The sequence below is a fragment of the Lepidochelys olivacea genome (genome assembly GCF_965140295.1).
Source record: "Lepidochelys olivacea isolate rLepOli2 genome assembly, chromosome: 3".
In the NCBI taxonomy this organism is placed as follows: domain Eukaryota; kingdom Metazoa; phylum Chordata; order Testudines; family Cheloniidae; genus Lepidochelys; species Lepidochelys olivacea.
The window spans coordinates 117,220,201-117,364,379 of NC_140413.1; the positions used below are offsets into that span (position 1 = coordinate 117,220,201).

Sequence of the window (144,179 nt, forward strand, 5' to 3'; positions counted from 1 at the left end):
CTCCTTTGACCTGTTGTGCTCATATTTACAGGCTTTTTGCATCTTTCTGTGGTTAACACTTGCAAGATGGTGGAGTGTCTGCAGGTAGAGTAGAAATACTGTTAGTTCCCCCTCTCAAATAAATAGTCTGGCAGAAAAGCCTGCAGTCTCCCTGGAGTTCAACAAATACTTCCTTCAAGATGTTCTGAACCTTTAACAGTGTAATATAGTTTAAATCAGCTGCATGGGTGTGCAATTGATTATTCCTTCTTAAGCATCATTAAGTGTCCTTTGTCCTTGGCCTTATTAAATTTCATACCATTTCCTCTAGTTTGTCAAGATCATTTTGAATTCAATCCTGGTCTCCAGCATGCTTGCAGCCCCTTCCAGCTTGGTATCATCTGCAAACTTTCCAAGTGTACTGTCTATGCCATGATCCAAATTATGAAGAAGATATTGAATAGAACCAAAGCAAGGACAGATCTCTGCGGAACCCAACTCAATTTGCCATTCCAACTTGATTATGACCCCTTGGTAACTACGCTGAGTATGGGTTTCCAAACACTTCCACTTTATAACAGGTTAATTTAGGCTATTTTTCCCTAGTTTGCTTATGAGATGGTCATGTTAAATAGTAGCAAAAGCCTTACTAAAGTTCAAATATATCACATCTTCTGCTTCCTCCTTATCCACCAGGCTTGTTACCCTGTCAAAGAAGGATATTAGGTTGGTTTGACATAATTTGTTCTTGATAAATCCATGTTAATAGTTACTTATCACTTTGTTTATTTGCTACACTATCTTTCCAGGTTCCAGAGTTAATCTGACTGGTCTATAATTCCCCGAGTTGTTCTTGTCATGCTGTCTGGAGTGGCTCATAACTGAGTGCCAACCTCAGGTTAGACTGTCAAAACACATGGTAGATACCACCAAATTGGTCGTATGTTCTATAATTAGATTTCACCAATGTAGTAACAAATAGGAAAGGAGTATTTGTGGCACCTTAGAGACTAACCAATTTATCTGAGCATAAGCTTTCGTGAGCTACAGCTCACTTCATCAGATGCATACTGTGGAAAGTGTAGAAGATTTTTTATACACACAAAGCATGAAAAAATGGGTGTTTATCACTACAAAAGGTTCTCTCCCCCCCACCCCACTCTCCTGTTGGTAGCAGCTTATTTAAAGTGATCACTCTCCTTACAATGTGTATGATAATCAAGGTGGGCCATTTCCAGCACAAATCCAGGGTTTAACAAGAATGTCTGAGGAACTGGGGGGGGGAGGGGAGAACAAGGGGAAATAAGTTACCTTGCATAATGACTTAGCCACTCCCAGTCTCTATTCAAGCCTAAGTTAATTGTATCCAATTTGCAAATGAATTCCAATTCAACAGTCTATCGCAGGAGTCTGGTTTTGAAGGCTGACAAAGGTGGTGCTGTTGTCATCATGAATAGGTTGGAATATGAACAAGAGGCTGCTCGGCAGCTCTCCAACACCACTTTCTACAAGCCATTACCTTCTGATCCCACTGAGAGTTACCAAAAGAAACTACAGCATTTGCTCAAGAAACTCCCTGAAAAAGCACAAGATCAAACTGCACAGACACACCCCTGGAACCCCGACCTGGGATATTCTATCTACTACCCAAGATCCATAAACCTGGAAATCCTGGGCGCCCCATCATCTCAGGCAATGGCACCCTGACAGCAGGATTGTCTGGCTATGTAGACTCCCTCCTCAGGCCCTTTGCTACCAGCTACCTTCGAGACACCACTGACTTCCTGAGGAAACTACAATCCATCGGTGATCTTCCTGATAACACCATCCTGGCCACTATGGATGTAGAAGCCCTCTACACCAACGTTCCACACAAAGATGGACTACAAGCTGTCAAGAACACTATCCCCGATAATGTCACGGCTAACCTGGTGGCTGAACTTTGTCCCCAAATGTAAATAGTTATGGGTAAGGGCAATGTATACCTTCAAATCAGCGGCACTGCTATGGGTACCCGCATGGCCCTACAGTATGTCAACATTTTTATGGCTGACTTAGAACAATGCTTCCTCAGCTCTCATCCCCTAATGCCCCTACTCTACTTGTGCTATATTGATGACATCATCTGGACCTATGGAAAAGCCCTTGAGGAATTCCACCATGATTTCAACAATTTCCATCCCACCATCAACCTCAGCCTGGTACAGTCCACACAGGAAATCCACTTCCTGGTCACTACAGTGCTAATAAACGATGGTCACATAAACACCACCCTATACCGGAAATCTACTGACCGCTATTCCTACCTACATGCCTCCAGCTTTCACCCTGACCACACCACATGATCCATTGTCTACAGCCAAGCTCTGCGATACAACCGCATTTGCTCCAACCCCTCAGACAGAAACAAACACCTACCAGATCTCTATCAAGCATTCTTACAACTACAATACCCACCTGCGGAAGTGAAGAAACAGATTGATAGAGCCAGAAGAGTTCCAGAAGTCACTTACTACAGGACAGGCCTAACAAAGAAAATAACAGAACGCCACTAGCCATCACCTTCAGCCCCCAACTAAAACCCCTCCAACGCATTAAGGATCTACAACCTATCCTGAAGGATGACCCAACACTCTCACAAATCTTGGGAGACAGGCCAATCCTTGCCTACAGACAGCCCCCCAACCTGAAGCAAATACTCACCAGCAACCACATACCACACAACAGAACCACTAACCCAGGAACCTATCCTTGCAACAAAGCCCGTTGCCAGCTGTGCCCACATATCTATTCAGGGAACACCATCACAGGGCCTAATAACATCAGCCACACTATCAGAGGCTCATTCACCTGCACATCCACCAATGTGATATATGCCATCATGTGCCAGCAATGCCCCTCTGCCATGTACATTGGTCAAACTGGACAGTCTCTACGTAAAAGACTAAATGGACACAAATCAGATGTCAAGAATTATAACATTCATAAACCAGTCGGAGAACACTTCAATCTCTCTGGTCACGCGATTACAGACATGAAAGTTGCGATATTACAACAAAAAACTTCAAATCCAGACTCCAGCGAGAGACTGTTGAATTGGAATTCATTTGCAAATTGGATACAATTAACTTAGGCTTGAATAGAGACTGGGAGTGGCTAAGTCATTATGCAATGTAACTTATTTCCCCTTGTTCCCCCCCCCCCCAGTTCCTCAGATGTTCTTGTTAAACCCTGGATTTGTGCTGGAAATGGCTCACCTTGATTATCATACACATTGTAAGGAGAGTGATCACTTTAGATAAGCTATTACCAGCAGGAGAGTGGGGTGGGGGGAGAGAAAACCTTTTGTAGTGGTAAACACCCATTTTTTCATGCTTTGTGTGTATAAAAAGATCTTCTACACTTTCCATAGTATGCATCTGATGAAGTGAGCTGTAGCTCACGAAAGCTTATGCTTAGATAAATTGGTTAGTCTAAGGTGCCACAAGTTCTCCTTTTATTTTTGCGAATACAGACTAACATGGCTGTTACTCTGAAACCTATAGTAACAAATGTGAACTTCTGAAGCACTATGCTAGACTTTTGATTTTTGGTGTAAATGACCATTTATCTCTAAAATATTCAGGTTGCTCTCAGTCCCAAGAGACCAGTCACTTACCCCAGATCAATTTGTACCACACATCTTATACCAAAGACAATGCTGGTAGCCAATCCTATAGTAAACTAGGAAAAAGAAATGAGAGTTATTTACAGGTTAAAGTGACAACATACAAGTACAACTGAGTTACAGTCTATGGCTCCAAAAGGTGAACGAGATGTAATAATCTGTCCACTGAATGTCTTCTTGGCCTAAACCAGGTTGACTCTGGGAAATCTCTGCTTTTGTTTCTTAGCTTCAGCCCTCATGAGAGTCCAAAGGAAAAAAAAAGATCCAGTTTCTCCTTGTCAGGAATTTTTATCCCCCTTTGCCCCAGAATCCAAGCTGATGGGAATAAGTTCATGTGCAAGGTCTCTCCTTCCAGGAGGGAGTTAGGAATGCAATCAACCAAGTCTCTCCCCTTTGATGCTACACAATATGTCATTTTCCTTCAATGGGCCATCTTGTGTGCTCTATGAGTACTTTACCTTAATCAATGCTTCTTTTCCTGTTTGGTGAGTTACACAGTTAGAGGTTTACAATGCAAACACAATATAACTTTATACCGTGAGCTATAGAGATTGTAAGTGTGATCAATATATGCAGCATCCTACAAGCAGTTCATAAAGTCTAAACACTGAACACATTCTTATCAATTTAAGATCTAATGTCTATTTTGATAGTGCTAACACAGGTAAGCAAAACTGGTTTCCAGCTATGCATTTGTAAATGTTCAGGGAGACCTGAGCATGAACTGGCACCTGGTCTGCCAGCATCACAATCCTTATTCCCCATTTTATACATAGGTATTATATTTGCCCTTTTCTAGTCTTCTGGAATCTCCTCCATGAGTTCTCAAAGTTAATCACTAATGGTTCAGAGAGCTCTTCAGCCAGTTTCTTAAGTATTCTAAGGTGTACTGAGAATCACAGAATATCAGGGTTGGAAGGGACCTCAGGAGGTCATCTAGTCCAACCCCCTGCTGAAAGCAGGACCAATCCCCAATTTTTGCCCCAGATCCCTAAATGGCCCCCTTAAGGATTGAGCTCACAACCCTGGGTTTAGCAGGCCAATGCTCAAACCACTCAGCTATCCCTCATCCAGTCCTGCTGACTTGAAGACATCTAACTAGTCTAAGTATTTCTTAACTTATTCTTTCCCTATTTTAGCTTCAGCTCCTAACTCATTTACACTATGTTGGTCATCCAATCACTGCTAACCTTTTTGGTGAAATCTGAAGCAAAGAAAATAAAAACATTTAACACTCTGGTTGTTTCTTCATCCTAATGTTACTGTCTTTCCCTCTTCATTGAGAAAATTGCCTACTCTGTCCCTGGTCTTAACTTCCCCATATAACCAATTTTAAAAATATTTACATTTAGAAGGAAGAGTGTGTCAGAGATCTATAAAAAAAGTTGCATTAGCAAGTGTATTTTAATTATACTGGACAGCAAAGTCTGATAATTTGTTTTCTCTTTTGAGCCCTGCCTTCTAAACTAGACAGGAATAATCTATTGAATATGTAGGATTTAATGCTGGATTATAGTCTTAAACAGAAGAGACAATTCCTTAGCTATATTTTCCCCAAGTCCTGTTTCCATTGCACTTATAAGGGATCAGATCTTTTCTGGGGCCTAGAAATACTGTAGCCTATAAGATTTAAGGGTTAACTGCTGTCAATACAAAGGCAGAGAACTATTTTTCTACGACTGCACTAACCATCTGGGTATAAGCCAGTACTGCCCAGCAGTAAGAGTGTCAGTTACAGATGCAGTTAGATGTACAGTACTTTTTTTTCATAAAAGGATTGAATAAATCACTAATTTTCCATCTACCTGAGGCAAAGCAGTTAGACAAACCAGTTAATAAAAGTGAGTAATGAAGCACTATGATACTTATTAAATCTTAACATTGCTGCACTGATTATTAGTTTTCACAGACCTCAGGGAGTTAAAGGAAATGGGGGAAAGGAAAAAGTGAAATTACATAAAGTAAGTTGCATTAAACTCAGTCCTTTTAAATAAAAGTTTGGATTTTACCTCATAGCAGTAAATATATTAGTGATTATTAAGCAATCATGAAAATTAAAGTTAAACTACCTTCAGAAGTTAGATGTGTTTTTCATAATGACACTGAAAGAAGGAGCATATCAGCTATTGCAACCAAATTACCTGAACTTGCCGCCACAAGTGAAGACAACCCTTTGGGGGACATACACAGCTCTCATTTTGAAATCAGATCAGCGAGAACATGCTCAAATGAATGAAATAATCCTGTTTTTTTTAGGTTCTTTCCCCCCTCGAAGCATGCATTTACCTCCCTCCCTCCCCCATGTTGCTCTAGATGCAGAACTAGATATTTCAGCCTGACAGCACCGTTCTCAGTGCAGGACCAAAGAATGAGGTAGAGTGCCTCTGAGTCACCTTTATACCTCATTTTATACCTTGGGTTGGAGGGGGGCCAAACTTGCATGACTTAGGCCAACTTCAGGATTGCTTTCAATTTAAGACCAGCTACCTATGGCTCCAAGAGGCTATTTCAGTAGCAGAAACAGCTGGAGTTCAGGGGCATTCTGATTTTACTCTCTCTTGCCTGTGACTAGTTTTTACATCCAGGACAAAAAGGAGGAGGGTGTAGAGTGTGTGTGAATGGCTAAACTGGCATCACAATACTTTGCCCAGCACTTACTGCACAAAGAAGCCCTAACATTGTCTAGGATCTGGATCAGTTCAAAGATATTAATACCCCAGAGGGTGCAAACCTTGGTTACAAAATTTTACTACTTTCTACAATGTTACCTTTTTCCAGAGAAAAGGTAGTGGGTAACCTGAATGAAGTGGGTAACCACTTTCAATTTTCTGAAAGTCATCATCTATCCTCCTGGGGCTCTGAACTCTGGCTAACTTATTGTTTCTTCCTCTCTTCTTGTAGGAATAACCCTCTTCTCTACTTCCTTGCTCTCCCATTAGCTGTTACTGCCTTCCTCTGCCCTTCATTTTCCAACTCAGCAAACCTGTTCCTCAGCTCTATTTTTCATTCACTAGCTGGTATTTTCTTCTGCCTTGTTCCATAGGCCTCTTTCTTCATCTAGCAGTCTACTAGACTCAGTTCTCTAGTCCAGCAGCCTCATCTCCTTTATCTGCTCAAATCCATTTAGAAATTCAACCATAGTTTCTAGCTGCACTTCCAAATCTTGGAACTTCTCTTCCATTAGATTTATCAGGCGGGATTTCATACAGATGAAGCACTTTTCAGAATAATGTATATACTGCAGGTTCCACAGCCAGTCATCTGCATTGTCTTTCCATTCCTCTGAGCACTACCACTGCTGCATCTGTAGTTGTCATAGCCTTCCCTCCTAAGCACCTATCAAAGTGAGAAAAAAAAACCTTCCCCCATATCATCTGCAAAACTCCCACTTAAACTCTGTTTTCAGCTCTATTTGCTGGCTCCTCTGCCACTGACTGCCTTTGTAGACCTGCCCTCCCTGCAATCCAGGTTTTGCTGTGATCAAAGGCTTCACTTCTTGCATAACATACCATCTCTTACCAGACTTTTCAAATTGAAAACAAACCAGCAAGCAGAGAAACAAACTTCTAAGAACTCACTCACTACCCCTAAGGAACAGGGGCTTGCATCCCTTCTCCAACAGATCTCCACTCAAAATTCCATTTTTAGCTCTGTATCTTGTGTAGCATAGCAATGACTCACTGGCACAGCTCCTCTTGCTGGTCATCTTGGGAATTAGCTCTCCAGCACATGGAGCACCTGCTCCTGGCCAGTATCTTGCCTGCCACTGGCCCCCATATCCCTTCTGGCCCCCAGTGCCCCTTTTCCTTGGGGTGCTGCCCCCTGGCAGTACTCCTACACTCTGGGTCTCCCCTCCCAGGGGAGCCCCCAACCTTCTATCCTCACCTTGCCTTAGTGGCCACTGCCAGTCATCATCTAGCCCCTCCTCATTGGGGCAGGCTGCAGTCTGTAAACCACTCATCACTGGCAAAGGGGGTTTGGACCTGCTACCTTTCCCTGCAGCCCAGTACCTCTCTTTAGGCCTTGCATAAGGCATATAGCCTGGGGAGTTGCCAGGCTGGAGCTCCCCAGTTCCTCTTGCCTTTCCCCAGCACTTCTCTACCTCTGGTACCCTACTGCCAGGCAGCTAGTCCTTCTCTCTCTCCTGCTAGAAAGAGACTGACTCAGCTCTTGGCTCACAGCCATTTTATAGGGCCAGCTGTGGCCTGATTGGGGCGTGGCCCCAGCTGTGGCTACTTACCTAATCAACCTAGCCTTTTCTCTCAGGAGCGGGGTAACTGCCCCACTGCATCCTGGATCCCAATAAGGCCACTGGCTGGCTGGGCTGGCTACCTTTTAAGTCTGGTGCCGAGGGCAGTCCACCCCCTAATGATTTCTTTTGATACCCCAATAGTATAATATTGTGTGAACCTCCTCACTGTATCCCTAAGGAAGACTTACAGGCAATGTGAGGCTGCAGCTTGGACCTTTATACAATTGTGTACAGGTCACTCTGTAATGGATTTACGCTACTCGACAAGATAATGGACATGTTATATAACTAAACACAAATATTGCAGTGGAATGTACTCTTTGTTACAAACCTTGTGTTGATTTGTCAGCTCTGCTGTGGAATTTACATACCCATTTTTACCCAATGTGCTTGTTCATATAGGCTCTATCCTGAGACACGCTGGGCAGGTAAATTTAATTTTGCACAATTAAGCTGACACCATTTGCTTCCACCAGGGATTTTTATGTGATTGCAAATAGTCTTATTAAAGTACAACGGATAGTCTCTAGAACAACCTAATTGTTTTGAGATTGGGTCCCACTGGTTATTCTCCATTCACATAGCAGAACAGTTTTGCTTAGCAGTACTGCCTCTATTTAATCTATTTGTTTCACCACTTTTTGAAGCATGCAAAGCAATTCTGTCAAAGACGTTAACCTTTTTTTCATAGTGACTGGAAACACCTAGACAATGGAACATGGTGAGACCACAGATGTCCTTTTCCAGGTTTCTGGATTGCATCACAAGACCTATGTTTTAAGGGTGTAGTGGAGCTGGAGTGAAGCTCTGACATCTTTTCACAAGCAAGAGGGCCTCCCAATATGACCCTTCTGTCTCCCTTAACCTCACCCACACCAAGCTCTCTTTCCCTTGATCCCACCTTTCCACAGAAATCTGGTTCTTACAAAGAGCCAGAGGGGTCTAAGAGGTTCATTTAAGCCCATTTCCAGTAAGCTTTGTACTGTGTGCATCATCAGATGGATTTTGATGCTCTGCAAATCTTCCATCTGGCAGAGGCAGGCCTGAATATCCTGCATCCATAGAGATGGCACCATCCCACCTAAATATTGGTTTGGTTGAAAGTCCTGGATAGCACAGAGAGGACTGTAGTTTCATTCTTGTCTCCCCACAAATTGATAGTCACACAAAAATACCCATGCTGAGTTGAATGCATCTGTATTTAATGTTTGTATTGGGATCTGAACTTGTAGAGCACCACAATATATAAGTGCTGACAGCTACAAGGTCAGAATAGAAAAAAGTCAGCAATGTATAAAAATTAGGGCTGTCGATTAATTGCAGTTAAGCAATTAACTTAAAAAATTAATTGCAATTAAAATTAATTGTGATTAATTGCACTGTTAAACAATAGAATACTAATTGAAATATATTAAATATTTTTGGATGTTTTTCTACATTTTCAAATATATTGCTTTCTATTACAACACAGAATACAATGTGTACAGTGCTGACTTTATATTATTTTTATTGCAAATATTTTCACTGTAAAAATAATAAACAAAAGAAATAGTATTTTTCAATTCACCTCATACAAGTACTGTAGTGCAATCTCTTTATCATGAAAGTGTAACTCACAAATGTAGACTTATGTACAAAAATACATAACTGCACTCAAAAAAACCCCAGTGTAAAACTTCAGAGCCTACAAATCCACTCAGTCCTACTACTTGTTCAGCCAATCACTAAGATAAACACGTTTGTTTACATTTATGGGAGATAATGCTGCCTGATTCTTATATACAATGTGACCTGAACATGAGAACAGGCATTCACATGGCACTTCTGTAGCTGGCATTGCAAGGTATTTATGTCCTAGATATTCTAAACATTCCTATGCCCCTTCATGCTTTGGCCACCATTCCAGAAGACATGCTTCCATGCTGACGACGTTCGTTAAAAAAAAAGTGTTAATTAAATTTTTGACTGAACTCCTTGGGAGAGAATTGTATGTCTCCTGTTCTGTTTTACCCACATTCTGCCATATATTTCAAGTTATAGCAGTCTCAGATGATGACCCAGCACATGTTCATTTTAAGAACACTTTCACAGCAGATTTGACAAAACGCAAAGAAGGTACCAATGTGAGATTTCTAAAAATAGCTACAGCACTCGACTCAAGGTTTAAGAATCTGAAGTGCTGTCTGAAATCTGAGAGGTTTGGAGTGTGCTTTCAGAAGTTTTAAAAGGGCAACACTCTAATGCAGAAACTTCGGAACCTGAACCACCAAAAAATAAAATCAACCTTCCACTGGTGGCATCTGACTCAGATGATAAAAATGAACATGGGTTGGTCCAAACTGCTTTGGATCGTTATTGAGCAGAACCTATCATCAGCATGGACGCATGTCCCCTGGAATGGTGGTTGAAGCATGAAGGGACATACGAATCTTTAGCGCATCTGGCATGTAAATATCTTGCGACGCCTGGTACAACAGTGCCATGTGAACGCCTGTTCTCACTTTCAGGTGACATTGTGAACAAGAAATGGGCAGCATTATCTCCTGCAAATTGTCACCAAACTTGTTTGTGTGAGTGATTGTATGAAGTAGGACTGAGTGGACATTTAGGCGCTAAAGTTTTACATTGTTTTATTTTTGAATGCAGTTATATTTTGTACATAATTCTGCATTTGTAAATTCAACTTTCATGATAAAGAGATTGCACTACAGTACTTAGGTGAATTGAAAAATACTATTTCTTTTGTTTTTTACAGTGCAACTATTTGTAATAAAAAATCAATATAAAGTGAGTACTGTACACTTTGTATTCTGTGTTGTAACTGAAATCAATATATCTGAAAATGTAAAAAACACCCAAAATATTTAAATAAATGGTATTCTATTATTGTTTAAAAGTGTGATTAATCACGTGATTAAATTTTGTAATCTCTTGACAGCCCTAATAAAAATACTATGAAGCAGCTCAAAAATATAAGAGCCATCTGCTGTTTTAGCTTTTGTTTGTATTAGTAAATGAGGTCTGGTGATTGAAATGTGAATGACTAACACAGTGCTTTTAAAAGGGTATTAGCACTAGGAAGACAGAAAGTTATCTGGACCTTGAATAGACTTTCATATGGAATGTGGGCTAGACAGTAAGCCCCTTATTCTCACTGAGCAGTAACTTCCCTCACATATACCTGTATGAACTTCTACGATTCAGTGTGAGCCAGGGGTCCACACTCTGGATAAATGTAATGCCACAGGAGCTCAGGTGTGATAGCTGAACATAGGCTAGTGAAAATTGAAGACTAGGAAGAGAGGGAGTAGTTGTGATTTATTCTGTTCCTAAATCTTGATTGGAGTGCTTTGGAACTGGGAAATCAGCTTGTTTGGCACAATATAGCCTTGACTGATTCTTTTTTCTTTTACATTGAATTTTCTGTAGTTTTAATTTGTTCAAAAGAAACACAGGGCAGGAAGGGCAGGAGGGAGAGAGAGATTGCTATAATCAAACTGAAGTGTGCACACATCCATCTTTCTGATGTGTTTTAGGAGCACGAAGAGAGGAAAAAATCAAACCAAAGGAGTCTATCAAACCAAGGAGGCTCCTGGCAGGGTAATGGCAATGAATGCATTATCACACAGTGATGCCAAGTTCATCCCGAGCAGACAGAAGCTGAGAGCACTGGCATGGCCAAACACTCAGACCAGTGGGGGTGTGGAGGTAAAGGATTGTCTCATATGACTATCAAGTACCCAGACTAATAACAAGACTCATAGGAGATGCAGCTTCCAGCTCTCCTTGACTTGAGAGTAGAGCTGTGCGAACACCCCACATAGGCCCGAAAGGGTTAATGTGTGCCTGAGGGTATGGGCAGTGGGTATAATAGGCCAGGAAAGGCTTTGCTGCCGCTGCCCTGCCACCGGACAACTGGGGTGTGGTAGCCCCCCTTCCCTGAGACCCCCACCACCTCTTCCGACCCCCGAAGGTCCCCGCGGCTCACCACACTGCTGGGGCCAGTGGCTTGGCGGGGGGCGGCCTTCAGGGGCGGGAGGAGCTGGTGCTCGGGGAGGCTGCCAGCTTGGCCCAGCGCTCAGGGGGGCTGGCAGCTCTGTCTGGTGCTAGGGCCGGCCCGGTGCTCAGGGGGGCCAGCGGCTGGGTCTGGTGTGGGAGGGGGGGTAGCTGGAGTGGACGGGCCGGGGCTCCTCTGGTTGGGGGACCCCCTGAGGGCTTTTCCTTTTACGGGGGCGGGGAAGGGTTCAGGGCTCTAGCATGCAGGAGGGGGACTTGGGCAGAAGGGGCAGGGCCGGCAGGCTAGCCTCCCCAAAGCAGAGGTTCACCCGCTGCCCATGCCTGAGGGGTCAGTTAGGGTATCTGTCTGCAGCTGGAGGGAAAGCCAGGCTTAACTGAACAAGAGGCTCAGAAGGGTGGACTATAAATCCAAAAGTTTGCAGCAGAAAGGGGCTGCAGGAAAAGAGTCTGCAGTCACTTTCTGGAAGAAGACAGGAGGGGGGTGAAAACCCAAGAGGGAGAATAAGCCATATTTGGGGTCGGGAAGTAATTTTCTCCGTGGGCCAGAGACCATCAGGGTTTTTCACCTTCCTCTGCAGCCTGGGGTCATTTGCAGGTTTAAACTAGTTAAATTGTGACTTCTCTGTAACCTGAAGCTTTTAAACCATGATCTGAGGACTTCAGTAACTCAGCCAGAGGTTAGGGGTCTACTACAGGAGTGGGTAGATGAGGTTCTGTGGCCTGCAATGCGCAGGAGGTCAGATTAGTTGATCACGATGATCCCTTCTGATATTAAAGTCTGTGAGTCATCAATAACGAGTGGGCACTGTGAAAAAAACAATGCAACCCTATAAAAACAGAAATAAAAAAAGCAGCAGCTGTAATAGTAATAAAGGAGAGCTGCACTGCTGGTGGTCATCCATCATATACAACTTAGGTAACAAAAAATATGATTCCTTTGAGAGTTTTCAGCAGTTCATTTACACACTTTAGGCACCTGCACATCAACCCTGAGAAAGTCTATTCCTTATATAAATTGGCATTCTGACTTCACTTTATATAATAGTGGATCCAGCTAAGAGAAAATGTTAAGCCAAGCTTCATATTGAAAAAATAAAGACATCAGACAGCTAGTAAAACTGATAATTCACAGTATAAGAATTGAATTTTTACTTTAGTTTTTTTCCTCCCAGCAACCATACTGACTGGAGGACTTTGGTCTCTTACATACACATACTGCATAGCACAAAAAACTCTTAAATTTATAGTTTAAAGAATTGTATGAAGGAAAAACATGAACATTTTTCAGCTAGTTCACCCTTTTGCAAAAAGCTGCTGGATGCTATTGCAAGATGTGATAGCTCATGTTAGGAAATTTCAACTCGTAAGATGTTTTACAGGAGATCTGTAAAAGGAAAAATAAATAGGCCTGTGCCTTTTTATAATTTCTTTATGATTTAGAAACAAGGCCCAAAGGTTTTGTAATATATTTTTTACATTAGAAAATCAAGTTTTGTCTGTCCTGGAAGACTACGGGTGACTGGAGAATTTGTAGATTTAGAACAATAGAGTGACAATGACCAGGTAATTAACTGAGGGAGGAAGTGATTTTTATTCCAGTTGTTTAAAACATTGTTTTATTGATTTCTGTTAATACCCATTTAAAATATTTGGATATAAGCTCTTTATCATCAATTCAACACCACTGCTCCTTCAATTAATGGCCGAGAGAAATTCTAATGCACGTTTGAGACATTCAGGAACACGTGACCACATTGCTGTGGCTTTAAATGGGGGAAAATACCCTTATCCCAAATGTCAAGACTTTTATACAGTACATCATATAGTAATAAAAGGGGTCCAACTCAATTACGGTTTTCCTTTGCAGATCACCTTTAAAAATTTACTCTTATTAAATTGGCATAAGGAACACAATTGAATTTCTTTATTGATTTTATTTGGTAATGTTAATCTTTGGAGACTGCGCTCTAACTTTTCCTCTGTGACTTAGTTTAGAATAAATGTAAAACAGATGGGAGCTGATCCAATTTGATCTGCTCCATTGCAATCAATGGCAGTCTTTCCATTGATTTTAGTGGGAGCTGGATTAGGCTACATACAAAACATGGCCACATAGACCTGAGCATCTGAACCATAGCTAAATTCTCCAGTCAGTTCAGACTCAAGTGTAAGTCAGTGTCCTCTAAAAAGGTGTGATGAACAAATGAGTAGGTGTAGGACCTGGTTATCTGAGCCCATGCCTCCACAACATGTATGTTGAAATCTACTGTGGAACTCTGGCCACTGATGAATTAAACTTTCCTTGACTGCTCTCAGTTTAGGCTCCTTCCCTTTGTAACTCATTCCAATTACATTTCTGTAAGAACCAGCAATATTCAGGGAAAGGTATAGCACTCTTTTTTCGTTTTAAGTTTGGCTTTAATGAACTTGTTTAATTCCGTCATTATGGCCCTGAACCAGTAAAGCATTTAAGAAAATGCTTAAACATACTAAATATGAGAATAGTCCTTTTTAAATTATTGGAACTACTTGAATACTTAACACTAAGCACATGTTTAAGTATTTTGCTGAGTTGGATTTATTACAGCAGGCAAGTTCTTTTGGAAAAATGAACCATTGATTCAGAACATAAGAATGGCCATACTGGGTCAGACCAATGGTTCACCTAGCCCAGTATCCTGCCTTCTGGCAGTGGCCAATGCCAGATGCTTCAGAATGAGCAGAACCCTGTTCTCTTCTCCCAGCCTCTGACAGTTAGAGGCCTTGGACAGCCAGAGCACGGGGTTGCATTCCTGATCATCCTATCCAATAGCCATTGTTGGACCTATCTTCCATGAACTCATCCTATTCTCCTTGAACCCAGCTATAGTTTTGGCCTTCACAACATCCCCCGGCAATGAGTTCCACAGGTTGACGGTGTGCTGTGTGAAGCAGTACCTCCCTTTGTCTTCCAACCCTAATCTTGTATGATTCTATGCCACCCACCAATTTCACTGGGTAACCCGTGGTTCCCATGCCATGCAGAAGGGGAAATAACACTTTCCCATTCACTTTGTCCACATCATTCATGATTTTATAAACCTCTATCATACCCTTCTCCCTTAGTCCATGCTGAAAAGTCCCAGTCTTTTCAATCTCTCCTCATATGGAAGCTGCTCCCTACCCCTAATAATTTTTCTTGCCTGCGTAAGTGCCTTTTCAAATTCTAACATCTCTTTTTTAAAGAATGGGTGACCAGAACTGCACGGAATAGTCAAGATGTGAGTGTTCCATGGATTTATACAGAAGCATTATGATATTTTCTTTTTTATTATCTATCCCTTTCCTAATGGTTCGTAACATTATGTTAGATTTTTTGACTGCTGCTGCACATTGAGCAGATGTTTTCAGAGAACTATCCACAATGACTCCAAGATCTCTTTCTTGAGTGGTAACAGCTAATTTAGACGTCATCATTTTGTATGTATAGTTGGAATTATATTTTCCAGTGTGCATGACTTTGCATATATCAACATCGAATTTCATCGGCCATTTTGTTGCCCAGTCACCCAGTTTTGTGAACCTCCTTTGAGACTTTTCCCAGTCTGCTTTGGACTTACGTATCTTGTGTCATTTTGTATCATCTGCAAATTTTTCCACCTCACAATTTAACCCTTTCTCCAGGTCATTTATGAATATGTTGAATAGGACTGGTCCCAGTACAGATCCCTGGGGGACACCACTATTTACCTCTCTCCATTCTGAAACTGGCCATTTACTCCTTCCCTTTGTTTCCTATCTTTTAACTAGTTACTGATCCACAAAAGGACCATTCTTCTTATCCCATGATTGCTTACTTTGCTTAAGAGCCTTTGGAGAGGGACCTTGTCAAAGTCTTTCTCAAAGTCCAAGTACACTATACCTACTGGATCACCCTTGTCCACATGTCTGTTGACTCCCTCAAATAATTCTAATAGATTGGTGAGGCATGATTTCTCTTTACAAAAGCTGTGTTGACTCTTCCCCAACAAATCATGTTCATCTATATGTGTGATAATTCCTTTACTATAATTTCAACCAATTTGCCTGGTACAGAAGTTAGGCTTACTGGATAGTAATTGCCAGGATCACCTCTGGCGCCTTTTAAAAAAATTGGCATCACATTAGCTATCCTCAAGTCATCTGGTACAGAAGCTTATTTAAATGAGGTTACATACCACAGTTAGTAGTTCTGCAATTTCATATTTGAGTTCCATCAGCACTCTTAGGTGAATACATACCATCTGGTATTCAGCAATGAATTGTTGTGTCAATCATTTAATTAATATTTAATTTAATGTTAAATGTTACATGAACTGCTTATTTACTACAGCTAATGGTACAATATATGGGACTGATACTACAAACATGTACTACAGAGCACAGTGTTTACTACTTGTGGTAGCAAGTATTTTATTCAGTAGCATTTGCAGGATCTTACCCTAAAGCACTCAATAAATCAAAGTTTTATGGTACAACTGACTTATACATTAGAGTATCTGTCCTTTTGTAGTATGGGAGAGACAAAGTAGGTGAGGTTATAATTAGGGCTGTCGATTAATCACAGTTAACTCATGTGATTAACTGAAAAAAATTAATCACCATTAATCACAGTTTTAATCACATTGTTAAACAATGGAATACCAATTAAAATTTATTAAATATTTTGGATGTTTTTCTACATTTTCAAATATATTGATTTCAATTACAACAGAATACGAAGTATACACTATTATTATTTTTATTACAAATATTTCCACTATAAAAATGATAAATAAAAGAAACAGTATTTTTCAGTGCACCTCATACAAGTACTGTACTGCAATCTCTTTATCGTGCAAGTGCAACTTACAAATGTAGATTTTTTTTGTTACATAACTGCACTCAAAAACAAAACAATGCAAAACTTCAGAGCCTACAAGTCCACTCAGTCCTACTTCTTGTTCAACCAATTGCTAAGACAAACAAGTTTGTTTACATTTACGGGAGATAATACTGCCCACTTCTTGTTTACAATGTCACCAGAAAGTAAGAGCAGGCATTTGCATGAGATTTTTGTAGCCAGGGTTGCAAGGTATTTACATCCCAGATATGCTAAACATTCCTATGCCCCTTCATGCTTCGGCCACCATTCCAGAGGACATGCTTCCATGCTGATGATACTCGTTAAAAAAATAATGCGTTAATTAAATTTGTGACTGAACTCCTTGGGGGAGAATTGCATGTCTCTTGCTCTGTTTTACCCCTCATTCTGCCATATATTTCATGTTATAGTAGTCTCAAATAGTGACTCAGCACATGTTGTTCATTTTAAGAACACTTTCACTGCAAATCTGACAAAATGCAAAGAAGATACCATTGTAAGATTTCTAAATATAGCTACAGCACTCGACCCAAGATTTAAGAATCTGAAGTGCCTTCCAAAATCTGAGAGAGATGAGGTGTGGAGCATGCTTTCAGAAGTCTTAAAAGAGCAACACTCTGATGCGGAAACTACAGAACCCAAACAACCAAGAAAGAAAATCAACCTTCTGCTGATGGCATCAGACTCAGATGATGAAAATGAACATGTGTCAGTCCGCACTGCTTTGGATTGTTATCGAGCAGAACCGTCATCAGCATGGACACATGTCCTCTGGAATGGTGGTTGAAGCATGAAGGGACATATGAATCTTTAGCACATCTGGCAGGTAAATATCTTGCAACGCTGGCTACAACAGTGCAATGTGAACGCCTGTTCTCACTTTCAAGTGACATTGTAATCAAGAAGCAGGCAGCATTATCTCCTGCAAATGTAAACAAACTTGTTTGTCTGAGCAAATGGCTGAACAAGAAGTAGGATTGATTGGACTTGTAGGCTCTAAAGTTTTACATTGTTTTATTTTTGAATGCAGTTATTTTTTGTACATAATTCTACATTTGTAAGTTAAACTTTCATGATAAAGAGATTTCACTATAGTACTTGTATTAGGTGAATTGAAAAATACTATTTCTTTTGTTTTTTACAGTGCAAATGTTTGTAATCAAAAATAAATATAAAGTGAGCACTGTACACTTTTATTCTGTGTCATAATTGAAATAAATATATTTGAAAATGTAGAAAACATCCAAAATATTTAAATAAATGGTATTCTATTATTGTTTAACAGTGTGATTAATCATGATTATTTCTTTTAAATTGCTTGACAGCCCTAGTAATAATATCTTTTATTGGACCAGCTTCTAAGAGAAGATATTACCTCACATACTTTTTCTCTTTCATATCCCTGACCAACATGGCTACAATAACACTGCAAACAACTTATGTATTATGTAAGTAGCATCAGTCAACTAGAACTAGGTACTATCATAAAAAGTTATCTCCACATTTCTCAACCTGCAGTAGAAGGAGTTACCTAGGAATGCAGGCAAAGTGCTATTGCAAACAAGGTCATTGTAGACAGAATTACTTGTACAGTTCCACAACAATACTCTGCTTAGCGGCGTAACAAGGGTATCCCATTTTCTAATTTAAAAGTGAACAAATTCCACAGCGTTTAACTGAGATAAATATTTCATCAAAGTGAAACTTGACAGGATATCACACCTGACTGTCCCAAGTCTGAGTCAGCTCTAGGCCAGATATGGTACAGCATCTAGATTAAGGATAGCAATGGGGTTCATATCACATGTTGAGAAACCACTTGGAATACACTAAGTGTACTCCTACACCGTTGAAACCTATGGATATGTCTGAACGGCAGCTGGGAGACAGCATCCCAGCCTGGGTAGACAGATTCATGCTAGCAGTGTGGAAATTGAGTCTTGGGCTGGAGCTCAGGGTCTCAAGCCCACCTGACCCTCTAGGCTTGAGAGCCTGAGGTCCAACCTGACCTGCAACATCCGCACTATTTTTAGTGCACTAGGTAAATCCCCACTAGTGTGCATCTGTCTACCTAGGCTATGAGGCACTCTTTCTGCTGCAACGTAGACAGACCCATATAATTAACTCCAATGGGAGCAGGTTCAAGACTCTTGTGCCACGCACCCATCATGCTCTGTGAATCTTGTGTATATCAGTCCATTTCAAGTAAGATATAAATGTTACTCCAGCTGTCCAATTCTTATTTGGTGTACAACTCACATTAACATTACAGTAATGTGCTCAGCTATTTCAATTAACTTAAAGAATGTACTGGTAGCAGTACACTTGTAATCTAATGAATAAATGAGATCATAGCATTTTATCTTTCCAATCCTGGGATTGAAGATTGTGTATTTTTTTATGAGCACTAAGAAGGTGGAAGCTGATTAAGCTTCCTGTGTAGGTCAACATGATGAATTTGATAGTTTTGTGTCTGTTTTTTAACTAATTCAATTGTCTCATGATAAGTTACTTTAAATAACTTTTCGGAAACAGTATATTTTCTTTCTTACAAGCTCCCTGGTATTCAGATGTGAGGGACTGCAGGGCTTGAACATGGGCCCGCAGTTCCCCAAACGGCAACTGCCATCCCACAGCTCTCGGGAACCAGCACAAAAGGGAGCTAGTGGAATTCTGACCCACCACAGGCTCCACCCACAGAGCTCCTGATTGGAGCAGATGTCTGGCCCCACCAATTGGCTCAAATGCGCTACTTAAGCCAGAAGGAAGCATAGGAAGCTGTCCAAGCAACTAAGTGAATTCCTGACCTTCTGCTGCACTGGACCCTGACTCTGGTTTGACCTTTGGTGCTGTTATCTGACTCTGACATTTGGTTTGACCCCTGGTACTGTTTTCTGAGTCCGGCTCAACCCCTGAGCCTTGGTGTGACTCCTGACACTGATTCCAGCTCAACCATTGGTGTGACTCCTGAATCCAACTGTGGCCCTGACCCTTGGTGTGATCCTGATTCCTACTGCAGCTCTGACTCTGGTTTTGGCTCCTGGCTTCCAACCCTGGCTCCTGCCACTAAGCCTAACAGTCCATGCCCCGGTCCCTACGCCATACAAGATATTATATATGCATGAGATCAACAGACAGAAATGCTTTGGGATGCTTAAGATCAGTTATCAGTATAGATGACACATTTTATAAACACAGTTTCACAATATACTTGTGGATATAACCTGCTTCCCATGCCCCTCTCTCAGAACTCAGAGTCTCAGGTAGCACCCTTACCATATATATCATGTCAGAGATAGAGAACTACTGAAGTTCTTAACTTGGCCACAGATTTCCATTATTCTCCCCTCCCGCTGTTTCTTGGGCTAGACCTATTCTCTTTGATGTAATAAAGTAGTCAAATATCTTTCTGACTTCTAAGGAACACAAGGAGCCACTTCTTTTTCAGCAAAATGAAATCCATGACAGACAGACATAACTAGCTATCTAAGTAGTTTATATGCCAGCAAATTACTCAAATTCTGTAAGTAATCCAGAGTTCATTGTATACACCCAAACCTCCGAGGTCTGGATGTTCAGTATGAGTGGAAGTGGTTACGGCTCTGCAAACAGTGGCAGGACTTGATTGTGGCTGAGATTAATAATCCATAAATCAAATGTTCTGGAATGAACTTGCTTTCTTTCATTAATGGTTCATAAAGTTACAAATTACATTCATGAGATTGTTCACTGAACATATTCAGGTGGCAAACGGCTATAAATTAGCTATTGTCTCACCATTAGATTAGTGTGAGAGGCACAGAATTTTTACCATATTCATACCTCCAATCCAGCCAATAGGTTCAACTGATCATATTCATAGAAATAAAGGCCAGTACCTTCAAAGGGTGTTCTCTGTGCATCTTTCTCCCCAGGACCCATGTGGATATGGAGATTTGTACCCGTGCAAATTATAGAAATGTTGTTGAGAGTGCACGACATCTGAGATCCTCAGATTTATTTATTTTTTTGCACGCGTACAATGTTCTTTGGAACCTTTAGATGGTCCTTAGTTATGGCCCTATATGACCAAGTTTCCTACCAGAAAGAAACTTTGTATAACCAATTTAATAGCCCTTTAAAACTGTCGTTAAAAATAATGGAAACTCTCCTGAGCACCTTTGGCAATAACAAAAAGATTATGCTCATAACTTGGAAGCAGCTCAGAATGGCAAAACCTGATTTTTTGAGGAAGGAGAGTTGGAGGGAGTGAAGAGAAAGATATTGTGTTTTTTACTGAATCTTTGTTACACTGAAATCCGTTTTATTTGGAAACTCATTTCCAGCTGAAGCTCAATTTCAAGAGTGATTTGCTATGATTCTAGTTAAAGAACTAAGTTTTGCAGTACATGTTGCACAAAACACTGAACTCGAAGAAATTAAAATGTCATTGTGCAGGGAAGGTGCAGAAGTGTATATGAAGATACTCACTTCCTGCTTTTAGGGCTTGGTATATGCTCAGAATTTAGCAGCTGTGACTGTTGACAATAGGCAGGAATGGCAGATTTCAGTGGCCTAGATTAGTGGACTGCAAAAGAAGGTGAGCTGAACAGTAAGTAAGGAAGTGCAGTGGTTAGGGCACTAATTTAGGACCTTGGAGACATGGATTCAATTCCTTACTCGGCCACAGACTTCCTGTGTGACCTTGGGCAACTCACTTCGCTTTTCTGTGCCTTCGTTCCCTACCTATAAAATAGGAAGCTCACAGAGATGTTGTGAGGATATATATTAAAAATTGTGAGGTGCTACACTGATGGGGATGATAGAGCGGACATGTTGGTTATTTAGAGTTAGTTCCAATACTGCATCTGCAAGGGCAGACCCTTGAACCACAGTGGAGAGCCATTGGCTCTAGGCCAATTATTGATTTAGCAAGTAATTGATTGTTTTATAATTTACTAGCAATCAGAACAGTTACTCACATTTGTGTGTCTAAGGGTATGTGTACACAGGTATTGGACACCTGAGGCTAGCCTATGCCAGCTGACTCAGGCTCAGGCTAAGGGGCTGTTTAATTGCAGTGTAGACATTTGGACTTGGGCTGTAGCCCGAACTCTGGGACTCTCCCACCTCACAGGGTCTTAGAGCACTGGCTCCAGCCCAAGTCTGAACATCTACACTGCAATTTAACAGCCCTTTAGCGCAAGCCTCATGAGTCTGAGTCAGCTGGAATGAGCCAGCTTTGGGTGTTTAATTGCAGTGTAGACTTACCCTAATACATGCATCTGAATGGCTGTTGTCCTCATGTACTATTCCTACACAATGGATGGGAGATGATGCACATGGTTTCTAGAGCTGTACATGATGCTTGGTGCACATGACTAGTAAGAACCAGGACAAGTGGACAAACCTGAGTCTTCACAGAAATTAGCATATCAAAACAAGCTGTAAAACTAAAAAAAGAAGTCTGACTTGAAGACAATCAATTTTACTTTCAGTTACACTTCCTAAAGTGTATGATTAAGGGCTTTTCTTCACTGGGAGTTTGCCTCTTTGCTAGCTATGGGTGTAACAGCACCAGTGCAGGCAAGGAATGCTGCCATTTGCACCAGTGCAGTTATCCACTGCATGAATCTGATTAAAAGGTAAATTGTAGCTGCAGCTGTGCAATCCCCTAGTGTAGCTACAGGAACAACAGGTAATGGGGCAAATCCCTAGTATAGACAAAGTCTAATGTTTAAAAATATGATTAAACCTACATTAGTCTTTAAATATCTCTGTGAACTAATCTCGTGACTTTTTGTACAAGAAAGAGGAAGCATTTGTATGGCAGACGATCAAGAAGATACCAGACTTAGGCCCTGTCTGCACTTGCAGTGGTGTGTAGGATACGTGTAGCTACCCGTTGCAGTGAAAAGTAGGCTGCCTCCACACTGCAGTGTATAGCTACACTTGGCAGGAAAAGGCTCTGGCAGCTCCTTGTGGCAGGGAAAGGCTCCAGTACCAGGGAGCTACCAGATTTCCCTTGCTGCCTGCTCCCACCAGAACCTGTCTCTGCTGCCAGAGTATTTCACTGAGGCAAGGAAAGGCTCCAGCAGCTGGACACTACACTGCTAAAATAGCACTGTAGTCATGGGAGGCACTGCTTGGGCATGTAGAGAACCCTGTAGGGTACATACCCTAAGGTTTTGGAGTGTCTGTACTTTACACGCCTAAGCAGTGCCTCACCAACTACACTGATATTTATACCCGTGCTAGCTGTGTCTGTATTCTACACACAGCCGTAAGTGTAGACATACCTTAAGGCTGTGGCTACACTATAAAGTTTTGTCTACAGAACTTTTCTTGGCTTTCAGTCTGACACTTTTCTGTTGCTAGAGCATGCACATACTTGGCTGCTTCTCATATTGTTCTAGGTAGTTCACTATACTTTTCAGCTTAGATCTTAATCACCAGTCAAGTTTTCATATTAAAATTTCAATGCATGTCCCTGCCATATTCCATAAGGAAATGGCTTAGCTACAATGGATGAAATATGAAAGTCAGCTTGTATTTTCACTGTTGTGTTTTCAAGTTAGTGCACCTATCATAGTGTTTCTTTGAGATAGGGATATTAATTTCTTCTTACTTGCAAGACCCTATTTGCAGAAGCGTAGCAATGAAAATTATATGTAATGTCATGTTTGCTCTGACTAATGAACTGATCAAAATGTATTTTTACCTCAGTGGGCTTCAACAAGAACCAGTGGCGATAACATAGGCTAAAATGATCAGATCTCAGAACCTTGTCTGTCACTAGAATCAGGTGGTTAGAGCACTGTATAATTCCCCTCAGTATAGTTTTTCTATCTAGATGTTCCACTTACAATGGTTTAACATGTTTTCTGCTGCCCCTGTGACACATCTGCAACATTAAAGTTGGCTCATTGTTCAGTAACCCGATCTGCGCTAATAAATCCCTGCCTTTTAGATTAGTGAAATACGTCGGACTTTGCTTCCTGTCAAAAGATGTGTAAGATATTTATAAATATTGATAACATTGCCAGCTTATTTCTGGTAAAATATCTCCCTTCTGTGACAATTCTTTTCATTTGTAAAAATCAGGAACATAAAATGTTGTGAGCCAGAACAAAGTACTGAAGTGAGGAAGGATGGCCTTGTGATTAAGGCACTGGATTGATCTGGAACTCAGGAGAGCTGGACCAATTTCTGCCCTGTTACATTGGGCTCCAGTCTACCTTTGGTGGATAAATCTGCAAGGGTAGAAAAACAAAATTAAAATGTGTGGCTTTGAAGTTGCTGATGTTTGGGGCTATTCTTGGATATGTTGAACAGACTGGGATTGTTATTAAAAAGAGCACTAGTGTCCCTGAGAAAATTAGGGGCCATTCTCAGTGCAAGGCCTGTGTACCAGAAGGGAACTTTAGCACTCTATGTTTGCATGGAAAAGAGTTACTTTAAAGTTCAAGTTCGTAAAGAAGTATACGTATCTGAGTGGAATTCAGCAAATGTTTGTCGGCCTCCTCCTCTTCACAACAGCATCCCTGACAACTCTGCCTGAGTAGCATGCAAGGCAAGCACAGCTTTTGTTGAACTGAATCCAAAGCACTTGTTAGAAAACAAGTGTTTCTCAAGCTGTGTTAAGGCTGGTCTTCTTGGAGAACATTTGATCTCTTCAGGTGTGAGGCAGAGGAAAAGGGGTTTCCAAGATGATCCTAAATAATGAGCATAAAGAATAGGTTCGTTTTCGGTTTGCTTTCAATTTAGCAAAACTAGAACCCAGTACTGAATACAAAGTGCTCAGTTAATTATTGTTTAGCTAAGCAAGCAAGTCAAACATCCTTGTTGATATAATTAAAATACAATTCCTCAATGATAAAAATGTTGTGTGTTCCCCAAACACATGCACAAGTAGACATGGCCTTAAAATAATTACCGGGGGACAAAGGGTTTGTACACTTGAACCCCAAAACTGTCTGAGTGGTTGGCAAAATCTTAAACTCCATGAGGTTTGCACACTCCTACTTTAAAGTGGAGCAGAATACAAACCCCAGATTATTTCATTGCATTGCAAAGTGAAAATGACAATTCCAGTTTATACTGAAGTTTTTCTGGCGGGCGGGGGTGAGGGGGGAAGTGACTCCACCATGAAAGAGTTAAAGTAATTTTTCACTGAGGCATTGCTAAGTGCTCTTTCAGCATGAATAGAAAAAGAATATTGGGACTGGACTATTCCGTGGTAATTGGGAAAAACAGCAGGAATTTGGCAGTTGGCCTCCAGACAGGCAGTTGAATGGACTCCTTCAGTCCTGCCCTCTAAAGCAAGGAGAAACCCAATTGGACAACAGTCCTCTCCGCTAGTGGGATCCTGAAGGAGGCAGTTCTGACCAAAAAAGGATTTTTGAGTGATCTTGTATATTGCTCCTGACAGGGAACAGTAACATTCCCTAGTGGTTCTCAAGCGATGCAGATAGTTTCTATTTATACTGACTAGTATAGTCTCATCTTTACACAATGAAAAGAAATAAAATGTAACAATAATCACACAGATGAAAAGAGCTGAGAAATGGCAAAGTAGACAATAAAAGATTCAAAAGCATAGTGGGCCAGATCCTCAGCTGGTGTAAATCTGCATATTAGAGCAGCTTGACATTTTTCCTTCAAAACATTTTTCAATGAAAAATACCCTTTTTGCACACAAAAACAAAACAAAACAAAAAAAAAACCCAAATTTTTGTTCCCAAAAATCCTTCTGATTTTTCAGTGAAAACCAAAAAGATTTGGTGTTTTACCTTCCTTTACCCCATTTGTTTTCCTTTTCCCACTGAAAAAGAGAGGGTGGGCAGAAAGGCAGAAAGGTATAATAATTCTGGCTTGGGGAGGATTTATCTTCCTTTTAATTTTTTTTTTTACTAAATATACTTACCATTTTTCAACTAGCTCTCCTGCACAGCGCCATTAAAGTCAGTGGAGCTCCATTGATTTACATTAGCTGAGAGTCTGGCTCATGGAATCTTCTGTTCCAAGACAGTGGATAGTCTATAACAAGTTGTTATCTCCCTAACCATAAAACATTTAGGTATCTGAGCTTTAATCTTTCTAACAGAAGAGTGGGCCTTTGGGAAAGGGAACATTTTTCATGTCTACTTGTGCATGTGTTTGGGGAACACACAACATTTTTATCATTGAGGAATTGTATTTTAATTATATCAACAAGGATGTTTGACTTGCTTGCTTAGCTAAACAATAATTAACTGAGCACTTTGTATTCAGTACTGGGTTCTAGTTTTGCTAAATTGAAAGCAAACCGAAAACGAACCTATTCTTTATGCTCATTATTTAGGATCATCTTGGAAACCCCTTTTCCTCTGCCTCACACCTGAAGAGATCAAATGTTCTCCAAGAAGACCAGCCTTAACATAGCTTGAGAAACACTTGTTTTCTAACAAGTGCTTTGGATTCAGTTCAACAAAAGCTGTGCTTGCCTTGCATGCTACTCAGGCAGAGTTGTCAGGGATGCTGTTGTGAAGAGGAGGAGGCCGACAAACATTTGCTGAATTCCACTCAGATACGTATACTTCTTTACGAACTTGAACTTTAAAGTAACTCTTTTCCATGCAAACATAGAGTGCTAAAGTTCCCTTCTGGTACACAGGCCTTGCACTGAGAATGGCCCCTAATTTTCTCAGGGACACTAGTGCTCTTTTTAATAACAATCCCAGTCTGTTCAACATATCCAAGAATAGCCCCAAACATCAGCAACTTCAAAGCCACACATTTTAATTTTGTTTTTCTACCCTTGCAGATTTATCCACCAAAGGTAGACTGGAGCCCAATGTAACAGGGCAGAAATTGGTCCAGCTCTCCTGAGTTCCAGATCAACCCAGTGCCTTAATCACAAGGCCATCCTTCCTCACTTCAGTACTTTGTTCTGGCTCACAACATTTTATGTTCCTGATTTTTACAAATGAAAAGAATTGTCACAGAAGGGAGATATTTTACCAGAAATAAGCTGGCAATGTTATCAATATTTATAAATATCTTACACATCTTTTGACAGGAAGCAAAGTCCGACGTATTTCACTAATCTAAAAGGCAGGGATTTATTAGCGCAGATCGGGTTACTGAACAATGAGCCAACTTTAATGTTGCAGATGTGTCACAGGGGCAGCAGAAAACATGTTAAACCATTGTAAGTGGAACATCTAGATAGAAAAACTATACTGAGGGGAATTATACAGTGCTCTAACCACCTGATTCTAGTGACAGACAAGGTTCTAAGATCATCGTGATCTGCATGATGCTGAACACCTTCAGCTCTCACTGACTTTAATGGAATGGACGCAACACCTCCTGGTATTATGGCTCAGGTTCAACTCTGAAATAAAACAAAAAACAAAAGAGGCTTTCCAGCCAGAGAACTACCAGCAATCTGCATTAGAAACTGAAGCCTCTGGACTTACTTCTGCTATGCTGGTGAAGGTGGCTGCCTTATATTCATTTCTTGCTAGCATTTTTTTTCACTAGCCTCTGTTTCTTTAACAGATTGAAAAAAAAATTGAAAAGTTTTCTTGCATCTGTGATTAGCCAGCTGCTATTGCACACGTACAGAAGGATTCTTCTATGACATGTGGAGGTTTAGCCCTCAAGTGGTTAGTGAAATCGATCTAAAAAAAGTGTTAGACCTTTTACTGACCCTTTTAGAAGATATTACCTCTCTTCATGGCATTCTGTCCAGCCAGCACATTACATTGCTTTCCTTTCCTTTAGGCCCCTTTCTCTGTGCTCAGCTATGTAAGCCTCTCCCCAGGTGATAACAGATTTGTTAGTGGGGCTTTTTTGGGAAGGGGAGAACTGTGTCCCATGAACAGTTAATTGGACTGAAATATGCAGGTTGCAGAATGGTGTTCAGGAGGGATTTTTGAAAGCATCTAAGAGATTTTGATGATCAGCTGCCATCGATTTTCAATGGGAGTCAGGTGCCTACCTCTCTTGCTTTTGAAAATCCCACTTTTCATAGTGTCTTTGAAACTGTGCAGATGCTAGGGCTTACTTTTATTTTTCAACTATACAAAACAAGCCACCGTGAAAATGAAAACAAGAAGTCTCCTGTTTGAAATCAGGCAATTTGTATAATTCACCAAGAGAATTTCCTTCGTACAGTTCCTGGTACTGTAGATTCAGAAACAAGACTGATGTTTCATTTAGCATAAACAACAGATTTTTTATTTCATTGACAGGCTTTTCTAGGGCATTTACCACCATAGTATCTGAGCATGTCATAGGTAATAATGAACTTACAACAGCCTTGTGAGATAGGGAGGTATTGTCATCCCCATTTTACAGAGAGGGAACAGATTGATTAAGTAACTAGCTTAACTCACAGGATGTCTGTGACAGAGCAGGTATTAGAACAAAAAAATCTCCCAAGTCCCGGTGCAATACCTTAAGCACAAGTCTATCTTTCTTCTCTCCGACACCTTTCTATAGGTTTCATAATTGGTGGACATCTGTACTCTTGGGTCATCTTAATTTACCTTCCCAGACAGCTTTGAAGGAAACACTTCACAGGAATTATTAACCAGCATTTTAGATTCAGTGTCAGTACGTCTGAGAAGCATGAGACTTTACAGTGATAGATTGTAGGTGTTGTAGGTGCTTCAATTTCCCAGCACATAATAGACTATTTTTCTTGTATTGCTCTCTTGGGTTTGCATTAGATCTGAAAGCCTGAAAAACCCTCTTGAAAAACATATTGACATTAAAAAAAAAAAAGACTGAACGTGCCGGTGCAAATCTAGACAGCTCAATTAAGGTCAGTGGAGAATTAAATGTTAGGAAAGATTATGGTAACAAGCAAATGCTTCAATCTTCCCAGAAAATAGAGAATGAAATGGGTAACTGGAAAAAAAAGGAACCTTTTCTCATGGTTTCCCTTCCAAACCCATAAGACCTATGAACACCTAAACCCAAGATTTTCACTACAAGGACCATATGATACTTTTGATCTATAGCAGAACTGCCAGTAACGTCTTTGGTATTTATGTCAGTAGATTAGAAGTTATATATGGTCCTGAATTTCCTTGCTTGCTAGCAACAGCTTGATATTTGGGCAATCACCCTTTTTTGGAACATGGGGAGGTCACAGAGAGAGATGAATATAATCCACTATTAGTATTAATCTTCCTCCATAACAGGAAGATTACAGAGGCTACTCTGCCTCACCTTTTTCATCCACCATCACAAAGCGACTGCATTGGGTGAAACTAGGGAAGCATGGGACTGTTAATATAATTCTTCATATGTATTATGTTATGCACAGTATACTGTAGTTCAACATATGTGCATGTGGCTTTTAGTTTTCTTTCATTATCTGAGGGGATGGAGTTGCTCTTTCCGGAAAATTACAGCAAGAGGAGATTTATTTTACTTGTGCAACACCCCCTTGAAGAAGGAAAGTATTATCATCCCCACTTTACAGAAGGAGAACAAAGGCATGAGAGATTAAGTGACTTAATCTTCACTGTATTATTTTTAAAAGATTGTGGGAGAGAGGAGGGTGAACAGAAGAGCCAGAGAAAAGCCTAAGGAGGCTTGAGATAAAGCAATAGGGGTCTGAGGCAACAATTGAGCTATAGGCCAGGGGACGAGATGACGCACACAGAAGCTGCCCGCACAATAAGCACAGTAGGGGGTGGTGGCAGAGAATGGTTCAAGGCAGCAGCAGTTATGTGGCTAACAGTTCTGCACAGGGAGTCAAAGACCTCACAAAGTTCCATACCTGTCTCTGCCTGCTGGCAGTGTGCTCAGTTAGGGTCTGATCCAATGAAAACATTGGAAAGACTCTGATTGACTTCAGCTGGCTTTGGATCAAGCCCTGGCTGTACTCAGCAAAACATGTTTAGAAAATGCTGGAGGTGGGCTTTTGCTCACTCATGGCTCAGTCATTTGTTACTTTTTATATCATAAAGTTATAGGCACTTGTTGACATGTGGCTCATAGCATATTCAAGGAAGTTATTTAGCTGATATTGCTGCAGCAAATCTGCTCTTTCAGAAGTTTAATGTGGAGAGGGATCACTAATTTTCTTTTACTGAGATTTAGCACATACATCACATTAGTGATTTAGAGTCAAATCCTGCAATTCTTCCTCTGGCAAAACTCCCAGTGATATCAAGGAAAGTTTTCTGTGGGAAAACATTGCTGTGGACAAATTGAAATGATAAAAAGCTTAGAAATCCTGAGCTGTGAGGAAAGGTTAAAACAATGGGCATATTCAGTGTTGAGAAAAGAAGATGGCCGGGGGAGGGACCCGATAACAGTCCTCAAATATGTTTAGGGCTGTTATAAAGAGGCCAGTGATCAATTGTTCTCTATGTCCACTGTAGATAGGGACAAGAAGTAATGGGCTTAATCTGCAGCAAAGGAGATTTAGGTTACAAGTTAGGAAAAAACTTTCTGAATATAAGGGGGAGTTAAATTCAGGAATAGGCTCCAAAACTGGAGGTTTTTAAACACAGGTTGGACAAATACGCACCCGGGATAGTCTAGATTTATTTAGTTATGCCACTACGCAGGGGGCTGGACTTGATGACTACCTGAGGACTCTTCTAGCCCTATATTTCTATGATTCTATGAAAATTAAATTAGCTATGACATATGGAATAGATACTGTGTTTAATAGCCTTGATTAGAATAAATGCCTTGACATTTCACAATATTTCAAAAATAAATGATTCGGTAAACAATTTTAAGTACTTTCCTAAATACACAGCTGAGCTAATAAGTCAGGGCCAGGTTCCTCCACTTTAGTATACATTGAGCAGTACCTTACTCAGAATAGTTTTTTTAATATGTCTATATGCATAGTAAGATGCTACTCATATAAGGGTGAAAAAATCTGACCCCAGTGAATTATTTATTCTGTGAATTCCATAATAATTTTCAAATAAGGTATTTGACATTTAACCCCCCTACCATTATGGACTAGTTCTATCTTGGACTCCCATTCCCCTGCTCAAACAAATAAAGAATTCCCTCCCTAAGATAGAGTCTAGAGCCTCCCTCCTGCACCACTGAAGTCAATGGAAGACTTACAGTTATAACTTCCATGGTACAAATGATTTCTATTAGGGACTAAATCAATAGGACTCCCAAACATTTCTCATCACCGAAGCACCTGCTGTGCACATTCAGGTTTCCACACCAGTTTCTAAACACACACAACCTTTAGTTATGTTCCATTTAGGGGAAGAAGTCATGTCAAATAACTTATTTGAAAATAAATACTATCAGGCTGCACTAGCCAACTCTGGAACCTCAAATTGCTCTCTGTTGACACATCAATGCTCTGTTCTGCACCATGCTGCTTTTCTACCCCATGCATCTATGGACTCAATCCCGCAGTCTTTTTTCTCACCTGCTGTACCCAAACAGGCCATGGTGTCATCCCGCAGAGTTTGCTGCTGTACCTCCTCATGCTCTTCCCTTCTTAGATGTTGATACTGCATAGAAGGGTGTTTGTTTAGTGTTTTGGAATGGCCTATATGTATTTGCCCATTATTCCAACACCCCAGACCAAGGACAGGCATAGCCTTGATAAGGGAGGGAAGGTTTAGTAATTAAGTTGGCTATACCAGCAGAATGCTTGAACCCAGAACTTCTCCAGAGTGCACAGTCTGAGGAAAGTGGCTATACTCTAGGAGGATCTGTGGGGGTAGTGGAAGGAAAATGACTTTTGTTTTCATGAAGGCCCCTTTACACCACTTTGGAAGTGCAAAGAGGTTGAAAAATGAGTATAAATGTAACATGCCAATTTTAGGCTTCTTTACACTGCCAGAATGGTGTAAAGATGCCTTGATGTAAGGGTGCCAAAATTCTTCTACAGAGGTCTCAGAAGCTGCAAACAGCAATTCTGGCAATTTTCACTGTTCCCTATAGTCATGTCTATCACCTCCAGCCTGCCCCACAACCGTCCCTGTTTATATGGGTGCCATTATTGTCTGCCAAGCTCACTCCTCCTGCCTCCCTGTGTGCCGCATAAAAGGGACTAATTGGTCCTAATTTAATTCTAATTGGTGCTGCCTGAGTTCTTAGAATTAAACAATTTAAATTTCCAAGAATTGTTTTAATCCCTAGGACAGATAAAATAGAATTTATTCAGTGCAAAATACCAGTTCATATTCCAATTGTGCCAATTTTTGAGTTCCCTTGTTTTCATTGGTGTTCTGGTGGAGCCACTTAGACATTATAAAACAATGCACAGACTTCTGAAATGTAAAGGACAGAATAAAATGGGATTCCTGTATCCAGAACTGTGTGATCACTTTTGAGATGCTATTTCCAGTCTTCATTTATGACACTAAACCTCTCAATTTAAAAGATGTTAATACCCATTCTGATCTATATGAAAAGCTATAGTATATAATTTTCCCGTCAGTATCTTCAGACAATCTTTTTTCAAAGTTAACTTTTTAATTAAGCTCAAGGGTGAGATTCTGAACATCACAATGCATTGATATGTAAGTCTGTAGTGGTTAAAGGATGCACTTTTAGAGTATGGTTGAGCACCACATGAAATGCGAACTCTTTGGGGCAGGGACAGTTTTTGTTTATGTTTGTACAGTGTCTAGTACAATGAGGCCTTGGACTTTTAGGTGCCAACATAACAAAAGAAATGACATTCCTACAGTCTAATATGAGAGCAATCAAGGAGGCAGTGATTCAGTATAAGAGATGGGGCACTGCGAACTCCACTCAGTAATCAGAAAACTCATTCTTTCATATATTTTTTCTTTGCACAAATCCATCTATGGTTCTGATATATGAGTTCCCAGTTCCTTGGGTTAGGCTGAATTCAGTAGTTTGCCTTTTCCAACAGTGCCATAACCCAGTGATAAACCGATAACCCAGGGTTTAACATAAGAACATAAGAATGGCCATACTGGGTCAGACCAAAGGTCCATCCAGCCCAGTATCCTGTCTACAGACAGTGGCCAATGCCAGGTGCCCCAGAGGGAGTGAACCTAACAGGTAATGATCAAGTGATCTCTCTCCTGCCATCCATCTCCACTCTCTGACAAACAGAGGCTAGGGACACCCTTCCTTACCCATCCTGGCTAATAGCCATTAATGGACTAAACCTCCATGAATTTATCCAGTTCTCTTTTAAACCCTGTTATAGTCCTTGTGTGGTGGGGCGGTGCCCCACCCCCATGCCAGATTGGGCTACAACAGGCCAGAGCGTCTGCGCAAGGTGGCAGCCAATTAGGGAGAGCCTGTTAGAGAGCCAATCAGGGCCAGTATTACAGCCAGCCATTAAGGGCTAGGTTAGGCCCTATATAAAGGCTGCCCAGGAAGGGAGCAGGCAGTCTCTCTCAGGCCTTCAGAGAGTGAGGGTCTGTTTTATGTGAGAGGGGCATTGGCATCTCCTGCCCGGTACCTGCCAGGCTGTGGGCCCTGAGGGAAAGGACCTAGCCAGTGCAAAGGGACTGAAGGGGAAATCTCCTGGGGAGAGAAGGAGGGCAAGCAGGAAGGCTGCTGCCAAAGGGTCCCTGGGTTGGGACCCAGAGTAGAGGGTGGGTCTGGGTCCCCCCCCCTGCACTTCCACCTGGCTGTTAGGAGTGGCCATCATGGACTGCACCAGACCTCTGCCAAAAGGGGTTAGACTTTGGGGTGTGGTTGGCCATTGTGGCTGGGGCAAAGAGAAGGACTGCTGATAATACCAAGCCCCTGGAAGGGGGTGAGACTGGAGCAGTGGGCACTGCTGGAGGGCAGTGTCCTGAACCAGGATCCTTGTGAACTGAGCTAATTCCCAGAGCGAACAGCAGGAGGTGCTGCTGTGGTGAGTCCCAACCCCATCACACCTACCCTTCACAACCTCCTCAGGCAAGGAATTCTACAACTTGACTGTATGCTGAGTGAAGAAGAATTTCCTTTTATTTGTTTTAAACCTGCTGCCCATTCATTTCATTTGGTGGCCCCTAGTTCTTATATTATGGGAACAAGTAAATAACTTTTTCTTATTCACTTTCTCCGCACCACTCATGATTTTGTATACCTCTATCATATCTCCCCTTAGTCTCCTCTTTTCCAAGCTGAAAAGTCCTAGCCTCTTTCATCTGCCCTCATATGGGACCTGTTCCAAACCCCTAATCATTTTAATTGCCCTTCTCTAATGCCAGTATATCTTTCATTTGAAATGAGGGGACCACATCTGTATGCAGTATTCAAGATGTGGGTGTACCATGGGTTTATATAAGGGCAATAAGATATTCTCTATCTTATTCTCTATGCCTTTTTTAATGATTCCTAACATCCTGTTTGCTTTTTTTGACTGCTGCTGCACACTGTGTGGACATCTTTAGAGAACTATCCACGATGACGCCGAGGTCTTTCTCCTGATTAGTTGTAGCTAAATTAGCCCCCATCATATTGTATGGATAGTTGCGGTTATTTTTTCCAACGTGCATTACTTTACATTTATCCACATTCAATTTCATTTGCCATTTTGTTGCCCAATCACTTAGTTTTGTGAGATCATTTTGAAGTTCTTCAGTCTGCTTTGGTCTTAACTATCTTGAGCAGTTTAGTATCATCTGCAAACTTTGCCACCTCACTGTTTACTCCTTTCTCCAGATAATCTATGAATAAATTGAATAGGATTGGTCCTAGGACTAACCCTTGGGGAAACACGACTAGTTACCCCTCTCCATTCTGAAAATTTACCATTTATTCCTGCCCTTTGTTGCCTGTCTTTTAATCAGTTTTAGAGACTGCAGAGTGTGACTTATCCATCAAACTATAATACAAACCCCAGAATTTCAGATAGAACAAATGGTTTTCTGACAAAAGCTGTGGTTGGTGTATACCTTACACATGATGTTAGCCTTCCTGAGTGATGGGTGTAGTAAGACCCTGAACAAACTCCTACACCCAGGAGACTCTGGAGAGATCACTGAGAAAAGAGGAAATTGTGGCTGGGACTGTCCATCAAGACCAAAGGGGAATGGAGGTGGGGGAACACCAAACTTAGACACAGGCACTCACTGGAGGAGTTTGAAGAAGCTTGACATGCCTAGGTTGCAATCGGGTGATAGGAACCCCGCATTTAAGTTAGACGTGTGTAGACTTATTTTAAAATCCCTTTTCTCAGTACTTTTTTCCTACTGTTAACAGAAACAGTAGTTTAGTTTTAACACGGCTGTCTGGTCTCACACTCCTGAAAGGAACAATTGCTCTTCTGGACCCGAAGGGTAAGCAGGGTGGATACACAGGGTACTGTAGCCCAGAGCCTGGTCAAAGAGTGGGGGTATTGTGAAATTCCACCCCGAGATAGGTACAGGCATGAGGCCTGACAGTTGAGGGAATGCACTCAGGGTATATATACGCAGCATCTGAGACTGACCCACCCAGCCGGGGTTCACAGACTTGGGCTAGTGGGGCTCATGCTAGCATGCTGTTTTAGCTGTGTAGACAGTGCTTTGACATTGCAGTTCGCGCTGCAGCTTGGGCTCTGAAGCCTGGGTAGAATGGAGGTGGGCCTCGAGCCTGAGCTCCATCCTGAGCCTCAACATCAAAACATTGTCTACTCCACTATTTTTAGCATGCTAATATAAGCCTGCTTCCACAAATCTGTGGATCTGGGCTGGGAGGCTCACTCCTAGATGCAATGTAGACCTACCCTCAGAGACCAGGAAGGGGATGGAGGATGCAGCTAGCCCTGTGACCTTGACTGAGATCTCATGGTTTGATATGGGTAGGAGAGGAATGTTCCCTTGGACGTTTGAGTTCAAAGCTGAATTTGAAGCAAATTGGTTCATAGCCTGTTCCTTGTAAATTGAAGTGCAAGTTTCAGTTTTGGACTAGCCTCCTAAACAAAATGCCTCATACACCTCCACTTAATCCTGGACTAGACTCTGATCTCAAATTACACCTTTGTAAATCCTGAGAAACTTTGTTTAAATAGTCAAGTTTCTTCAGATTTATGCTAGTGAAACAGATCAGAAACTGTCCATTCATTAACCTGCCATATACCAGTATGCCTTTGTCTCACACTCATTAAAATTTGTAGGGCAGATATTTAAGACTCACTAAAAGAATTTCTCTTACAAAAGGACATTTCAGATTCTTTTAAGTGATACATTGGTTTTACTGAGAACATTCATAGATTGCTTTATATCAGCATGCTGAAGTCTAAACTACCCCCATTGAATAGCTCAGTGGAATGTTGAAAGTTAGTTTCTAACTGAATGAAAAACTGCTTTTCCTCCATGCTTCCTTATTAAGGGCTCTTGATACAAGGGCCTTTATATGGCAAAATCCATGTCACAAATTTAGAAGAGAATACACTCACTCCATGGTGTGTATGTGAGACTCTTTATGAAAATCTGATGTTTAAGATATAACATAAAATTATTGCTTGGAGTACAATAGTGTAATTGGAAATGGCAGTGGTGTATATTCTCTTTTTTGAAGGGTTTTCTTTTGCAGAAATCTTGGTAGATAATGAAGGTCTGGGTACAATATTAAATCTAAAATGGGATCAGGCAGTTTCTCTTCTGTCACAGAGCTAAGTTTTTATAATCCTTATCATAGCTGAAATTGGATAAATGAAATTTGCATTTATGTAGTGCTTTTCATCCACACAGGATTGCAAAAAAATCTCTTTTCAGATTAAGGGTAATACATTGGTGAATGAATGCATGGGGATTTGATATATATTACTTATTATTTTATAAGGAGTCATTCAGAACCCAACTGAAAGAGGCAAACTCGCAGACCAGTTGATCATTTTATAGCTCTTCATTCTGGGACTAAAAACAGTTTAATAGTTGTGCCTTTCCTGCCACTGGTTTATGTAGCCAATGCAAACGGGACATTTCCTCAGATGACCCTTTGGGTATCAATGGTTATTAGTCTATTCCTTTTTTAAAAAATTATCTCTTATGAAGGAAAGAGCAAGTCCCAGAAGGATAAGGGGGAAAAATAATTGGGCCCTCTGTAGGGAATTACATAGAGTTTTGGGTTCTAGTGATCTGTTTAATGAGTATGTTAGCATTCTTTTATAAAAACTTAATAATTAAGCTGATGAAGTTGGCTTGGAAAACAACTCCTCACTCATTCTGTCTGTCAGTAATATTATAGCATGGCAAATTCTACTTGTCCAGTCACTGGAGTATAATTTTTGACTAATGGTACATTACCAGGCTACTTATGATGGAAAGAATGGTAGAGTGATGTTTTTTGCCTGACTTGGTACATTTTCAGAACAACTTTGTCCAGTTTTAGTATGTATTTACTTGTTTCATAGTAGTGCCCAGAGGCCCCACTTAGACTTGCACTCATTGTGCTGGAGGTGTTGAGCAGAGATCTTCCTAAGTGATGTACTGTACATCAGCTTTCTCTATCTTGGCAGAATAGTCAAAGAATAAAGTTACAGCAGAAACGAGGTATTTAGTATTGTGGTCTTAGGTGCCTCAGTCTGGGGTTTAGAAGCTTATTGCACAGTTTTTTTGCTACACTGTAATCCATAAAAACCCTGCCACACTCTGAAGGCCCCTAAACTCACTCAGCACCTACGATTTCAGGGTAAAAGTTTCCTCAGTAACTAAGTTTCTGCCTATGATTATGTGCACTAATGCTTCCCTCTAGGGTTCTGGATGCTTAACTAGGCATTTTAGCACCCAGGGTGAACAAGCATATTTGCACACCTTTCGTTTTCCCCCCATCATTTTCCCACCCATTTTTCACCCCTGTGGCTTTGTGCCCTGGGCAGCCCCCTGCTCACGCTGCCCTGGTTACAGCCCTTCCCCAGAGCAATTCATAACCCAAGGGAAGATAGGTGTTTGGCTAGGTAAATTGTGTATGGGGCCCAATGCAGTAGATTGGGTCTGAATCAAAATCTGGTCACGGGAGGAGGTGGTCTTACTGGGCTAGAGAGAGAATGGGAATGACCCCGTACCCCAGCAGTCAGGGGATGCATGTGGGAGGTGGGAGACGCTGGGTCCAGTTCCCCTGCTCCAACCCCTCTTTCATTATTTATCCACTGTGGAATAGCTTCAACAGAAGAGATTGAGGGAGTCTCTACATCAGAATCTCTTAGTTCAGTGGTTAGAGCACTCTCCTGAGAGATAGGATTTGAACAGGGGCTTTCTTTCTTGCCTTCTGGCAGAGAAGGGAAAATTGAACCTGGCTCTTCCACTTCGTAGGTGAGCGTTCTAAATACTGGGCTAAATTATAAGGTGGGTGGTGGCACCACCTCTTTCTCCAGGTGTTTTATGTGGAGTAAGACAGCCACCTTACTCATTTCAACTAGAAACTACTTGGGTGCCTAAGCTGCCTTCCTGCAGGAGGCTGGTTCCTGTTTGTGGATTGTTAAGCCGAGATAGGCACATATCTGTGAGGGAAGGGAAGGGCTTAGCACACCTGGACATTGGCATTTCCCATTGGTTACTTTAGGAGGCTTCCTGCCTAGTATGCTGGCTTTTGTGAATTGCATTGTATGGCACCTATCTCTGCCCATTCATTGTATAAAGAGTCTAGGTGTCTAACTCGGGCTTTGTGGGTTACACTGTTGTTCCTGTGATTTTTTCCAGGTACCTAAAGGTTAGGTGCTGCAATGATCAGCACAGTTCCCATCCTACTCATCCAAAGATTTCCTCATATTTCAGTTTCATTGACTTTTTTTGCCAACCCCCAAACATTTTCCTGCCATTATCTTCCTCCAGCTTTCTGATAATTCCTCTTCAGCCACTGTTCTTACCATAGCAACTGCCTTTTAGCCTTTTTTTCTTCCTGTTTATGTATTTTTATTGTCTCAGTCTTATAACCTGCTTCCTCAAGCTCTTTGCATTATTCTTTTTAGCTTTCCTTGCACATCAGATTTCTAGCACCAGTGTGTTCTCTGTAACTACCCATCTTACCACTAGATTTGTCATGTTTCCTCTCCTGCCTAATGGAACATACTTTAAACTTCTTCCATTCATCCTCCCCTGGCTTCATTGTCTTTGGCGAAGCATGGAAACTTTCCTTTATGTTTTAGCAGAATTTTCTTTTCTTCCCCTTACATAGCCACAAACACAATCTTTCCTGGTTTTGCAGGTTGCAGTCAGATTTTAGCTACTAATTTGATATTAATATCAAATTATAACTGAACTGACAATGGTTGAAATACTTGTCTTCATGAGCTAGATAGAAATGGATGTCAATCAACATCTAGGAAAATCTTTCAGGAAAGCTCTTCCTCATTGTCAGTCGTAATGTCTGTCAGTTTTAGCATATTTTTGGAAAATATAATTACTGTAATGAATTATCTAGCATGTGTATGGAACACTAACCTCTGCTGGAGGGGAGTGATTCCAGGAAGAGTCTTGCATAAGTAAACATTCTTTGGTTGAGCCATATGCCCTTTATCTGAATTCAGCAGTTCTGTCCTTTTAGTCGTTGTGACCTACATCAAGACTTGCACAGAAGGCATAGAAAGTTTTCTCCAAGTTTATATTTTTTTAGAAAAGGAAGAGTGTTGCGTTTTCATTTTTCAGTGTTGCCAACTCACTCTGCTTGTTTGCTGCAGCCCACCTGCCTCATCCTAGAATGAATACTTGAAGGGTTTATAAAAGGATCCATGGTGACTAACTCTAACTCTAGAGAGGTGGTAGAGGTATAGAAAAAATATTTCCAAAGGCTGTTAAATGAGAAGAGAGCTGTGATTGCAAGCACCACCGACAATTATGGGGAGCCTCAAAAGGTATTAATATCCATAGATGAGACAGAAGAAGTGTAGGATAAAATGAAGAAAGGTAAAGCAACTGATGAAGATGAGAACTGTTATCAAAACAGATGGAGATATTGGAGTAAAATGGCTTCATAGATTACTATGTGTTTGGATCAAGCTAGGATACCAGATGCCCCTTTGAAAGAGTAAGGGTGATGCAAATTATCCAGATACATATCAGGATATCACCGTGTTAGTAAGTCTTTGAGAGTTTAGAGACAAGGTTGAGGTGCAACTTGGAGGAAAATATAGAAGAGGAACAACATTGCTGTAGGAAGGAAAAGTACTATATATGCAATAGTTGCAATGAGACAGAAGTCTGAAAGAACAATAAATGACATAGAATGTATTGATTTTGAGAAAGCATATGACTTAGTTCTGTAGGAATTGGTGTTTGAAGTATTTAGATGGATAGAAGGAGTACTTCAAGAAGTGGAGATGACAGAGGAGCTATATAGAAGGTCGAACTATGGTGGTAACATTACATGGAATTTCAGAGTTTTGAGGTGGCGGTGGGATTGAGACAAGGCACTGTGCTGAGTACACTTCTCCATCCTACTTATGGAGTTCAGTAGTAGGAGAACCAAACCTTTGGACACACAGAACATTAATGTATGCTGACTATCTGGCCCTTTTGGCAGACAGCGAAGAGGAATTGGTAAATATGGTATCAGTGGTCATCTGTGTTTGAAGGTAAATAAAACTGAAGTTATGCAAGTAGAGAAGAGCTGTTGATTGACATTTCAGGAGAGAAGCTAACACAGAAGAGAAAATGTGTTCTTGGGAAATACACCTAGTGCCATCAGAGAGGGATTTGGAGAGCTGAAAAGAAGAACCCAGTGTGCATTGGTGGCAGTGGAAAAAAATGGCAGCAGTACTTGAGAGGGTAAACTGAGTATGCATGGAAGTAATTAGGAAGATGAAATTAGGGGGAGGATGAGACAGGCTGGACATGTGGTAAGAATGGGAGAACAATCAGCAAAGAAATCAGGGAGGTAAAGGACAGCAAAAAAGGATATGGAAGACTGAGGTGGGGTGGGGCCTTGGGGGAAGAGGTGGAGTGGGGACAGGGTCAGAGGCAAAGAGGGGGTCAAGCACCCCCAGGGAAGCCAGAAAGTCCACACCTCTGATTCTTATTTCATATGCAGTTGACACACTCTGAAAGTTCAGGAATTTTCATCGCAAACTGGATAGCCACAACTGAAAATGCAGGAAGTGAAGAATAAACTACCCCAATGTTGGCTGTAACTAGATGGTCCAGAGAGATTTTAGAGAATTGAAGAATAGAGCTCACCATATGAGGAAAATAACTTCCAGAATAACAACACCTGTGTTAAAAACAAGTCAGGTGGCACCTGTGTTAGTTTGTCAGAACATTGAAGGTAATAAGACAAGGGCATTTTTTTTCCTAAGACATTACATAATCCATCTAAAAATACCAGAAGTGGTGTTGGAGAGGGAGGGAAAGCAGTGTTTGTGATGAGTGGTGGCACATGTGGAACCTTGAGTGATGGTGTGAAGGAATCAATAGAATGAGTGGTAAAATACATGCCATGTAAATGAAACCTAAATGTGGCTGTACAAAAGAGCTTGTCTTCTTTCAGCTTCCACTATTAAAGGCCTGACTCTTTTTTCCAGGCAAGGGCTCAAAAGAGTTCACCTGTTTCTCAGAATGAGGCTAAGAAACATACATTGTTCAATTTTTTTTACAGCCCTTTTATTTCATTTCACTGGACTTGGGCGGGGGGTATAATAGGCCAGGGGAGGGTAATCCTCCACAAACAGGATGCAGCGCACCTCCCTTTGGAGACGCACCGCTGGTCTGCCCCATATGGAACACCACTGCTGAAAGGGCGCCCAGGCCATGGCCCCGCCCATGCTCCACCCTGAGGCCCCACTTCCGTGACCTGATCTTCCCCTTTGGCGCCACCCACACTGTTCCTCTTCCTGGCCCCACTCCACCTCTTCCCTAAGGCCTCCCGTGCCCAGGCTTCTCCACCCCTGTCCCACTGCAGCCCTTCCATCCGCCTCTCACGCTTCTCTGCTGCTTCCCCCTGCCCAACTCTTGCACCTCTTTGCCCCCAGAGAGGTGTGGGTGGCAGGCAGGGGGACCCCTCAGGGAGGGAGTGGAGAAAGGCATGAGCGGGGGGTGGCCTTGGGGGAGGGACGAAGAGGCACAAACCCAACCCAGCCTGAACCCAACTGTCAAGCAACCTCATTTTTCTGCCATCAAGCCCTACATCACTCTAAGTTTTTAAGTTTCATTCTAATGGACTAGGGAAATAAAAGGTAAGGACTTCTGTATATCTCTTGGTATATGTAAGACTATATGATACACAGTACTGGTCTTAAAGCTACTACTGTTTATGTAGTTTCACACAATTGCTTGATAAATACCTGATTCATTTTTAAATATTTCTGCACTGCCCATATTCCAAGTTTTGAATGTTTATCTTGTAGTTGCCCAACCCCAGCCTGGGCTTAGCTGTAGTCTCTGAGTCTCTTGCTTGTGGATACCCTATAGGAACACCCAGTCCCACAAAGTTGCAAGACTTCCTTGTTAACCTTCTCCTGGCGCTGGCCAAGATGGCTATCCATCACACGAGGAGAAGGAAGTTGAATGGGGGTGCTCAAGGACTATGGAGCCTATTTCCCTTCCCTGGTTTGATCACGTCTCTGACAGAGTTCCTCTGGGCAGTGTCCACTGACTCCTTAGATGCCTTTGGGGAGCAGTGGGTGCTCTTGGGAGTTCTCTGCTTGGTGTCCCCTTCTGGTTCTGTAATTTTGATGAAATTTGTAATTTCATGATCTTCACTTCCATCACTGATTTTGTTGTTGTTGTTGTTGTCCCCAGTATCCACTTGTGGCCCAAGTTCACTGGCCCCTCCCCCTTGGTTAAGGGGGATAGCCTTTAGCTATGGGCAGACTTAGGCCCGCTGTTTCCCAGTAACCACAATAGGTACAGGATCCCCCACTCCTAGACAATCTCACTGTTCCTGGCAGGAGTCCAGCTCAATCCTGAGGTCTTTTCTGAGTCCACCTGCCTCTAGTAAGTGCTCCCCAGGTCCTGTCGCTGGTCACCAGATGTGAGGAGCCCTCCAGGGCCCCTTTTCTGTATCAGTCTGCCCCAAACAAGGTGAGCGAAGGTTTAGTCACTGCCTCAGACTGAACTCCCTGTGCTAGGACAGATAGCAATCCATGGCAGCTTCCCTGCTCCTGAAAAAACATTTCCCCCTTTTGTGTGGCCATCTCCCGCTTTTAAGCTCCACTTCTCCAAGTGGAGCATATTCTCCAGGTGCACCTAATTGATGCTGCCTGTGTAAGATTGCTCATTAGCCTCTTCACCAGAGGAATAAGGTCATGTCCCAACATGTGTATGCAAATGTAATGCATACATTTCTCTTGCTGCGGTCACATCATGAAGTGGACTGCATAGAAAGCAAGTAAGTTTAGGATGGGCCTATAATTCATGATTGGGGCAATAGGCTAGGTTCCAGGAAGTCCTGAGTTTTAATCTTGTCTCTGACACAAATGTCCTGGGAGCCTCGAGTAAATCACTTAAGCCAAAATTTTCAAGTGCAGCTGTCTAAAATTAGGTGCCTAAATTGTTGGCTTGATTTTTCAGAGGTTTTGGGCACCCACAGCAACTCTGGAAAAAAATCAAACTGCTTATTTAGGTGGCTAAACCTGGATTGATGTGGCTAAACTTCAGCACCTGCATTTGAAAATGTTGGCTTTAGCCTCTGAACATCAGTTCCTCCATCTGTAAAATAAGGATAATTCCTTACCAGCCTCAGCATTGTCAAAGATTAGTGTTGGTACAGAACTTTGACAATATTAAAACATTATGTAAATGCAAAGGGTTAATTATTGTTAGAACTGTCATTACCACTATAATTTTTTTTTAAACTAAGCCTCTTTCTCTTGATATGTTTTTGTCCAAAGCGCCTTGCTTCAGTAGCAAATATTAGCAACTGTTTCTGTTAAATTCTCTTGCTATACTACTGCAAATTGTATAGCTAATGTTCTGTGGTCGTTATTGTGAAATGCATGCAAATTCAGAGTACTAAACCATTTTTAATAGTCTGTTTCTCTTGTAAGTAGTAAAAATATCTGAGTGATGAGCAATAGCTACTTTCGTTAGCCAACAGCATCAGGAGAGGAGCGAAATCGTTCTGTTCAACTTTCCAAAAAGCTGTATTGCTTTTTTAGAAGAAGAAATGAGAAAATACAGAGGTGGTTAGGGAGTAGATATGGAAAGTAGAGAAAATAGGAAAAAAACACATGAAAACAAATCAACTTTCAGAAGATCATTTTATTTTAAATTATTCAGGAGAAATCTGTTACTAAACTATGTAAACAATTATGGTAAAATATTATTTAAGCTAGGTATTTATTTGCTAGCAAGTGTATCCAGCAAGATCACATTATGGAATAGCATGAAAGCCATGACAAAAGTATTCCCACTTCCTTTTCTCAGCCTTTCCCTTTTTACTGGCTGCTTTGCAGTTTGAGAAAGTGAATTTATTAAGATGACAGCCCCACAGAACAGAATTAGAGAGTTTCTATAGCCAACTACTTCAGTGAATGAACTCCTATAACCATTCATTATAGGCCTAATCCAGAGTCCATTGATGTCACTGGGAGTGTTTCCATTGACTTCAGTAGGTTTTTTTCAGGGCCCTTAACTCCTAAATCCACAACCTTTATGGCTTTTCCTCAATATGAAAACCATGTAGGCTGAAATTACATAGTGCTCCACTGATGTGTGTAGTCTGCAGGAAGAGGCCATTTTATGAGCAGCTCTAAGATTTATTTTTTTAGTGAAGTATTTGTACTTCCAACAATGTTGTTGATGTTCCATTTAAAATAAATGCAGTTGTCCAAGACATTTCTCCAGTCATATGGAGACCATGCTAAACTGCTAAATGAACTGTGAAATGCTCAAGGCAAATTAGAAGTTTATCAACATGTATGACCCCCCTTATAAGATAGCCATGACCAAAGTAATATGCCTTTAAAAACTAAAATTGCATCTTCGATGCACCTATTGTCTGTGGAGCAGAAGTGTAAGCTAAGGGAGTAGGCAGTGACATTCTACAGTAACTGAAGTTTCTGAGTGCTCTTCAGGGACATTCCCAATCTGGAGGTGACAGTCATGGATAACCAAGGGTGATGTCTGCATCCAAAAGGAGTAGTCTCCAGCTAAAGAGAAAAAAAACCAACCTGCTTGTGAATTTCCTTGCTGCTGTAATTTAACCCCTATGCCCTGAGGCAGAGAGAAAAAAAACTCCAGCTGCTTGCAGCTAAAAAACCTGCTTCCAAGCTGCCAAAAGGGAAAAAAAATTGTCCTTTTAAAATCCTACTGTGCTTTTGATTCAAAATGATCTCTGGTTCAAAATCCCACCATTCTGCCACCATGTCAGGGTTCCCTCCCCATTCTGAACTCTAGGGTACAGATGTGGGGACCTGCATGAAAGACCCCCTAAGCTTATTTCTACCAGCTTAGGGTAAAACTTCCCCAAGGCACACCCTCTTTGCCCTTGGAGGGTATGCTGCCACCACCAAGTGATTTAACAAAGAATCGGGGAAAGGACCACTTGGAGTTCCTATTCTTCCCCTCCCCTAACCCCCCCCCCCCAAAACCCCAAGCCCTTACACCACCTTTCCTGGGGAGGCTTGAGAATAATATCCTAACTAATTGGTTACAAAGTGATCCCAGACCCAAACCCCCTGGGTCTTAGGATCATAGAGAAATCAGTCAGGCTCTTAAAAGAAACACAACTTTACTAGAAAGAAAAAAGGTAAAAGAAGCACCTGTCTAAAATTAGAAGGGAAGCTAATCTCACTGGGCAATCAGATTTAAATCACAGAGGATTTCCCTCTGGGCAAAAACTTTAAAGTTACAAAAAGAAACCAGGAATACAGCTTCCTCTCAGCACCGAGAAAATCACAAGCCAAAACAAAAGTAAACCAACACATTTCCTTGCTAGTACTTACTAATTCTAATGGAGTTGGATTGCTTGCTTCCCTGATCTCTCTCTCTCCAGCAAGCACGCAGAACAGACAAAAACCTTTCTACCTGCCCCAGATTTGAAAATATCTTGTCCCTGTATTGGTCCTTCTGCTCAGGTGCCAGCCAGGTCACCTGAGCTTCTTAACCCTTTACAGGTAAAAGGATATTGTGCCTCTGGCCAGGAAGGATTTTATAGTACTGTATACAGGAAGGCTGTTGCCCTTCCCTTTATATTTATGACACTCCGTCTCTTTGCCCAGTGAATAAGAAACTAAGGCTAGCCAGTTATCAAGAATTCAGCTTCACAAAAATAAAATTGAGGTTTCAAAATTTGTTTTCCTTCCACAACAGAATAAAACCAAGGTCTCTAGAATTTCTTTGCAAACAATGAGAGACAGACCCTCTATAGAACAGCCAATAGCTCTGCTGTACCTGATTCAGGGCAGGTACTTTGACCTGAGTCTCCCACATCCCAGGCAAGTGCTCTAATTGGGCTATAGAGAAGGGTCTCTCTCTCTCTCTCTCTCTCTCTCTCTCTCTCTCAAATTTCATTCTGGACCTGAAGCCTTCCTGAATTGGTTTAGATAAAACTTTCATCATCTCCATGAAAAGTTTCAGTTTCAACAAATCAGCATTTTTGTACAAAGAAATGTCATCCAAATATTCCCTGACCAGCTCTTACCCTTGGCTACAGCTGCCACGTGGAAATCCAGGAGCAGCCAGCCATTTAGTAGGATCTTTAAACTGCAAAGCTTGTTAATAAAAAATAGCATCCATTTTGGGATATGTCCATCACCTTCCCTAGTTTCCTCATCCAGCCTGGATCTTTTCCCTCTTCTGATTGACTCAGGCAACTACTGCATATTCAGTCCTTGATCTCAGAAACTGAGCAGCTCAAGAAAGGAGATAAAGTGTTGAGTATCCTAGTAACTCAAACCTTCTTGTCTCTTCTAGTTGGTTCAACTACATCTTAATTAGGAGGATTAACAGGAGAGAGCCTTATGGTAGCCCATAAAAGAAATTCCTGATTGTGAATAAACAGTTTCCACAACCATCTCCTAGGACCATTCATTCTCTCTGGAGTCTGAGACTTGGTCTACACCTAAAATGTAAGTAAAACAAGCTTCATCACTCAGGGGTGTAAAAAATCCATAATCCTCAGCCATAGTTAAACCAACCCAAGCCTGGGTATAGACAATGCTAGGTCAAGGGAAGAATTCTTCTGACCTAACCACCACCTCTTGAGGGGGTAGATTTACTACAGTGATGGGAAAAACCCCTGACATTTCTGAAGCAAACATCTACACTACTGCACTGCTCTGCATAGCTGCAGCACCATAGCTGTGCTGCTGTAGTGTAGACATACCTTCAGGAAAGAGGACAATCTGTCCTCCCCTCTCAAACCTGAAACTCCTAAAACAATGGTTCTCAATCTTAGTATTGGCCACCACTTTCACATAGCAAGCCTCTGCGTGCGACCCTCCCCCCTTATACATTAAAAATGGAGGTTTTTAATTTAAATTTAACGGGGGCTGGGGCTGTAAACCCTGTGTCTGGTGGGCTGGAGTTGTCAGCTCAAGACCCCCTAGGTAATAACCTGGCAACCCTTGAAGGGTTGTGACCTCCCTGGTTTGAGAATCCCTGTTCTAAAACATTCTCATGGGACAGAGTAGCAGTCTGCTGTTTTTTAAAAAAAATTACTAGCATAGTTAAGTTGCTGTAAAAATTTAAAAACTGAAAACATATAGGATGTCATAGCATAAACCATTCGCAGGCAAGTCAACAAGATGCACACAGGTTTTTTAATATGTCATGTTGATATCTCTTTTCAGACAGGTTTTCATGACCCTGGTTTACTGTATTCGGTATACTGCATTATTTTTACTGAGCAGTCAAATTATGCTATTTCACACAGAGAAATATAGATGACTGTTTGTTATTAATCACATCTGCTATAGATTTAGAACCTGTCCAGTGCTGAACTGGAACAAGTAGACAGGACAACTTGGCCCAAACCACTTAGAAAGCTCAACACTTCCCAGCTTTCAAGAGCAATTATTAAATGCCCAATGGTATAAAATGATCACACAGTGCTACAGTCAATAGCATTAGATGACCTCAGTGCATGTGCTCTTTACTCATAGCCTTTATTAATCCTGCCTCATTTTAATTTCATGCCTCATCATTGCAACTCTAATCAAACTCAAACAGTCAAAATCTAAGGGAGATTTTAGTTTCATTGGTAAGGCTGCCAGTGAAAGATTCATTTTTAAATGGCCGTCCTTCATGCATCTGCCACACAGATGATGAAATATCCAAGGGAGCATGTGGGAAAGAATCTTATGCGCTTTTTCATATTAGCAACATTAAAGAGATTCAATAGCTGGTCTGCCCGCTTGCACAGTAAAACTGGGTTTATTTGTGACATTTATTACCTATTCAAGTGTTCTCTTACAGGTGATGAAGAAAGAGCTGCTTTTTGCATTTTTGTTCTTTTAATTACTTGCAGGTTGCCCAGATAATATGGTGATGAATGGCCATGAAATTACATAGAACAGTCTCTATCGGTCTAACCTATTCCAGGGACAGGACCAGGGCAGATGCAGGCACAGAATCAGGAAGCTATCACTGACTCCCTGGCAGCCCCCTTTTTCTGCTGCACGTGGTTGATCTCGGTCTCAGCACAGAATCTGGCCTATAGTTACTGTATTTTTTTAATCAAAGGTAGAACCAATACTAAGACAGATACAGATTCACAATGGTATTTAAGAGTTAGGCTCAAATTCACAAAAATATTTAGGCACCTAAGAGGCAGATTGGAATGAAGGGGTGGAATTTGAAGGCAAAATCCAGTGTCCCCAATCCTGTCATGGTCTATAGACACAGGAAAATCACCTTTGATTTGCAGGTAGGTGGACCAAGGACCAACCACCACTTAGGTGCCTGGGATAATAGGAAGTTTGCTTCATATTTTACCAGTGTGCTGGATTCTGCCCAGTTTATATGTGGATTGTATCCAGTTATATATTTTGCCTGTGGCCTGAGAACATGCTGTAACTAACTCTGCTTTGAAAGCCATCAGTTAACTGCTTGCTCAGTCTAACAGGAGCAGCAGTAAAGCAGTGTAGCTCAATCCAGAAGGCAGCCAGAGCTGCTGTCCATGACAATGGATGCTCTTTTTCTTTGTGGTAGAATTAATGGAATGCTTTAAAGGCTTTAGTACTGCTGCAAGGTGTTGCTGAATGGCTCATTTCAATATGAGAAGCTTATAGTCAGGAGAGCAGTTCATATTACATCCCTCTGTCCTGAACTTTAATTATATATTTGGAGTAAGTAATGATATCTAGTCCAGCAAATTTCAGACCAGCTAATTCAACTAAGAATTGGAATAAAACTTTACTAAAATAGTTCAAATGTGCCAGTGAAAAATGAATATCTGCACTAGATTTACTTCAGTCATTTGGCTTTTGCCAAAGAACTTTGAAAGTTCTTTTTTTTTTCTCAAGAGATGTGGGAAAGTTAATTGTTCATATATTCCTGCTAATAACCAGGCCCGCTGATAGAAATTCCAGGGCCAGGGCTGTCCCTAGGGAGCGTGGGGCCCGGAGCAGAAGTGATGAATCCGTCACTTCTGGGACCGGCTGCGCTGGCCAATCGCACCAGCCCGCGGGGCCCAGAGCTGTCTTGTGCACCTAGAAGCCCTGCAGCCTGCCCAGGCAATTTTAAAAGGGCCCGGGGCTCCTGGCCGCCATGGGCTCCCGGACCCTTTTAAATTGCCCAGGCCCCTGTGCAATTGTCACCCCACCCCATGTCAGTGCGCCTGCTAATAATGTTTGCTATTGTATTTATTACCTCAGAATGATCATAAATGAAAGGACATTAAGGATCTTCTCCAATAATTTGTCTCCACAGAATCCCCTTACTCAAATTTCAGCTTCCTTCCTTTTCTCTATGCCTGAAAAGATCTTCAGCAAGATTCTTTTAAATAGGAGCATAAAGTCAGGTTTCTGAAAATCAGTGAGATGAGTTTCAAAAGGGCAGAGAAGCCAGCACACTGAAGTCAGATGACCTTCATTACTTACTAGTTGAGATTTTTGATTTGTTTTTAAAGTCACTAGGTCAAATGGGCATCAAAATTATGCTACCAAATTTTAATAGGTGATCAGACCATTAGTCTTACCCCCTGCATAACACAGATCATAGAAATTCACTCTAACTTTGGCAATAAGCACAGAATAAAAACTTGTGGCTGATGTAATTTGGAATATGAGGACCAGTTTTTAAAATACTTTAAGAAAAGGCCAAATGTCACTTAGTGTTAGTATTTTAATAAACCACTGAAGTTTATAAAGCTGCTACTGAATTGAAGTTAAATCAGTGTTGGGAATCTTCACCTCTGCATAATTAACTCTTTAGCAAACAGAGTAGCCCTGAGTGACAGTATCCTCAGAGAAAAGACTAGATAAAGCATGAAAAGGAGTCCCCTCTGTCTAAAAGATAGTGATGTTATAAAAATATTGAAATTTGGAATAAATTAATTTTAGTACCAACTGCTGACCATCAAAGTTAATTTGGCAGTCTTACAAGCTGAGTGCAAATTTATAAATGTGCCCAAATTTTAGCCTCCATTTGACAGTACATCCATACTTAGGAAAGCAATGAACCACATGTTTAACTTAAGGCTTGTGCTTATGTCCCATTTGATTTCAGTGGAATGCAAGCATGTGCTTCCATGCTTTGCTGAATTGGGGCTTCTGAGAACATTTGTGAATGCAGGAGGGAAGGGGGCAAAATTTAGGCTAATAGGTACAGTGTCTGATTAGGATAGATTCCAAATTTTAATACCACTGGGTTCATGTTCCACTTCGTGAGACTATGCAAAAAAGAGCAGAGAAAACCACAACAGAAGTAATATATTTTAAATAGCCTAAATTTAGAAGTAAAGAAGTGTGGGAGGGTAGGGGCATGGTAAGAGCTCTTTTCCTTCATTTTCATCACTCCCATAACTGCATTGGTCATTGGGACACCATCATTGATGAGCAATCAACCAATTGTCTCCACCCCTGATTGTGTCAGTGCTTGAGTCTCCACGAAGTCCATTCCTGTCAACTCTTATGTTGTCAATCCATCTCTTCTTTTCCCCTGTACTGTCCCTTGAAGGATGATCTTGGATAGGCCAGATCTTGTTACATGGCCGTACCACTTCAGCTTGCGCTTCTTCACGGTCGTCAGGAGGTCTTCATATGACCCAGTGCATTGGGTGATGTAGTGGACCTCTTCATTAGTGACATGATCAAAGTAGAAGATGCCCCGGATTTTACAGAAGTATCTCATCTCTTCTATCTGTATTTTCTGTTCAAGTTCTGCCATAATGGTCCATGTCTTGCATGCATACAGAAAAATTGAGATGACCAATGTGTGCAGCAGTTTCAGTTTGGATTCCAGGGAAATGTTCTTATTCCTCCAAATTGGCTTTAGTTTTGCCACTGCTGCTGTTTGCGCAGTTCTTGCTAGAGTTTCTGCCTTTGATCCTTCATCAGTGGTGATTGCCCCCAAATACTTGAGCTGTTTCAGTGTCTCCAGCTCTTGTCCACTGACATATGTGAGCTGATCCCGTCACATTTATCATCACCTTGGTTTTCTCTGCATTGATTTCCATGCCGTATTTTGCAAACATTTCATCCAATCATTTCACAAGGTTGGCAAGTTCATCTTCACTGCCTGCCAGGCAGTCAATGTTCTCAGCAAAACAGATTTGAGATTGTTCACCCCCTGCCCCCCCCCCACTCCCCCAAATTCTGACTGTGCATATGTCCTCTTCTAGGGCAGGGATTGGCAACCTTTGGCTGTAGCCCACCAGGGTAAGCCCACTGGCGGGCCGGGCCAGTTAGCCGAACCTGCAGACGCGGCAGGTAAACAGATCGCAGCTCCCACTGGCCACGGTTCACTGCTCCAGGCCAATGGGGGCTGCGGGAAGTGGCAGCCAGCACATCCCTTGGCCTAGATGCAAATTTTTAACGAGGGTAATTAAACACTGGAAATTTACCAAGGGTTGTGGTGGGTTCTCCATCACTGGAAATTTTTATATCCAGATGGACTTTTTTCTAAAAGATATGCTGTCGTTCAACCAGGAATTAACTCAGGAAAGTCCAATGGCCTGTGTTATGTTGGATGTCAGACTAGATTATCACAGTGGTCCCCGTTGGCTTTATAGTGTATACATCTATGGTTATACAATTGAATGCTGACCTGGAGAATTGGATTCTATTCCTGCCTTTGGCACATTGAACCAAACTTTTCACAGGTGGTCACTAACTGTGTGTTCTTCAGTTTCTAGGTGCCCAAATTGAGACCCTGGGGTCTGATTTTCAGAAGTGATGAACGCTCCCAGGTGCAGCTGAAGTCAGCAGGAGTTCTGCTTTGAACAGATATAATGCCAACTGCAGTGAAAAAAGTCAGGCCATAGTTATCTCAAATTGGGCACCCAATAGCTAATTAAACAATTCTTTCCAAAGAAGATGGTGGCTTAAAAATATTTGACTTCAGATAAGAAGCAAGTCACCCAATAGCCAATTTTTATGGCTGATTACGCCAATTGCACTTGTGTAAGTTTGCTAATTTGGATTGTGTGATCAAGAGGCAAATTGTGCAACCTTGTTTAACAGGCAAGAGTTCCTAATAGCAAGAGATTACACTTTTGGACATTGGATGAGCCATACAAGTATGAGTCACAGGCCCTGAATATGGAAAGAATGTACAAAGTTAGTGCATACACTAAAGACACCCAACTCAGTGGTCCCAAAAAGCCACATGTTAAGTTGTAAGGTTTAAAAATAATTGCAGAAGAATTGGTGGCATGTAAGAATACAATCAGTTTTCTTAGCACTTGGAAACAAATGTCATTAAATAGAAAAATTCTGGTAAAATTCTTATTCCAGATTACAGGGTTCATATGTAGGTCAAAAGAAAGTAACATCTGCTATAGAAAAAGGGAGATATGCAGCTGTGGTGGGAAAACCTTAACTCAAGGCTGGCTACAGAAGAGGATGATTCTGATTTAAAGGAAGCTGTACACATCAACATAATGGAAGGAGAAGCTTATTTCCTGTCAGAAGAACTGAAAATAGAACTGTAAAAGCAAGAAATCTTTCAATGCATATCAGCAGTATTATCCAGAAGATGAACAATGAAGAATACATTGGAAGACCAAGTAAAGAAGCTGGAAGACATTGTCAAAACAAAATCAAGACTTCAAGCAGTTGTAGGCATGATTGAAAAGAATTCAAGAAGGCAGAAAAACAAATGGATGAATTTACCAGAAAGGATAAAGTACTAATATAGACAAAATGTCAGAATACAAATGTAGGCCTGATGACAGAGAAAGATCAAGGAAAAAATTGAGCTGTTTTTAAATGACTGCTGGTTATGCATTAGCAGTTCAAAAAAAAAAAATGTAGAGTCAGGATGACAAATCCAATTTGCTTTCCATTCCAGGTGATTTAGAGACACCAGAGAGGAAAAACAAACAAGTTCATAATGAACCAAAAAAGCCCAACCAACCAAACACCCTCCTTTCTCCCCCCCCCCCCCAACAAAAAAAAAGATGAAGAGAAACCATCAATGATAAAATGATTCCAAATCACAGCAGTCTGCTAGACACCTTTGGGGAAGCAGCTCACCTAGAGGAAGGAGACACAGGGCAAGTCATCTGCTATGCCTCATCTGTAAAATGGGGATAATACTTCCTTTCTCCCACTATTTGTAACTTGGATTTAGAATGTAAGTTCTCTGCTGTTGGAAATTAAAACCCCTCCCCTACAACAGATTATGGATTAAAGCAAGCACACATGGCTGCAGCATCCTTTTCAAAGAGAAGATGCATAGTATGGGATGATAGCCTTCAAAATAACTGCTTAGAAGCAAAATGGTCAATACAGTATTGATCACTGGAAAACATAAACTCATGGGGCACATCCACTTTTCATTTAACACTTTACGTGTCTGTCTGTAAATTCACAGTAATTAATGTATGGGTGTAAATTTTAAAAATATTGACACTTTTACTAGCTCATTCAGGTAAGGAGAGATCCCTGTAGGCTACGGAGTGGAAAACATAATGTTCATATTAAAGAAAAGACTGCAGAGCTACTGCAGAATAATTCATACTTAGCAAATATAATTTTAAATTGTAAGAGTTACAGGCTAAGAATTAGTTCCAGAAAATCAAATGGTGGGGGAGAATGGGGCTTAGTTTAACCTAGAGAATCTTAGTTTAATTAAGATAGGCCGAAACTGCTTGAGGAATAGAAAGTTGTACCTTGCTTATAAGCAGGAATTTTGTTGGAGAAATTCATGTCACACTGCTGCTAGTAAGATGAAGATTATACACTCATTATCTGAACACTTTTGAGGAAACATCACCACAGAGACTCAGTGTTTGAGATCTGGAGGAACTAATGAATAGCTGCAAAATTACCTCAGCCAGATGGATAATTGAACCTGCAGTGCAAGTGGAATATTTGCAAACTACAAACAAGTAACACTGAATAATGCAGTAGTAGTCAGTCATACCTTGTGCTAACATCTGAGGACTGCACAGTGTTTGACAAAAGGTGGATGAATGTCGTCATCCCCATTTTACAGATGGGGATATCTTGGCCCAGAGAAGTTTGCTCAGGTGACCTAGTGAGTCAATGGCAGACATACCTCAACTTTCTAAGGCCCAAATATGTGACACAATGTGTGGCAGAGTCCCAAGATAAGGGACACAGTTATTCATGCAGGAAATCTCCATTTCTTTGTTCTTTCTGATCTACAGTTTTCAACAATAAAAGAGAGAGGACACCAAACGTGTGTGGGTTTGTACATAGGGAGCTTTGTGACTAAAATGCATTACATTCCCTGAAATGGTTGGAGAGGTATAGTGGCAGAGAACTCTAAGGGTATGTCTACACTACGGAATAAGGTCGAATTTATAGAAGTCGGTTTTTTAGAAATCGGTTTTATATATTCGAGTGTGTGTGTCCCCACAGAAAATGCTTTAAGTGCATTAACTCGGCGGAGCGCTTCCACAGTATGGAGGCTAGAGTCGACTTCCGGAGCGTTGCACTGTGGGTAGCTATCCCACAGTTCCCGCAGTCTCCGCTGCCCATTGGAATTCTGGGTTGAGATCCCAATGCCTGATGGGGCTAAAACATTGTCGTGGGTGGTTCTGGGTACATATCGTCAGGCCCCCGTTCCCTCCCTCCCCTCCGTGAAAGCAAGGGCAGACAATCGTTTCGCGCCTTTTTTCCTGAGTTACCTGTGCAGATGCCATACCACTGCAAGCATGGAGCCCGCTAAGGTAACCGTCACCCTATGTCTCCTGGGTGCTGGCAGACGCGGTACGGCTTTGCTGCACAGTAGCAGCAACCCATTGCCTTCTGGCAGCAGACGGTGCAATACGACTGGTAGTCGTCCTCGTCGTGTCCGAGGTGCTCCTGGCCACGTCGGCTGGGAGCGCCTGGGCAGACATGGGCGCAGGGACTAAATTTGGAGTGACCTGACCAGGTCATTCTCTTTAGTCCTGCAGTCAGTCCTATTGAACCGTCTTATGGTGAGCGGGCAGGCGATACGGACTGCTAGCAGTCGTACTGTACCATCTTCTGCCAGGCAGGCAAGAGATGAGGATTGCTAGCAGTCGTATTGTACCATCTTCTGCCAGGCAGGCAAGAGATGAAGATGGCTAGCAGTCGTACTGTACCATCTTCTGCCGAGCAGCCATGAGATGTGGATGGCATGCAGTCCTTCTGCACCGACTGCTGCCAGCCAAAGATGTAAAAGATAGATGGAGTGGGTCAGAACAAGAAATAGACCAGATTTGTTTTGCACTCATTTGCCTCCTCCCCTGTCTAGGGGACTCATTCCTCTAGATCACACTGCAGTCACTCACAGAGAAGGTGCAGCGAGGTAAATCTAGCCATGTATCAATCAGAGGCCAGGCTAACCTCCTTGTTCCAATAAGAACGATAACTTAGGTGCACCATTTCTTATTGGAACCCTCCGTGCAGTCCTGCCTGAAATACTCCTTGATGTACAGGCACCCCCTTTGTTGATTTTAGCTCCCTGAAGCCAACCCTGTAAGCCGTGTCGTCAGTCGCCCCTCCCTCCGTCAGAGCAACGGCAGACAATCGTTCGCGCCTTTTTTCTGTGCGGACGCCATACCAAGGCAAGCATGGAGGCCGCTCAGCTCACTTTGGCAATTAGGAGCACATTAAACACCACACGCATTATCCAGCAGTATATGCAGCACCAGAACCTGGCAAAGTGATACCGGGCGAGGAGGCGACGTCAGCGCGGTCACGTGAGTGATCAGGACATGGACACAGATTTCTCTGAAAGCATGGGCCCTGCCAATGCATGCATCATGGTGCTAATGGGGCAGGTTCATGCTGTGGAACACCGATTCTGGGCTCGGGAAACAAGCACAGACTGGTGGGCTCGCATAGTGTTGCAGGTCTGGGACGATTCCCAGTGGCTGCGAAACGTTCGCATGCGTAAGGGCACTTTCATGGAACTTTGTGACTTGCTTTCCCCTGCCCTGAAGCGCATGAATACCAAGATGAGAGCAGCCCTCACAGTTGAGAAGCGAGTGGCGATAGCCCTGTGGAAGCTTGCAACGCCAGACAGCTACCGGTCAGTTGGGAATCAATTTGGAGTGGGCAAATCTACTGTGGGGGCTGCTGTGATGCAAGTAGCCCACGCAATCAAAGATCTGCTGATATCAAGGGTAGTGACCCTGGGAAATGTGCAGGTCATAGTGGATGGCTTTGCTGCAATGGGATTCCCTAACTGTGGTGGGGCTATAGACGGAACCCGTATCCCTATCTTGGCACCGGAGCACCAAGCCGCCGAGTACATAAACCGCAAGGGGTACTTTTCGATAGTGCTGCAAGCTCTGGTGGATCACAAGGGATGTTTCACCAACATCAACGTGGGATGGCCGGGAAAGGTGCATGATGCTCGCATCTTCAGGAACTCTGGTCTGTTTCAAAAGCTGCAGGAAGGGACTTTATTCCCAGACCAGAAAATAACTGTTGGGGATGTTGAAATGCCTATATGTATCCTTGGGGACCCAGCCTACCCCTTAATGCCATGGCTCATGAAGCCGTACACAGGCAGCCTGGACAGTAGTCAGGAGCTGTTCAACTACAGGCTGAGCAAGTGCAGAATGTGCATTTGGACGTTTAAAGGCGTGCTGGCGCAGTTTACTGACTCGCTTAGACCTCAGCGAAACCAATATTCCCACTGTTATTACTGCTTGCTGTGTGCTCCACAATATCTGTGAGAGTAAGGGGGAGACGTTTATGGCGGGGTGGGAGGTTGAGGCAAATCGCCTGGCTGCTGGTTACGCGCAGCCAGACACCAGGGCGGTTAGAAGAGCACAGGAGGGCACGGTACGCATCAGAGAAGCTTTGAAAACCAGTTTCATGACTGGCCAGGCTACGGTGTGAAAGTTCTGTTTGTTTCTCCTTGATGAAACCCCCCACCCCTTGGTTCACTCTACTTCCCTGTAAGCTAACCACCCGCCCCTCCTCCCTTCAATCACAGCTTGCAGAGGCAATAAAGTCATTGTTGCTTCACATTCATGCATTCTTTATTCATTCATCACACAAATAGGGAGATGACTACCAAGGTAGCCCAGGAGGGGTGGTGGAGGAGGGAAGGAAAATGCCACACAGCACTTTAAGCACAGCACTTTAAAAGTTTACAACTTTAAAATTTATTGAATGACAGCCTTCTTTTTTTTGGGGCAATCCTCTGTGGTGGAGTGGCTGGTTGGCCGGAGGGCCCCCCCCCCCCCGCGTTCTTGGGTGTCTGGGTGTGGAGGCTATGGAACTTGGGGAGGAGGGCGGTTGGTTACAGAGGGGCAGCAGTGGCAGTCTGTGCTCCAGCTGCCTTTGCTGCAGCTCAACCATACACTGGAGCATACTGGTTTGGTCCTGCAGCAGCCTCAGCATTGAATCCTGCCTCCTCTCATCACGCTGCCACCACATTTGAGCTTCAGCCCTCTCTTCAGCCCGCCACTTACTCTCTTCAGCCCGCCACCTCTCCTGCCGGTCATTTTGTGCTTTTCTGCACTCTGACATTATTTGCCTCCACGCATTCGTCTGTGCTCTGTCAGTGTGGGAGGACAGCATGAGCTCGGAGAACATTTCATCGCGAGTGCGTTTTTTTTTCTTTCTAAGCTTCACTAGCCTCTGGGAAGGAGAAGATCCTGTGATCATTGAAACACATGCAGCTGGTGGAGAAAAAAAAAAGGGACAGCGGTATTTAAAAAGACACATTTTATAAAATAGTGGCTACACTCTTTCAGGGTAAACCTTGCTGTTAACATTACATACATAGCACATGTGCTTTCGTTACAAGGTCGCATTTTGCCTCCTCCCACCGCGTGACTACCCCCTCAACCTTCCCCCCTCCCTGTGGCTAACAGTGGGGAACATTTCTGTTTAGCCACGGGCAAACAGCCCAGCAGGAACGGGCACCTCTGAGTGTCCCCTGAAGAAAAGCACTCTATTTCAACCAGGTGACCATGAATTATATCTCACTCTCCTGAGGATAACACAGAGAGATAAAGAACGGATGTTGTTTGAATGCCAGCAAACATACACTGCAATGCTTTGTTCTACAATGATTCCCGAGTACGTGTTACTGGCCTGGAGTGGTAAAGTGTCCTACCATGAAGGACGCAATAAGGCTGCCCTCCCCAGAAACCTTTTGCAAAGGCTTTAGGACTACATCTAGGAGAACCGCAAATGCCAGGGCAAAGTAATCCTTTCATATGCTTGCTTTTAAACCATGTATAGTATTTTAAAAGGTACACTCACCAGAGGTCCCTTCTCCGCCTGCTGGGTCCAGGAGGCAGCCTTGGGTGGGTTCGGGGGGTACTGGCTCCAGGTCTAGGGTGAGAAACAGTTCCTGGCTGTCGGGAAAACCGGTTTCTCCGCTTGCTTGCTGTGAGCTATCTACAACCTCCTCCTCCTCCTCATCTTCTTCGTCCCCAAAACCTGCTTCCGTATTGCCTCCATCTCCATTGAAGGAGTCAAACAACACGGCTGGGGTAGTGGTGGCTGAACCCCCTAAAATGGCATTGAGCTCATCATAGAAGCGGCATGTTTGGGGCTCTGACCCAGAGCGGCTGTTCGCCTCTCTGGTTTTCTGGTAGGCTTGCCTCAACTCCTTCAGTTTCATGCGGCACTGCTTCGGGTCCCTGTTATGGCCTCTGTCCTTCATGCCCTGGGAGATTTTCACAAAGGTTTTGGCATTTCGAAAACTGGAACGGAGTTCTGATAGCACGGATTCCTCTCCCCAAACAGCGATCAGATCCCGTACCTCCCGTTCGGTCCATGCTGGAGCTCTTTTGCGATTCTGGGACTCCATCATGGTCACCTGTGCTGATGAGCTCTGCATGGTCACCTGCAGCTTGCCACGCTGGCCCAACAGGAAATGAGATTCAAAAGTTCGCGGTTCTTTTCCTGTCTACCTGGCCAGTGCATCTGAGTTGAGAGTGCTGTCCAGAGCGGTCATAATGGAGCACTCTGGGATAGCTCCCGGAGGCCAATACCATCGAATTGTGTCCACAGTACCCCAAATTCGAGCCAGCAACGTCGATTTAAGCACTAATCCACTTGTCAGGGGTGGAGTAAGGAAATTGATTTTAAGAGCCCTTTAAGTCGAAATAAAGGGCTTCATTGTGTGGACGGGTGCAGGTTTACATCAATTTAACGCTGCTAAATTCGACCTAACATCCTAGTGTAGACCAGGGCTAACTCCTAGTCCCTTGCACTAACCATAAAACAGACTCCCATTTCTTATTTCACAGGGATCAGTCACTGGCTTACTCTAACCCATATCAGTTGTGTATAATACTATTCAAAGAAAGATTTCTAAGTCTGATGGCAATATTAAGCTAGGAAGCACGGGAAGTTATAACCAATAATGCAGTCAGTACAGAACTGTTTAGATAAGTGAAAATATCTGTACATTACTCATCTGAAAGCAACTGTAGATTCTAATACTGGGAATTACATACAGATCAAACAGGAACTGTATTAGAGAACAAAGATAGAAGAAACAGCTGGTATGATAATGGAAAGGTGATGTGGTAAATTGATCAGGATTGTGATTGGGGCTTTATCATAGAGAGACATTCCACTTAAACTATAATTCTTGCCTTGGAAATATGCTTTGATAGTCCGTCTTTCATCAATCAGGTAACTCTGACAGGTGTATGAAAGACACAGTGATGTTCACTGTCTTTTCTTGTTTGAACAGCTGCCCAAATTGTCAAATCTACAGAATGTAGCTCCTTCAAATAACTGCATTTGTGCATGATATTTCTCTAGATCCTACATCTTACTGCTAAATCCTGTCAAGTATCAGAGGGGTAGCAGTGTTAGTCTGGATCTGTAAAACAGCAGAGTCCCGTGGCACCTTGTAGACTAACAGACATATCGGAGCATAAGCTTTCGTGGGTGAATACCCACTTTGTCGGATTCATCTTTTACATCAGTATAAATCTGAGAACTAAATTTACTTCAGAGGAGTTAATCTAGATTTACAATGATGTAATTGAAAGCAGAATATTGCTCCCCTGTGTTTGACAGAGATCAACAAAGTGTAGAATAGGGCTACAAAATGTATAGCAATCATTTTTCCAGTATGTGTACAAACAATTGTATAATTATACCACAGAAAAATATGCATTTTCAATGTCCTGAGAATAAATATGCAGTGCCATTAACACAATCTTCGTTGTCTTGCTTTTGTATCAATACCATAAAGGGGTGCACATGGGACTAGGGAGGGGTAGTACCTCTGTTGGAGGAACACATCATGCTGCTTTGGGAGTAGTTCATCCGCTTTGATCCCCACCTACACCCAGCTCTCACCTGTGGCTCTAAGTAGCTGTTTGCATGCGACAGTGGCCACACCCCAGGAAACTGCTTCAAGTGGGCCAAACCAGGTGAGGGTAGCCGTTGGGTCTTCCCTTGGCAAGGTTAGAGAGGCAGTTTCCCTAGCATGCGAAGACCAGTTCTGGTGGACTGGGCGGAGGAAATCAATTTATGATTCAATGGCGATGAAGGCAGTTCAGCAATGTGCTGTGGGGCACAGAGCACAACAAGGCACAGAAGATGTCCTGGTCAGCCTCTTCAGCTAAGGAGGTCCCCAGCTGTAATGATTCTTTGTGCCGCTGGAATCTGGCTTCCACAGCCAAGAGTGGGACTGCCCCGGAGCAACGGCTTTCTCACTTAAAAATTTCTTGCACAGGTTTTCTTGTAACTCTCATCCCATTAACATCTTATCAAATTTCATCCTCATATCATTAATTCAAGTCCTGTGACAATTTGGGGCATGGAAAAAGCAACAGGTGGAGATGACCATTGGCAGTCATAGCCATGATCCTGTGCGTAGGTGGCTTTGGGACTAATGGCCATTCAGCTCCATCCCAGGGGCAGCAGAGAAGTTTGGCAGCATCCTAGGCCCTTTTCAGGATAGCACTGCTCACACTTTTTAGGGATGGGGCTAGAAAAGGTGCCCTAAATATTGCCTGCCCCATAACATCTGGCCAGACTACCATGGCTGGCAGGCCAGACTACAGTGGTTGAAAAACAAAAGATTCACCCTAGGAGCATGGAATGTCTGCTCCCTTATGGACACAGGTGGTGCACAAAGGCCTGAGAGAAGAACAGCTCTTGTCTCCAGAGAACTTGCCTGCTACAATATTGATATTGCAGCACTGAGACTAGAGTGGCCAGAGAAGGTTCCATCAGTGAGTTAGGCAGTGATTACACCTTCTTTTGAAAAGGAAAAGCAGAGGATGAAGACAGGATCCATGGAGTTGGATTTGCCATAAGAACGTCACTCCTGAAACAACTTCCTGATCTCCCTGTTGGTCTGAATGAACGGCTCATGAAACTTCGATTTCCCCTGGATCCTCTATGGCATGTCACTATCATCAGTGCCTATGCACCTACACTGACCAGCACAGAGGAAAGCAAGGAGCAGTTCTACTCTGACCTGGAATCCATCAGATCAACTCCTGCATATGACAAACTCATCCTGCTGGGAGACATAATGCTAGAGTTGGTAGAGACAGCAGTGGCTGGAGAGGTGTGATAGGATGACATGGAGTGGGAAAGATGAATAGCAACAGACTCTTCCTCTTGGGTAAATGTGCAGAACACAGTCGGCTCATCACTAATACCATCTTTAGGCAAAATGATAAATATAAAACAATATGGATGCACCCACAGGCCAAACAATGGCACCTGAGTGACTATGTTGTCACCCACCAGTGAGACATCCACAGTTTCAGAATTACCAGAGCCATGCATGGTGCAGAATCCTGGACAGACCACAGATTGGTAAGAGCAGTGCTGAACCTGCATATAGTCCACTTACAGTGCAAGCATCCCAAACGTAATCAAACAGCCTTCAACATAGTTAGCGAAGCTCCAGCACGCTATCAGGTGCGGTTCCAGCAGTCACTTGATCACAAGCTTTTTTCATGCCTGCCAATCACTGGCAACCCATCAGAAAAATGGAACCAGTTTAAATATGTGATTACTGACACAGCTAAATCAGGGCTAGGGCCAAAGAAAAGGGTATACCAGCATTGGTTCAACAAGGACATCTCCAAACTCTTAAGTACAAGCAGAAAGCATTTGTTGAATGGCAGAATGAACTCACTTCCAACTAAAAAAAACAGGTTTAAGTACTACAGAGTAAGGCCCAGTCTGAACTAAGGAGAATACAGGACAAGTGGTGGAAGAGGAAAGCTGCAGAAGTCCAGCATTACAGATACAAACAACGCAAAGATGTTCTTGGACTCTCTCCAAAGCAGTCTACGGACCATCTAAATTTGGCACAGCCCCCTTGAAGTCAGCAGATGGCACACCCCCGATCAAAGACGAGGAGGGAATCATACAGAGATGGGTTGAACACTTCAGTAGTCTACTCAATTGACCATCCACAGTCGTTGGGCGTGTCCTTGACCATTTACCTGAGAAATTGATCAAAAAGGATCTCTATCTCCCATCAGTTGAGGAGGTTATAAAAGCCTTAAAACAACTGAACTCTGGCAAAGCATCTGGAAAGGATGGTTTCCCAGAAGAATTGTTTAAAGGAGCAAGCCCAAAGGCTATCAAGGTGTTTCATGACATCCTGAGTAGCATTTGGTAGGAAGAAGAAATACCCCAAGACTTCAAAGGTGCTGCTATTGTATTACGGTTCAAAAACAAAAGCAGCAAAGCTGACTCTGGAAACTACAGAGGCATTGCTCTCCTCTGTACAGCAGGCAAAATACTAGCTTGCATTCTACTGAACAGACTAATTGCAAATATATCTGAGGAGAATCTGCCAGAAGCTCAGTGTGGTTTCAGACCAGACCAGGTTGTAGCACTATGGAGAGCTTTGTTGTAAAGCAGGTCCAGGAAAAAATGTGTAAAGCAGAATATGGACCTGTACGCAGTTTTCATCAATTTGACTAAAGCTTTAGATATGGTCAACAGAGAGGGTCTTTGGGCTATTCTACATAAACTGGACTGCCCACAAAGGTTCATGCACTCTCCTGTGGGCATGGAACAGATGGAGGATTTGTAAGTACTTGCCAGTGGTGACTTTTCTGATGCATTTGAAACTTCAAATGGAGTGAAGCAAGGCTGCACACTTGCTCCAGTGCTGTTCAACTTGTTCTTTGCTTGGGTTCTCAGTCATGCAACATGGGACTTGGATCAGGGGATATACATTTTGCTACCAACTCAAGGGCTCCCTCTTTGATCTTCCAAGACTCAATGCTAAAACCAAGATACTGGAGAGGCTTCTGGTCAAGGCACATTTTGCAGATGACTGTGCCTTGATGGCTCATAGACAAGACAGGTCTTCAGGTCATTGTGGATAGATTTTTCTAAAGCATCCCAGCTCTTTGGCATCACCATCAGTAAAACAGAGGTTTTGTTCCAACCAGCACCTCATTCCAATGCCCCAGCACCAACCAACCAAGGCACACAGTTGGAAAAAAAATGTGGATCAGTTCAAGTATTTGGGCAGTACCATTTCAAGTGATGGCTCCCTTGATAAGGAAATCTCATCCAGAATTAGTAAAGCCAGCCAGGTCCTTAGCAAACTTCGAGTAAAAGTTCTTAACCAACATAACATCAGTCTTTCTACCAAATTGAAGATCTATAGTGCAGTGGTTCAAACATCTCTCCTCTATGGATCTGAGATGTGGACTCTTCATAGACATCACATTAAACAGCTTGAGCAATTTCACATGCGCTGCCTCTACTCAATGAGCATTTGCTGGCAGGACAAAGTAACCAATATTAAGGTCCTTGAGAGAGCAAACACAACCAGCATTGAGGAAACATTGAGACCACAACTTAGGTGGACCGGGCATATCGGAATGGAACACCACAGTCTCCCAAAACAGGTCTTGTATGGGGGAGTTGAGTCAGGGCAAAAGAAAGAAGGGTCATCCGTATAAGCACTTCAAAGATCATTTGAAGATAAGTCTCCAGTGGGCTGGCATCAATCCCAAAGAACTTGAGCAAATGGCTCAGAACAGGACTCCCTGGCAGTCTCTGACAAGATCAGCATGTGACAAGTTTGAGCAGGATCTATGAAATTATCTCCAGGCTGCACGTGAAAGGCGCCAGAGCTGTACCGTCAAACATCATAGATACAGACTTCCCATGCCCTCAGTGCGGCTGACTCTGTGCATCAGGATTCAAACTGAAGAGACTCATGCGTTATGTGACATGGTCAGGCCAGATGGCTACAGGAGAGTGACAGAAGACAGATACCTTACCCAGGGAAGTGGGACCTACTTAACCTGGGGCTAATATAACAGGGAAGGTTCCAGAACAATCAGGAACTTTCTGGAAACTAAGGCACAGGCTGATTAGAACACCTGCAGCCAATCAAGAAGCTGCCAGAATCAATTAAGACAGGCAGGCTAATCAGGGCACCTGGGTTTAAAAAGGAGCTCACTTCAGTTTGTGGTGTGCATGGGAGGAGCTGGGAGCAAGACTCACAAGAGGCTGAGAGAGAAGGTGTACTACTGGAAGACTGAAGTACAAGCATTATCAGATATCAGGAGGAAGGTCCTGTGATGAAAATAAAGGTGTTGGGAGGAGGCCATGGGGAAGTAGCCCAGGGAGTTGTAGCTGTCATGCAGCTGTTACAGAAGCCATTGTAGACACTGCAACACAGAGGGCCCTGGGCTGGAACCCAGAGTAGAGGGCAGGCCTGGGTTCCCCTCCATTCCCAATTCCCTACTTGATACTGGAGGAGTTGAACTGGACTATGGGTTTCACCAGAGGGGAAGGTCTTTGGCCTGTTCCCCGATCCACTAGGTGAATCAGCAGAGACTGTGGGGATTGTTCTTCCTTTTCCCCATGCTGGCTGGTGATGAGGCTAACTGAGTGAGCGGCAGATTTGAGCCACAAAAGTGGCCAAACTGAGGGCTGCGTGAACCTCTGAGGCGAGCAAATCTGCCAATAAGCACAGGACCCACCAAGGCAGAGAAGGAACTTTGTCACAGTAGCCATATATGAGAACTGCGACACTATCGTCAGTCAGCAATGGACTACCAATAATATCGTAAAATAATGTTGGTCAGAATCTCAGTTGTACATCTTCAATTTCTCTCAAGATAGCTACTTATCCCTCACAGAGCCTGATCTAGCTCCCATGGAAGTCAGTGGGAAAACTCATATTGACTTTAACAGGAGTTGGAGCAGGCCCTCAGAAAGCCAGGCAGATGCAGTGGAGTGTACCAGCGAGCTATCTACAGGCTCTTACAACAGTGTTAGGGCCTTGTGTAGGAACAGATTCTAAGAATGTGTAATCTTTTATGATACTTTAGGGCAGTGGTTCCCAAACTTGTTCTGCCGCTTGTGCGGAGAAAGCCTCTGGCGGACTGGGTCGGTTTGTTTACCTGCCACGTCCGTAGGTTCAGCTGATCGCGGCTCCCAGTGCCCGCAGTTCGCTGCTCCAGGCCAATGGGAACTGCTGGAAGCAGTGTGGGCTGAGGGACGTACTGACCGCAGCTTCCAGCAGCTCCCATTGGCCTGGAGCAGCGAACTGCGGGCACTGGGAGCAGTGATCAGCCAAACCTGCGGCACAGCAGGTAAACAAACCGGCCTAAGTTCGGGAACCACTGCTTTAGGGAGATTTTTTTTTTCTTACACAAAGGCAAGAAATGAACAGACCTAGACTTACTGGCGGCTATATTCTCTGGTTTTCAAGAGTGGACAACTGACTGTTTCTCACCCCAGAGGAATAGAATCTGCATATGGCTTGTAAACCTTTAACAGCTTCCTTGAACAAGAGTTTTAGATGCAAAAGCATGTTTCTGTGCCCCTGTTCCACCAGTGCTAAACTAATGGCAGTTTCTCCTCCTGTGCTGATTATGCAGAACAGCAGTCAGTCAGCTCTTTCATTGGCACCATTCAGCTAGCCAAACTCTACCCCTTTCAGTCATGCCTCAGTCTCACTCTTTGCTACCTGGAAGCAGGAAGCACATTATAGCCATTAGCATTTTTTAAAAAAAACCTTATTTTATCACTAGTTTTTGATAGACTTGATCTGAATGATTAAACTCAATTAGAAATTGTCTTAAGTACTTTTTGAAATGCTATTGTCTATCAGACAGAGTTTTATCTTATAAGCAAAAGTCTAATGAAATAACCTTCAATGCATCTGATGAACCAGAGGGATTGTTTATAGGAAGGATCAAGGTAGGTAATGCTAAATATAGGAAAGTATAACTTTCCTTTCTGTGGACACATTGCCTTGGCATGGAAGAAGAAAATAATCAAGCTAACAGAATGTGGCCAGAACAACTTGAATCAATGTCATGAAAGCCCTAAAGATATTATTTACTGCTTTTGTAGAAGTCTAGAGGCTAGATGCTCAATTAATATTCATCCTCTCTTGAAATGCAATCTCTTTTAGTGCTCAGGAAAGGCAGTATTTGCATCATGGACCCCAGGTGCTAGGAGATAAAGTGGTGAAACGGGTCACCTCCAACTACTGTATTTCCATATGAATGCTGATCTATAATTTCCAAATCTCAAATATTTGAAGTGTGAGTGGGTTACAGTAGCTAGAACATTCAGTGAATGTCTCTTAACTTAATGGGAAAACAAAAGGAGTTATTGAAAGCTGAAAATATCCCTCATTGTGAGGCCATTAGTCTCCTAGGCATTTTGATAATGCTGGGTGGAACAAAGCCAATACAGCAGAAGAACCTGAAGTGAAATCAAAGTCTGACATAGATGAAGTGAATGGTTGAAAGGACAGCACTGGGGAGATTGTTCACGGCACTACTCTTCATCCCCTTGGCAGACAGAGAAGCCAAGTCTGTTCACATCCAATTTCAATTGAATGAATATGCATTCAGAACCAGTAGCTATGGGAAATCAGTGGACCTAATATTTTAAAAAAAACCTTTGAATTATATGGGACTCCACCTTTTTGTTCTTAAATTGCCACATTGATACAATAATTGTATACTACTGATCCTACGGCTGCTACTACTACTTTCACATTACAGTAGAACCTCAGTTACAAATAACCTCCATACCCGAGGTGTTCTTAACTCTGAAATATTCATAACTCTGAATAAAAAGTTATTGTTCTTTCAAAAGTTTCCTTATGAACACTGACAATAGAGCTTTGAAACTTTACTATGCATAAGAAAAATGCTGCTTTTAACCATCTAATTTAAATGAAACAAGCACAAACAATTTCCTTATGTTTTCAAATTTTTTTTAAACTTTCACTTTATTTTTTAGTAGTTCACATTTAACACAATAGTGTGCTGTATCTGCTTTATTTTATTTTTTTTGGTCTCTGCTGCTGCCTGATTATGTACTTCCGGTTTCAAATGAGGTGTGTGTGTGTGTGTGTGGTTGACTGGTCAGTTTGTAACTCTGATGTTCGTAACTGTGAGGTTCTATTGTACCTCACCCACTGATCTCTCTAATATCCTGGGACCAACGCTGTTACTGTAAGACTTCAAAAAACTAATAAACAGTAATAATCATCAGCCAGTGTAAATGAGTGTAGCTTCACAGACTGAAAGCTATGCTACCATTTACAACAGCTGAGGATCATCTGATACATTAGCCAGATATTATCCATGAAACAATAGTTTCAAATGTCCCCTAGGACTTTGTATTCTGGTTCACCTATGAGTACATTCATGAACTACTTCTGCCCCAGGAATGACATATATTCAGTCCCAAATAGGACTCCAGGAAAGAGCTGACCAAAATGTTTTGGATGAAACTTTTTTCCCACTAAAATAGCATATCTGATTCAACTAAAACATTTTGAAAATTTGTGTTATTTTGGCAAATCCATTTTGATCAAAACAAAAAACGAACAAAACATTTCAATTTCTCAGGCTAGCATTAGAACCGGATTTAAGTGCCATTGGAGGAGGAGACATTTTCCCCTGGCTCCCCAATAGCTCAGTAGTTAGGGAATTTACTGTGCCCAAGGAAAATCCAGTTCTGAATCCCTGTTCTGGAGCAAGGACCTGAACCTAGGTAATGTCCCCTTGGAGATGAATGCCCTAAACACTAGTCTCTTTCTCTGCCCCAGTGACTATTTCAGTATATTATAGCCCCAAACCTATTATTATTTTTCAAAACTGCCAGCAAACCAAAAAATTCACACCGCTCTACTCAAGAGGCCTGATCCTGTGTTCTTGTGTACTGAAGAATCCCACTGATATCAGTAGGAGATATGAGTATTCAAATAATGCAGGATGAGGCCCAAAGCAAATATAAAGCAAAGAGCCTGACTAAAACTATATGCTTTATCCAGCACTCTTTACCTTGGATCTTGAATCATTAGTTTTCACATCAGTGGGAGATTTGCATGAATAAGGACTACAGGATCAGGTGTAGGTTTGGAAGTCTGTAATGGTGCAGTCCTGGCCTCCTTGAAGTCAGCGACCAGGATTTTACCTGAGGGTTCTAAAGCATTTCTAGCAACCCCAAAGTTTACTCTGTTCTTCATGCTTCTACTTTGGGTAATCAATCATATAAATGGTAAAATATGGAGTGTGGCCTGAAAACCTGTGAAAGCATTTGAAGAGCTATGACTCTTCAGCATATATGACTGAAGGAAGCAGCTGGATGGTAGAAAGACAAATGGTGAGGGAGATTAAAAAATTTTTCTTCCTAATTGCTTAATTCAGAAAAGTACTTAAACACAGCACTCAATAGCTTAAGTTGAAGTCAGTGGGACTTAAGCATGTGCTTAAAGGTAAGCACATGCCAAAGTGCTGTGCTAAATCAAGGCTTAAGTCATCTAGAAGTACTTTATTGCTTATTTGTGCCTATTGGCAGCATAGCATAATTCAAGCAATGCCTCATTTATAACACAGGAATGAGAAAAACAGAAGAATTTCTTCTAATTTAGGAGAGAGTGGGAAGAAGGGTTAGAGCATCTTAAAACTGTGGATGCTATGTATACCAGTATATTCATTTGGAAGTTTGTCAAGGTTTCTACCCCACTCTGAACTCTAGGGTACAGATGGGGGGACCTGCATGAAAGACCCCCTAATTTATTCTTACCAGCTTAGGTTAAAAACTTCCTCAAGGTACAAACTTTGCCTTGTCCTTGAACCCTATGCTGCCACCACCAAGCGTGTTAAATAAAGAACAAGGAAAGAGCCCACTTGGAGACATCTTCCCCCCCCCAAAATATCCCCCCAAGCCCTACACCCCCTTTCCTGGGGAAGGCTTGATAAAAATCGTCACCAATTTGCATAGGTGAACACAGACCCAAACCCTTGGGTCTTAAGAACAATGAAAAAGTAATCAGGTTCTTAGAAGAAGAATTTTAATTAAAGAAAAAGTAAAAGAATCACCTCTGTAAAATCAGGATGGTAAATACCTTCCAGAGTAATCAGATTCAAAACATAGAGAATCCCTCTAAGCAAAACCTTAAATTACAAAAAGACACAAAAGCAGGAATATACATTCCATTCAGCACAACCTATTTTACCAGCCATTAAACAAAAAGAAATCTAATGCATTTCTAGGTAGATTGCTTACTAACTTTTTACAGGAGTTCTGAAGAGCATTCCTGATCTGTTCCCGGCAAAAGCATCACACAGACAGACAGACAGACAGACCCTTTGTTCTCCCCTCTCCAGCTTTGAAAGTATCTTGTCTCCTCATTGGTCATTTTGGTCAGGTGCCAGCAAGGTTATTTTAGCTTCTTAACCCTTTATAGGTGAAGGGGTTTTGCCTCTGGCCAAGAGGGATTTTATAGTTCTGTATACAGAAAGGTGGTTACCCTTCCCTTTATATTTATGACAAAGTTAAATTGGAAAATGCCATCATTTTTAATAGTTAAATAGAAAAGCTTTGGGGAATAAACCCAGTTGTGGGAACAATGGTCTCTTGCCATAAACAGATAAATGTTGCTGAAATTTTCTCTAATCCAGAGGGATTGGTTATTCTGTTTTAACATGGATGTTTGCCTCAGTTTATCCTTGATTAGGATTTTGCTTTTCTTTGAACAAATTCTTGAAAAGAGATAGAAAAGTGATACTGAAGAAACTGAACATATTAGATAAGAAAACACTTGTGGCAGTCTAAGAAAAGAAACTTTTTATACTTTTCCATATGAGATAAATGATAGTTCCAGGTTTGACAGCCATTCAAACAGAAAAAAAGTTTAGGAACATACTCAAACAATAAAAAAGAGGAAATAAATTTTAGAATTTATCAATAAAACAAACATTTGACTGTACATCTTCTACATAAAGGCAGCAGATCAGGTTGTTCTGGAGGGCAGAGTTTTTTATATAGGACTGAAACCAATGGAAACTGAACTCCTCCATTCACTGAAAATGTAAGATCTTGGGGTGGCTTATTTATTCCTGTTTCATTGTTCATGTACTAAAAAAGAATTAGATGAGACTCAAATCGGAATTCTCAGTGTTCTGATGCTTTCCTGTCTCCCTTTCACTCTAGGTCGCTTTGTTTCCCTCTTTTTAAAAAATGCCTTTTATTGACATTGAAAAAAACATTTTTCTCAAATGCTTCTCAAGATTTTCTTAGCTATATCTTCCTAGCAGGGTAGTTACAGGCACACTCTGTAAGGGTTCCATTTCTATTAGTATCACAGAGATAAATTTTACAGACTTAGTAATCACAATCTCATTTCTCTCTTACAGGGGGGTTTGTTTCTCAAGCAATTTTCTTGTAATCTCATCTTTTCATTTTGCTGTTTTTCATTATTGCTCCTAAATGTTCTGATTGGACAGACACCAATGAGAAATCCAACCCCCCCCCCCTTCTCATGATCTCTTACAGTAGGGTGTGCTTTTTATTTATTTATTTATTTTGGAGGGGGGTTATGTACAAAGTGAGGTTTTTATTATATTGGTATCATTATAGTGGTTTTTTGCTATGATTATTTTACAGTACTCTACTGTCATTGCATATGGGGACTAGAGGACAGGGTCACTTTAAAACTTGGTATTACACTATTTAAATTCCTAAAAAAGATTTTTTTCACCATTACTTGATATATTTTCCTTTTTCTCTGTGATATATAGAAAAGATAAGAATGAGAAATGTTACTTGGGCTTTAGTTTAGACTGGAAGGACTGTTTACATGGCAATTTGTCTTACAGCAATCCTTGCTTAGATTTCCTGTTATTCTAAGTAGTGATGGGAAAGCTAGAAAAAAAATTGGAAAAAAAATCATAGTTATAAATGATATAAATCCATTTTAAAGCTGGCAACAATTTCTCTTTTAAAATAAGGGCATTACTAATAGCTCTTTTTTTTTCTTAAAGAGCCACTGTTCCAGTCCCATAAGATACCTTTTCCTCTCTGCATCCAGCTATTTATGAAGGAAATGGATGAGTGAGGAGAAAAATAAGTGGTCACCATAGCTGAGCATGGAAAACAGCCAGGGATCTGAAAGAGAATGGGCTGGGTGTTTAAGGGCATGTGCCTAATTTGTGCCTGTAAAACACCAAGACTGCATGCAGAAGTTGGGTGCCTATGTTCTGTACATATGCAGTAGTTAGTTTGCACACTCAAAGTATTTCATGTTCAAAATAAGTAGGTGCAAGTGTGCTTGCCCAATTACTTGTGACTATCTTTGACTATCTGATCCACTGTGCCTAGCTTGTACTGTGTGACCTATGTCTATACTATTCATCTGTTTTTCTGATTTTTAAAGTTTAACTAAGCTTATGATCTAGTTTAATCTTAGAGTTTCAAATTCATTTTAGTTTGTGTGATTTTTCTTTTGGCCATTTTCCTTCTTGCCATTCCACTAGAAGAGATCACCCAGTAATAGGCAAAATGGCCCATCTTGAAGAGGATATTTGGGAATTGTTAAACCTATTTAAACAACTATGAATGTAAAATTGGAAGGTGGACATTACCCAATTTATCCATTAGTATTTGGGGACTAGACCAAAGCAGAGAAAACACTGGATTCAAACAGGTTTCTGATCTATTGGGTTTGGCGAAGGCCAATGCAATACTCAAATGCTAATTTGAAGCTTAAAACTTGAAATCAGGATATAAGAATGAGCAGCTGAGCACATGAAAGACTAAATGAAAGGAGTCACTTGGCATTGCTGTGGCTGAGTTGGGTTTAAATAAGGCTGGGAGGAATTGATAGTACCGCATTTATTTTCAGTTGAATTCTCTTCAATGCTTTTTCTTAGTTTTTTTTTAAGGCAGATTTTATTGGCATAATACAAAGGTTAATCTGTATTCTCTATGGAGACACTTAAATTGGACTAACTGATGATGGGCAATTCAGACAGCAGAAGCCTGAACTCTGATCTCAGGGAAGTTGGAGTAAGGAGTTGAAAACCCCTGGAGTACCTGGACAACAAAAAGAGAAGTTGTAACCTCTAGCTACAAACTGTGGTGAAAAGGGGCTGACACAGCCAGTGTGGGTATGGGGTGAGCCACATGACCTGAAGGCTGTTAAACATTCTGACAGGATCTAAACCCTATTCTTTGGGGCAAATCAATGGAATAAGGATTGTACTAATGCTGGTAGAGTCAATGGAATCCTGAGAAAACCAAACAATTCTTCTTATTGTAAGCCCCTTTTACCAGAGGGGCCTCTGAACTTTATTGGGAGTGTTCCCGTTGGGAAGATTCTGTGTGCTGCAATCTAGCCTTATAGACTACAACTCCTGTGATGCCTTGGGGAAAGAGTGAGAGACTTCCTCTTCCAGGGAGTGCAGGTGGTGTCCTCCATTTATTTTTGGGGAGAGGAGTGAGATTGCTAGTGTGGAGCTCTGTCCATACCAGGAGCTACTGCTAGGAAGCCAGAAGCTACTGTGGAGAGCCTTCTGGGGCTTTGATCGAGCAGAACGCTTCAGACGTGGTTGGTGGCTTTCCTGGAGCCAGGGCAAAGACTATTGCTGTGCCTAGATCTGAATGAGATGGGCCTGCAGTGAAGGTACTGTGAGTAACCCCCACCCTTATTTGGGAAAGTACTTGCAAGGGAAGGGGCACAGCAGAGAGACTGAATCTGAGGAGAGGCAGAGTGATCTTCCCACCAAACCAGGACCCAGAGCTGCTGACGTTTGGTGGGGCCGGCTCCAATCATCAGAGGGGTTGTGCAGCTTGTTGCCTTGGCTGGACTGATAGAGAGAACCAACAGAGTGCTGTCTCCAGCTGCAGATCTTCAAGCTCACCCATGCAAGGGTTTATGACTCTGAAATCCAGAGGAGTGTACACTCTGGGGCAGAGTAAATGGTGCCAGTGTAAATGCCAGTTAAGTTTTATTTATTACTGTTTATTATATTTGTTAGTTGATTTTATTCAACTGCCCCTGTGGATTTAAATTAGTAGGGACATTTAATCCTAGTTGGTTGTACCCTGTTTCTTTAAGTTAAGTAAAGGTGTGCTAACTCTAATTTAAGTATATTGGATGTATATTATTTATAATTGGTATTTTTGAGTGAGACCCATGCCACAGATTATTATTTATTATTATTGTAAGGGGTTTATTCCCGGAGATTCCCAAGGCATGCCAATAAGTGTGTACAGGGGCCAGCCAGGTGGAGGCACTGACAATTTTAAATTCCTTTAGGAGGAAAAGGACTGCAGTAGAGGAGTGGATAAAGGATTCCCAGCTATCCAACATCACCACTGGGATACTCAGGATCTCTTTTAATGTCAACATCAGGCGCCCAGGTACACAGGTGAGTGTTGTCTGCTCCCGTGTAACCCGGGAAGGAGGGTTACATTATAAAAGAACTCTGAGGTTACTACCCAAAATATGCATCAGTCATTTAATGCCAAGTTCTAAAAACTCAGGGGGCTGATGTTGGAACCAAATTTCTTGCCAATTTTTATGTCACTAAATGAACGTAATATTAACTGATTAATCTAAAATGACAAATGAAAACAAAACAACCCCTCAACCAAAACACAACTTTTCAATCTTTTTCAGGGACATCTCCTGCATGATATTCTAGAAGGAAAATTAAATCTTACATGCTTAACAGTTTATCATTTGAATCTTATTTGTTGTCTTAGTTTGTTATAATCTTTGAAAAATGAATATGAGATAGCATGTTCAATAACATTCTGACCCCATCTGCTTCCTCCCTGTGCATGCGCATAGAGACATATACACTGTATGGAATACTTCAGACTCCACTGATGATGTTTTTGTCCAGGCTCATGACTGTTCAATGCATATACAGAGAGTTGGTCAAAAGTGTTAAGAAATAAAGCTCACTGTGTTCTTCATTTTTAAAAACAAAATGTCTGCATTCATTTGAATGACAGGGGAGAGATTAGTCTTGTGTCTTCTCAGGAAAGAGATTAATTTTCTAATATCTTTTTAGGGAGATATTCTCAGAAAGTAATATTAAAATTCCACTTAGCTTCAGTGCTCACAACAGACAGCAAGCAACCCACCAGATAAATCTCACAATGTGCATCCAAAACAAATTCTTCACATTGGGTAGGTCTTCACTGAAGAGTTAATCTGGGTTCTTATGCAGATTTTGGCATTAGGCTCACCCATCCACTGCCCCTCCCACCGTCCACACAGGAAAACCTCCAACTAAGGCTTGGAGGTACTTTCAGCTCATTTTGGCTAACTCCTTGTGGGTAAAACTCAGGTTCTGCTTTAACCTGAGGTGAAACCCATCCACTTTGCAGCAAGGATGCAGGCAAACTCCCTTCAGTGCAGATAGTCCTCTGATGCCCTTCTCACATTTCCCCTGGAAAGACAGACAACACAATTGTCTGGGAAAAAATCCTAGTACATCTCCGGACAAAGCACCATGTGACATGTCTCTGGACACATACGGGCGAACACCAAACCAGTGAGGACACAGTAGTGGGTGTAGGGCTTTGCTATGGGGTTACTCACACGTGGTCTAGGTTAACATGAGTGCTCAGACTTGGGTGCCAATTCAGGTTAACTGTGCAGTGTAGATCACATGTAACATATATGTCTCTGATACAGCCAAAAACTGAAGCTCGATATCTTGAATCCTAGACCAGTGCCTGAACGACAAGCTCATTCGTGCTCTCCTCCCCATCAAGAAGGATGTATACCCTCTTTAAAACCAATATGTAGAATGGTTGCACTGGTTTGCTCGAGAAGTATTAGGCATAGCTTTAAAATGCAAACTTTTGTTATGAACAGTGAAAAATTAACACCAGAAAAATCTTTCCAACAGCAGAAGCATTATTTTCCTGTTCTTCCTGTGAGGTGCCTTATGAAAAATAAATTGGGAAAACAATGGATAAGAAAATTAGTCTGACAGAAAAACCAGAAAAAAAGAGGAGCTGTAGGCAATATGCCACATTAGTTTTAAAAAAACAACAAAAAAAAAAACCAGGCACATTGCTCTCTAATTACAGACTTCTGAATCTGGAGGAATCTGCAGCTATGGCAGTGTAGGAGAATTGAAGAGGTGCTAACTGAATGTTTGGTACAAGAATCACCCTGCCAGCTCAGAATAGTTCAGTCTATTGTCCAAATGAGCTACAAGACCCACTTTGCTTCTTATTTGAAAAGGATCATTGTGCATTCCCAGCTAGCACATGCTGCTGACTTCAACATATAACTAACCACGCCCCCATTCAGTAGACCACACCCTCTAAAGAGGGACATGCTGTGCCAAATGGTACAGTAACCAGGCTCACACATACCAAAATTCTTTTTAATGCTAAGTGCAGTAGAGATCATCTTTCGCCCATCTATATACTCAATTAACCCAACACAGCAGAAGACAGGGGTTTTCCAGGCATTTCCCTTCCCAGCTGCCACCCCTCTTTGGTTTTAAACCACTAAGCAAAGGAATTTTGCTATTGCATTCTGTTGGATGAGGTCAGGCCCCAAATTTTAAGGCGTTGTTTCGTATCTTAAAAGAAAATCTGTGTATTTGCTGTACTAAAGCAAGATTCTCCTCTCTGTAATGGATTTCTTTTCAAAGCTAGAAAACTGGAAGAGAGAGGGGTCAGGAAAAGACCCATCTCTTGTTCTGTTAATATTTTTTAAGTGCTCATATATAGCACTTACATTTTCTGCTACAGAAATAAATTCTCTGCCCTATCACCAGGATAGAAGAAAAAACGTTTCTGGGTTAACACCACATGTGGAAACCCAGGGCCTGACCTAGAGAGGTGCTTAGCATCCTCAACTTCTACTGAGACCAATGCTTGGAGCAAGCATCTGATTCTGCAAGAAACTCACTTGCCCTCAACACACCATCACATCACTGACCGTTAGAACTGTAAGAATTTTCATCCTCAGATTTACTGTTTACTATTCCATTTGTATCTTTCTTTGGATATTACTCAATTTGGCCAATAAAAATATACTGGTCACCTGATTTTTGGTTTTCATATGCTAGAACAATGTTGCTGCATCTGAATTCACAACACTGCAAGGGAACTGCATATGAAATTTCAAACAAATAAAAGTTTCCTTGGGTCAAATCCTGAGCCGCATCCTCTTTGCAACCACTGAGAGCCCTGATCATAGCAGAAGCATGTGGATCTAAAACTCTTAAATCAGGTGTGCCCCCCCCCCACCAAAAAAAAACACCACAACATGGCAATGAGTACAACTTCACAAGAGCTCTCTGCACCCCATGTCTACACAGGGACATTTTGGGGGCATGGCTGATAGATCCATGATTGCACAGATCGACCAGCCATTCCCCACTCTGAGGCTAAGCATCAGCAAATATGTTGCATGGCAAAAGAGTTGTAGTATTCTTTGAAGTAACAGATACAACTGTATTTTAAAATGTGATTGAAAAGAGTTTGCTGGTGCAGGGCTTAAGACTTGTATGTTTCTGTTGTCTTAATGCTAGATTTTGACATATAAATCTTTGTGAAATATGTCTGATCTACAAGAAAAGCAAATGCAATTTGAGCTTAGGCTGCAGCCATCCTTCAGAGAAGAATGTTTTAAGCTTATTTTTTCTAGCTGTGTGACACTATTGACCTTTAAGAAGGGACAGAAAGATTAATGTTGTAATTGGAGCTTGGTCTTTGGAAAATTTACAGTATTGTGCACTGAAAAGTCATGGTGAGTAACTCAGAGTTCTAAGTATGCTGCATTTATTAATGCTGCTGTTTTAGCTCTGTAAGGCTAATAGAGGTAGTATAATGAACCATAAATGGCTAAATTAAAGAGTGCAGTTTTAGTATATATTGCCTTTCATATTATGTCTAATTGTGCATAAGTGGCTAATAGTCATAAATCTTTGGTCCAAAATCTCATTATGAATATGAATTTGTTCCAGGACAAAATGCTACATGCAAGGCCTGTAACCTGTTGGCTTTTCAAAATGCTACATCCTACAATGCTTTATACAGGGTACAGTGTGTCTGTCAGGGTACAGTGTGTCACAGCGTCAAGCCCAAGTGAGACCCAGACCTGCTCCTGTTAAAAATATATACATTCTGCTCAAAGCTGTACAGTAACCCTATTGTAAGGTATAATGGTTTTCACCAGTCCTCTAGAGCCCAGGTGGTGATAGATACGCCAGGTGTTTTGTCCATTTGGTAGTACCAATAATATTAATTCTAAGAAAGGATTCTGGCTGTGTGGTGGTAATTATTTTTCTCAATTTTCTTTTTTCTTGGTGTTCTTTATTATGTTACATTAACTATTGGTGCAACTTTCCTCCTTCATAGCACTAGATTTCACCACTGAGCCATCTAGCAACCGTCATTTGCCATCTCAGCATAATCATAGCTTATTCAATGGGCAGCAACTACTTCAGAAGAATGGATTTAATTCAAAATCCATGCTGTTTTTCTCTTACATTGTACTCATTACCTCCCACCAACCTCAGCCCCAAATATTGTGTTTTCTTTCTTTTTCATTTGCTTAAAAATTAGGGCTTGACCCTGGAAGCCTTACTTACATGCAGGTCAAATTAATCCCTTTGCGCAGAGCCAGCAGAAGGGCTGTGTACCACTTACGTTCCACTAAAGCCTAATTTTGAGTAGACTTCAATGGTGACATTAATCTTTGTCGCTACTTAAAAATCCTTATTGCCACACAGCTAGATCAATAAAATTCAAATTCATCTCTGAAGGATGGCTGTAGCCAAAACCCAAATTGCATTTTTTTGAAGAGGCTTTTTCCTTAGGCTAGAAATATTTCACAGAGATTCATTATGTCTAAGCTTAGCATTAAGAAAACTGAAACATACATGCCTCGAGGCCAGCACTAGTTACATCAGTAAGGAAGTCATGGTTGGGTCCTTGATTAGGACAAATCCAAGGTTCCCCACCACCCCTGAACTTCCAGTGTCGTCTTTCCCATTTTGAGCCATATTTTCTGAGGTAGAATCAAATTGAAGTTGAAGAAACACCCTTCTGATAAAGCCTTTCCCCAACAATGATACCTATATAACAGAAAAACCTGAATCTGTCAACACACACAGTCCTGTGACCAAAGGGAGCAGGGAGAGAACTTATTTGTTCTGGACTCTTGTATTTATCATTTTGTCCACTGTTCAAGGGCTGATCCAAATCCCAGTGAACTTATTTGAAAGATTCCAATTTACTTCAGTTGGCTTTGGATCATGCCCTTCAACACCAACATGCTAGATGCCCTATGGACATCTAAAATAACAGATTAGATAGAATCCAAATGGGATCTAGTATTTAGCAAATTCATTTATGTACAGAGGGTTTAGCACTGGCTTGGGATAAATATTTCTAGGAAGCCTTTGTTAAAATATTGGCAAGACCGCCCTGCTTTCTGTGTTTCTATGGCTTGTATACGTCCCCCCTTTGTTTTATATACCACAACAGTTGGAGTATTATAACACAAGCTGAAGTGCATTTTATCTGAGCTGAACCTTTATTGCTTTGTGAGTTAGCGTTTGGTGCAAGGATGGCTGTTTTCTTCCATTAATGAATATATGTTACAAAGAATGACCCTTGAAGTCCATAGCGTATAATCACTCCAGGATAGCAACACTTCTAAGGTAATGAGTGACACTCTGCTTTGGCTATGAACCTGACATGTCCTGTTTTAATGTTCAAGAAGAAATCTTTATAGAAAAAAAAAACTTTTGTGTGTGTATTTTTTTAAAATGAAGGAACAACAAATATATATGGAATATGGTCATGGACCGAATCTCTACAAGGAGAACACACTCAGTGTGCATTGCAACAAGTTTCTAAAACTAGTAATGAAACTACTTCGGGTAGGGATCATGTCCTGCCTGTTTTGAGAAGCATCTAGTTCATTCCAGGGAGTTATGGAATAAATAAATAAATACATACATATAAAAATAATTCATTTTTATACACACATCTGTCAAATATGATGTGTCATGAATCGTTACGTGCTTTGCTTGACTGGTGCTAAATCACATAGCCGCAGTGGGAGCTCCCTTGCATACAGGGTCAACATGTCCCTTTAAAAAGGTACATGTTTTCCTATCCATGGCCACCCAGCTTTGTTAGCCAGTGTAGATAAATGAGGCCCTGCCTGCACCAATGCCCTATCTGATCCCCATTTTCTTTGGGATGGCTTGTGCTGCTAGCCTTGAGCACTGAAGTCTGTGACTGTGTTTGGTTCTGGTATGGGAATACAAGGGGGGCTGGCATATTTCAGTTCTTAATTTTGGATGCTGAATATCTCATTTTCCTCAGTAGGAATAAGAAAATACAAGAAAGATTGATCTTTGTGGTATTACCTCGGACTTGCAAATTTCGATCCTAGCCTACAAGCCTGGTCTTGTGAATTTCCTGTTATTCAGTTAATGAATTTCAAATTTTGAGTGAAGCTGCAGTAAAGCATCTGAACTTTTGGAGTGTTTTTCTGACCCTTTCAAGATAGTCCAGAACTAACACTGCAGTGCACACAACCATTGCTTTACTTAAAAGTTCATTTTTCCAATTCTTAAGTTGTTGCATCATAAACAAACATACGTAAGCAGATGGAAAAATGCTAGAAAAAGTCTCTGGAATCATTGGCTAATAACACAAACCCTCTCCTGTCTTATTTTATTTTTCAGGCTCCTTCCACCACACGAGATTTGATGGACTTGTTTCAAAGAGATTAAGGCTTTTATTCAGCTGGCCTTTCCCTGGCTGGCACTTCTCATTGCAGTGCTCTCTTTTCCTACATAGACAGGCAGAGATGTGCTGCTGGGAAAAGCCATATACATCCCCCACTTGAGGAACAGGGACAGTGGGCCAATATCCGAGGGCAGCAGGTTAATATCCGAGGAATTTCTGTGACTGAGATCAGTGTAGTCATACAAATGAGTAAACATGACTGCTGGCTTGTTCTGTGGTAAAGATCAGGATATCCCATCTTTCTCCCTAGTGGAAGTTTCTCTAAATCCCAGTCAGTTGTTTGTGGGGCATACAGGGGAGCATGCCAATGAGAGCAGCTGTTTCTTCTCCAGGAGGAGAAGCAAGGGCAGACTGACCCTTATTTAGGAAGATCCACCTGGATTGAAGATGACTAACTCAGTGATCATTATTAACTACTTGTCTCAATTTTATCAGGAGATGAAAGAGCAATTATTTTTGCAAGAGGTTTATGGCTGAGGGCCCAAATGAATTTAGTTGTTACAATTTTCTTCATTTGACTCACAGAAATTAAGTTAACACTAAAGTTATTTCCATATTTTTGATGATCATATCATTAATACATAAACACACTCTGCATTTTAAGTAAGAGCTAAAGAATAAGTCCTACATAATAAATGCTTGTTTCTCTATGGTTTAACACCAAATCCAACTAACCTAGGGAGAGAAACAGATCAACAGCTGTGTATCTTCATGCAGGACTCTTATTTTCCTCTTGAGCAAGATGATAGTGGATATCACCCATTTTACTCCTACAGTTAATTTGGATCTGAGAGAAGGAAGACCACCAAAAATTTGATTTTTAGAGTTACTAATTTGGGTTTAAGGAAGAGAACCCAGTTTTTTCCAGAAGAGAACTTTAGATCTATATACACCTTACAAACATTAATGGTTGTACAATATATTTTTTCCATCTGCTGAACTGAAGCACTTTTCCTGTACTTAATGAAAGAAATTATAATGCTCCCAACAGGTATATATGGGGAGGATTTTACCTATCCAGCCCCCTGCTATTTTGGGAGTTTACAAGAAGCAGCCTAGAAGCAGCAACTGGGAAAATTACAAAGTAAATGTTTGTCTGGCAACCCTGAAATGTTTGTCTGGCAACCCTCAGGATGGGAAAGAGAAGGACATCAGGACCTCAAAGGTCTACATTAACACAGACAGACTCTGAGGGACAGACTAGAGAGAAGGAGGACGAGTTACTAGGTCAGGACTCTGACTGACATGCCAGAGCAACCAATTGCAGGCTTAGGAGAGCCTACACACAACAGAGACCACTCAGACAGGTACACTGAGCTCAGATTGGCACAACATCTGGGAGATGGGGGTTGGATACAGGGAATCAGCTTCCAGCAGCAGAAGGAGGCAGAACCCTTCTGTAGTTCTCCAAGGAAAAGAACACAAAGAACTCAAGACCCATTGGTCCTACAGTGGGCCTTAGAGCCACTTAGAAGAAAGGAATAAGTTGCACTGTAGGACGCTTGGGATCAGGGGTGCTCCAAGGAGGCTGTAGCTGGAAAAAGCCTAACTCCTAAACTTTTATAGTTCACTGGCTATGAGAAATAATGGTGCTGGAAACAATGTAGGCCTGGTCTACACTGCAAAGTTAGGTCGACATACGGTAGCTTATGTAGACCTAACTCTGTAAGTTCCTATGCTAAAATGTCACTCCAACCAATGTAACTTGCTCATTACGCTGACTTAATAATTTCACCTCCACAAGAGACATAGCATTTAGGTCAACGTAGTTAGGTTGATGCAGCATCAGTGTAGACGCTGCTTTATTTATGTCAACTATAGTGGCTGCCAGAAGGTGTCCCACAATGCCCCACTGTGACCACTATGATCACCGTTTTGAACTCCGCTGCCTGGTGGTCAGGTACACAGGTACATGCCCCGCCCCTCTTAAGCCCCCACTAATTTTTGAAATTCCATTTCCTGTTTGCTTGGCGTGGAGAGCTCTCCTAGCAGCTGCCCAGCTGACCATGCTGGCTCCATGCTACAGACACACTCCTGCCTGGAGTGTGTGTCATGCCTCAAAATGCATGTCTGTAGACCAATATCTTGGTGTTCAATGTTACTTTCCTGTTATACCACATATGCTTGGTCAGTTGGCTGAATATGGTGGCTGCCTTTCCAATGCAAAAATTCAGCTCATCATCCAGAGATAAGTTATCTGATACAGTTAATCCTTGATAGCAGAACTTGTGCACCACTTCTAGCATGGTGCTAGCTATTAAAGCTTGTGGTGCAGTCAAACCACCTTGTGCGATAGTCATTGGTTTCTTCAGACTGATGGCTAGTCCAAATTCATCACAAGCTTGTCCCTAAAAGCCTTCCACAGCCGTTGTCTTCACCATATTCTAAATATCAAGTGGGAAACCAGGGTTCTTGACACTGAAGTACTTGAGATAGCAAAATTGCCAAGTCTAACCATTATTCTCAAACACAGACTTCTCCTTTGGCTTGATCATCTGCACTAGATCGACAATGGATGCATTCCAAAGCATCTCCTATATTGAAAACTTGAAGATGCGTGAAGGCCGCTGGGCTGATATATTTGACCCTATGGTTGCAAGAAGAACTTGAAAACTTTCAACATCAACACCCTAAGTTGGAAAGATGCAGCTAGCTATAGGCTACGCTGGAGGGCTGTGCTGCCTCAGGGTATCAGAGACTGAAGAGGGGTTGAGAGAGAGGAGAAAGAGAAGAGAGTGAAAAGGAAAGCGCAACAGGCCTCGAGCACTAGTGGTGTGCCAACTTCACCTTCTGGCCCTGTGCTTTATGCCTGAATTATGTGTGGCAAGGACTGTTGCTCAAGAATCAAGTAGTTCTTCTGCCCAACATGGCCTACCACTCCCAGAGACTTTTCCCTCACTTGTGTTAGCCCTTCCAGGTCCTTTCCCACATCCTAGGCCTCCCGTGGGAGCCTCTCTGTTCCCTGCGGTTCTCACTCACCTATCCAGGAATTGCATATTACTGGCAATTGTCTGTCTCAAAAAATGATGTTACACCATATAATATATACCAAAGTAGTTGAGTTAGTGTGTGTGTCATACTACAGCATCGTGAATGGCTAAAAAGTCCAATCTTGGTGTTTTTTCTAAGTTTTCTGTTTAATTAATAAAGTGTGCCCTAGGGCCAGGGACTGAAACTGACTGGTTTACAGGTTGGAGCTACACTTCTTTTATATTCTCATGTTTCCTGCATGGGGTAAGTAAGGACATATGATTAACCCCAGACACGGCTGTTGGAAGTTTCCATGGTCTCATGCTAGGCATGTGTGTCACTCGGAAGTAGGGAGTCCATGGGAGCAATCATTGCAAAGAATTGCAATTTCTATGATAAAATGGTTACTTATTAGATTAACCTCTCAGTCTCCTCTGGCTCTTTCCTCTCACAATACAAGCATGCTTCAGTTTCTCCCATTTAAAAAAAAAAATACTCACCAATGACCCCACTTGCTTCTCTAACTCCCATCCCATCTATCTGCTTTTCATCTCTAAACTCATTGAATGTTCTGTGTATAGCTGCTATTTGGATTTTTTCATCCTCAGATTCTATCCTAGACTCTCTCCAATCTGGCATCCATCCCTTGCATTCCACTAAAACCACTCTTGCCAGAGACCCTACTAACGTCTTCCTAGCTAAAACTAAGAACCGGTACTCCAGTCTCATCCTCCTTGACTGGTTAGCTGCTTTTGACACAATTCATCATGCTCTCCTTCTTGAAATCTTGTCCAACCATGACTCTGTCCTCTCCTCATTCTCCTCCTACCTTTCTAAATGCTTCTTCAGTGTATCCTCAGAAGATCCTTCTCATTCTGTCTCCAACTTTCTGTGGGGTTCCAAGGGCTTTGTCCTTGGCCTCTTCTCTTCTTCCTCCGCACCTTTGTTTCTGGGTAAACACAAATTCAAATACCATCTTCTATGCTGATAACTCAGAGATCTACCTCTCTCCTGTCTCCTTCTGGTTAAACTAAATGCTCAGCTTGTCTTTCTGACATCTCCTCCCCTCCAAGCCCTCTTATCTACCTCCTTTCTCAATCAATGTGGACACCACCACCAAACTGCCTATCACTCAGCCCCATAACTTGCATTGCCATCTTTGACTCAGACCTCTCTCCAGGTCCTGACATTCAGGTTATGTCTAAATTTAGCTGATTCTTTCTGCATAAGATGTCTAAGATATGGCCTTTTCTATCCAGCCACACAGCTAAAATTTTCTTCCAGGGTCTCATCATCTTGATTATTGAAACAACCTTTTCTTTGACCTTGACAAATTCAGTCTTGTTCTACTTATATCCATTCAGAATGCTGCTGTAAAGATAATTTCCCCAGCCCACTGATTTAACCATATCAGCCCTCTCTTTGCACCCCTTCACTGACTCTCCCTTCTCTATCATATCAAACGTAAGTTACTTGTCTTCATTTTCAAGGCCCTTAAGGGTCTATCCTCACTCTACCTATCATCTCTCATTCACTATCGAGATGTCAGCTTCCGCCAGTTAGCCCATGATGCCAACCTCCATCATCCCCTTGTTACATTTTCAGTCAAGTACCTTCGTGCTTTCACCTAGGCTGCCCTTCACCTTTGGTAGAAGATCTTAATAAATATCTCCAAAGCTACATTATTATCCTCCTTCAAAACCCTCATCAAAACTCCTTTGTGGTAAAGCCTACAAAATTCAACAACAGTTAGGCTGCTGTCATGCTGATACCACTGCCCATCATGCTAGCCAAAATTATTTCCTTGTTTCCTTGAACTCCCTTGTCTATCTGCATCCATATTTTGTCTCTTGTCTTATACTTAGATTGTAAACTCTTTGGGGCCAGGGGCCATCTTTTAGTTCTGTGCAGTGAGTCCAGGTCCATGACTAGGCTTTCTAAGCACTATAGTAATACAGATCATTAATAACAACAACAACAGATTGAATATCTGAAACTTTTTTGCTCTAATCAAGATCTACAATTATAGTCATTAATATATCAAAAAAGCAACTAATTGCTAATTGAATGTTAATACTGTGTGTGTTTCAATGAAGCTTGAAATAAAATTTCAGAAACTCATTAAAAATAAAGTGTAATTATGCTAGGTAAAACTGATCATTTCTTCTTCCTTGTTAACACTTATTTTGCTGTTGCCTCTCCCCTTCCTCTAGTCCTTCCCTAATTTCCTTCCTGTCCACCCAAGGCTTCTTCAGATTTCTCCTACATCATTGGAAGCAAAAAAAAAAAAAAAAATCCAATCTCCATTTTTCTGTACCAGGGGTGGCCAACCTGAGGCTCCGGAGCCACATGCGGCTCTTCAGAAGTTAATATGCGGCTCCTTGTATAGGCACCGACTCCAGGGCTGGAGCTACCGGCGCCAAATTTCCAATGTGCCGGGGGGTGCTCACTGATCAACCCCTGGCTCTGCCACAGGCCCTGCCCCCACTCCAGCCCACCCCTTCCCATCCCCTCCCCGAGCCTGCCGTGTCCTCTCTCCTCCCCAAGCCTCCTGCATGCCACAAAACAGCTGATGGGGAGGGACGGGGAGGCGCTGATTGGCAGGGCTGCTGGTGGGTGGGAGGCACTGGGAGCAGGGGAGCTAAAGGGGGCTGCTGACGTATTACTGTGGCTCTTTAGCAATGTATATTGGTAAATTCTGGCGCCTTCTCAGGCTCAGGTTGGCCACCCCTGTTCCATACAATCCAGTTATTGGGCCAAATTCTGCCTTTACAGGCATATGACACTCATTGAAATCAACAGGCATTGTGCATATGAGAGCAGACATTGACCTCCACTGAGTGCAGATATTTCAGATTAAATAAAGGTACAAATTACTGTTATGGTAAAATGATGATACAAGAGGAAATGGTTACAGCCTTCAGCTTCTAGCCTTTACTAAAGCTTACTCATAAATGTGTAACTTGCAAAAATAATGAAATTGAATCATAATAAATATCATTTTGTCTCATTACTTGTGTCCTTTTTACAATCTTGCAAAAGTCAAATGCAATGTGTTGAAAGCAAAAAGATTGTTTCATAATCTATTTACGCAGTGGACCTTTCTATTTCTTTTCTTTTTAATATGCCTTTGTACCTTCTTGTTTACTAGAGGCAGACTATACGGTACAAGTAGTATTGGAAAAGTAAAATTTTGCTTTGAGCTCACATATAATTATTAAGAACTGTCACTGGTCTTGGTAATTATATTGGTATCTAACCTCATTTTTCACCCTATGCTCTGTTTTGCCTTAGTTTTATTATTGTTCATCAATCCTACTTGTTAGATAGTGTATTATTACTGCCCTGCAGCTTGTTATGCTATTTATCCAAAGAACTTGTAGGAAGCCCTTCTTCTGGCTTACTAGCAGCAGAATTTAAAACTACAGTAAAACGGTTAGTCTTCCCAGATTTATGAGTGTCGCTATGTATATATAGGTTGCCATGATGAGGGGGCAGGAAAGGAGAAGTTTGATACTGGCTTGTGCATGTTTTATTGCTTACTGCCATCTTTGAATCATCTTTCAGAACTCTAGAGCTACATGGTGTACTGTGAATTCACAAAACATTAATAGTATGATGCCTCTGGTTGAGGCAAAATATGCTTTATATATGCTAAATGAACAGCCAGACAACTTCAAATGATAGCAAGTGAAGGACTAAACTTTCTTGGAAATGTGCCTAGAGAAGTTGCTAAATCTGACAGCCATTTCAGCTGATACTCTGCATTTAATTTATGTGTAAAATGTCAAAAACTAAAAGCTAGCAAAGTAGCAATACTTGAGATACCTCGATGCAATATATTCCGTTTGAAGAAATTTCTAAAGTATGACTGTAGAGTTGATGTAAACCCTGGTGCACACTTATTTGATTGTTTTCATATACTGTATGCCAGAGAACAAGTGACTGGCATCACAAAGGTGATGTAGCAAACAGCATTTATCTTGTAGTTCAGAGGACTGGCGTGACTGTGTTCCTTAAACAAATAATAAACATAGAAGTGTTCAGAAACAATTAGTTAGTAGAACAGAGAGTGTTTGCTTAACAAAACAATAGTAGTACTCTAGGATGAAAGGAATAATTGTCCAGTTACTGGCATTTTCCAGACTGTCAGCCAAATAAAGCCGAGTCAATGAAGCTAGTTTTGGGAATGGGGGGTGGGGGAAAGAGAGTCACAGTTTCTCCCTTAATCTGTAGGAGGAGATATGATGTTTCTTAAAATATAATTTGATTATTCTGGATATGTGAACTGGCAGATGATAAATCATCTTTGAAATGTAACCTTCCCCTGATGTGCAGTGACATCTTTAATTTGCTCTATATCCATTTTTGTTTTGTTCTTTGGGTCCCTGAAATTCTCAAGATGGGAGTTATATGGCCTCTCCATCAATCAATGAATATCCGAACTCGTCACAAACATGCATGTTTTTTTCTCTAACACCCTATGCTCGGTGTCTGTCTGTTAAGCTCTGTGGACCAAATTAAAACCTACTTCTAGTAGGTGCAATTATATGGACTTCCCTGGAATTGCCAGGGTTGAATTTGGCCCTCAAATATAAGCTTTATTAACTAAGTTCTGATTAATATAGAATTAGTTTAAAGCTTTTGAATGTATAAAGTGTCACGATTTAAAAAAAAAGTTATTTTGCAAATTTAACGAGGCGCAGTCATTCCACTTTCTTATCATGCATCACCGTTCTCTCTGAAAATACATATTTTTATAAAATCCTCTGTGTGTGTGGAATGACATCAGTCCTATTGACTCAGTAGCCTTAAATGTCAGCCACATATACTTCTAGAGTAGATTAAAACCTTTCCCAAATGAAATGATTGACTCTAATGATATATATCCTTTTGAAGATGAAAGTCTAAATGAACATCTCTTTTCATGTCCACTGACAAGAAAGATGGAATAAAATACACTTGTTTTAGAGAAGATTTTGTAACAGATCACATTCTGGCATATAGAATGGTAAGATACTGAAATGTCCTTTCAGCAGATATTAGAGCAAAACTCCGCCGCACCTACTTACTGAATCTTCATTATCCTTCAAGTTGACGTAAATCAAGTGTCTATCAATAGGGATAACATTAACGTGAGTGATAGGTTAACATTTTCTATGTATGCAGAATTATTAGAATGTTGTTTGTAGTTCATTCCTGGATAGCCCTAGTCACTAGATTTTGAATATGGTCTCCTGAGAAGTGATATGGTCCTGATACAATGGTGACGGGATACTTGTCAGTGGAGTGGGTTGTAGGCAGTCAGGGCCTAGTGGTTGGACTCTGACTGCCAGAGCCAAGGGTTGACACAGAGTCAGAGATGAGGGTGGGAGCCAGATTATCAGGAGTCAGGGAGGGCAGGAGCAAGGCTGGGTGCAGGGCAGAATCTGGGCTGTAGCTGTGGAGAAACAGAGCAGGAGCAGGGCTTGGAGGGGCAAGCACAAAGAGGTAGAGAGTCCATGGATGTGTGCATTGAACGGCCAGCGAGCTACTCCTGCTGTTGGGTTTAAGAACCAGCCTGCTGGCTTTCTCAGCCGATCAGGTAGCCTAGCTCCCTTATTAGGGCCTCAGAAGTACTGAGTAGGCACAGCTGAGGGTCTTACTCCTGACACCCATTCAATTTAATAGGAAACTAAATAAAATATAAGAATTGGCAGGTAAAACAGAGAGGAAGGGGAAATTTGAAGACATACTCAAAGATACAGAGATACAAAATAGATATGCATATTAGAAATAAGAAGTGTTTAGACATGAAAAACCAACATGGTGTAGTGAGGGCAATCACAGAAAGAAATAGAGGCTGAATCTTCTTTACACTAATGCTATTTTGTACCACTCTGGTAATGCAGTGGGGTTTTAAACATAAATTACACCCTCTGAAGTCTCTTTACCCTAGCATGGTGGTGAAAAGTGGCCTTAGTACAGTGGTTCTTAACCCATGGCCGCTTGCAGTCTAATCAGCACACAGCTGACATGTTCAAGTCCATACAGATAGTATATTTATTGTATGGATGTGGCCCACACCATGGAGAGCTGCATATTCAGCCCACAGTGGTTGAGAACTGCTATCTTAGTGTAAATGAGACTCAGACCCTTGAAGACTATAAAGAAACAAAACTGATTTCTTTGCATAGGTCCTTACCATGATGAATAATGAGGGGGGAAATAGTATACCTACATCAAGGTCTCAGGTCTCTCTTTGCAGTGAGAGGAGAAGAATAGTTGAATATAAAAAAAGAAAGAATAGAACCTGCAAAAGCAACCTGTAATAAAGCACCAGGAATAACTGCCATTACCTAAGACTTCAGAAAGAACAAAAGATTGATGTAACCAAGCTACGAAGAAAAATATTTTAAAAACTACTTTACTGGAGTGGCTAATGCCATATAAACCTCTTACAGGGCAGGGAGGGAAGGACAATTATAAGAATTCTAGCCAAGAAAGCCCTACTGATATTTCAGGCAAAAGAGCTGAGAAAAATTAAGACAATGTATAATCTGACAAGAACAAAACACCACAACACAGCTGTTTTAGGTAAATTGTCTTTCTAAGATGTGAGTTATTTGATATTTATTTATTTATTTAGTACTTGCAAAGGGCTTTGATAAAGTCCCTCTCAAGAGGCTATTACAGGAACTAGATGGTAGCATTTCTATGGTAGCTTTCATCTAACAACATCTAGAAGCTTTACACAAATTATTTAAGACTTAACATATACTAGGGAGGAAGGTATTTTAGCCTCTTAAACAAGTAGCTGATACACTGATTGAGTCACTTGACAGTCATTCAGCAAGTCAGTGGCAGAGGCAGAAATGGGAGATAGGAGTCTTAACTCCCAGTCTCTTATATTACCCTGTAGCTAATTCAGGTAGTTTCACAGTCACAAACCCACCCTAGGCTGTTTATCTTTCACCAATATGTGAATTCAGTCCTCTCTTATATAGCAATACCCTACAATGCAGACTTATAGTAATGGTAAACTTCCCTGAAGGCCTCACTACCTAGCCACAACTAACTCCCTGAGTTTCCTTCTAAGTCATTCCTTGCTTCCTGTTTCCTCTTCCTATATTCTCCCTGCAATTACCTTGTTAGCCCAGTGGTTGTCACCAAGGTGCTCACAATCCCCCAACAGAAAGTATATAATTGCCCTCAGCTAGCCTTACAGCCTTCTCCCGACTGCAGCAATGTCAGTGATCAGGGTGTTGCTGATAGCACCTTGTCTCAGACACATTAAACAACAGACTTTAGGCTAGGATTAAAAACTGGTTGAGAGATGGGAAAAAAACAACACACATAATAGCCAATGAAATACAATATTATAGACAAGTTCAAGGCCGTATACACTGGAAGGAACAACTTTAAAACTATTCACATAGTAAGTTCTGAATGCATCAGGAAAAGATCTAGGAATCGTCATGAGCAGCTGAATGAAGATGTCTGCTCAGTGCAGTCAGCAAAGAAAACATTAGGCTGTAATAAAAAGGGGGCATGGAAAATATTATAATGCCATTATATGAAATTAATACCATTTTTTTATTTTGAATACTGCATTCACTGCAATTATTCATCTCAGATCATACCAGAAAAACAAAACACACACAATCGGGTAATGAAAATTGTGAGTGGCACAGGAGGAGGGTGAGAGAGCTCTCAAATGTGTGATAGAATCTTGACATATTGGATTAATTTCTTTGGCATTAAATAATGTCTATAAACTGTAGTCTCATCCTCACATTTCAAGCTTTCTGATGTCAAGTATGTACAATAACTAAAGTGAAATGCCACAAGATCAGTATGGTAGGGAGGCAAATTTAGGTCTAAAAATTAGCATATTCTGTGATTTACCTTATCATTGGTTAACTTTTCTGAGTTATGAGAATATTATTTACAATACACTCATTGAATCTGCAGTTTGAAAACTTTGGGTACTCTCCGTACTTTTCAGGAGTTTCAAAAGTACAAATGTAGCAAAGCATTTAAGCACAGGCCTAATTTTAAGCTGGTGAGTGCTTGGAATTCAATAGTAATGCCCACATGCTTAAGATTAGGGAAGTGAATTGCTGAATTGGGGCCTGTCACAGGGTGCCTGGTCCCTTTAAGAAGGAAGAGGCAGCTGCCTATCACTGAGGCCAATTTTGCCTATTTGAGGACATCTGGAGCTAATTCAGTTGTACCTATCAGTCCTATCTAGGAGAGGGCTAGGAATGATTTCTATAAAAAGTGCAGGAGAAGAATGGTGTTCTTTGTAAATCCTTTGTAGGTATACAGAAGTAGAACTTCTAGGAGTAGTGGCTTAGGTAGGGACATCTGGGAAGGCTTACTAGGATCTCCTGGGAATAGTAGAAGCCTAGCTAGGAGACAAGGTGAAATATAATTGTTTAGGATAATGGTTGAACCTTGAGACAAGGAAGACTGCTTAAGTTCCCCATTTAACAGGGGATACCAGGAAGGAGGAAGCTGGTGAGCCTCTCTCAGGAATGTGAAATAGTTTTAAGTTGTAGACTTTTTGTTAAGACTGTGGTTTGGGAGGGGACTAGACCCCCTATAACCCAATAAAGGAGCTATAGCAGGGGTTTTCCTGTTGAAAGACTAGTTCTTGTAGTGACGTGTGAGACTGATAAGAGCCTGTACCTGCTACTAAGAGGAATCCAGAGGCCTTCACCCCTTATATACCCCATATTTCCTATTAGTCTGTAAATTAATTGAAAAGATAACTTCCTAAGACACTCTGCTGAGTTAAAAGCCATTGCTGTAACTGATTTGAAATGCTTGTCCAAACATGGAAAACACTATTGCTGCAGACATTAAGATACTTGATTTGTCTCTCATTTGCTCAGAGACTTAAATTCAAAGTGAGTAGAACATTAGCTGCAAAATGTAACTTCATTTCTTTTACTTTAATACAGCTAGTCTGCATGTGATCAGGGTAAAAACATGATTTTGTTTGTTTCTTTCTTTTAAATATCTTATTTTCAAAGGCAAACTGATAAAGGTGTTTTAATTTTTCATTTACAATTAGTGTAGCAATTTCCCGCCCCCTCATCTTATTTATTCATGATCACTATTCTAATCACACTTTTCTCCCATGGGTGTTGTAAGTATGCTAGAGGGTACTAATGATATTCCCCCCCAAATACATGAGAAATGCTACAGCTATAATTAGTCTTCCTAATTCAGTGGTGAGGGCCAGAATATATATATCTCACACTGATACTGTATTTATTTGTATATTCTTCTCCCACCCCATCGCTAAATATTTGCTGCACTATATTGGATGAAACTGCAGACATATTGTAACTCTGGGATAAAATTTCTTGGATTAAGTTCTTGCAGCAACTTTGATCTATGAGTAGGACAGACCAGGAGGAGGTTGAGGACTAGAGTTGATCAGAGGAGGAAGACCATTCCGTTTCACAACTTTTGAGGTTTTGAAATGGCTTTTTGTTCTCCACTGGAACAAAACCAAAATCTTTTGAATGTTTTTTCATAAATGGAAGTGTGTCAAAATGGCTGTTTCCAGATCAAATCCTGAGATTTTATTTATTTAGGAGGGTGGGTGTGCAGTGTGGGTATCCTGGTGACTAGGGCACAAGGCTTTAGGACACCTATATTCAGGTACCTGCTCTGCCTGATTCAGAGATGAATTCTTCTTCCCCGATCACTCTGGGTTAGGGAAAGCAAGGACTTGAATCTCAGTATGCCTAATTTCAGGCCAAGTCCCCTAACTACTGAATTTCTGTCACGGGCTAATTCTGTCTCTCAAGCCCTCCCAATTAACACTGGGTCAAAACCAATACATCTCAGTTTAAGCAAAACAGCAAGTTTTAGCGAAATTTCAGTGAGGATATTCATGCTGTTTCTTTTAAACTTTCTCCAGAGGCCAGGCAGGGTTAAAAGCTGTGGAAAGCTCTATGCAGAAGATCTACAGTGAAACAAAGGGAGAGAGAAAGCTGTTTCAGGGACAATACAATTTTTTTTCCTTATTGCAATCATTTCTTCTTTATTAGAAGAAAAAGATTTCTGAGATTCTTTTACCACTGTCAGATGATACAGCATGAGAAGCTGTTGTTCTGAACCAGCATAAATGTCAGAGAAAGAAAATGCCAGAGTTAAACTCTCCTCAGGAAATTCACTTTCTTAAGCTCAAGGAATGACAGCCTGGGACATTCTTGATTTTTTTTCAGGGACATATGTTTAACTAATTATTTATAGATACTACTGTAGTATTCCTTCACACTAATACACAGTGGAGGGAGACCATGGTCACCTTGATTATTTCATATCTGCCTTCATCTGGGTTTCTTGCACCTTCCTCTGAAACATCTGAAAATGGCCACTGTGGAAGTTAAAAAGTTGAAATCTGGATATTGGGCTAGACCAACTACTGATCTGATTCTGTATGGCAATTCCTTGGTCCCTATGATCAGATTAACAGGGAGCAAAGCTTTACTGAATTGATTTGGCAATCTCCAATTATGATACAATCTGGCTATTAGAAATCATGAACTTGGATGTGGATTAAGATTATATGAAGCCATTTACATACTACATTACGGTGCAATGCAAATAACATGATGATGCCGAGTAGTTTCTTCTCTTTCAAAGTCCGTGACACTACAACGACGGCAAAGACCAAGGTTTATACTTTAATGTGAGGCAAGTATAAAGTTCATGAGAGAGTAATGTAGGTCCCAGTTTAGCACATGCCTAGCTTTAAGCATGAGGGTAACATTTCCAAAGGTGACTTAGGCATTTAGGAGCCAATTTTAGTCAATGGGACTCAGGCTCCTAAGTCACATTAGGCACTTCAGAAAAGGAGTGAGTGGGCAGCATCATGACAGAGTTTTGATGTTACAAGAGGATTTTAATTTTAATGGACACTTGTCTCCTGGGAGCACTGTATTTTCAACTGTCTATAGATGCAGGTAGAGATTGGGAAAGACACTTTATACATGACTGTAAATAAATATATTGAGTTTTCTGAAAAAAATCATTGCAACTGTCTTATTGCAAATGCTGGATATTGTATTTTATTGTGCTGATATTTAGTTTATAACCAAACAGCTGTCTCTGCAGCAATACACTGATGGAACCTTTACTTCAATAAAACATGAGGGCCCCTGAAATATTATTGGCACCATCAAAGTTTTCATTTCTGGGACAGATAACTGTAATGCACCTAGGCATAATTCACCATGCTAGACTAAAATAAGTCTACTAAAATGGGTTTAAAATCACTCTTTCAGCCTATGAACTCTTCAAAATTCAGTCAAAGGCCCCAGTCCAGCAAGGATTTACTGATATGCTTATCTTCAAGTGTGTGAGTAACTTTATGCATGTGAGTCCTGTGGGACTCAGGAGTAAACACACATGTAGTCTTTACATGAGTGGGTCATAATTGCTTTAATGACTCTTAAAAAGCAAAGGGTTTATGAATGGACAGGGGTTGAGGAAGGAGGGGAAATTACATGGGTCATTGGGTATTCGCAGCAGATAATTCTCCAGGAAGTTGTTGGGAAAGTTTTCAAATTCCTGCCACTGAGTGAGGAGTATATTTGAAATCCCTGTCATCAGGTGAAAAATCTGTTAGTAGCAGATGCATAGAGAATTTTGCCAGTTTCTGATGATGGTAATGGAAGCTGCACGTGAAATCTTTGTAGATGAGGAAAAAATATACCCTGGTATACTGAAGTCTGACTGATTTCAGATCTTGAACTTACATTCCTTATGAGACCAAACATTCCGAATGCGAGTACTGTAGCAGAAAGTGAGGAGGGGTAATCAAGTTATTCAATTATTTTCCTGCAAGTCAACACTCCAGAAATATTGGGCAAAAATGGTTGGGTTTCTACTGACTGAAGGAGAAGGAAATTGTAAATGTTTTTGGTAACAATGATCTACTGCATGGTCATGTGGGAAATGGAAATTTTCTAAAGATTTTTTTTTTCGCTATACCTAAAGCCACAGGTCTATTAGGAGCAATATGTTTTAAAATTAGTTAGGGATGAGAGATCATTTAAAGAGGCTTTTAGGGCTATGTTCCTACTGAGCAATACTTTATTCCACAAAAACAAGTCCATGAGACAATTCAAGGAGTACAATATTTCTTGGTGTGATTTAAAGGTACTGAAATCTGGCCATTAATTATTCTAACCTTCGATGGTCCTGACAGGTCATAAAGCATCTAGATTGATTTTGATTTTTCTGAGACATCTAGAAATACAAATTCTTTACCAGTTATGTATGGTCTCAGTAGAACCACTTTAATTATTGACAAATAGAATTCTGCCTCTGAAATTAAGTCCCACTGCTCAAGAAGATGAGTAACATGCTGCTATGGATATTGAGAGGAAACTTACAGTGAAAGAAACAATTGAAAATTGATCTCGCAAAAGAGTTAAGACTAGTTGAATAACTTGCACAAATATTCATCAGCTCAGCTCTAATCAAAGGTGATTGAATTGGAGTACACTTTCAAATTCAAATAAATATTTATGAATAACTTTGGAATTATTTGCCCAGCTCTAGAAATAATTCTGAAGATCAAGTGGGTTTGATTTCCTGAAGGTATCGCCAGCTGTGTACTAAATTAGAGACCAATGGAGAAAAGATACTCAGGATTCTTATGAAGTAAGAAGCAATCTCATTTATGATATGAAAAGGGTAAAAGAACCTTTCTGATGTCTAAGCTTAGACAATATTCCTACCATTCACACAGGATTTTATCCATCCTGATCAGAAATTCTAAAGCTTAACTGCATCTACATTTCTGGTTTTGGTGCATGAGCTTGATCAAATCTAGTGCACGTATGTGTACATGAGCTGCAAATTTCATCTCCAGCTCCAGTGTAGATGTACCCTTAGTGGTAGCTATCGTTATCTACCCTACCTTTCTTTTTTTTTTCTCCACCACACCTGCTTTCTTTCCCTTCTTCCTCTATGTCTATATTCTCTACTCTTTCTATAGAGCGACAGTCAAATCACAGTTGCTCTAAACTTCAGAAGTAAATTGACCACAAAAGTTTAATCAATCTTTACTAGCCAATTACCATCACTTGCACACGCTTCAATTGTTAGTTGTTTTTTTCTTTTGCCTTCTGCAATCCCTTTATACTTTGGTTAAACCCCATGACCTAACCAACTATCAGTGAATAATAAAAATCCAACAAACTCCTTCTGTATCTTAGGTTGAATACAGAAATCACACCCCATTAATAGCTGTGCTGTGTGCTGTTTATCAGCAGCTGTGACTGACACCAGAGATAGCTGCATTTCGGTGGCTGCTGAAGATACGGGGTTTTTTAACATACTTGGGAAAGCACTGTAGGAGTCTTCAGACCCCTATATCAATGTGCAATAGGCCCCTATATCAATGTGCAATAAAACCCAGTTACATTAAGTTGAAAATATAGAGTATATGTAAAATCTGAATGTTAGGGATATAGTGAAGGACATGAGATGCCTGTAATATTTTGAGTATTATAGGTTGTTTGTTTTGTTTTGTTTTGTTTGCTACAAGAATACAAGGGACTAATTCCAACAGGGCTTACTTGCACATAAGTAGGAAAGGAGACAAAGCTTCAGATTCACTAGTACTTAAAAGGACAATGCAGGTATCATTTGCTTTTTACACACCCATGAAGGGGAAATGGGTGCAAACACTTGTCCCATCACTTTGAACACTCAGGAAAGAGAAAAAAAATCCCTGACCAGAAGGAACAGAATCACTATGCTGCTTGGAAAGGGCAATATTTCTAAGCATAAGCATGGGATCTCCAAGCTGCTTAGATTGGGTTAGCTTTAAAGGACATATAGAGTTTGCATATCACAACAGCTTCTATTATCTTTTGGCACCTAACACTGTGACTCATTTGTGTGTGTGTGTGTGTGTACCTGCATTAACCTTGTAAATAACTCTTATTTCTTGTTCTTAGTTAATAAATCTTCAGTTAATTTTATTATCGGATTGGCTACAAGCATTGTCTTTGGTGTGAGGTCTAAGGTATAACTGACCTGGGGTAAATGACTGGTCTTTTGGGACTGGGAATAACCTGAATATCACTGTGATTTGTGGTGTCAGAGACTATCACAAAGGCAAATTTGCCTGGGTGGCAAGATAGACTGGAGTGCTCAAGGCGGCTGTCTGTGACTCCATGGTAAGGCTGTTTATAGTGCTAGAGGAGTTCACACTTGTCACTTGGTTGATGAAATCTACCTATAGAACTCTCAACTAATTTGGGGTTCATGCCCTGCTTCTTGACAGTCTGCCCTGAGGTTGGCACTCAAGCTCATGAGCTATTCTAGATAGCTTGACAAAGGTCACAACCAAGCAATACACCTTTGAAAGTAATATAGAACATGATGGGAAGCCAGTGTAGAGATTTCAGAGCAGGGGTGATGTGTTCAATTGACTAGGTAGGGAAAGCACTGTAGGGATGTGTGCTGCAGCATTCTGTTCACCCACAAACAAAAATTATCCAAGCCTTGGCTGCAGTAAATGAGAGGATTTATCAGTGATCTAAGTCTTTCTAATTAAGCGAGGTCTCCTCCTGGCAATTTTCCAGACTTCACTGTTACAAAGAATACTGTATAGGCAAATCCACTAAGAAATACGGCACTAGTGTACTGTACAGACTCCTAATACTCGGAGATGGGCTCAAGGGAATACCAATGGAATTGCTTAACAAGCATGTGGAACTGACTAGCAAAGTTTCTATTTTGGTTTAATTAAAGTGGCATCGAACTGAATATCGAAGACTCATTTACAGTAGGAGTCTTAGCCTTACCATCTGATGGTCTTTCGGGTAGATCTGTGTGCCATCAAGTCTGACCTCACCCCTAAGATCAGATTTGGTCTTGAGACTTGCTCTTAGCTGGACCCTAATCTGGATATTACCCTTTCCATACGCTGCTACAGTTGAGTAGATTTTCTTACCAAATGAATCAGTACAGCTTGTTTCAGATTGGATGCAACAATACCAGATTCTAAGGGGAGATGCACTATCCCTTAAGTTATTGATGCCATGACATGTAAACACACTCTCAGAGGCAAACTAGAATTCACAGCACATGTCACTGCCCTCGAGCCCTGAATCACATCTCCGGTATTGGAAACAGGAACCTTATTAAAACTACTCAAACACCCTGGGAGGTGAATTTAAAAAGCCAGAGATGTAGGAGTGCAATCAGGAAGCTGACTCAGTATAGTTTGCTCTCACGTTTAAGGCTTATTCATGAAATAATTGCATATTTTACAAGCAACCATAGAATGAACAAGAAAGCTGTTCACTGCTTTTTTTTTCTGGTTTAAAAGAAAGTGGCACAAAGTAAGCAAGAATTAAGCACTCAGCTGTATTACTACCCTGTGTGTGAAGAATTGATTTTTAGAAGTCGGGCTGTGCCATCTCCACAGTACATGAACTTAATCTAGAATGACAAAACAAGTAACCTGGTGGGCAGGCTGCAAATAAGGGATATTAAATCCTTCATATAGCCAGCTTTAGTAATAGCTAGCATGTCAGTTTCTTGATGTAGAGAATTTACTCTACAGTGATCCAACACTGAAAATAGATGTTTTCAAATCAGACGTGTCTGAACATTATTTATTCAACTCTACAGGCCTGCAACGTAGGTCTCTACCCTCATTAGAAGTGGCAAACCATATGTATAATATAGGCTAATTTTCAAACCACATGTTTACCCTAAGATGTATTTTGGATCTGCACCAAAGCTGGATGGAATACCCCTAGATCTAGAAGGATGTGGCACCTTAATTTTAAAGAATTTTGGTTCAAAATATGCTCCCTAGTGCACACTTTTTGCAAGAATAGGTATCCATGCTTGGGTGGCAGAAATAAGCCTTTGAAATACGTTCATAGGCAAATTATTTAAGTCAATCTGAGCTTCAGAAGTGAAGAAACAAACAAAAATTATCCCAGCTTCTCATCTGGGCCATTTTGTGGCACATTACTGATGGACTCAGGTCAGAAGATCACAGCAATGCAAACAGGATCCTCTGGTGTATATGATGATATGCTATCCCTCCTTCCTGCTGCTGACACAGGCACAGACCTTAAACTTCATAAACTTATTCCACCAGCCCAGCCCTTCAGCCAGCAGCCCCAAATTAGAGGAATGAAAGGTGATCTTAGCACTTCAAGAAACAGAAGGAAAATCTGGTATTTAAAAACAAAGTAACTTGAGACACACTGGCATCAAAAGAAATAAAGAATAAAAATGTGTTTGTCTTAAAAGTGGAAAGCTAAAACTGCGAATATACCAGGATAAATATTTTATGGGACATGCATAAAGCCAGTAATGCAGTATTGAGGGGTTGGCTGTAGATAGTACTGCCGGTCCTGAGCTTAGTGGCGATACTTTGAGGCAACACATCTATTGGCAAGAGTCCAAAGGTCATTTTACTTGGTGGCTATTGCTTGGCAAAGTGTAGCCCACTGGCAAGAGTCTGTTGGCTGCCTTGCCTAGTGGCTATCAGTCAGAGCAGTGTCAGCTACTGGGGTGGGGGGGGCAGATAGGGGAACCCGGGCCCATTCTACTCTACCAGGTTCTGACCTAGGACCTTCCGAAGCAGTAGCCCTTGTACAGGGCCTAGGGTCAGATACCCCAAACCCCTTGTTCCAGTCCCTCCAGCATGTCTTGGGCTGGACTTGGGGTCTCTCCTATGGTCCCCTCTGATCCATCTTCTCAGTCTCCTCCACTGGCAACAACAAGTTGTCACCTTCTGCTCCCATGACCAACAGGCTTCCAGCAACCTGGTTTCGAGGCTCGATCTTGACATCTTGGTGGCTGCTGCACCTGAGTGCTCTCCTCCATGTTCAGCCCAGACTGAGCAGAGCTGCTCTCTTTTGAATGCTCCCATCACATTGAGAGGCAAGAGGACTTGGCTTCCTGTGTCCAGAGAAGCTCCTTAACCCTTGCCTTGCCTTTTCTAACATGCAGCTTCTGTTAGAAACTTGCCACACTGAAAGAGATCAATTTTTTTGAAGTAACTGGTGTGAACATTTCAGGTGGACACCACACTTGAAGAAATGAAACACCATACACATGGTTAGTTTAAACAGATGTCAACTTTATTAACTCAGTAACCAAAGATTAACCAAACATTTAACTGTTAACAACCTAATTAGAACTAGCCAGGGGACAAAAATACAATTTTATAGCAACTTAACGAGGTTTCCAAATTTGTTTTTCACATTGGAATGAAAACAGAACCTTTTCTGGAAATACAATTGTGCCAATATCCACTTTTATATAGAAAACAGAGCGTTTTTTCCATCACAGATCACTGTGAATCATGCAGAGACTTGAATGTGAGACTCCTACATCCCACGTGAGTGCCCTAACCTGCATGATATAATACTTCAGAGTAGTTCTTGCCCCAAATACCCTTCTTGACAAAAACAGTAAATCACTGGTTTCAGAGTAACAGCCGTGTTAGTCTGTATTCGCAAAAAGAAAAGGAGTACTTGTGGCACCTTAGAGAAATCACTGTAAAACATTTCAGCTATGATTAAGAGTATTTTGACAAATTTCATTTACTCAAGTGTCCTGACCAACTCAAAACTTAATTAATGTCATACATGGCTGCTAACCTTTCCTATGAGGTACTAAGTGCTGAGGATGAAAGCCTTAATGCATAGAGTCCATCTCTTCCAAGCCATAGCTTTCTCAGTCCAAGAATCACACCAGATCAGAATGCCTCACTTTGCCCTTTCCTCCTGGGCAGAATTCAGGCATTGATAAGGGAACCTCAATCTGTGCTCAATGCTGATGCACTAAACTCTCATTCTGATCTTCTAATTCTAGCATAATTTACTACTGTTCCTTTCAGAGGGAGTGGGATAAATTAAAGTCACCTGGCAGTACCCCACGACTGCATGGGATTCCTGAAAATACAGTTGTGACAAAGTTACTCCTAATGAAACACAGTTATCCTGAGAAAGCTTTTCAGTCAGTCCTTTCTCTTCCCTCCCACTCACAGTCCAGCCCACTGAATTATTCAAGGAGAACACCCCCTCCCCTGCAAAAAAGCAGCTGCCCATTCCAAACTGCAGCAGGGGAAAATTCCTTCCTAACGTTAAAATTAACAATGTACAATTTTACTGGATGTAAAGAGGAAACTACAACCACAAAGAGGGGGTGGGAGAGGAGACTGAATGTGAGGAGTCAGAATGCCCATCCCCACTCCTGCTGACCTGGGTACCTTCCCAGCATGACAGAGGAGGGCCCAGTGGGAACTTTAAACCTGTCAGTTGTAATGACCTGAGCCACCTCCATCTCATCTCATAGAACAGTGGTTCTCAACTCTGGTCCACCGCTTGTTCAGGGAAAGTCCCTGGCGGGCCGGGCCGGTTTGTTTATCTGTCGCGTCTGCAGGTTTGGCTGATCACGGCTTCCAGTGGCCGTGGTTTGCTGCTCTAGGCCAATGGGGGCTGTGGGAAGCGGTGGCCAGCACGTCCCTCGGCCCACGACACTTTCTGCACCCCTCATTGGCCTGGAGCGGCAAACCATGGCCAGTGGGAGCTGCTACTGGCCGAACCTGTGGACGCTGCAGGTATAAACAAACCGGCCCGGTGCACCAGGGGCTTTCCCTGAACAAGCAGCGGACCAAAACTGAGAACTCCTGTCAAAGAAATCCAGAGTGGCATTTCCTCAGCTTTTGTCTTCAAAGCTTCAGCTCAGTGAGTATTTGGGGTTGGGTTGTGGTGTTACTGGTTTAAAGAGAAGAGTAAAACCTGCTTTAAACCATGTTCAAAAGAACTTCTATGTTAATACTTGTTAATCACTGATAGGTGATTGGAAAGCACAATGTGATTAATATGGAGAAACCCGTGGAACTAGCAATTTACTTGCTGTAAATTAGTTACTTAATATGAATTTAGCAAGTCTCTTTTACTTTTATATTTTAATACTATAGGTTTTTCTATGGCCAAAAATTAGCAAAGATTTCCCTATAATTATGCTTCCCAAATAATTGAGTGGGATTGTCTTTACCAACAGAAACATCTGCAGTCCTTAAACCTAGACGTAAGAGCTTCAGAATTACACCCTGAAATTACACTGGTTGTCAAGATACATTTTCAGTCAGAATTAAAACACAGAGCCTTTCTATTATATTCTGTATCTAAACTGCTCCATTCAGGGAAAAACTGGATTTACAGATATTGGCATTATAGAGCTGGTGAAGGTTTCATTAATGGGAAACCAAAGGCACATCCATCAAGTGGCTAACACTTAAAAGTTTTTCAATTTAAAGAATATATGCTCCTTCTGGAAGGGACTCATTATTCTTCCATGTTTGAATGATATTTTATTGGTTACATTTCTTTATATATAGATTAATTCTTCATAAAATTTGGATTTTGCTATTGTTTATGAGCACTATTTTCTTTTAAGTACATTGCATCGAGTTAAATTTTCTTAGAAATAAAGAACATAAGAATGGCCCTACTGGGTCAGACCAAAGGGCCATCTAGCCCAGTATCCTGTCTTCTAAAAGTGGCCCATGCCAGGTGCCCCAGAGGCAATGAACAGAACAGGTAATCGTCAAGTGATCCATTCCCTGTCGCTCATTTCCAGCTTCTGGCAAACAGAGGCTAGGGACACCATCCCTGTCCATCCTGGCTAATAGTCATTGATGGACCTATCCTCCATATAGTTCTTTTTTGAATCCTGTTTTAGTCTTGGCCTTCACAACATCCTCTGGCAAGGAGTTCCGCAGGTTGACTGTGCGTTCTGTGAAAAAATAGATTCATAGATACTAAGGTCAGAAGGGACCATTATGATCATCTAGTCTGACCTCCTGCACAACGCAGGCTACAGAATCTTACCCACCCACTCTTGCGAAAAACCTCACCTATGTCTGAGCTATCGAAGTCCTCAAATCGTGGTTTAAAGACTTCAAGGAGTAGAGAATCCTCCAGCAAGTGACCCGTGCCCCATGCTACAGAGGAAGGTGAAAAACCTCCAGGGCCTCTTCTAATCTGCCCTGGAGGAAAATTCCTTCCCGACCCCAAATATGGCAATCAGCTAAACCCTGAGCATATGGGCAAGATTCACCAGCCAGATACTACAGAAAAATACTTTCTTTTGTTTATTTTAAACTTGCTGCCTGTTAATTTCATTTGGTGACCTCTAGTCCTTGTAGAGAAGGAGTAAATAATACTTCCTTATTTACTTTCTCCACACCAGTCATGATTTTTATAGACCTCTATCATATCCCCCCTTAGTCATCTCTTTTCCAAACTGAAAAATCCTAGTCGTCTTAATCTCAGAATTTCAGAAAGTATCCCTACAATTAATTAAAATTCAAAAGTGAATAAAGCATAGGAAAGAAATTATTGGCAAATAACTGTTGTTCTTCAAGAGTTGTCTATGGAATTTGGAATTCCTGGTGTTAAGCTGCAGAACTGCCTTCTAAAGCCAAGAGAGAGAGAATGTAGGTGAAGTCATATCTTTTATTGGATCAACTTTTGTTTGTGGAAGGTACAAGCGTTAGAGCTACACAGAGCTCTTCCTCAAGTTTGCCCTATACCCACCCATGTTCCCAGCCTTGCTTTTGCCTCAGATCCAACTTGGCTCCTGCCTTTCCTGGCCCCTGGTAATCCAGTTCCAACCCTTGGCTCTGATTCCTGACTCTGACTCTTTCAACTTGTGGCACTGGCATTTGGACTGACTCTGATTCTAACCTTCAGCCTTGGTTCTGGCCCTGTCGACCCCTGGGTCGGGAATTCGGACGCCACCCACTGAGCCTCATTCCTGCTCTGACCACTAGGTCAGATACGACATGGTATCCTGACAGTCAAGCCCCTAAACTGAATCAAGCAGAATAGAGACTTAAAACTGGGTATCCAACATCCCAGGAAAGTGCCATAATCACCAGGTATTGGTTATTCTAAGGTGGCTCTTTATCTTGTTTTTTAAAATTTTTAGAAATGTCTCAGTTTTGTTCCAGTGTGAAATGAAACAGAATTTTGAAATCTGTAGTCTTGCAAATCCGTGTCTTCTGGCCAGCCCTAGTTCACTGTAATTCACCGATTGAATTTAGACCGATGTTTCTCACCCACAATCCAGGACCCACGTCTGATACTCAACCTAAGTCAGTGTAGCACCTTATATCCAGTGACTAGTTTGCCTGCTATCCTGCTGAACAATTCTGTACACTGTAGACAAAGTACAGTCCTGGATACAATTTCTTTTACTCCTGGACTGAGACAGTTTCACCTTCTTTTTTAAGCATTAGAAATAGCCTTACCAAATCTTGCAGTTATTATTATGGTCATTACTGTAACAGAGGAAAAGAGCTGATGCCAAAAGCAGAACTTAGTGAGACACACAAGGACTCAGTCTCATGAGTACTACTTGCCTTTATATAATATGAAAAACTATCATGCTGCCATGGTAACTTTACTTTTGCTGCTTGTAATTTTGTTGTGTCCAATTATTTGTTGGAATTAAATTGATCAAGTTTAACAGATTCTATACAGGTTTCATTTACATGTTTATTGTAATCTCTTATTTTGAACATTAGATTTGTAATGCCCAAAACCTGTATTAAAGGAAATAGATTTTTTCCTTGTGCCTTTATCATTCACTTTTTTACATTATTGGCTCAAATATGCCCAGGAGTGAGGTTGCCTTCAGAGTATATCTGGATATAATTTGGCCCAGTGGGAGTTTTGCTTGAGGAAGAACTAAGGACTGCAGAATCTGGCCCTGTGTTTAGTCATCATAACATATGATTGATGTGTTTTGATAGATGACCTTTCATTTTTAATGAGGACCCAGAGTTACACAACACCACATCCACAGGGCACACAAGCCAAATGATCATACTTTTCAAACAAATTCTGAGAAGTGTTTGATCAAAATGGCACCACTTTGATGGCATAATCCTCCTTTGTCCCCTGGTATCTGACAACACTATAAGTCATAGGAAATAAGACATAGTATGGATGTCATCAGCACAGTCCTTCGATTGAATTCTCATTGTAAATCAGTGTTAACTGGCCCTTAGTTTGTAATCAAAATAAGTGTTGCCAGCAGAGCAGTCTGGGTCCTCTTATCCATATTTGTAGATGACATGAAAAGACATAAAAAAACCCGAATATAAAATATGTACTTTATTAAAACATTGTGTTGCAAATATGTGCCTGCTTTAAGGCTATCCATTTGAACAGAACCAAAATATTGAACATCCTACTCTTTACCTTTTGGAAAGCAAACAAGAAAACACTGACAAGCAATATAAATTATATTTGTTTTCTAGCCAGAGCATCTGGTCTTTTGGCAGACTCCTCTGGCAGATCTACTATGCTTGAGGCTTTGAGTTACACTATGCTGAGAAATTTCTTTGGCTCATTTTTGCTAATAGAATAAATGGACAACTGGTCTTCGTTCTATTTGTCTGAGGTGTCCAAAAGCTGACTTCTGTCTGGGGCCTTTCTATCTAGATCTGGTAAAAAAAAATTCATCAGAACTGTTCTTTGATGGAAAATTGGATTTTTTTTATTAAACTATTTATTTATTGGAAAGTGCCTGCTATCTGCAGGAAATCAACTTTCTGTCAAAACTGAAAACCAAAATTTTCACCTGAAAACAAACTTCTTACACTTGGTTTTTCAATAGAAATTTAAAAATTTCTAGGGGGTGGGGAACCCATTTTCTGACCCTCTCTCTTCCTCTCTCTCATCCTTTCTGTTTAGCTGATAACCGCCAGTGAAGTACTTAAATTGTGATAGGTGAGAAGTTGAAATATAGAGTTTTCACAATGTATTCATCAGATTTATCCCTTTTATCTATTCATTAATTCTCCATAAAAAACAATTAGCATTATAGGGACAGACTGATATCCTTACTTCAAACAGTCCTCCACAAGTGGTCCTACATTAGGCCTACTTGTGGAGTAAGGTTCTACTCAGTATGAATAAAGGGTAACTACAGTCTGTCTCTCAGCAACTTGTTCATCATTCATAATTTGTCAGTGTTTTTACAGACATGTTTCCGTCTAAATATGTTTGCAGCCAGTTCATAGCAAAAGCTTATGAGTGTTTGCACAGACTGAATTAGTTGTGAATACCAATTAGGCCCCTAAGTCATGTAGTATGGATTCCGTTACTTGATTGGATGACTTAACCACTATGCACAACAGCAGTATCTAAAGAAAGTAATTGAGGTACTGACTGTTTCAGGGAGAGAGATGGAAAGCTCTGTAGGGAGTAAGACATAAGCTATAAAGAAGCTAAGAAAATATTGGACATTTTAAATCTTTTCCTTGCTTCTTTTCCACAAAAGAGCAGTGGCCAAGATCTTCAAAAGTAATTGATCTTGTGTGGCTTAGATTTTGGATGCCCACCTTTAGACACTTTAAAGGGGCCTGACTTTCAGAGGAAGGGTGCTCAGTACTTCTTGAGAAGTCACACCCTTTTAAATGGGCATCCAACATTTGAACCACACAAAATCAATAGCCACTTTTGCAAATCTTGGCTAATATATTTTGTGTAGTACATAGACCCCAGATTTAAATATAGCTGGCTTCCTTCTTAACTCAGGGTGAGAGAGAGCTGGCTGTCCAGTAGATTTTTATTATTCTTTTTTTTTCTTTTCATGGAGTATATATGAATGTCTACCATGTCACTGAATGTATCTAGCGAGTGGCTGTATTTCCAGTGCAATTACCCATATTTTCACAAACTTTTATGTGAACAATCAGTCACAGAAAAGTAAACCAAGGAACCTATTGAACTGCAGTTCTGATACCGAGAGTGTATTTTTCTCCAGTATTCCACCAGTTCTAGCAACTGACTTGCCAGCAGTAACGCTGCTCCCTAAGACATCAAGTGGGAAGTGCTGAAGAACAGAGCAGTTGGCCCCCTGTCACCCTCCCTTATTTACAAGATCTCCAACTGCCACCCATCCCAACTTGTCCCATGCTAGGCAATAAACTACTCCTACCCTATTATGCCAACTTGTGTTGAGGCTTCATTGCGGCCCCAGCATTGTGAGGCACTTCACTACCTCCTGCCCTTCGTGTGAGGGAGCCTTGTCTGTGCCTGCCTGGGGTCATCTCCCTGTTTCCACAAGCAACACAAGCACTGCCCTCTCAGTCTACACAGACTCTGCTGTCCCTCTGCAGGTTAGCGATAGGCACGCTCCAACCTGCGAGCCCTCTGACCATTTCCCTATAGAGTCCAGCGCTTGGTCCCACAGAATTCACAAATTAGCTGCTCCCAAGGAAGCAGTACCCACCAGCTTTAGATATGTTTATAGCGTAAACAGGTCAAACTTCATTTAACGAAGTATAAAGATTCTAGAAGTAGCATGTGAAAGTTTTGGAAACAAATGCTTAAATGTAAAATAAAATTATAACATGCCTCTAGATCCTAGACATAATTTGGCAGTGGTGGCTATTTCTTGATAGGAGGAGGATGTCTGCTGGGGGAAAAACACCCTTGGCAGAGGCCTATGTGTGAAATCTTTTAACGTGGTAGAGCTGGTGTGCAGGCGGCAACCTCATGAAACTTGACAGGAAGGAGCTGTGGACCCAGTGGCAGGGAAGTCCGAGACAACCGGAGGTCTCTGTCCTGCTGCAGCCCTCATCTGCCTTCATAGCCACAGAGAACAGACAAGTCCCCGAATATGCTTGTTCCACCGTTGGAGTCTTGAGAAGTTGGGACTGCTCTTCGTCTGGAAGCTCACCTCAGAATTATTCGCCTGCCAGGAGTACAACACTCCGGATGACATATTTCTGAAGGTCATTGGGACACACAAGCCTCTCCACCACAACAAGGTAACATAAAAAGAGAGGCCTAGACTTAATTAACAAGATACTGTCTTGTCTAACAAAGGTTAGCTCACGCAAAATCTTTGCAGCATTTTCTAGCCAGGCTGGCTGTGACTCTCCTTTCATAAGACAACACATGCTGACAGTTCATCTCCTTGGTAAAGAATTCCGAGTGTATCTCAGAACCCACAGTTCCCCAAATCCATTGTCATTACTGGACACCCCTCTGGACAAAGTGGACACCCCTCTGCTGTTTTTGTTTTTCCTGCAGATCTCTCATGTGAATTCACAATCTCTTCATTAGGATCAGGCTCACGAATGCAAATAGACTTACAATGTAAGCCACACAATGACCAGCCAGAGAGACAAGCACCTACCACCTGTCTCAACTCACCTTAAGAACATAGTTTTTCAATATAGATACATAAATGCTTAAATATAATCCACACATACAACCCGGGTGTCCCTGGATCACCCGGATAAGGAGTGATAAGGAGAACTTGATGCATATCTTTATTAGGAAGTATTGTACCTGCTTAAGTGTTAACAGCACAACTATTTACTGCAGAATGATGCTTCCAGATGTATTCACATTTTAGACTGTTTTGATGAGTAAAGTCAGCCAAGGCAACATCTGCCAAGAGTCCAGTTTCATGTTTGCTATTGTAAATCCTGTTGAACTGCTTTCATCACAGTAGTTATCCATAACATTTTGAATGAACTTAGCCAGTCAGCTCCTAAGACTTACTGTGTCAGATATCATGGGCTTGATTCTGATCTCACACCAAGGAGAATCAAGTTACATACGTGGCTGGATTTACAAGTGACCTTTAAAACTTAATGCCTAAATTCAACTTCTGTCATGGAGTCTGTTTCCATGCAATAGTGTATGAACATATGAGATGAGGACCGTGTAAGTGCCTTGCAGATTTCCAACATAGTAGTGCTCTGGAAGTGGAGTGCTTTTCAGCCATAAGTTATGGAGTCTTGCTTGCAAATTCAAATGCAGAATTAATCAATGTCCATCTCCATTTGCGGTCTAGACCGTGGGGGCGAGCGGGGGGAACGACACTTTTAGGGCCCTGAAATTTTTTTTGTCCTAAAAGCATTGGTATAGTAGAGACAAAACTTGATAACACATCTCTACATCTGGGGAGTGAGGATAAAGAGTTTTTAAGGTGAACTGCTCTTTCACATGAAAGTCAGTAACTACTTTGGGGCAGGCATTGTGGAGTGAGTGAGGAGACAAAAACAAATCAGATTATCAGGGAAGGACAGACATTGCAAAGAACTGATGACTAATGTGCCACGCAATGCCCTTCTGCCATGTACATTGGCCAAACTGGACAGTCTCTACGTAGAAGAATAAATGGACACAAATCAGACGTCAAGAATTATAACATTCAAAAACCAGTCGGAGAACACTTCAATCTCTTTGGTCACTCGATTACAGACCTAAAAGTGGCAATTCTTTAACAAAAAAACTTCAGAACCAGACTCCAATGAAAGACTGCTGAATTGGAATTAATTTGCAAACTGGATACAATTAACTTAGGCTTGAATAGAGACTGGGAGTGGATGGGTCATTACACAAAGTCAAACTATTTCCCCCATGTTTATTCCCCCCCTCCCCCGCTGTTCCTCAGACGTTCTTGTCAACTGCTGGAAATGGCCCACTTTTATTATCACTACAAAAGGGTCTTTTCCCCCGGCTCTCGTGCTGGTAATAGCTCACCTTACCTGATCACTCTCCTTACAGTGTGTATGTTAACATCCATTGTTTCATGTTCTCTGTGTATATAAATCTCCCCACTGTATTTTCTACTGAATGCATCCGATAAAGTGAGCTGTTGCTCACGAAAGCTTATGCTCAAATAAATTGGTTAGTCTCTAAGGTGCCACAAGTACTCCTTTTCTTTTTGCGGACACAGACTAACACAGCTGCTACTCTGAAACCTGTTATTTTTACAGACAATTAGTCTACCACTTCAAATACAATTCTAAGCCATTGTAAGCACCATAAAATATTGATCTCACTCGAGAAAAGTCTTCAGTTTATTAAGTAGTTTGTCCAGGAGATCACTTATAGTGCACTGCCAAAGAAATCAAAGCACATCATTATCTTTCACATTTTTCCTCTAAAGGAGGAGAAAAATCGGTCTCTCAGAAAACCACTTGCTATATTATTCATTTTCATAAGATATATTCCACTGAGATTTCATTTCAGTACAAGACTAATCTGATTCAAGTTGTTCTCATTTATAGATTGCTTGTTTTCATAAACTCAGAAGGGTTCAAAACTTGGGTGGATCTATTAGCTTATGATTGCTCTAAAACTGTGAGTGGAACCTGTAATTAGATGTAGGTGAAATATTTACATATTAAAAAAAGTCTAGATCTGCAACTAAAAGTAAGAAAAACAACAACTTTTTGCTACTGCTGTTATGCAAAAAAAATTTCCACAAATGTGAGACGTTTTCTCTGAGCTCATTGTCAAACCTGTGAAGTCAGAGATCTCAATTCTATCATCCACCAAGCAAGCAAAAGCAATGTAAAGAGAACTTACACTGGCTAGATTTGCACTGGGGTTTATCCCAGTGTAAGGGAAATCTCTCCTAAAATAAAGTTACAAGAGATGGGATAGTCATATCCTATGCCAGCTGTTCTTCAACTCCAGTCAGAAAGGGGGGAGGGGGGGTGGGGGGGAATGTCATGGGTATGCTGGAGCCAGTCTCCACTATACCTGATTATCTATAGTCATAAGTTCTATTACTGAGTTTACACCAGTGGCAGAAGTCAGAGTAGATCCTCTGCTGCACTAACTTCTTCCAGGGCCAGACAACAGAGGACTGGAGAGCTCTCTGCAACCACCTTGGATGTAGCACATAATCAGGGCGAGGGTGAACACGTGAAATTCAAATAAACAGGGGGAGAGTCAGGACTGTAAACATGTCACTCTAACGAGCTATGTTTCCTGGGTCGCTATAGAAATTGCGTGTTGAGAATGTCTGAAGTTTCACCTAGTTCAACCACTCAGTTCCTTATTAGTTCTCCCAGTGGCACCTTTAACATATTTGTCTCAACAGTTTTGGCAAATGGAGATTAAATGTGCCTGTTTCAGTATCTTAACAGTGGACTGATGTAATTCTGCACAAGTTACATTCTGTTTGAACCACAAGCCTTGTAAAGTCAGTGATCTCTTTAGTGATCTTTCTCCTGGAATGTCTATTCTTTTTCAAGAACGATGGTGACTCAGAACAACAACAAAAAAAGACAAGATCTGTTTTTGTCAAAATTATGACACTTCCTATGTATGTGCTCCCCAGGCACAACTGTCCCAGCATGAAGTAGAAGCAGTATCAGTTGGTCCCTCACATCTGCTTAAATAAAGTTGATACAAGAGGAAGCCTATTTCAGTTGCTAGATCTACCCCAGAGAGGTATGAACAGTGTGGCTTCATGTGAAACCTCTTTGGCAGCCAGAATTAGTAGTGACAGGAGGACTGGAGATCCATTGGAAAGGGGCAGTGGTAGAATTTTGCTAGTGGAGGAAGGATTTAAAAAACAAAACAAAAAATTAGTGCCTCCCAGTAATTCTTGCATTTCATTTAGACTGGCACTGCCAGTGGCTGCCAGGGCATTGTAGTATATACTCTCCTGGGCAGTCACTGACTGTACAGATGCTCCACTGGGATATGGAACTAGACCCCCCAGGGAACTTCAGGAGTGAGTGGGCAGAGCTTCCTGACAAGAGCGATCCCTGGATGCATGAGATTCCCTAATGGAAGCTTTTGGGAAACTTACCGTATTTTTTTCTGGTCTGGGCCTATAAGTGGTTCCATCCACCACCATAGCACCCATGGGCATCAGAATATGGTTTGCTGGGGTCTTTGTCTCAAGAACCCCTTTTTGAACTCTTTTGGCCTTGCAAAGGCCTTTCAGTCTACATTTTCTGTGTCCCAGCTCTATTGCCTCCTCAAGTTCAGTTACCAGATCAGAATCAGCTGCTACTACAGAGGCAAGACTGATCCCAACTTCCCATTAAAGGTCAGCCAGCCTATGACATGATCTATGTAGGTTTATAGGTTTACTACCTCTACTCCTTGACAATTTCTCATCTGGACTGATTTTAATGAAACTATGGGCTTGCCTTCACTACCAGGGTAAGTCAACCTAAATTATGCTACTCCAGCTATGTGAATAACGTAGCTAGAATCGACATAGCTTAGGTCGACTTACCCTGGTGTCTTCACTGCGCTGCGTTGATGGGATGCACTATCCGGTCGACTTCCCTTACTCGTCTCTGAGAGCTGGAGTACCAGGATTGACCAGAGAGTGCTCTGCCATCGATTTAGCGGGTCTTCACTAGACCTGCTAAATTGATCCCTGCTGCATCAATTGCAGCAGCGTTGATCTCCCCAGTAGTGGAGACCAGCTCTATGTCCACTTGTATTGGCTGAGGATGAGAGACCCTCCTATATGTTCAGATACACATGTTAGACTAAGTCTGAAACTGAATACAAATTATCAGCCTTTTTGTACTGAGCTACAGTGATGCCATTTATGATTATGTCAACCCACAGTTTGGAGGGAAGTTTGTTCATTTATTTTAATACTATCTGCGTGTCTCATAAAACCCACTACGATCAAAGTTACCTACCACTCTCCAAACCCCAAGCCAGATTATCCCATCCCAACACACATTCATTTTTGAATTGTTGAAAAGCTTTTGTGAAATTATAAAAGTAGAAAATATTCTCTGTTAATGGATTTGATCCACCCCATTCTTTTGCTTATCTGTTGTGTGTTCTTGCTTTGAAAGGGAAGATCCTCATTTCTTTCTTCCTTATTTGTCTGTATATATGTGATAAATATTATTTTGTCAGTACTAGGAATGGATTTTACTAAGAAGCAACAGAATTAGAAGTTAGAGATGGGGAAAAGACTTCAATTCAATCCCTTCTTCCCAGTTTCAGAATTTTGCCCTAACATATATTTAATATTTGTATTGTGCCCAGGAGCCTTCATCATGGACCAGGTGCTGTACAAACACAAAGCAAAAAAAACAGTTTCTGCCCCAACTGCAGCTTTGTCCAGTCTAGCTTTAAATATTTCTTGTAATGAGGTTTCCTCCAATTCCCTTGTGAGATTTCCCCCCCACTTTGATCTCATAGGTAGCAATTTCTCCTAAATTTGAGTTTACATTTCTTTTCGTTAATTTCATCCCATTAGTCTGTTTTAATCCTTTGTACCATCCTGAATAGTTCCTCTACAATACAAGTTGTTGGGATGTGACAAAAAACTGAAGATTTTTAATTTTGCATAAATTTGCATAAAGTACTGTCTGATGAAATAAGGGCACCAGCTTCTCCCAAAACTATGTCCCTCCAGCCTCACATATGCCTATCTTCAAGCCCCATATCAATTAGTTATACATCCCTACTATCCCAATAGCAATTAATTATACATCTCCTGGCCCCACATCTATTCAGACCTCAGCTTCACTTGAATCATTGTGCTCCCAGACCCAAATCAATGTGATTACCCGCTACCAGTCTGCACATCAACTGTACACCCCCAGTCCCAAACTAATTAATTTTGTGCTCCCCGCAACCCTCATGCTTGCCCCAGGCTCTCCACCACATCAGCTCTGCACCATCCCAGACCCACCCACATCTTGTCCCCCTAGAGCATGTCTGCTCCTCCCACAGCAGTGGATATTCTTCAGCCCACTCTTTAGACCTGGGGAAGCTCCAGGGACTCCTTCCTCCTTTCCCAGGCCTGGTGTTGCAGGAGGTTGTGATTGGAGGATCAAGGGAAAAGGAAGTGAGAGAGAGAGAGAGGAACTAAGCCATTTTTTCACAGGATGGAGGGGGAAAGAGGGGAGCAGAGTCCCCCTGAGCTACAGGGCTGTTACTGCTCCCTCCCCTCATATAAAAATGGTATCTGCAGTTTCCTCACCTCTCCCAAAAAACTCCTCATGAGAGCATTGGGGAGGGAAGGAAGCTTAAATGCTCTCATCTCTGATTGGTTGCCTATGCCAGGAGGTGGGGAAGGCAGCGAATTAGAGGCTGTTTTCCTAGAGACAAGTGGGTTTTTTCCTGCAGCCCCCTTGGGGTACCTGGAAAACCCCTCTATAATTCTGAGAACCCAGAGTCTGTCTCTTTCTAGTGCCAAAGCCTTAGAATCAAATATGCTAGTCTTGTGTGAGCTATTGCAAATAGAATTACACCCATGCTAGGGTTACAAGAAAGTTGACAAAACTGCAGTTATAGGTGAAGAAAGCAGCAGTGCCAAAAATGGCCATAAATAGAGCTGATGCTGTGTGTTGTTCTTCCCTTCATCTCACTAATCCACATTGGTATTGGGGATAACAGCTAATTTTTCAAGTTCCTGATTCTGAAAAAAAGTTCCTTCTTCCTAGTATTTATCAGCTGTTGAGCTGCCTTGTTTTTCCTCCTGGTCTGAGCGGTAGGTACAATAGCTGTAGGTCAATACATATGCTAATCCCATGGGCTGAAGATGGAATTGGTTCTGCCAACCCTAACTAATAAATACTCAGAATTGAGCTATAAGTTCCCTGAAAACCTTTATTATATTGTGAATTACTTTATGAAAGGAGAAAAAAAAATTGGCCCTTCTCAACCTCTCCTCCGAATCCCATGTCTTCGGTTTTTTTATAAAGAAAGATACATGTAGTCTTTTAAATCATTATTGAGGAGTTTAGCCCCATCACCCTCACTAAAATCAGGCTGTGTCATGTGGCTAAAACCTCACAAAGCATTTAGAAAATTCTTCCACCTCAAGTACTTTACATACAATTAAGCATGTGAGAGACAGGCAGAAGTGTTACTACACCCTGTGGAAGAACTAGGCACAGAATCTAGAATCAGGAAATGGACTTTTAATTCAAATTGCTAATGGACATGTGCACCCTGGAGTGGTGGTGTAACCGTTCTGGTCCCCAACAGAAGTTGGCCCAATAAAAGATAATATCTCACTCGCCTTGTCTCTCTAATGAGTGTCCTGGAAGCATCTGTGTTAATTTGACCAGCTAACCACCTTCTCAGTTTACCTTTCCTCTTTTTATATTTACAAGAAAGAAATGTAAGTTAGTCATTCTAAAGCATTTTAGAGTATCGTTTTCAAAAGCACACAGTGTTGGTCTAACTTTTCCCCACTGAAGTCAGTGGGAGTTTTACCATTGACTGAAATGGAAGTAAAATTAGGCTAAATGCTGAGTGCATTGGAAAAATCATACCCTAAGGTCTAACATGTTACATTGTATGCTCACCATTTCCCTAGCTATGTATTTTAGTAGTTTTAGAGAATCACATAATAGGGGTCATTAAGGTGTAGACAGATCACTCAACACAGTTCACATAAGAACAACACTTCAATTAAATCCATACTTCCAGCAGGTCACGCTTTGAGTACATCAATGCCAAAACTAATTATTTTTTATTGTATTGGCTCCACGGGGGCCTCGCCCTACCCTTGGAATGAAATATAACCTTCAGAAAATGTGAGCTTCTGGAAAGGATTTGAAGATTAGCCCTTCAACCAAATCCATCTGTCTTCAAAGCAGATATTTTTCAGTGGATTTTAAATATTTAGCAGCATTTCAGTCATCCAGCAGCCACACCTTCACAATTAACTTTTGCTGCTTTTCTCTGCTATAGCTTGTCCACAAGAATGTTATTTCAAAGAGGACAGCAGGGAAGCACGAGTAATTTATTTGGTCCCATATGGATTATTCAATACTCAGTTGGTCACTGAAAGATCAAAAAGAGAGATTTTTACTGACCTCTTCTGTAACTTTTACCCTTGTGACAAGGCGATTCTCTCTCTACTCTTAATGTCTTTATGCTGCTTCTCATGGAAATGATGATGTGATTTTTGTAATAAATACAAATAAATAGAAATTAGGAATTAATTGACTTCAGGGAAGCTCAAAAGGTTGGGTGATTTGGTGTAAGTTTGCAAAAAGCAGCCAGTTCTTGATTTAAGAATAATTATATTGAGACCCACTAGAAACATTTTAGTTAGACAAATAATCACCAGCTAAAGAAAAATGGGATTGTTTGTTTTAGTACATCTTTAATAGCAGAACTATGTGGAGATTTTCTCCAGTCAAAGTGCTCTTCCAAGTCTCAAAAGATAAATTGTAAATAGTTAGACTTAGAAATACTGTTTAGGATAGTTATTACTGACAGTGACAGGAAAAGTGAGAACTATTATTGCCTGGAGTAGAATTCCTGAACTTTTTGAAATAAATATTCTTTTTACCACAATATGCTTATCTAGAAATAGCGGTCGTCAGCTCATTTTGACTGGAGTATCCCTCTTAGAGCTTAATCCCTCAGTGCTAAGATATTTGCATGATTAAATATGAGCTGGGAGAGCATGGCTCCACACATTTATTTAAACATCTGAAAGCACTGTTTGGTGTGTGCAATTGCACCACAGGAACATAAACAACTTGGACCTAAGATTGAAAGCTGACTGAATTCCCTGAAGCAGGAAGGCTTAACAACAATTTATACAAATGGAGAACATTAAAATTGCTGCAATTATCACCACCTCAGCTGAACTGAAATTAAATTCAGCTTGTTTGTCAAGAAAGTGGTATCTTCACTCAGAATGAAAAAGAAACAAAACAAAAAACCCTCCCCCGGTTGCTTTTGTAGCCTTGTTATGTAACTTGTATCCCTTGGGACTGAGCAGTAATTTATGAGAAAAGTATAATTAGGGCTTCTGATTTTAGGTTTTAACTGATCAACACCAGAAAAGGTGAGTTGTATCTCAGGGCTTGTTTAACATGGAGCAGTAATGTAGACTAGAGGTATAATTTCTAAAACACATTTACATGATAATTGATCCATGTAGACCCTTCTGGTGTGCACTAAGACTATGTCTACCCTACAAGAAAACACCTACGGGCTGGACCAAGTCCACTGACACGGGGTCACAGAACTCGGGCTGTGGGGCTACAAAATTGCAGTGTAGACATTCAGGCTCAGACTGGAGCCTGGGCCCTGAGACCCATGCTGCGGGGAGGGTCCCAGATCCCAGGCACCAGCCCAAGCCTGAATGGACTACACTGCAGTTATATAGCCCCACAGCCTGAGCACCATGAGCTCAAATCAGCAGACCTGGGTCAGCTGTGGGTGTTTCATTGGGGTGCAGACATACCCTAAAGGTTCCCTAGTCACTTTAACATAGTGCTGTTTCAAATAGCACTATGTTACAGTGCACTAGGGAACATTACAGAATAGATTAGTCATTACATTAGTATATGTAGTAAGAGGAATGTAGTAAGAGTAGATGCCAGGTGTCCAGTTTTCAACCAAACACACGGTCGAAAAGGGACCCTCCCCAGCTCAGTGAAAATGAGCAAGTGAGTGAGAGTGGGGGAGAGCAAGTGATGGAGGGAGGGAGGGAGTGAGCGGCACAGGGCCTTGGAGAAGGGGCAGGGCAAGGGTGTTTGGTTTTGTTCGGTCAGAAAGTTGGCAACCCTAGGCCCTGAAATATAAGCCTTGTATCAGAGGCCTGGCCTGAGGCCTTGGCTAAAGTAGTCAAGTTAAGTTGTGAGCAAGAGGCAGGCCCTGCTCACAGAATCTGGCAAGAACAGGGCTGATGCTGCACAAACACATTCCTAAGTAGTGCTAGATCCAAGAATATATACGCAAACACATTCCAGATGGGTGGTACAAGAACACCTCAATACCAGCGCATTCCCCAAAGAGAACAGGAACATGCTGACCCACCCTAAAGATAAGGTCAGGATGGCAGCATCATGGGTAGAGATGTTTTGATCAAACCAACATGTACAAGGCAATGGGTGGCACTCAGATACGTCAGGGGCAATATGTAACTTGTCCGTCTTGGTGTATAAAGATGTATCTCAGAGGGAGTGTCTTTGGCCAGCGGAGGGGACAGTGGAAAGTCCCACCAACTGACTGAACTGCATCCATTGTCACGGACACACACGTAGTGGTGTATCCTGCAGACTCTACGGGACCTAGTACCGTCCTTCATCGACAATAAACCTGGATGCTTGCCTTCATACCTTAATGGATTTTGTGGTCATTGGGTGGTTTGCTTGAGGTCTGCTGTGCCAACTGTCTGCACAGACCTGGGACAGCACATAGGGAGAACACAAACATGCAGCCGAACATCTAACCACAGTATATATTGTAACAAATAATATATTTTACAATTACAGTATATATAAAAAGCCCCAAGACCTCCATTTGTTTTATTTATATAAAATTCAAGATTGCTAAAAATAAACCTCCCCAAATGAAAAGAATAAAGCCCCCAAACCAAAAGTCCTAAATATAATACATTATGATCCATAGCTTCAATTTTGTGTCTGATTGACCAAGCAAACGCTCAGTTCTGGAGACAGTGGGCAAAACCTATATAATCTCATTAGGCTCCTAAACCCATTTTTATGTTCCTAAATATAAAATTGCCTGATTTTCAGAATTGCTGAGCATCCAAAAATGCATTTGAAGTCACTGTGAGCTGCAGGTGCTCAGCACCTTTGATTATCAAACACCTTAATTGTGGGTGACTAATTATAAGTTTAGAAACCCAACTGTAGGCACACCCATTTTGATCACAAATCAATTCTGCTTTCCTCCACTGCTGATACTGTATGTGGATTCAGAGTCTTTCCTTGGTCTATCTGAACACTTGATTGACCATAGGTCATGTATTTTAAACATTTGGCCTTCATCACAGTTGTAAAACTATTTGTGTGGGTAGCACTTTTGCATGTACACTTTTGAAAATTTGCCCCCCAAATTTGAAAGGAACTATAACAGGTCAAATTTGAGCCCAAAATTAGGTTTTGTAAAAATAATCTGTTATAAAACCTAAATCCAGCAGGGGTTTCCAGGCATCTTTTTAATTGCAAATTGAAAACATTTTTAAAGATAAACAGATAAACATTCTGCTGGAATTTTGGAAACCCAGTCACTGCTGCATTGTGCTAATGCATGAGACTCAAACGGCAATTGACTAAAATCTGAAAATAAATACGTGTCAAGGCCTCTAGCATATACACAAGGGTTTGCAATATTCAACTTTACACACAAGTAGTTCCACCGAAGTATAGTTAAGCATGTGCAGGTTGGAAGAATTGGGTTTCAAATGCCTAATCTCATGTTGCTATCTAGAATGAGAGAAATCAAAATTATAAATTAACATCTTAAATAGGGGAAAAATGAATTTTAATTTTTTTAGCTTTCATAATCAGAGGTAGTTTTTGTAATATAGGTAATGGGGTGTGATTTTAAAATATGATTTTTAACCAGATAGCATCCCTTTAACAGACAAAAAAACAAATGATGAAACAATCGTCCATAAAAAAAGAACAGCGTGATCATACAGGTGGAGTGGCTGAGACAAAATGATTTAATATTCAATTTCATCAGCTATTGTGGACCCCAAGCTCTTGCTGAATCTCTCCAAGCCAGGCCTTTTTATTAGTGGGAGTATAATGGAAAAATCTTCATGCTATTATGAAATTTGCGCAATTGTGAGATGATTTTTTTTTATTTGTTAAATAATAAGAGCAAGTATTTGGTATTCAAATGTATAATAATTCTCTCTACTGAAGATTTTATACACATTAGTTTTTGAAAAAAAACATTTGATTCCAATTAATTAAAATGAACACACACAAGACATATAAATTGAGTAGAATTCCATTTATGACTTAAATTGTGCATACAGCACTGCAGTTTATCCAACCCCTCCTGTTCTGAATCTGGACATACAGAAAGGCAAAGATTGGGGTTAGGGAGGGGACTGAGGGGCAAGAGGGACAATATGCCACTGAAAACTAGAATTTTTAACAGGGATCATGATACAGCCTTCTGTACAGCACAACAATTATAATTATTGGAGTGTGCCTATTATACTACAGTGGGCCAGATTCAGCCCTAAATCAAAGATTTTAAGGACAAAAAGGATCATTACAATCTAGACTGACTTCCTGCATAACACAGGCTAAACAACTTCACAGTAAAGTCCAAATCAAAGTCTCTGAGCTATAGCTATCTTTAGAAAAATATCTGGTCTTGGTTTAAAGACCTCAAGTGATGGAGAATCCACCACATCCTAGGTAAATTGTTCTGTGTGGTTAATTAACCTCACTATAAAATAATTGCACTTTATTGCTAATCAAAATTTGTCTAGCTTCAGTTTCTAGACGTTTGATCTTCAAATGCCTTTGTGCGTTAGACTGATCTCTATCATCAGAAATCTTCTCCTCCTGTGCATACTTATAGACCATAATCAAGTAATCTCTTAACCTTCTCTGATAAGCTAAATTGATTAAGCTTTTTCAGTCTGCTCCCTTAAATCAGATTTTCCAGAACTCTAATCATTATTGTAGCTATCTTTTGAACGCTTCCAATTTGTCAACATCCTCTTTGAAGTGTGAACATCAGAACTGTATACAGAAATCTAGTAATAGTCTCATTAATGGTGTGTACAAAGGTACTATCATCTCTCTACTCCTGCTTAATATTCCCCTTCTTATACATACAAGGTCTGTATTCTTCCTCTTAGATAAAATCTTTTTCAGTCACAGCATTCCAGGACACATTCTGCAATCTTTAAATTTGACCTTTTTTCTTTGTTAATAGAAGGATGATCTTGCATCTGGCTGCATTAAAGCATGTTGTTCAAACAAGGCCACTTTACCAAATAATTTAGGTTAACCTGTATAACTGACCTTAACAGTAATGATTTTATGTATTCTTCCAAATCACTGATGAAGATATTTAAGATAAGCACTGGGCCAACAACAGATTGCAGTGGGACGACTTATTACATGTGCCCCTGTCGGGTAACAATTCCTTATTTACCATTACTTTTTGAGATTTCATTTACTCTGTTTTCAACCCATTTAATATGTGCTGCATTGATATTGGATAGTACTATTTTTTTTAGTCAAATGCCATGCACTTGTAACACCAACATACCCCAGTCATTGGCAGGTAGGATCAAACCTAGGGTCTTTGAAACTTAGTGTATGAGCCTCTACTGCATGAGCTAAAAGCCATCCGCCTCTTAGCCAAGGTTGTGGCAGACTCATCAATCTCTAGGTGGTCTCAGTGCCACTAAATGGGGACACAGTGCCACACTAGCAGGCATGCGTTACACACACTAGCAGGTGAAATGCCTGGCAGAAGTATATTATGTGAAGTTACTTTTTTCCAACCAAATTTGTAATTTAATCACAAAAGCAATATTAAGTTTGACTACACTTACTTTCCACAGAACTATGTCGACTGGTATTAATTATAGTGCCAACCTTTAATTTTTTACTGATTGCATTCTGTATCAAGCTTTCCACCATTTTACCTGAGATCAAAGTCTAACTAACTGTCCTACAGTTATCTAGAATGAGTGTGTATGTAGACAAAGAAGACAGCCATACTGGTTCATGATGGAGCATATAGTAAGCCCATTCCTGCACTTCCTACTCAGGTAAAACTTCCACTGAAATCCTTCTTTTACAGGTTTGGGAATAAAATTTGTACAAAAGATCCTGGGAAATGGACTGGATTTGACTCTCATTTACACTGATGTAAACCAGGAATAACTCTGTTGAAGTCAGAGGAAGTCTCGTGTAAAACCAAAATAAGAAAAAACATAATCAAGCCATAAAAGTATACAAGAGGTCCATTTTGAAAGTGATTTAGTGATTTTCCTGGGCAATTTTTCTGCATTACTGTGGCATTTTCAGAAAATATTCATAGATGTTAAGCCCATTGAGATCATCTGATCTTCAGCATATGTCAGGCTGCTGAAGATCAGCAATTCATGCATTAAGTGCAAAGACTTGTGCTTGAATTAGAGCATGTCTTTTAGAAAGACCTCCAATCTTGATTAAAGACCTCCGCTGATGGAAACTCCATCACATCATTTGGTAAGCTTCCCTAGTAGTTAATTAGCCTCACCATTAAAAAATGTGCCTTATTTCCAGCTATGTTGGTTTTTTTTCTGCCATCTCTGAATCCTTATTGACTTGTTTCCACATAGTGAACACTATATTGGATGGAGTGAACTAGTAAAATGGTGAGTTAATTTTGTGTTATTTATGTAGTGTAATCAGTCTATATAGCAGGACATGCACACTTGCCTCAGTTTATCCTTTATATGACCCATGCAAAAGAATGTTTTTTCTCTGTGGCACATTTAATCCCTTTTTATTCATAGAAAGTTCCACAGATCCCTCATAATAGAGACAGTACTTCTCAAAACCCCAAAATTGCAGTAGCTCTTCAATCATATTCAAGGGTCACCATTTCCAAATTAACCCACCCAAGAGTCATTAACCACTGGGTCTCAGTTCCTTTAGCTCCTGTTCCAGGGCCCCACTCTCCAGGCCTCCTGCCTGAGAGGTACAAAACCCACTTCTCTCCCACAAGGCTTCTCCTGTAGCCCCACACCAGGTGTCCCATGAGAAGGCTCCCAACAGAGTTCCACTCAGCCAGGCCTCTCTGCTTGTGATTCCTACTCCTGCTCCTGTTCAGTGGAACCTCCCTCCAGAATCAACCCCTTGTTTGTGGGCTCCTCCTACAGCTCTTCACTTAGGTCTTCTGCCTGTTGGCCCCCTATTCTCCCCAGGCCTTCTTGTCTGTGATTCCTACCCTGGCTCTTTGGGACCTCCCTCCAGAGTCAACCACTTGCTTCTAGTCCTGGCTTATGCTGAGCATGCTGATTCTTCCCCTCATTCCAAGGGGCCTCTGCCCAAGGCTTCCTGCAATGTGGCAGGTTCCCCAGCTCTAGCCAGTGCTTCAACAGTTTCCCTCAGAACTGTCACCAGCATCTCACAGTTACTGCTGCTCTCCTTCTGGGTTCCTGCAGCTCTTTCCCTCAGGCAACTCTCTGCCACCCCTCCTGTATCATCTCTATTCCCAGGCAGGTATCACCTGCCCCTCCTGACTCTTTCAGTCTCCTTCTCAGGTAGCTCTCAACTACCCCTTTCTAGCTTTCCTCTTCTCAGGCCCAGGTGCTTTCACTTAAACCCAACTGAGCTGGTGCTGAGTCATAGGTGCACTGCACCCTACTACCTATTAAAGGAGCCAATCACTCTGTGATACATGGAAGAGATACAGTGCAGAAACAAATTCTCACGTACAACTGCATGAAAGGAAAGTGTAAAACTAACGGGAAACAAGTATACCAGGAAATTAAGAACTCTGGTGAATCAGAAATTCTATGTACAATACTAAAGCCTAGGCACAAGAGAGCACCTCCTACATTATTTTTCTCAACGCAACCTCACATATTTGATTACCGGAGGATATGTGGTAACATTTCTCCTTTCAGTCTTGTAGCTTTTACTGTTTTCTGCTCTTCAACAACTTTTAATGTATGTGGGAGCAGGGAGGAGGGGGTAGTATTTTGCATATATGAATGATCCAGTATAATTAATTTTCAGAGAAATGGAGTCTGAAGTAAAACCATGTAGCAATAGAACAATTTGCATTCATCATTGCATAAGAAAGTAAAAAAACATAATTATGACAGCTTCTAATTGCATTCATAAATTTTAACAGCCCCTGTCACCGTATAATTTATTAACCTTCTTGGAAGTCTTGTCTTTTTCACTAGAAGCATTGATATTCAGTCCTGGAGAATTATGACAGCAAGTACTGTCGTTTTTAGACATTTAATAGTGGTTGTGAAAAGTTGCTTGAGGGAACAGCATGAGAATACTAATTTGCTTTTTAGTTTTTAAGCAGTTTTTTCCTTTTCTGAAGTTGCAAAGATTCAATAGAAAACTGTCTATTCAGCTGCTGAAGTTTTATATGATACATTCACTAGCCTAGGCTGCTCATTATCTGCAAGATTTTAAGTGAAGAATTTAGCACACAAGACAAATAAGCTTGGGGAAATAGCTTCATTCTGAGCTGTATGTAGGCCGCTAACAAATCTTTAAAAATTTCTTTTTACTTGGTTTGCAGTATGAAACTAGTATAGATCTTTACTTCCTGAAGGTAAATAAGTAAAAGGAAAAGCATTTAAAAACTTTTTGCTGGTTTGGTTTTTCACAAAACACTCTCTAGGATAACTTAATTATATTACTGACGAACATTCCAACTTTTTAATATTTCATTTTACCAGAAGAGGGGGAAATGTACCCTCTGGTACCCAATAATTTCTCCCTCACAATAGCCTGAGTTGTGCAAACTTTTGTTTTAATTCTTTAAAAATAAAAGAAATTCAAATCAGTATATAAATTGGAAGCTCTATGTCAGACTAGTGGACTATGAAAAATTAATTTTATTTCAAGTGTGGGAGTGCCATTTATGGGAGAATGTTGGGCTACAATGAAAAAAAATCAGCTGTGTGGGGAGAAAGGTTGTCTTCTAAACTACTAAATATAGGTATTTTTGAAAGGATAATCTAAGTTTGGGGTCTTTTGGTGGAAGCTTTAATGGGATTGTGGTACCTGACCATCTTGGCTAATAGCCATTGATAGACTTATCCTCCATGAACGTATCTAATTCTTTTTTTAACTCAGTTATACTTTTGGCCTTCACAGCATTCCATGGCAATGAATTCCACAAGTTGACTGTGTGTTGTGTGAAGAAGTACTTGCTTTTCTTTGTTTTAAACAAGCTATAATACTGTACTGTGGCAGGGCTGACTCACTCCTGCCTCTGTTCAAGTCCATGAAACTCTTAGAGACCTTTCTTCTGGTAAAACAGCAGAATATTACTTTCTACCACCACCGTCTGCTCCTGAGGCAAGCAGGGAAGATCGAGCAACCTGCTGTTACCCAGGGTGGAGCAACCCAACCCGACCAGGAGCCTTCTTGCTGTCTCGCTGGCTGCTGCCTGAGAGCCTGCTGCCTTTCTCCCAGAGAGAGCACGCTACCACCACGACAGCGCTACTTCCTCCCCCTAGCACCAGCGGGCCTCTCCTGGATGGTTGCCCACTGCTGTCAGAGGAGAAGGCGGCTGTTGTGGAGCTACTGTCACTGCTGCTGTTAGGCTAGTGACTACTGCTGTTACCAGGACTGAGTCTTTTGTTCCATCATCATCTCTGTAGGTATTGCAGCAGCTGTTGTTGCTGCTGTTGTCAGGGAGCCTGGGGTGGGGAGGGGGAGATGAGCCCTCCCCCCCACCAGTCCGTCTGCTCCCCTGCTACCACCATGTTCCCTGCCGTGATTCCCACAGACCACCTGGGACTGCCCACACTTGCCAGATCAGCTGCTTTCCACCACTCTGATTGCCACCTGGGACTCTGACAGCAGCTGCTTTTTGCTTACAAGTGCAGAACATCTACCATGTCTTTGTTGACTTCAAGAAGGCGTTTGACAGAGTATGGCATGAAGCTCTCTGGGCAGCCATGAAGAAGTACAATGTTGGTCGTAAGTTTATTCTTATCATTAAACAAGTGTATGCCAAGGCCAGCAGTGCAGTTCTCGTCAATGGCACAATAGGAGAGTGCTTTCACACCACTGTTGGAGTCTGGAAAGGCTGCCTTCTTTCGCCCACACTGTTCAACATCTATTTGGCATGCATAACGACTGATACCCTGGAAGATCACATATGCACAGTCAGCATTGGGGGGCGAACAATCTCAAATCTTCGGTTCGCTGATGACATTGATGGCCTGGCAGGCTGCGAATATGAACTTTGTGAAACGATTGGATGAAACCTCCGTAAAATATGGCATGGAAATCAGAACAGGGAAAACCAAGCTGATGACAAACAAACGTGATGGGATCAGCTCACTATCACTGTCAGTGGACAAGAGCTGGCCTAAACAACATTTAGGGTGATAAATTGCTATGTGTAACCTGTTTCTTTAGTGTATTAAGCTTAGTTTGTGTGTTTTGTTTTATTTGCTCAGTAATCTGCTTTGTTCCGTTTGCTATCCCTTATAATCACTTAAATTTACCGTTGGTAGTTAATAAAATTATTTCTTGTTTTTAACATAACCCATTTTGTGCAATTCATATCTGGGGAGGGGGGGCAAGAAGCTGTGCATATATCTCTCCACACTGAGGGAGAGGGTGATTTTTATGAGCTTGCACTGTGAAGATTTTTCTGTATAGCACAAGACAATATTATTTTGGGTTTATTCCCCAAAGAGGATTGCATGTGAGTGCTGGGTGAATCCCTGGGCTGAATCTTCTCAGCCAGAGCTGACTTCAGTCTGTATCTGCAGCTGAATGTGGCCTTACCTCTGTGTGTGTGTGTGTGTGTGTGTGCGCGCGCATGCTAGCGAAGACTTGAGGGCCTAGCACAGCAAAGACAGGGTGAGAAAGCCCAGGCAGGTGGAACAGGTAGGCTTAGTGAGACCCCAGCACATCAGGTGCAATCTTGGATGGGGGAGCCAACCCATCACAGCCCCAAATCAAGAAAGCACATGCTTAAATCTCATTGAAGTCAATGGACCAGATCATCAGCTACTGTAAATTGCCATGGATCTATGACAGTTGACTTTTACAATGGCGCTGACAACCAATGCCAGCTAAAGATCTTCTCCTATGAGACTTAGGTATATGCTTAATGTTAGGTAGCTGCTTGAGTGATTTCCTGAACCAATGCATCAGTTCCTTCTCGTTTTGTAAGTCATTTATTTACATTATGCAGTATACTTTTGAGCTCCATACTTGGAAACTAGACTGAGGTGCTGGAAATGGTCCTAAGAAAAGAGCAAAAGTGATTAAAGTACATTAGGAGGGTTAAGTGATGTGCAAAGAGGGAATGGGGGGAGCAACAGAAAACAGGTATTCTATTTGCTGACAAGACTTTTTAGAGGAGATATCGTTTCCTTTAGTATTTTGTTAGCATCAAAGATATACTCCTCCAAATAACCCTCATTGCCAGATTGAACAAGTCCTATATGAGGAGGCAGGCAGCTTGGAAGGAGGGGATAAGAGGGTACAAGGATCCTTCCCTATTTGTACCCCAGTTCTTTCACTTAGGGAAAATGAGCAAGGGCTGCCGAAATCTAGCACTGCCCCCAAGGAGTAAGGGCAGGACCATCGCCTACTTCCCTTTCTATGTGAGCTAGCTGAGCTGAGTTACACTGGGGTAGTGAAAGCCATTGGCATATTTCCTACTTTGGCATACAATCTCATCTGGGTCCTAAAAAGAATACTCTGAAAAGCCAGTATAGCTTCAGGGACACCCAGTGCTGCAAGGACCCTCTTCATCCCTCCCAAAATTGATCAGTGGCTTAAAGCCAAATATAGCTATTGGACTGCCAGCCCGATCTTCCTGAGAAGCAGATATCACTTGCTTGTCTACAGTAGGGTTTCTTGTACCTACCTCTAAAGCATCTGGTGCTGGCCACTGTTTGAGACAGGATGCTGGACAGGATGAACCTTGGGTCTGATCCACTCTGGTAATTCCTATGTCCCTATATTTTCCACAGTGCTAGCCAAATTAATTCTTTCAAGGATCCAGAGGATTCACTTTAACCCCCTAGACTGAAGGGGGACAGAGTCTCAAAATGCAGAAAAAAATTAAGTCAGAAAACAATAGAAATAAATCTTACTTATACTAAAGGTGATGGACTTCTAAAATGCCCCAGAAAGGAATGCATTGGAAGTTCCTAGCCTACACTGCTGATAAAGGTGAGACATACTTTTGCTTCTCTTCGGTATTCATGTAGGGCCAGTGTGACGGAGTTCCTGGGGTGCAACGTGGACCGTGGGATTGCTGAACCCTTTGTCCCACCAACCAAAGGTATCTCTCACTCTGTGTTGCTGCTGACAAGCTACAACCTTTGTAAGTGAAGTACCTGCCACAGACATCCACAGGCAGGGACACATCCAACTGAGTTACACAAATGCTTTCCATAGCTACTCATAAACCAACAATAGAGAGGCTCCTGCCAATTCCTCCAGCTCCACAGCCTTGCACCCCAAAACTGTATGATCTTGCCCTGGTCAGAACCCTCACCAGTGTAAGTTCATTACCCAGTCTGCCCCTCTCTCAATGTGGAGAGATCACACACTAGCCTTTGTAAACTGAGCTGAGATTTTCAAGGCACTTCAACCAAAACACACTGTTTTAAGTAAAAAATAAAACAGATAGATTTTACTTGATTACAAGTAGTAAACATAGAGATCAAAGTTGGTTACCTAAGAAATAAAAGTAAATTCACAATTTGAGCTCTATAAACTAAACAGGATTTGACTCAAGCAGTGTCTCACACTGGCAGATGGTACCAACAGGTCACAGATCTTCAATACACAGGCTGGAACTCTCCTCCCCACCATCCTCCTCAGTTCAAAGTCTTTTTACGCCAGATGTGTTTCCAGGTGTTGACTTGTGGAGGAGTGAGGCACAGTAATTATGTCACTTCCCCTTGTGATGTTGCACTCCATATGCTTTATGAATGTGAATATGATGTAACTGGAATATGCTTTATGCAAAAAGTCTCTGGTAAGGTATCATTACAAAAGTTATAACCTATTGAATATATTCATCCTATTTGTATGAATGTATCATTCTTTCAGAGTAACAGCCGTGTTAGTCTGTATTCGCAAAAAGAAAAGGAGTACTTGTGGCACCTTAGAGACTAACCAATTTATTTGAGCATAAGCTTTCGTGAGCTGTAGCTCACGAAAGCTTATGCTCAAATAAATTGGTTAGTCTCTAAGGTGCCACAAGTACTCCTTGTATCATTCTTGTATCTGAAACTAGAAACATGAAGTATAACTCTAAGGTCCTATTGTAATTATGCAAAGTGTGGGCCATTAATGGTGGTTTAGAATCTTGATGGGTCCCATTGACTAGGACAATTGACTATGTAAATGGCTCAGTTTACCTGCAAGCCTGCCTGTATACATGTAGGCCAGTCCCTGGGTAATGAAAAATGAGGTCTTACAGTGACATGTGACCATGTCAGCAGATACTGGAATCCATCTTAAACCTGGTGCTTTTCCATTTAGAAGGAGGGGTGTGGACCCAGAGAGACAAAGGATTCCCGCTTTGAGCCAAAGCTATAAAAGGGGGTGGAGCAGAACAAGGGGGGTCCCAATCATGAGAGAGTCCCTACTTTTCACCTAAGATGCCTGCTGGAACTAACAACGACTGTCCCAGGGGAAAGGATTGGGCCCAGGCTAGGAAGGAGTCTAGTCTGTGAAAGAAGCTTATTGGAACATCTCAAAGGGTGAGATTTACCTGTAATCAGTTTCTTAATGTATTAGGCTTAGACTTGAGTGTTTTTGTTTTATTTTGCTTGGTAACTTACTTTGTTCTCTCTGCTATTACTTGGAACTACTTAAATCCTACTTTTTATACTTAATAAAATCACTTTTGTTTATTGATAAACCCAGAGTAAGTGATTAATACCTGGGGGAGCAAACAGCTGTGCATATCTCTCTATCGGTGTTCTAGAGTGTGGACAATTTATGAGTTTACCCTGTATAAGCTTTATACAGAGTAAAATGGATTTATTTGGGGTTTGGATCCCATTGGGAGCTGGATGTCTGGGAGCTGGAGAAGGTAGCCTGCTGAGTTGTTTTCACTTAAAGCCTGCAGCTTTGGGGGCGTGGTATAGACCCTGAGTCTGGGCTGCAGCAGCTAGTGTGTCTGGCTCAAAAAGACAGGGGTCTAGAGTCCCAAACTGGCAAGGAAAACGGGCTCAGAGGTAATCTCAGCACATCAGGTGACAGTCACAAGGGGGTCTCTGTCATCGAACCCATCACACCCCTCTTTTATAGCTTTTTCCAACTTGCTAGAAAGATCTACACTTATGATATGGGAGTCTACCCCATTGGTCAAGCAGCCCTCATTGTATATGTGTTCTTCCTGAGAAGTCTTCTAGAATGGTCGTTGGGAGTGTTGGTTCTCTTTAATGGGCCATCAATGTGTCTGGCTACTTCACAGTTGTACCTGAAAGGCTGGTTGTGGGTGTTCCCTACTCTCAACATATTTCAGTAACACACACATAGCAAAACATCATAACTTCACATAAAATGATAGCACATACAATCCAACAAAATATTAATGTTCAACAGAACAAGGCTTTTAAAATGATACCTCACAAGGCATACTTTGTACAAAACATATCATAATTATATGACCGTGGTGAATATGGGGGTTCCAGGGTGCTGCTTTGAGGTACAGAGTGCCACAGCCAGATTGTGTGCTGCTTTTCCCTGGAAGCACAGGGGTGCACAAAAAGGTTGCCTAGCTGCTCAAATGCAGCACCTAACAGCCATCCCACACTTTCTGCCTTTTGGGAAGTGCAGGGATTACTTACTTCTCCTTCCCATCGGGAGCAAGGTGGCTGAGAAGGAGCAGATAGAGGCAGGAAAACATGGCTCTATCATCTTATAGTAGCTTGCAGAGTGGAGCTGTGGCAACAGAAAAAGCTTTCTGCATCAACTTTGTGGCTGGTGCAAATCGGGTGACCACCCATCCCAAATTGGGCAGGACAGTTTCAAAATGCAGAGCCCAAGTCCTGGGCTTAATGAGCCCGGGACAGCATTTGTCCTGGATTCTGTGTGGCACTGCTCCACATCTGCCCAAGGCTCAGGGCAGCACCAGCCTCTTCGCGACGTGATGGACTGAGGTGGGCCTTAGTCCCACCTCACCACCAGGCCCCATCCCCTTTTCGTCTTCTTCTCCCTGAGGCCTCCCCCAGGCCAGGCCAGAAGCCAGAGCTGGGCAGTAGTAAGAGCTGCCCAACAAGCCTGGGCTGTTGTGGGGAGTCCCGGAGCTTCCACTTGCCCAGGGTGGTATGCCCTGGGGAGCAGAGACATGAGTTGGGGGCTGCTCTTGGGTCCCCCGGTTCCCCACCCAGGAGAGATAGAGGGTCTGGGGCTCCCCACAGTGGCCTGGGCTTCCTGGGCAGCTCTTACCACGTTCCAGCTGCCACCCTGGCTGGGGGAGGCTTGGGGAAAGAGGAGGGGCAGAGGGTGAGGCCATGGAGGGGGCAGGGCTCCTGCATAGGTCCCACTTTTGCCTTTTGAAAAGGTGGTCACTCTAGGTGCAAAATGTCTACCACCAAGCAAAGGCACCAGCACCATAAAAAACTGTGCCTTATGCATCCCCAATGCTCCTCCAGGGACAGTGTGGCTCCAAACCACCCAGTATTCAGGGTGTATTGCATCTAGATGTTGCAATCTAATCCAGGGGTTCTTGGCCTGGGCATTGTGACCCCACAGTGAGTTGTGAACAGGAGTTGGAGATGTGATGGGGGTGTAAAAACCCTGCACTGATGATGGAGTAAAAGAGCTGCTGTGGGCAAGGCTGGCCCTGCCTTTCCAGCGTGTCAGTTATGTCAAGGGTGAAGTAAGGACTTAAAGGCATGAAGTTCCCAGCAGTTGCTGAGCAGCTCTGGGAGAGAGCAGATGGCGGTTCTGCAACTCCCAAAGGAGACTCCTGGAATTCTTCAGAGGAACAGTCCTCAGAAAGGCTGTTTACCAGCTCCCCCCATGCCTGCAAGGATACAATGATCCTGGTATACTGGGCAGGTGGGATAGGTTCGGCAAGGCTCAAGGCGAGCCAATAACAAGGTTGGTCCCACTGCTCTCTACCCCTTTTGGGATTAGGGAATCTGAGACCATACAAAAGGGACGAGGGGAGTGGGAACCTAGAACCCCATCCCCTTCAAACACAGAGACTGTTTAACTCTATATCATAGAGACCCCTACTTAAGTAGACAGGGGACACCCCAAAGATTTCCTCAGTGCCCATACAGTAGGAGGTTCCTATAAGCAACTGAAGAACTGTGACAAATGGTGGTATATATGGGCATGAGATCACAACAGACATAAGGGGAGCTGGGGGGTGGGAGGAGGGAGTTACTTACACTTGCGGGCTGTCTAAGCAAGATGGACTTGGACAGGCTGCTGAAATGGCTGATAGAAAGCCAACAGCAACAAGCCATGCAGCAGCAGCTGTTACAATTAGCTATGGAGCAGCAGCAGCAAATGGCACAGCAACAACAGCTGCTGAGGGGAATAATGGCACAACAGCAGGGCTGACAGCAAAAGCTGATCCAACAAAAGTCTTTCTTCAAGTGGCCACAGGGGCACCAACAATTTGACCAAAGTCCCACCCATAGTGGTAAAGTTAGCAAAAATGGGCCTGGACGATGACCCCGAGTTCTTCCTCATAACATTTGAACAAGTAGCTCAGACTGCCTGGTGGCCAAAGTTGCATTGAGCCATCCCGCTGGCCCCTTTCCTCATCACACCCACCCTACCAAGAAATAGAGGAGACAGATGCGCAGGACTACCAGAAACTCAAAACAGTTACCCTTGATTATTTAGACATTATGAAGGAACCTCACCACTGGTGTTTCCGAGCTGAGAAGTACCCACCAGGAGTATGATACCACATGCTGTCTCAATATTTGAGGGACCACTGCTGGCCCTGGTTGAAGCCAGAATCCCAGAAAAAGGTACAAATAGCTGAACTTGTGGTGGTGGAAAAGTTCATGTGCATTGTACCTGCTAGGGGAAGAGTCTGGGTGTTAAAACATTGCCCAGAAATGTTGGCAGAGGTAGTCTGCCTCATGGAGAATTATATGGCTGCTGATAGCCCACCAGTGGCAGCAGGGAGCAGTGTACAGGGATTGAGAGGATCTGACCAAACAGAAGCTGGGATCAGTTGAGTGTAGGGACTACCTCAGAGTGGGCCTCTAGAAACAAATTCAGCAGCAGCAGCAAGGAACACAGCAAGGATGCAGGGGCATGTCCCAAGCTCATCAGACAGTTACAGTAATCTAGAGAGAGATTTCTTCATGTAATCCCAGAGACCCATCAGATGCATTGGAAAAACCAAACAGAGGCACCCAGAAGACTTCTCCAGCAAGATCTACAACCCCCTAAAACAGAGCCTATTGCTCCTGCAAGCCTAGGGGTATGCTTCCTCTGAGACTGTCCCTACATAAAATGTAATGATGGGTAAGTATGGTCAACTGAGATTCAAGCTCAGAAGAAGGGGTCAGACAAGCAAGTTGTGCCTGTACAAATCAATGGCTTAGTAGACTCTAGCTGTGGACAGACAGTGGTATGGTAACAATTAGACAGACAGCAAGGCAAGGCAAGGCTGGGGAGACAGTCGTGCTCCAGGATATACAGGGAAATGTGAAACCCGACTTAGCATGAAACATACAACTGATGGTGGGGATTCGTACAGCAACCTTCTTGTCAGGTTATCCTCTGCCTGAGCATATCCAGCTGTCAAGGTTCCTCCTCCACTCTGAACTCTAGGGTACAGATGTGGGGACCTGCATGAAAAACCTTCTAAGCTTATCTTTACCAGCTTAGGTCAAAACTTCCCCAAGGTACAAAATATTTCACCCGTTGTCCTTGGACTGGCCGCTACCACCACCAAACTAATACTGGTTACTGGGGAAGAGCTGTTTGGACGCGTCCTTCCCCCCAAAATACTTCCCAAAACCTTGCACCCCACTTCCTGGACAAGGTTTGGTAAAAAGCCTCACCAATTTGCCTAGGTGACTACAGACCCAGACCCTTGGATCTTAAGAACAATGAACAATCCTCCCAACACTTGCACCCCCCCTTTCCTGGGAAATGTTGGATAAAAAGCCTCACCAATTTGCATAGGTGACCACAGACCCAAACCCTTGGATCTGAGAACAATGAAAAAGCATTCAGTTTTTTACAAGAAGACTTTTAATAAAAAAATAGAAGTAAATAGAAATAAAGAAATCCCCCCCCTGTAAAATCAGGATGGTAGATATCTTACAGGGTAATTAGATTCAAAAACATAGAGAACCCCTCTAGGCAAAACCTTAAGTTACAAAAAAGATACACAGACAGAAATAGTTATTCTAGTCAGCACAATTCTTTTCTCAGCCATTTAAAGAAATCATAATCTAACACATACCTAGCTAGATTACTTACTAAAAGTTCTAAGACTCCATTCCTGGTCTATCCCCGGTAAAGACCAGCATATAGACAGACACAGACCCTTTGTTTCTCTCCCTCCTCCCAGCTTTTGAAAGTATCTTGTCTCCTCATTGGTCATTTTGGTCAGGTGCCAGCGAGGTTACCTTTAGCTTCTTAACCCTTTACAGGTGAGAGGAGCTTTCCCCTGGCCAGGAGGGATTTCAAAGGGGTTTACCCTTCCCTTTATATTTATGACACTAGCCATACTAGAAAGGGATTGGCAGTATTTCCAAGAAGCCCTAGATGAGTATGGAAGATGCCTTGCAAAAAGATCAGTCCCTTTTGGCAGTTGGAGACAAGGCGGACCAAGCTGAATTGGCTAGGCAAGGCAAACAACCTGACCCTGATGAAGGGCCCTCACGGTGTGGTAATGCACCATACCGGGTCTTGGTGACCTTACTGAGACCGACTCTGGCACTAATATTCTTGCCCAAAACACAGATTGAAACAGTGAGCCAACCCCATGCTTACTGAGCCTTCAGTCAACTCCCGGTGGTAAATGGCAAACCTCTGGAACATCAACTACTCTATCAGTAGCCTCATTTTGAACTCTGGGGTGAGCAGATATACTGTGTCAAGTGAGATAAACAGACAAATGAAATCAGGCTCCAACTTCTGGTCCCTTCCATATACTAGAAGTAAGTGATGAGACTAGCCCATGCGTAGAGTACCCAAGGAGGGAGAAAACTCTTGACCGAATCACCATCCATTTTATCGACCTGGTATCCATAAAGATGTGAGCCACTACTGCAGCTCTTGCCCAGAGTTTCAGTTAATAGGCCCCAGGGGCATGCCCCAGGCACCGCATTCCACTTCCCCTCATGGATCTACCCTTTGAAATAGGAATAGACTTGGTGTGGCTCCTGGAAGAGAGCTGCTGACTTTCAGCATATTTTAGTCATCTTAGATAATGACACGTGGTACCCCAAGGCCATTCCACTACAATTGACTAATCCAGCCACCATAGCCACTGACCTCGTGAGACAATTTTCTCTTGTGGGACTCCCTAAAGAAATCCTGACAGGTCAAGACCCTAATTTCACATCCCAGTTGATGAAGACTCTATGAAACCTATTGAAAGTTAAGATGCTGCGAACATTAGTCTACCATCCGCAAACAGATAGCCTGGTAGAATGTTTTAATAAAACATTAAAAGATATTTTCAGGAACTTTGTGACTGCAGACCCCAAACATTGGGACTAACTACTCCCACCTGTGCTATTCACCATCCAGGAAGTCCCCCAATCATCCAAGGGCGTTTCACCTTTCAAGCTCTCATATGGAAGACAACCCTGTTGCATTCTAGACCTATTATGAGAATCCTGGAAGAACATTCTCCAGTTAAAGAGACGACATAAAGAACTGGGAGAATTTGCCAGAGAAAACTTTCTGCAGGCTGAACACAAATAAGAATCCTCCTATAACCATGAAGCTTGGTCGAGAGAGTTTAAGCCAGGTGATGTGGTACTATTACTGTTATCCAGCTCAGAGTCTAAACCGTTGGACCGTTGGCAGGAGACCTTCAAAGTGATTAGAAAGATAGGTCCCATCAATTATGAAATCCGATAACTCCCACACCAAAAATTTATCATAAGCCTTCGAGAGAAACCTTCTGGAATGCTGGGGAGAATCTTTTCATCTACCCCTGCCCCTCCAAACCCAAAGTAGGATCCCAGGCCCTGACAGACAAAACCTGTGAGTCTGTGAAGATGGGTGAGATCTTACAACCTGAACAAGGGGCTCAAGCCCAGCAATCTTTTAGTCTACCACAGGAAAGACCACTTAATCTCGCATTGTGTTGAAACAGCATCAGGGCAAGAAATGAGGGAAAACCCCTGCCTCCCCACCCTGGAAAATGTGGAATGTAGTCTACCAGGAGCTTCAAGCAAGGTGAGAGTGGTGGAGGTGTCCTACAGCGAATGGAGGAGTCCCACTGTCTTGCTCCCTAAGATAGACAGGATAGTATGCTTCTGTATAGACTTCTTCAAAGTCCAATGCAATATTTAAATTTGATACCTATCCCATTGTTATAACCATAGGGGTAGCCTAAATTCCTCCTTACCTGTAAGGGGTTAAGATGCTCAAGTAACCTGGCTGGCACCTGACCAAAGGAACCAATGGGGACAAAAGATACTTTCAAATCTGGTGGGTGTGGGGGGAGAGAGAGGTTTTGTTTTGGGTTCTTTATTTCTGTGGCCATTCGCTCTTGGGACTAAGAGGGACCGGACATCAATCCATGTTCTCCAAATCTTTCTAAGTAAGTCCCTCATATTTCAGACTTGTAAGTAACAGCCAGGCAAGGCATATTAGTTTATCTTTGTTTTCTCAACTTGTGAATTTTCCCTTTGCTAGAGGGAGTTTTATCCCTGTTTTGTTGTAACTTTGAAACTAAGGCTAGAGGGGGTTCCTTTGTGCTCTTTGAATTTTCTGCTACTCTGTAAGGTTAACTACCAGTCTAAGTTTACAGAGGTGATTCTTTTACCTTTTTCTCTTTAAATAAAATCCTTCTTTTTAAGAACCTGACTGATTTTTCCATTGTTCTAAGACCCAGGGGGGTGGGTCTGTAGTCCCTTTGTAACCAATTGGTGAGGATATATGCTCAAGCCTTCCCCAGGAAAGGGGGTATAGGCTTGGGGGAATATTTTGGGGGAATAGGACTCCAAGTGGTCCTTTCCCTGATTGTTTGTTAAATCACTTGGTGGTGGCAGCGATCCCAAGGCAAGAAAGGAATCTGTGCCTTGGGGAAGTTTTAACCTAAGCTGGTAAGAATAAGCTTAGGGGGTCTTTCATGTGGGTCCCCACATCTGTACCCCAGAGTTCAGAGTGGGGAAGGAACCCTGACACCCATACTGAAGGTAAATGAGTTACTGTAGTGGTTAGGAGCAGCCAAGCATATATCTACTATTGACCTTACAAAAGGTTACTGACAGGTACCCCTTCCACCGGACTCCAGGGAAAAGTTGGCTTTCTCCACACCCTTTGAATTGTACAGTTTCCGTACCATGACCTTTGGACTCCAAGATGCAGCCATAACTTTCCAGAGGTTGATGGATAAAATCTTGCAACCCCTTAACTATATGCTGCCACCTATCTATAGCCAGAATTGGAGGGGACCACCTGAAACAGGTAGCAGCAGTACTTCAATCCCTTGTGGATGTAGGATTGACAGCCAATCCAGTGAAATTGATTTCACTAGCTGCAGCCATTGGTGGACAAAGGGCATCTTTGAGCTGCCCTATCCCTTCGACAAAAAACACAAGTGTGGTGATTCCTGAGATTACCTGGGAACTACCAATGTTTTGTCCTGGGGTTTTCCACCATTGCAGTACCCTTAATAGATTTCATAGAAGAGGGTCACCCCAGGAAAATATGGCAGATGGAAAACTGTAACAAAGTCTTTAGACACTCAAGAGGCGTCTATGTATAGAACCTGTCCTTTTCAACCTGGATTTTTCAAGAGAGTTCCTTCTACAGACTGATGCCTCAGATGTAGGTCTTGGGGCAGTGCTTTTGCAAAAATTTGAGGGAGAACTATATATCAGTAGGAAGCGATTCCCCAGAGAGAACAAACATATTCAGTCATAGAAAAGAGTCCCTATCAGTAGATAGGCCATAGGTGCCTCACATTACTATGTACTGGGCAACCCCTTTTCATTAATTACAGACCATGGATTGCTCTGATGATTGAATGCAATGAAGGAGATCAACCCTCGAATAATGCATTGGTATTGGTCACTACAACCCTAGAAGTCCATCACCAAGCTGAAAAAGCTCACCAGAATGCTGATTCCCCCACCCCCCATGATGGGGAAGCTCCTGCACATGACTAACACCCTTACTCCAATCCTAAACAGGGTGGGGTGTGATGGGGTGTATAATCCCCACAACAGTGATGAAGGGGTTAAAGAGTTGCGATGGGCAAGGCTGGTCCAAACCCTCCTGCTCTTCCCATATTGCTAAATATGAAAAGGGAGGAGAGTCCTGGTATGGAGAAAAGGTCCCGGTATAGAAAAGGTTCGGAGCCATAGATTTAGGCCATGGTGCCAAGTTCTATAGCTAGCTAGTAACTAGCTCTTGGTATTAAATAGTAGGTTAGAAGGGACCGTGTTTAAGAGTGAAATGGTTAATAGTGTTGGGGTTTGATGTTAGAGAAAATGAATGGGACTATATTAAAAAAAAGCTTTGTTATCTACTCTTGGTTTGCCTTTTGTTTTCAGTTCCCTGGCAATACATGCAATGACTGTTGTGCGTGTCTGATGAGGATGGGCCCCAATCCCATTTCAATTTAGCCCTGGAAAGGTTTATAATTTATTGTTTTAGTCATCTAGCTGATTTTCAGTCAGCATCTCTCTGCCAAGTTCCAGTCCACTAAACAGCTAACAATTCTTAAATATTGATTTATTCACTATGGTAATATTAGTATTCATTTACTCTACCTGCTATTCTGTGCTAAATATGTGTATATAGATGTGAGTGCCCTAATCAGCTAACATTCACTTCAATTAAGCGCTCATATAAATCTTCAATTAAGCTAATTGTGCCTTAGTTATCGGTCAGACTGAATTATGAAATAGCACTATGCTTCTGAAAGTAAATCCATCTCCTAGTTTTAATCCAAGAATGCCAAGTAGAGTCAGAAGGTTGATTCTCCACTGCCTTGTACTTTGTGGAGTCCTTTATACCTGTACAAAATAGGTGAAAAATAAAACCAAACCAGAATGACAGCATTTGACACATACTCTGCAAGTGATGTGGGGCCGACTTTTTTTAATATGGACCTCTCTCAACATTTTCCTTTTTGGTTGGCTAAACATACAGCACTCCTAGGGTAAAATAATCTTTGCCCTAAACCAAAATCCACTCCTCAAAGAAACATGCAGACTATCAATTTTGTTCTCCTCCTGCCCTCCAAACAAACAACCCTTTAATTCCATATTCTCGCTCCCAAATCATCAGCTCCATAGTCTCCCAAGTTTCAGAGTAACAGCCGTGTTAGTCTGTATTCGCAAAAAGAAAAGGAGTACTTGGGGCACCTTAGAGACTAACCAATTTATTTGAGCATGAGCTTTCGTGAGCTACAGCTCACTTCATCAGATGCATACCGTGGAAACTGCAGCAGACTTTATATATACACAGAGAATATGAAACAATACCTCCTCCCACCCCACTGTCCTGCTGGTAATAGCTTATCTAAAGTGATCATCAAGTTGGGCCATTTCCAGCACAAATCCAGGTTTTCTCACCCTCCACCCCCCCACACAAATTCACTCTCCTGCTGGTGATAGCCCATCCAAAGTGACAACTCTTTACGCAATGTGCATGATAATCAAGTTGGGCTATTTCCTGCACAAATCCAGGTTTTCTCACATCCCCTCCACCCCCATACACACACAGACTCACTCTCCTGCTGGTCCTGCATTCCCCATGCTCCCTTTGTCTTCTCAGTATATCATGCTGGCTCATTGATGTATCTCTGCTACCAGGCCACTGTTGTCATACCAGAAGCAGTAACGGTGACAGTCTTTTTTTCCACACTACTAGAGGAAACAGATATCATAAGATTCACCAATAAATCAAATCTGAAAAGAATAGCTTTTAAAAATAGTATGCACTTTAAATTGCCACAAGCCTTGTCTGCTGTGAAAATAGGTTTTTTCCTGTCTTTTGGATCGTGTGATGAGGTATAAAAACCTCTATGCTGGGTCAGAAGGGGAGATCATTGTTTCAAATGATCAAATTAAATCCATTTTTGTTAGTGAAGATGAAGATATAAAACAACCAGTGTTTCCAGAAGCAGGGAAGCCACACAAACAATGAAATAAAGTGATAAATCAAAATATTTCTGGCATGGAAGAATTTGTTCCTAACATACAAAAATGAGTAAGCCCTAGTGGGGTGGGGGGGGTGGGGAATTATATCCTGTTAATTCTGGGAAACTTCCTCTATTAACTTAGAGGCCCAGGTTCTGGATTCACTTTATTTGCTGTACATTTCAGTATAATGCTGAAGTCAATAGAATTACTTCAATTTTACAGCAGTGTAACTGAGAACTTAATCTGATCCCACTCCTTGTTTCCCATGGTTTAGTTTACAGATACGTTACCTTGAACGCTCTGTGCTTGAGCATCAACTCTCTTCCCACCTTCCACACACCTCCATCAAGTACAAGCCACTTCTACTAAAGGAGAAAGAAGCTGCTAACGAAATCTATGCAAACAAGTGACTGAAGTGAGTCCCACAGAAATAACACACAATGAGGAGTATTAAGTACACAAAATGGTTGTGTGTGATAGATGAACTGTGATTAGTCCCTGTTCCAAAATGTGTCTGTGTAGAAAGCTTTCAGAAAGAACAAAGACAGTCAATCGAGTATATACACACAATAGTTTTGATTTACACCAGTGAAAGTGAAATCAGAATCAGGGTGCATTTGCTATTTCCTCATTAATAAAGGTGAACTCAGAAGTGTTCTAATTCTGTCAGTGCCTTGAATCTCTCTATCAAGTCTGATTTCTTTGTTATGCTAGCTCTGAATTTAAAAAACACAAAGCTTAACAAAACAGTGCAAGCGTGTGAAAATGCAACACAGTATTGCAACCCCCCAAACGTTCTAAAATTGAGTCAAAACCCTCCAAATAATATGACATAATATTTTTTTCATGTCTTCTGATTTTTGAACCCCCCCTGCCAACCCCAGTGAGTGACACAATTAGTGTTGCCAATTTACAGTGAGAAATAGGATTTCGTCTGCGACATCCCTGCAATTAATCTTGTGCCCCAGCCTCAATATCAACCCTTCACCTCCAGCTCCAAAAATCAATTCATTTTCTGTCCTCAGTTCTCACATCTGCCCAAACTCCATATCAACTCCACCTACCCAGCCACACAACAATCCTGTACCCTCATTGGCCCCTAGTCCCTTGCCTACTAAAGCACCATCTGTTCCATCTGCAACCATGGAGGTTCTTCAGGCCCTGGCAGGCCTGGGGACAGGGCATTTCCTCATCTCACTCCAAGCCTGGGGTTGGATCATTAGAGGGAAGGAGTGAAAAGATGTTCACCCATTTTTCACAAGAGGTTGAGAGGAAGCAGAACTGCCCTGAGCTGCTGTGTTCTTTCTGCTCCCTCCCCCGACTCACCTTATTCCAAAATTCCTTTGGCTGCTGTTTCCAAGGAGGTGAGGAAGTGGAGAAGACAGCCAATCAGAAGGGGTTTTACACAAGCTGTTGAGAGAGGGGAATGTAGCTTCATTGCAAGACTGGCTCCGGTAAGGCCCAAATGAGCTTTGCTTGCAATAAGTTTGCGACAATTAGCAATTCTGTGAAACACTGGACAACAAACATTGTTTTTCACTGCACATAACCTGTTAAGACTCAAGGTTCAGAAATCTGCAGCTTTTATTTAAATAGTTCAGTGCCCTAATTTGCATTTTGATGCATTACATTATTGACAGATGCAATAGCAATTGTCCTGATTACCTGCAAGTGTCCTGAGCTTAAGACTGGCAATAGGATACATCATGGCAATGAGATTTAGGAACATGGGGATTGCTATGGTTCTGGCTGACTCTGGTAGTTGGGTGCCTAAATCTGGCTACTCCTTACCCCCCTGTGTATGGGAGGGAGGCTCTGGCCCTGGCTGCTCCTCTCTAATTATAGTTCATAGACCATTGCAACCAGGGAGGCTGGGATAGAGCAATCACTTCTGTGTGGCTTGAGCCATAGCTCCTTGTCTATAATGGAACGCTAAGCTTTATTATACTGTTCAGCCAGTAGGTGACACTGCGTATAAAATACCTTATTGAAGCTAACCTCATCCACACCTGGCAGACCATTAAAGGATTCATGAAGAACACATCTGGTGGTTTCCTTGCTAGGAAGGAATCTCTGTAGCCAGTCCATAGCTGGTACAGGAACATGACAAATGTCCATGGGTACTTTGGGGTGACTATGCTCTGGGCTACACCTCTGGTTACAATCCTTCTGGGACTCTATAATCAGAGTTAAGTTACTAGGCTGAAAAAAGAAGAAAGTGGCTCAAACCAGGAGGCTTAACAGGTCTGATATGATTGCAAACATTCCTTGTTAGTCTCCCATATGCTCCCCCACCGCACAGCAGAGACAGTGAACGCCTCAGACACTTATCATTGCCTCACAGCCAAGAGGGTTAATGAGGCAGCCCTTTCTGGGCAGGAAATAAAGATGAATACTTGCATACTCTTCCCAGGCCAAATCCTGTACTCCTGACTCCATTTTTAGGAAGTTCTAACTCAGGTAACTCCCACTGGCTTCAGTGCAAAGTTTCCCGTGTAGGGAATAGTAGAAAGCCAAGGGAGGAGAGTGGGGAGTCAGGATTTGACTCTTTGTTTTTAAACTAAGATCCAACAAAGGATTGAACCCAGAATAACGAGCTATCTGCAGAAGAAGGAATTATGCTAAAACAAACTGAATACTTAAGAGTTTGCAAAACCATCAAAAGGAAAAAAAATCTTCACTAATAGACTCACCGTTGCACTAATGGCAAAGAGTAACGGGAAGAAGAAAAGTTATTGGGCCAGATTCATTCTGTTCCAGAGGATCCCTGTTCTGAAATGGGAGCTTGAACTGGACTGTGCCGTCAAAGTGGGTACAGCGGACTGAGGCCACAGACCCTCAACTACCCGCTCTTCTAATACACACAGACTCTGGCTGAGTTACTGAAGTCCTCAAATCATGATTTAAAGACTTCAAGTTACAGAGACTCCATCATCTACTCTAGTTCAAACCAGAACGTAGCCTGTGCCCACAGCTGCAGAGAAAGGTGAAAACACCCCAGGGTTTTGCCAATCTCAGCTGGGGAAAATGCCTTCCCTACCCCAAATATGGTGATCAGTTAGACTATGCAAAAGAATAAATGGACACAAATCAGATGTCAAGAATTATAACATTCAAAAACCAGTCAGAGAACACTTCAGAGAACACCTGGTCACTCAGTTACAGACCTAAAAGTCGCAATTCTACAGCAAAAATCTTCAAAACCAGACTCCAACGAGAAACTGCAGATTTGGAATTAGTTTGCAAACTGGACACCATTAAATTAAGCTTGAATAAAGACTGGGAGTGGGTGGGTCTTTACATAAAGTAAAACTATTTCCCCATGCTAATTTTCCCCCCTACTGTTACTCACACCTTCTTGTCAACTGTTGGAAATGGGCCATCCAGATTATCACAACAAAAGTTTTTTTTCTCCTGCTGATAGGAGCCCACCTTAATTGATTAGTCTTGTTATAGTTGGTATGGCAACACCCATTTTTTCATATTCTGTGTGTGTGTATATATATATATATCTTCCTACTGTATTTTCCACTGCATGCATCCGATGAAGTGGGTTTTAGCCCACGAAAGCTTATGCCCAAATAAATTTGTTAGTCTCTAAGGTGCCACAAGTACTCCTCGTTCTTTTTGTTGATACAGACTAACACGACTACCACTCTGAAAGCTGTCTCTAAGCATGTTAGTGAGGCCTTCTCATCCAGTGTCCCATCTCCAGCCAATGGAGATAATTGCAGTTGCAGATGGGCCAAATATCACTGTAGGCAATCTCATCATGGCATCCCCTCCATACACTTGTAAAGATCAGTCTTCAAACCAGTTATGTTTTTTGCTTCCACTGCTCCCCTTGGGAGGTGTTCCAAAACTTCACTCCTTTTTTTAATTTTTAGCTCAAATTTGTTGATGGCCAGTTTATATCCATTTGTTCTTCCCTTTTGTTACTCAAGCTCCTTGAATTTGTGTACAGACATCTTAGTTGTTTCTTCTTGACTTCGCCGAGATTCTTTGCATGTTTAGATATAGTCATTCTACTGCCAGTATCACCAACTGGACTGTTAGTGGCATTGGTATTGGTGCTATCCTTCCACTTGATGTCCATTCTCCTACCTTCTGTTGTTCCTTTCTCAACTGCTGTATCAGCTCTTACTTGGAGAGACATGGAGATTACTTGAGCATCTCCTAACCGTCTTCCCCCAAATTCCTAGCTCTTAAAGCTCTTTTCATCAGTTGTGCCAACCTGCATCCCAGAAGTTTATTTCCCTCCCTCCTCAGGTGGAGTCTATCCCATGAGAACAGTCCTCTGTCCATAATTCCTGCCAGTTGTCAAACATCCCAAAAGCCCTTCTTATAAGCACTGCTGACTGAGCCATCTGTTGATCATAATAATCTTGTCTTGTCTTTGCTCTCTTCC

General features: G+C 41.7%; 1 long non-coding RNA gene across 1 annotated transcript; it reads left to right on the forward strand.

The window, feature by feature from the left end:
• The first annotated feature begins 794 nt into the window (after positions 1-794).
• LOC311518912 lies at positions 795-73,828 on the forward strand. Its single transcript, XR_014711138.1, has 3 exons — positions 795-877; positions 46,521-46,675; positions 73,722-73,828. It is a non-coding gene; the product is annotated as an uncharacterized lncRNA (long non-coding RNA).
• The last annotated feature ends 70,351 nt before the right edge of the window (positions 73,829-144,179 follow it).